Raw genomic sequence first — 144,179 nt, 5'->3', positions numbered from 1 at the left:
GGCCTGAGTCTTTTCATCAAACTGCACTCCATGCAATTCTATACTCCTGACCAGTCTCCTCTGAGTGGTCCTACACTGATTGGGGTGCATATCAGCTGTCTTTGCTGTGCCCCAGTGCTCTCCCAGGGGACCTGTCTCCCCCACCACCAGAGCTCCAAACACTTCCCATGGGATGGGCTGTACTCTGGTCCCTTGCAATGACTCATCGGCCTCTGAGTGGCTCCTATTTTTCAGTTTTGTGGCTCCTCACTCCTATGTGGGTCCATGGAAACCCTATTAGTGGTATTGCTGGCCTGGGTGCCACCAAGGCCCTCTTCTCCCCTGCCGCCTCAAAGCAACTTTATCCGAAGGGCACAGCTGCAGCTTTTGCCAGCTCCTACTCCATGCACTCAGCAGCTCCAGCCTGGAAATGGCCAGGATTCAAAATGGTTGGAGAGGTTTTTTTCTTTCTCTCATTGTGGCTTCTCCCATGTTCATGTACTCTGTAGGTCTCTTCTCCTCTTCCCTGGAGCTCTAGCAGCCCCACCTTGGCTGTTGTTACTTTTTAATAGTTGTAAATTAGTTGATTTGTGGGAGAGAGTGACACTGGGGACTGTCTATTCTACCATCTTGACCAGAAGTCTCTGATCTTTTGCATTGTATATTTAGTCTCAATTTCATTCATTTCTGCTGATTTTTATTATTTCTTTTCTTCTACTTATTTTGGGTTTAGATTGTTCTTTTCTCCTTCCTTGAGATGGTGGAGCACAGAGAGAGATAACTCCTCCTGCATTCCCCTTTTAAAGCCCTTAAAACCACACCCCTGACCACCATTATTAATCTAATCACTACAGCATGGTCCTGCAACTTAATCACCTCTTCAAGGTCCCACCTTTCAATTACCATAATAGGATTTCCCATCCTCAGCAGTCACAATGGGGATTAAGTTTGGGGGAGACATTCAACCCAAGGCAGTTGCTATCATTCTCTCTCTTCTAGATATAAGAATCCCCTAAACATTGTCTTGAAAGGCCAGTCTAGTGGTGATTAATTTCCTTAATTTTTGCTTATCTGAGACTTTATTTCTCCTTCATTTCTAAAGGATAGCTTTGTGGGGGGTGATATTCTTGGTTTGCAGGTTTTTTAAAAATTCAGTACTTTGAACATATCTCATTCTCTCCTGGTCTGTAGGGTTTCTGCTGATAAATCTATTAATCAAATGGGGATTCCCTTATAAGTGACTTGACAGTTTTCTCTTGCTGTTTTTAGAATTCTCTCTTTGTCTTTAACTTTGGATAGTTTGACTACAGTGTGTCTTGGAGATGACCTATTTGGGTTGAATCTTTTGGGGGACTTTTGAGCTTCCTGGATTTGGATGTTTATATCTTTCCCAAGACTAGGGAAGTTTTCAGCTATTATTTCATTCAACAGGTTTTCAATATCTTTTGTGTATTCTTCTTCTGGAATGCCCATAGTTTGAATATATGTTCACTTAATAGTATCCCATAGATCTTGTAACCTTTATTCTTTTCTATTCTTTTCTTTTTGTCTTCCTGTGTTATTTCAAAACTATCTTCAAGAACAGAAATTCTTTCTCTTGCTTTATTTATCTGTTCTTGAGACCCTCAGATGTATTTTTTGTTTCCTTTAATGACTTTTTCAATTCCAAGATTTCTGTTTGATTTTTTTAATGGTATCTATCTCTTTGTTGAATTTCTCATTCAGATCGTGAATTGTTTTTCTGACTTCATTGAACTGTTTGTCTGTATTCTCTTGTATCTCAGTTAATTTCCTTAAGATAATTAATTTGAATTCCCTTTCTTGTAAGTCAGCAATTTCCAATTTTGGGGATCAGTTACTGGAGTATTATTTTGTTTTCTTCATGGAGTCATGTTTCCTTGTTTTTTTCATGTTTCTTGTTTCCCTGTGTTGATATCTGTGCCTCTGGTGGAACAATCACCTCTTTGAGTTTTGTAGAGTGGCTTCTGTGGAAAAACGCTTTCACCTGCAATGCTTTTGTTCAGGAGGCATGCAGTAGTGTAATATCTGTGTAGTTTCTTCAGCTGTAATCCACTTTTGCTTATCTGTGAGTTACTCAGCAATCCATGCTTTGGAATTTTGTGGTGGCGGTGGCACAGCTTTGCTGATAGATGGATCACTGGATTGGTTCACAGGCCAGATGTGTGCACATGTATACTGAGGGTCAGTCATCTTGGGAGTTGGCTCACTGGGGATGTGGTTGCTGGATTGATTCTCAGGCTGTAGATATGTATAGCAATGTCAGGGACTGGTTTGCCAGTGGCAGGATCACCATTCTGCTTCTCTGACCAGGCATGGGCCCATCAGGGGCACATTGGCCATACTGTTTCTCACTTGGCTGTGTGTGTTTGTGATGGCTCAAAGACACATTGATGGGTCTTCCAGGGGCATGACAGCTGAGCTGTTTCTCTGAGCCAGGGGCATGGGTGCACTTTGGCTCAGCTAAGTGCAGGTCTGCCAGTTGCCCTTCTGCTGTGCCATTTCTTGGGGCCATATGTGAAGTAGCTCTTCCCTCAGTGGTTCAGGAGCTGATCTGTCAAGTGTGGAGCTGCTGAGCCACTTCTCAGAAAGTGGGCAAGGCCACTAGGTGGTGCTACAGTGAGGGAACCCATCCAGCTGATTTTTGATTGGTGGGTGCAGCTGCTAGGCAATCCTGCAGTGAGGGGGCCTGTCCAGTGGCTTCTTCTGGGGGGGGGGGTGGCCAGTATGTGGATCCAAACCTTCACTTTTGTGTTATAACACAGTGCTCTAACCAATCAGCTGCTTCTTGGACTGTTGGCAAAGTTGCTAGGCAGGACTGTTCAGGACTGAACCATTTGGCCAATTCTCCAGGAGGGTGAAGATGCACTCACTTTATTTCCACTGGTCCAAGGGCATATTCTTTCGGGTAGAGACCTGTGATCTGTTTTTTCTGGGTTGGGGAATCAGTTACACACAACCCAGTCAACTGGTGGGGTTGGGGGATGGGGGGATGAATGGGGGGAAGTCCACCTGAGGTGGGTCTGCCTGTCTGATCTCTGGCTAGGGACATTGGGGTACATCAGTTCAGCAGGTCTAGGGTTGGTTGGCTTCCCACAGTGAAGAACTAGAGTCACAGCCACTGTAAGCCCAAGCTTCAAGCTTTCAGGATCAGGCCATTGTAACCTCTCATGTGAGTAGGCTGGGATGAGGGCAAAGCCTTAAGCCTGGTGAAGGGCCTGTTGGCTACTGGCCCCAGGGCAGGGTGTGCTCCTGCAAAGGCTCTGGTTTCAAGATGGTGCTGTCCTGCATTATCATGGGTCACAAGGGTGGGGGGTGAAGAGTGCAGTTTATGCTCCTATTCTAGAGCAATGCAGTGTGTGTATTCTAGGCCAGTCCCTCTACTTGGCTCTAGTAAGGATGTGGGTTGGTGTGGGTCCTCTGCCTACCTTTTTGCTGCAAGATAAAATTCTTCCTGTGCCAGTCCTGGTGTCAGAGATGTATCAACTGAGGCTGTGTGCCTCTCTCTCTTCTCTATGCTGCCATCCTGGGCTTTCGTGCCCCACAGGGATCTCACCAGTATCCTGCTGTAATCCTATGCTCTCCCACAGAAGTTCCCATCAATATTTAGCTGTCTGTTCATTGTCCTGGTTCTTTTCTGTGGGAGGAAAATGCCCTGGGCACCTCTAGTCTGTCATCTTGCCCCATCTCCCTATACATTCTCCTTTTGATGGATATTTGACACATTCCATTTATTGGTTATTAATGAATGAAGGTGCTATAAGCAATCTTCTAAAATTTTTAGTGGATGTATATTTTTGTTTCTCTTGGGTAAACACCTAGGAGTTGAATTGCTGGGTCAGAGGTAGGTGTATGCTTGCCATTATAAGAAACTGCCAAAATTTGTTCCAAAGTTGTTGAACCATTTTACATTCATATCAGAAATGTATGAGACTTCTGGTGGTTCCACATCCTTTCTAATACTTAAGTCTAAGTCCTATGTCAGATATATGTTTGGCATAGTCATTTCTTAATGGCTCACTGAATTTTTTACTATTTTATTTCAATTGTTACAGTTTTTATCTCTAAAAGTTTTTTGCATTATTTTCCAAACTGGCTTGGACATATTTTATAGTCACTAGCTCTTTATTCATATTTTGATTCTTTTATTTCTTTTTAAACACTGTAAATATTATTATTTCAAATTCTGCATCTGGTAATTGCAATATCCAAAGTTTTCATGGGTCTGATTCTGCTGCCTGTATTTTTTCTCATTCATGTTGACTTGTGTCCTTAAATGTTTTGTAACTTTTCACTGTGAATTCCTGTTTCTCAGAACTTTAAGTGTGTTGATTCTCTAAGTCATAGAATGAAAATGGGTCTTTGTTTTTCAGAGAAATTTGTGTTTGGTACTACAAATCGAAATTCTTGGTTTGAGGTGTTTTAAATCACTAAGTTTTGTAAATTTGGATCTGATTACCAGCTTTTGCTTAAGAAATCTCAGAGGACTTTTTGGTTTTTTTCAGATTTTCACTTTTTGCCAATGTTTGAAACAATTTCCCCTGTTCAGTGAGTGGGAAGAGAGACAGATTTATTTTTACTTAAACTGTTCCTTTAAGGTATAGCCAATGGGATCTCAACTTTATGATGGGTCTTCTTTTCACTTCCATTTGGGATGAGCACTTTACTTTTTCTCCTGCCATCCTACATCCCACCAGACTGTGAAAAATGAGGTCCAATTTAACTGGGAGCAGAAAATGCCCTCATTGGGAAAGCTAGGTTCAGCGTTTACTTTACACTCTTGGTTTCTCCCATTACTTATTTTTCTTATTATTTATTATCATTAATATTTTGGAGGACTCAGACATCCTAATTTTAAAACTTAATACAAGGCTACAGTAATCAAGACAGTGAAGTACTGGCATAGGGACAGACATATAGACCAACGGAATAGAGTTGAGGAACTAGAAATAAATCCATTTATGGTTAACTAATTTTCAAAATCCATTTATGGTTAACTAATTTTCAAAAAGGATGCTAAGGTCATTCAATAGGGAAAGAATAATCTTTTCAACAAGGTGCTGGAAAACCAGATATCCCAATGGGGGAAAAAAATGAATTTGGACAGCTACCCTACACTATATACAAAAATTAACTAAAACAGGCCAAAGGTCTAAATGTAAAGCTAAAACTATAAAATTCTTTGAAGGAAACATAGGTAAAAATCTTCATGACATTGGATTAGGCAACAGTTTTTAGATATGACATGAAAAGCACACGTAATCAAAGAAAAAATAGATAAATTGGAGTTCATCAAAATTAAAAGCTTTTGCATTTCAAATGACACTATAAATTAAGTGAAAAGACAATCCACAGAATGGGGGAAATATTTGCAAAGCATCTAACTGATAAGGGTCTACTATGCAGAATACATAAAGAACTCATACAACTCAGCAGTGAACAGACAAAAATTTTAAATGTTCAAAGAATTTGCATAGATATTTCTTCAAAGAAGACATGCAAACAGACAATAAGCATATAAAAAAAATGCTCAACTGTTGTTTTGTGTTGCTTGGCCCCCCACGGATTTGTCACCCCACTTCCCCTGGGTGACGGAGATGCAAAGGATTACTCAAAGCCCATCTCTTCTGAGCAGTAGAGGCCCCAAAGTGGTTAATCTCCTGCCGGACCCTCAAGTGAGAGGGATCCCTTCCTTGGGAAATTAATGCCGAATTGGGGTTCTCTCCCTGCATTTATTTTTTAGACCAGGAAGTTACAGGAAGAGAACAAAGGTGGGGTTATAGTTTAACAGTATAGGCTGGTAACTTTCAGTGAAACAAGCCAGATAATATTCCAGTAGACAATTAAGTGATCTTATCAACACAAGCTTGATCTTAGCAAACATTCCATCTTACAGCAATTCCTCAGTATCTTTACATAACAATCAGTAACTAGTCTGTCTTTGAGCCAGCAACCTGCTGTGCCACAATTCTTATCTTGCAACAGAGACTTATAGCCTGAGGAAAATTTCCAGTCCTCCACGAGGTCAATATTTGAAACTGCAAGGCTTTGGAAAACCAGGCCCTGTGAAGTACATATGCTTTATAGTATATTCCACACTCAACATCACTAATAATGAGGGAAATGCAAATCAAAACTGCAGTGACGGCTGGCCAGTTAGTTCAGTTGGTTAGAGGGCAGTGTTAGAACACCAAAGTCAAGGGTTTGAATCCCTGAACCAGCCAACCACAAAAACCAAACAAACAAAAAACCACAATGAAACACCAATTCACACCCACTAGTATGGCTATAATAACAGTAATGGATAATATAACAAGTGCTGCCTAGGATGTGGAGAAATCGGAACCTTCATACATTGCTGGTAGAAATATAAAATGGTTTCGGGCCAGCCCATGGCTCACTTGGGAGAGTGTGGTGCTGATAACACCAAGGCCAAAGGATCATATCCCATATAAGGATGGCCAGTTAGCTCACTGGGTGAGCATGGTGCTGACAACACTAAGTCAAGAGTTAAGATCCCCTTACTGGTCATCTTTAAAAAAAAAAAAGAAAGAAAAAGAAATATAAAATGGTTTGGCCACTGTGGAAAGCAGTTCTTCAAAAACTGAACATAGAAATACCATATGAACCAGCAATTCCACTCCTAGGTATGTATCCAAGAGAAATGAAAACCTATGTCCACTCAAAACCAGTACACAAATGTTTATATCAGGATTATTCATAATAGCTGAAAAGTGCAAACAACTCAAATGTCCATCAGTTGATGAAGGTATAAACAAAATGTGGTATATCCATCCAATAAAAAATCATTTATCAGTAAAACAGAATGAAGTTATCTTACATGCTGTACATGCTGCAACATAGATGAAACTTGAAAACATTATGCTAGTGGAAATAAGCCAGATATTGTATACACAAATGGCCAAATGTTGTATAATTCCACTTATATGAAATGTCAAGATTAAGCAACTCCAAGGAGACAGAAAGTAGATTGATGGTTGCATGGGGGGAGGGGGGTGTTGGGACCAACTGCTAATATGCATGGGACTGTTTTTTGGGATGATGAAAATGTTCTGGAATTAATGGTAATGGTTGCACAACATAGTGAATATATTAAAAACCACTGAATTATATACTTTAAAATGGTGAATTCTATGTTATATGAAGTACAGCTTAATTTTTAAAAAGTGCTTTAGGAAAAGAAGAACCTCGTGTGTTCAGGACTAAGTTTTGTTGCCTAGTATGAGGATTAATTTGTGGTATGAAAAGATTCTTAATTTATTTAGTGCCTTGGGTTGATTGTTCCCCACAAACTTAATTCCCACTATTACTGTTTAGGGGAAGGAATTCTATTATGATAATTGAAAGGTGGGGCCTTGAAGAGGTGATTAGATTGTAGGACCATACTGTAGTGAATGGATTAAAAATGGTGGTCATGGGCGTGGTTTGTAGGGTTTTAAAAGGAGAGTGAATGAGGAAGTTAGTCTCTCTCTGCTCCACCATTTTGCAATGTGACACTCTGCCATCACTGTTGCCACCACCAAGGCCTTCACCAAATACTTTCCTTGGACTTTGGACTTCCCAGCCTCAGAAAGTATAAGCATTAAATTTTGTTTTCTTAAAAATTACCCAGTTCCATGTATTTTGTAATAAGTAGCAGAAACAGACTAACACAGAAAATTGGTACCAGAGAAGTGGGGTGTTGCTTATAACAAATACTTGAAGATGTGGGAGCAACTTTGGAACTGTGTGTTGAGGAAAGGCTGGAAGAATTTGAAGGAGCAGGCTACAAAAAGCCTAGCTGCTAGTGGTAGTTTAGAAGACAAGAAAACCAGGGAAAGGTTGGAACATCTTAGAGAGTTAAATGGTGGTAACCAGACTGTTTATAGAAATATGGATTGTATAGACCATTCTAAGGAGGTCCCAGATAGAAATAAGTTTATTGGGAACTGGGGCAAAGATCAACCTTGCTATGAACTTCCAAGGACCTTGGCTATATTGTGTCCATGCCCTAGGACTTTGTAGAGGATGGAATTAAAGAGTTATCAACCAGCCATGCTGCTATTGCTGCCACTGCCCTGGGGCCCTGCTGGGGTCCTGAGCCTGGATCTGGGGGAAGTTGAACCCAGCCACCATCAGGCACACTGCTGCTACCACCCAGGGGCCCCGCCATGGTCCTGAGGTATGGATCTGGAGGAAGCTGAAGCCAGTCACAACCAGGTATGCCATTGCTGCCCTAGGGCCTCACTGGGGTCCTGAGGCAGGAGCTGGGGGAAGCCAAACCCAGCTGTAACCAGGTAAAGAGCACACCAAAAACACCATTTCCATGTGGGTAGCCCACCAAAGCCATTGCAATTGCCACAGCTGCCGCAAAAGCAGCTAGTCACTATAGCAGTAGTCACAGCCACCATGCAGATGGCACGTCAGACACTCAACTGCATTGACACAAGGAGAGTCATCAGCAGAAATCAAAAAAAAAAAAAAAGAAAGAAAAGAAAAAGAAAAAGAAGAGGTTCTCTCTCTCCACAAAGCACACCCCACAGCATTAGAAGAAGCATCTGCTATACAATAATAGTGGGGGACCTGAACACACCTCTCTCAATACTGGACAGGTCATCTAGCCAACAAATCAACAGAGAAACAGTTAATCTATCAGAAGGAGAGAACAAATTTGTGGAATTTTGAGGGGGGAGGAGGAGGGGGATGGGGACAGATTGGATAAGGGACATAAAGAATAATTATGATTTGTAATAATGAATATGCTAATAAAAATTTTTAAAAGAGTTATGAGCCAGAGTATTTGGCAGAAGAAATTTCTAAGCAGCAAAACATTCAGGAGCTGCATGGCTGCTTGTAACAGACTATGCTGAGTTACAGCAGCAAAGGCATGATGCAAAGCCAGAATTTAAAAGGAAAGCAGAGTGTAAACATTTGGAAAATTTGCAGCCTGGCCATGTGGTAGAGAAGCGGAGAGCATTTCCAGAAGAAAAATGCAATGGTTCTCAGAAGATTAGTACAAAAGAAAGGGATTATCAAGAGAAGTGGGAAAAGGCCCTGAAGGTATTACAGAAGCCTCCGTGGCCAATACTTCCATTTCAGGCCCAAAGGCCTAGGGAGAAAAAATGGTCTTGAAGAACAGGCCTGAGACATCCTCCATGGGCTCGCTGTCCAGGACCACCTTGGGATGCTGCTTCCCACACCCCTGCTGCTACAACCTTGGCTAAATTGGCCCGAGGCATGGCTGGACCTGCAGCTTTGAAAGATACAAGATGGGAGCCTTGGCGGCATCCAAGTGATGTTAGGTCTGCAGGCTCACAGAATGCCAGAGCTGTGAAAGCTTCAGAGCCTCCATCCCGATTTCAATGGATGTATGGAAAAGCCTGGGGGCCCATGAAGAAATTTGTCATAGGGGCTGAATCACCGCATAAAGACTTCACTAGGGTAATGCCGAGTGGCAATGTGGGATTAGAGCTGTAGCAGAGAAACCCCATCAGCACCATGCCTAGAGGAGCCATGAGAGCAGGACCACTGTGGAGACCCCAGACCAGTGGAGCTACTGGTGTGCAACCCCAGCCTGGGAGGTCTGAAGCATGGCCTAAGACCAGAAAAGCCATAAGAGCGGAGGTGCCTGAGGACTTTGGGACCCAACCCCCACACCAGTGTACAGAGAACACTATAATGGAGTCAAGGTACATGATTCATCAGCTTTGAGATTTAATGCCTGCCCTGCTGGGTTACAGACTTGTTTGGGACCTATTACACCTTTCTTTTGGCCTATTTGTTCCTTTTTGAATGAGAATATGTACCCTTTGTTTGTCCCACCATTGTATCTTGGAAGTAGATAACTTGTTTTGATATCATAGACGGAACATTGAGACTTACTAGACATACTAGAGCAAGAAGTATTTATTCTTAGAAATACAGAAATGGTATCTGGCTATCAGAATTCATATATTGGGTGCTGTTATCAAGAGAGCCTGAAAAAAAGAACTACATTGATTTTGCCTTGATTGAAAAATTACAGACTACATAAATAATAATTTTAAAAATTGTATAGCAATTTTCACTTTACAAAACAATGCCCCATGATTACTTCATTTCAGCCTCACAACAACCTTGTGGAGTAGTCACTATATCCACTTAAGGATAGTATTATATCCACTTACATCCACTTAAGGATGAGGAAACAGCTTGAATTACCAAACTTCCAAGATATTAGTAAGTGGTACAATTTGATTTATTAAAAGTTTTATTAGATATAACTCACATACCATACAATTCATTCATTAAACGGTACAATTCAGTTTAATGGTTTTTTAGTGTATTCATAAAGTGTGCAACCATCACCACAATCAATTTTAAAACATTTTCATCACATCAGAAAGAAAACCCCATACCTATTAGTAGCCACTCCACCATTCCTCCAGTCCTGGGAAATCACTAATCTACATTCTATCTCTAAAGATTTGCTTATTCTGGTCATTACATATAAATAGATTCATGGTTTGTATCAATGCTTCATCTCTTTATATGGCTGACTAATACTTCTCAGTCTGTTTTGTGCTGCTATAACAGGATACTTGAGATCGGGTAATTTACAAAGAATAGAGATTTATTATTTACAGTTCTGGAGGTTGGGAAGTCCAAGGTCGATGGGCTGCATCTGACAAGGGTCTTCTTGCTGTGTTATCCCATGGTGGAAGGCAGAAAGGTGAGAGCATGTGAAAGTGAGAGTGAGAGTAAGTGAGAGTGGGGGGGAAGGGAGGGGGGAGGGAAAGGGAGGGAGGGAGAGAGAGAGAGAGAGAGAGAGAGAGAGAAACTCATAGCCTCAAGCCCTTTTATAATTGGCATTAATCCATGCATGAGGGTGAAGCCCTCATGACCTAAACACCTCCCATTAGGCCCAACCTCCCAACATTGTTGCATTGGGGATTAAGTTTTCAACACATGCTTTTGGGGGGACATATTCAAACCATAGCAATTTCCTTGTATGGACATACCACCTTTTGTTTATCCAGTCACCAGTTGGACATTTGGATTGTTTCTACTTTTTTGGCTACTATAAATAATGCCATTGTGAACATTCATGTACAGGTTTTTGTGTGAACATGTTTTCATTTGCAATTTCATCTTGAACCCCAGTTTTTTATCATAGGCAGAATTCTAAGATGGCCTCCATTATTCCCATCTCCTAGTATATATGCACTGTATAATCCCTTCCCCTTAGGTGTGGGCAGGACTTGTAAATAATATGGGATAGCACTCCCCTGATTTGCTTATGTTATATGGCAAAGGTGAAGGAATTTTCAGATATAATTAAGGTTCTTAATCAGTTGACTTTGAGTTAATTAAAAGGGAGATTATCCTGGGTGGGTCTTATTTAATCAGGCAAGTTCCTTAAAAGAGGATACAGGCCTTTCCTAAAAGACAGATTCAATGCAAAAAAAGAAAAATTCTCTTGCTGGCATTGGAGAAGCAACCAATCATGTTGTTAAATTGCCTGTGAAGGGGGTCCCGTGGCAAGGACCTGAGGATGCTTCTAGAAGCTGAGAGCAGTCTCCAGACAATACCCAGCAAGAAAACAAGGATTTCAGTCTTACAACCACAAGGAAGTGAGTTTTGCCAGCAACCAGTGAGCTTGGGAGAGGGACCCCAAGTCTCAGATGAGATTGCAGCCCTGGCTGATATCTTGATTTTATCTTTATCTTGGTGAGACTCTGAACAGAGGATGCAGCTAATCTGTACCCAGGTTCCTGACCCACAGAAATTGTGAGATAATAAATGCATGTTGTTTTTAGCTACTAAGTTTGTATTAATTTGTTAGCAGCATCAGAAAATGAATAGAATGTCCTTCTGATGCTTTTTCCATCAAACCATCCAGTACTGCCTCCATGTACCTGAGTTCCCTGTTTTCTCCATGATTAGTAATACTGTGTCATAATTGTTGCAGATGCCTGTATAATAATGATATATTTTTAAAATCTGATTCTTCCAGAAAGCCTCACTCAAACATAAAGGAAATAATTATTCTGGTTAGCAAGAAATAACAGAATCACAGGTTTTTATAGCCAGAGGATCTTAGAGATGGTAAATTAATAGTCTGATGTGAATCTTCATCAGGCTCAGCCTATTAAAGATTAATGTCACACGCAAGCCTATCAACCCCTTTGTAAACTGCCCCGTGAAAATAATTTCCCAGATAACTCACTCAGATTTTTCTCATCTTTATTCTCTCACCCTACTTTTCTGCCCTTCAGATCACCTTCTTCAAATCACAACTCTCCTTTAAGGGAGAGTTTAAGATGGAAACTTTGAAATGAACTCTGAGAAATTAAAAACATCATGTTGAGTTATAGCTTCATCACGGGCCCACATGCCACACAGATGAGAAGACATGTTTTCACAGTTCCCTGGCTCTTTCACACCAGAGTAAAACCACGGAACTATAAAACAGCAAGCTAATTAGATCTTCAAGGAACTTGAAATCAGGGTATACCTAGAAATATTTCTAAGGAATCCACTTGACTACTTTCTGAGCAATGGTATACATAGTGTTCATAAAGAGGTAATTCCTACTGTACCATCCACATGTGGTCCCACAGTCCCATGAAAATTTCCACAAGACCATTCTTTGTCAAGAACAAGCTTGGTCACTTCTTTACAACATACAGGATTCTACACAATATTAGAGAGTGAAGACAGATTTTGCATGCACCCTAAACACTATGGGTGACATTGTCACATACATAAAGAAGCAGCACAGTTTACGTTGGCAGCACAGACTTTGGGGTGAGGCTTAGGTTTGAGATTTGGCTCTCCTGCTTCCTAGGTAAGCAATCTTGGGCAAGTTCCTGAATCTCTGCAAGTTCAGTTTTCCTCAGCAGAAAAAAAAGGTGATTATAATATTACCTACCTCATACGACATTTGAGAGGATTATAAGAGATCATGTATACAAAGCATGTAGCAAGTCCATTACATATTAAGCACTCAATAATTAGTAGCTGTTATTATTATACACGAGAAGGGTTAAGATATGATTGGGTTTTTTTTGTATGACATGCAAATGAACCAGTTCATTTATAAATTTGCAAAAGATTTTTTTCCCCTGGAAGTTAGCAGTAAAATTGATTAAAATCTCTAAATTTTATTACATTAAAAAATAATTAAGAACTTCCAATCAAGAGGGCAGAATAGACGGTGCCCAGTGTCACTCTCTCCCACAAACCAACTAATTTACAACTATTAAAAAGTAATGAAAGCCAAGCTGGGGCCACTAGAACTCAGAGGAAGAGGAGGAGAGACCTACAGAGTTCATGAAGGCCAGAGAAGCCATGATGAGAGAAAGAAAAAAACCTTTCCAACCATTTCGAGCCCCAGCCACTTCCAGGCTGGAGCTGCTGAGTGCACAGAGCAGGAGTCAGCAAAAGCTGCAGCTGTGCCCTTTGGATGAAGTTGCATGGAGGCAGTGGGGGAGAAGAGGGCCTTGTGGCCCCCAGGCCAGCAAGACTACTAATAGGGTTCCTGTGGACCCACATAGGAGTGAGGAGCCAGAACAACTTAAAAAAAGGAGCCACTCAGAAGCTGGTGAGTCATCACAAGGGACTGGCATATGTCCCATCCCATGGGAAGTGTTTGCAGCACGGGTGGTGCAGGAGATGGGCCCACCAGGAGAACACTGGGGCACAGCAAGGACAATGATCTGCACCCCAATCAGTGTAGGACCATTCAGAGGAGACTGGTCAGGAATATAGAATGGTATGGGGTGGTGTTTGGTGAAAAGACTCAGGCCCAGACCAGTGTTTCTACACAACCCAGGTGCATTCGATTTCACTAAACCCAGAAGTACCATAAAGTCAACCATTAAAATCTGAGCTGCACAAAAAGCCTTCCCCAGGGAATCAGCAGCAAAGCAGCAATTTAGCTCAACCACATAGGTCAAGTACTGGTCCCCAAAGAAAGTTCCCCCACTTTAGAAGTAAGCAAAGGACAATAAATTAGTTCCAGTGCAGAGGTTAAGTTGTGGAAACAGCAAATAATCCAATGCAAACTGAAAGAAAAAACAGAGTACCCACAACCAGAGACAAATTTTGATGTTAACTAGTAAAGGTCTCATTTCACGAAAGAACACCTATAACACCTAGAAAGACCGGAAGTCCCCTGGGCTACCAAGCCAGAAAGGAGGCACAACCAGGCACACTGACAGTGCCACAGGGCCCGCCCTGGGTCCTGAGGCTTGGGGCGGAGCCCAGACCCTCCTCCTACAATCAGGCACATCACCAGCACCATGGGGCCCACCTGAGGTCCTGAGGCATGGATCTGGGGACTGGACCCCCTCTCACAACCAGGCACACCACCATTGCTACCACCAACTAGGTAAGGAGCATGCCAAAAACATGACCTCCATGTGGGTGGCCCACCATAGCCACCACAATAACCACAGCTGCTGCGAAAGCGGCTAGATGCCACAACCACCATTCAGAGGTCCGCCAGCCACTGGAGTTCTTTGACACAAGGAGAGCCACCAGCAGAGACCAAAGGAAAGAAGATGTCTCTCTCCACAAAGCTCATTCCAGAGTGACAGAAGAAGAATCTGCTCTACGGTAATATTGGGGGACCTGAACACACCTCTCAGCACTGGACAGATCACCTAGGCAACAAATCAACAGAGTAACCATTACTCTTTCAGAAGGAGAAAAGAAATCTAGGGTAATTGAGGGGGAGGGAAAGGGGGATGGGGAGAGATTGGACAAGGGGCATAAAGAATAAGTACAATTTGTAACAATATATATGCTAGTAATATTGATTTGATCAACATCTGTCAATGTTGAACCCCAAAATATGTATAATCAATTATAATTCAATAAAAAAAATTTTTTAAACCCCAAATAATAATTAAAACTTTGCCTGAGTTTTTAAATTTAATCTTTAATACAACTGTGATTAAAACACTTTATGGCACAATAATTAAAGAGCATGGAATCTGGTGTCAGACCCTCTAGATTTGGATATCAGCTCTTCCACTTCCAAGCTATTTGGGCAAGCCCTAACCTTCTTCCTCATTTGTAAATTAGGGATTATAATAGAACCTACTTTTGATGATTTGAGATGATTAAATCAGATGATACAAGTCAAAGCACCCAGTGCAGTGCTTAAACAAAATAAATGCTCATTAAATGTTCCCCATAAAAAGGGGGGGGGAAAAGTGATAAACACAATTTTAAAACATCAGCTATTTATTTTGTACTGTGTTCTCTTGAAATCCTAATAGTCATAAATGTGTGTGTGCATGTGTGTGTGTGTGTGTGTGTGTGTATATATATATATATTTATCTTTGCGTTCTGCTTTATTTGACATTATTTCATATATACTGTTTCATATATCAAGACAACCCCATGCATATACTTTTCATGTAATTGCTATTGAATTGTTTTTGGAAAATTTGGACTGTGTTCAAAAGTTGCTATTATGAATAACACTAAAATAAACATCTTTATGCAATTTAACTTAATGTTTTGGGATAATCTGGGAGCTGTATTTCCTTATAGTTTAAATACCAGGTCAAGAGGTGTGCAATAGAGTCAAGAGGGCTAATTGACAAGATGTGAGAAGCACTCCCCTACAGACTCCATACACATAAACAAGTTGGATAAAAATAACAACAACAACAACAACAAAAACCCATAGTTTAAAAAATGCAGGTGAGCTTGAAAGCAAACAAAGGAAACTTCTAAAGGTTAGAAACGAAGATGAAACTCAAAGCCAGAACAGTAAACGGAGTTGAAGCCCATAGAGGAATCAGATACAGATGTAAGACGAAGTTTAGGGTATTTTTTTCTTTTTAAAATTAAGGTAAGGGCTGGCTGGTTACCTCAGTTGGTGGTGTTGATAATACCAAACATGGTGCTGATAATACTAAAGTCCAGGGTTCGATCCCTGTACTGGCCAGCCACCAAAATAAAAAAAATAATAATAATAAGGTAAAAAGTAAAATCACCCTTTTAGCGTACAGTTCTGCAAGTTCTGTATGTGTGCAACACAGACACACAGTAGCGTAACAACCACTACAATCAAGATATGGAGCAGTTCTATCATTCCCCCCAGATTCTTCCACGCTCCTTTGTAGTCAAACCCTTCCTCCATCCCCATGTGGTTGGGATTTTAATGCCCTGCTGAAATGGGAGGGAGGTCACAGACCCACTGTATAGGCATAGGCAGTGAGCTGAAATTGGGCTTCCTGTAAGAAGCAGTACTGGAAAAACCCTGATCCTCGGCCTAGGAATATAGGCCTGTAAGCAGGAAATCCATTCTCGGCTGTGGCTCCACCATGAAAAATGTGCATTGTGCATGGGTGCAGGGTCCATATACATATTACATATATGGTGTGGAAAACCAAAGCTAAAAGATAGAGTAAAAAACGATCTCAAACTGGTAAATCCTGTAGGGACACTGTAGAAGCAAACACAAAACTGTCCCACAGTGACAGCTCCACAACCCAATGTCCATGCAGAATTCATAGGGAAGACAACTCTCCCCAAAGGCTAGAGTATAACAAAAAATCACAAAGCATACAAGGAACTTCACCACCAAAAAAGAAATCCAGAATATGTAATACCACAGAAACCTAAATGAATAATCTATCAACCTAGATAGAACTGAACTACCGTGCAAAAGTGAGGAAGAAATAAAGAGATTTTGAGGCACTCCAAGACTCAAAGTTTACTACGTACTTCAGTAAAAGAACTACCAAAGGAAAAATTCCAGCAAGACTGAAATTGAAACCAGCAGTAAGAAATATGATATAATTAAGCAATGTTGAGCAAAGAAAATCAGAAAATCATGTTGGAAAATAAGTACTGACTATAAAAAATGATATAATAATTAACTTGAAGAGGTTTATAGAACTAAAATCTAAACTACTATTACATGGATGATAGAAAAGGAAAGTTGAGAGTTCTAAGATTCTTGTATTTTAGGAGGCTACAAATGTTAATTAACTTTAGACTCTGTTAGAAAAATGTATAGTAACATATGTACCTTTAAAATTGTAAGTGTAATCACTGAATGTAAATAACAACCATAACTTTCAAACCAGTAAGGAGACAAACTCAGTTAATTCATCTGAAGGCAGAAAAGAAGGGGAAAAGAAACAAACAAAAACTATGGCAAAAATAAAATATAAAGTAATGTGATATAAACAAGCCCAAATATGTTTATAATATATAAATGAAAGTTAATTATAGGTGACTATTAAAAGAGATTCTCAGATTGGATAGAAAAACAAAATCTAGGTGTATGTATGTTTTAGGTATCTCTTACAAAAGAGATACTTACCTAAAACATAGTCAGACAAAAAAGATAACAATAAAGGGGTAGAAAAAGAAACCTGAGGCATAGATATAGCAATATTAATAACAGACAAAATAAAATCTATTGTGAAAATTACTAAATAAATAAAAGGCAAATGACTTAATGATAATATTTTATCAACCAAGAAGATATAACAATCATAAACTGTATGCACCTCATAACAACTTAATATATAAAAGAATAGTTGTCCAAATTACAAAGAGAAATTGACAAATCCACATTCATAGTGGAGCATTTTAACACTAATAAAACAAGCACACAAATAAGTAGTAAAGGTGTAGAAAATTTGAACAGTTAAAAATTTTTTGATAAACTCCATAGGGTACTGATTCTTTTGGGTCGATCTTCTATTTAGCAACTCTGTTTAACTCTCTTATGGTTTTTTATTAGTTTACCTAAGATAACCTTTTTTATCTGGAAATTACAAAATCTACAAATAGTTACCCTTTTCTGTCTTTTATTCCTTACACCTTTTGTTTCTATTTCTTATCTTATTGTATTGACCATTGCTTCCATCCAATACAATGTCAAACAGTGGGGTAAGTGGGCATCCTTGGCATATTCCCATCTCTAAGGAGAACGTTCCTTAAAGAGAATAAAATGTCATCATTAAATATAATGCTTGAAATAGATTGTTTTTTGGCAGGAGAGATACCCTTTTACCTGGTTAGAGAAGATCCTTTCTATTCCTAGTTAACTAAGAATTTTTAAATCTTGAATGGGAGCTAAATTTTATTAAATATTCTTCTGAATTATATGGCTTTTTTCTATATATCTACTCTTTAAAATTTGTCTAGCATAGAGACAATTAACAACCTTAATATAAGGGATATATAGGTAAACAACTCCTAACAGATATAGAATATTGAGCCAACTTTGCATTTCTGGGATAAAAGCCTACTTGGTCATGATGTACTTTTTTTACACAATGCTGATTGAGTTTACTATTTTTTAAAAGTTTTTCATTTATGTTCATAAGTAAGATTGACTTATAATTTTCTCATACAGGCCTTATTCATGTTTGGGATTAAGTTTATGTTAGTCTAGTATCATAAAATATGTAGGACAGCCAGATAATCATGGTGGATTAATGAAACCTATTTATCTCCTCTTCTTGACAGACTCCACCAAAATAATATAAAGGAATACATCAGGAATAAATCTACAAGGACAAAGAGACTAGAATTAGAGAGGGGTAACACAGGGTTCTTCAATTAAATTATTATTTTTAAGATATAGAGCAAAAATAGTAAAAAGGTTGAGATATGACTAAACTGGGTTGTGGATAAATGGTGTCCATCATATTTCTCTTTTTAATTATCAGTTATGATTAAATATTTCTTAACGTTAAAAGTACCCCAAAACAAAGAAGTTAGTTTCAGGAAGTGATGGGTGTTCTAAATGTGCTTCTTGAACTTTAATGTGCATATGAATAACCTGGGGAATTCTTATTAAAATTGAGATGTTGGGGCTGGCTGGTTAGCTCACTTGGTTAAAGTGTGGCACTGACAACACCAAGGTCAAGGGATTGGATCCCTTACCATTAGTCCACCAGCTGCCAAAATCCAATCAATCAATCAATCAATCAGTCAATAACATTGAGATTTTTAATCTTTAGGTCTGGTGTGGGGCCTGAGGTTCTATATTTCTTTTTTCTTTTTTTTTAAAGATGACCGGTAAGGGGATCTTAGCCTTTGACTTGGTGTTGTCAGCACCACGCTCTCCCGTGAGCCATGGGCCGGCCCCGAGATTCAATATTTCTAACAGCCTTCCAGGTGATGCCAATGCTGGTGGTCCATGGACCACATTTTAAATAGCAGGATTTTAAGGGAAATAAAACAAGGCAATGTGATAGAGAGTGGCAGGGACAGGGGTAGCTTCTTTAGATAAGGTGCTCTTGAAAAGCTTCTCTAAGCAGGTGACATATGAGTTGAGACCTGAATGACAAGAAAAAGTCATGAAAAAATCTACAGGAAAGATGCTGTAGGTAGAGGGGAAAGCAAATGGAAAAGCTTTGAGGTGAGAATAAGTTCTGGCATTTTCTTTTCTTTTTTTTTTTTCTAGTCAAGTTCTGGCATTTTCTAGAAACAGAAAGAAGACCGCTGTGGCCTTCTTGAAGTACTTAAGTGTTTTTTCCACATTTCAGGTGTAACTAAGTGAAAAAAAACCTCACTGTATTTGGAGTCATAAAACCTAGTTTTGGTCTCCATCCCATTAGCTCTGCCAAGTCACAACCTATCTCACCTATCTCAACCTAAGATCGATAAGGGGATCTTAACCATTGATTTGGTGTTGTCAGCACCACGCTCACCCAGTGAGCTAACCGGCCATCCCTATATGGGATCTGAACCTGTGGCCTTGGTGTTATCAGCACCACACTCTCCTGAGTGAGCCACAGGCCGGCCCTACTTCTGTCTTTTTAATTTATGTCAGGCACTTATGTGCCAAGTTGCTGCAGGCCAAGTTGACCTGTCTGTTGCTGCTGTTCCCCAGCAGTATACAGCTCTTACTATGCTTCATGTTCTATTTCTGGGTACACTGGAAATTTTCTCTGGCTTATTTTGCAAATCAATATTTGCCCCACTTTAGCTCATCCTAGAGTAGCTACTTGGGTATTATTATGTTACTCACATTTTTTAATCAGAGGAGTTGGCTTACAATGAGCACTACTTCCATGAAAATACATCGATTCCATTCAAAGGCTTTACAACTGTTATTCCATGTCAATAATGCCTGCAGCTGACTCTAACAAAATTTCTCAAGAATTCTGAGAAAGAAATCATCTGCAGGGTCAGGTGAAGGTGGTTCAGAATTCTGAAGTCTTTCTTGGTTTAAAATCTTATGATTCTACAAGGCCTCTAGAAACTTTCATTAAATCTTGTGTTTGAGTGTAGGCAACATCTTCTAGTGGATAGAGCTATAAAACAGCATCTAGAATACCATGGTTCTAATTTTGGCTCCATCATCCATGGCTCTGGTCCTCTTTATCTACTAGGAACAGGTAATAACACTCCTAGAAAACTGTTATTAAGAACGAGAAAACTGTTATTAAGATCTAACAAGATAATGTGTGTATTTCTCAAAGTATAAACATTTAAGATATTTTATCACATCATATCTGACATCTCTCACAGAATACATATTGCATGGAGAAGTGGGGTGTTGCTATACAGATACTTGAATATGTGGATACAGCTTTGGAACTGGGTGTTAGGCAAAGGTTGGAGGAGTTTGGAGGACTTAGAAGAAGATAAAAAGATGAGGAAAAGTTTGGAACATTTTAGAGATTGGTTAAATGGTTGCAACCAGAACGCTGATAGAAATGTGGACAGTAAAGACCATGCAGATGATGAGGTCTCAGAGAGAAACGAGGAACTTATCGGGAATTGGACAAAAGATCACCCTTGCTACACCATAGCAAGGAACTTGGCTGCATTGTGTCCATGCCCTTGGACTTTGTGGAAGGTGGGGCTTAAGAGTTGTGAACCAGAATGTCTGGTGGAAGAAATTTCCAAACAGCAAAGCATTAAGGAAGCTTCATGGTTACTTTTAACAGCCTATTCTGAGTTCTGGTGGCAAAGGCATGATGTAAAGCCCGAATTTAAAAGGGAAGCAGAGCATAGAGATTTGGAAAATTTGCAGCCTGGCCATGTGGTAGAGAAGCAGAGAGTAGGAGGGAAACGCAAGGGTGAAGCAGATAAACTTGTTGCTAAAGACATTAGCTTGGCAGTGAGGCAGCCAGATGCTAATAACCAGGACAATGGGGAAAAAGCCCTAAAGGCATTTGAGAAGTCTGGAAGGGTGCCCCACCCATCAGAGGCCCTGAGGCCTAGAAGGACTGAGTTGTCCCAGAGGACAGACCTGGGGCGTAGCTGCCCTCAGGAACCTGCTCCCTGCATCCCAGCTGCTCTGGCTGGAGCAGCCCTGCCTCAAGCAGCCCCAAGTGTGTTTCATGCAGCAGCTCTGGAGAATAGAAGCCTGAAACTTTGGTGGCATCCACATTGTGTTAAGTCTGCAGGCTGGCAGGACATGAGAGCAGTGGAGGCATGGTAACCTCCACCCAGATTCCAGAGGATGTATGGAAAAGCCTAGGGGCCCGGGCAGAGACCTGCCACAGGGGTGCAGCTGTCACAGAGGCCATCTACTAGAGCAATGCTGAGCAAGAAAGTGGGGCAGAGCCCCCACAGAGAGCCCCCGTCAGGGAAATGTCTAGTAGAGCCAAGGCAGCGGGTCTTCCACCAGGACCTCAGAACTGTAGGGCCACTGGCAATGTACAACGCTGGCCTAGAAAAGTCACAGGCACCAGCGCTGCCCAGTGGGCTGTGCCTGGCAGAGCTGTGGGAGCGAGGCTGCCCGAAGCTTTGGGGGCCCAGATGCCCCATTGTGCCCTGGATGCAGGACTTGGAATCAAAGATTATTTTGGAACTTTAAGATGTAATGTCTGCCCTCCTGGGTTTTGGACATGTTTGGGGCCTGTTTTTCCTTTCTTCTGGTCTATTCCTCCCTTTTGGAATGCAAATATATACCAATGTCTGTTCCACCATTGTATCTTGACAGTAGATAAATTTGGTTTTGATTTTTACAGGTTCACAGCCAGAAGGAGTTTCACCTTTGGTCTCAGATGAGACTTTGGCCTTTTAAGTTGGTGCTGGAAGCTGTTTGAGTCATGGGGGCAGATCCCTCATGAACGGATTAATGCTGTCCTTGGGGGACGAGGGTTAGTGAGTGAGTTCTTACTCTACTCGTTCCCAGAGAGCTGGTTGTTTAAAAGACCCTGGCACCTTCACTCTCTCTCTTGCTTTCTCCTGCCATGTGATCTGCTTGTACCTGCTGGCTGCCTGATGCTTTCCACCATGAGTAGAAGCAGCCTGAGACCCATGCCAGAGGCAGCTGTCCCAGAATTGTAAATCAAATAAACCTCTGTTCTTTATAAATTACCCAGTCTCAGGTATTCTGTTGTAACAACATAAATGGACTAATACACATAGGTTCTTACATTTTTAAAAACTTAGGGCATCACTAGACAATGCCTTACCTGGGTAGTAAGATTCAGTGGCAATATACAGCCCTAATAAATATTTATTGATGATGATATAGTCATTAATAAAAGAGGCCATTACCGATCTTCTGTCAACAAGACAATAATAAGCTAGAAAAATCCAATTAGTTACTAGGTCCTGTCAATTCTATCTCCTTAGCATCCCCAGAATTGATCTACTGCCACTGCTACTACCAGGTTCAAGCCTTTGTTTTATGACTGAACTACTACATTAACTTCATGACTAATCCGAATTCCCTCCAACCCAGCCTTCCCATGTAAGCTAGAGTGGTTTAATGGACGCACAAATCTGATCATGTTACTTTCCTGATTAAAACCTTGCACTCGCCACAGGATAAAGCATTAACTTCTTAGAATGAAACAGAAGACCCTTTAACATAGGCCTCTGTTCACCCAGGCTCTTCTCCTACTATTTTGCCATAAGACTGAGCCTGAAAATATTTTCTTATGCCTTCCTGCTTTTAACATGCCATTGTCTTCATGGAATTCCTGGCAACCTCTTCAAATTGAAACTCTATTCATCTTTAAATAACTAGCTCAAGCATCTCCTTCCCTGAAAATCTGGAGTGTCATAAGAATCTCAGAACAAAGTAAAGCTAACTGCATGGGCTATGCATATCCTTTGCCTTTTTCATCAGAATTACCATTAGTCCACAGTGCCCTTATGTAAGAAATTCATATTTATTTGTCTTGTGTGAAAGGTTTGAGACTGCAGCAAAGAATATAGAATTCCAACTGCATTATTGTCACCAGGGTTTCAGGAAATGCAGTTTTCCAGCTTTATTCATAATAGCCCCAGTCAGAAAACAATCCAAATGTCCATCAACAGGTAAACTGATAACTTGTGGTACATATCCATACAATGGACTAGTACTTAGCGATAAAAAGGAACGGACTACTGATACACAAACATGGCTAAATCTCAAAAATATTATACTAAGTGAAATAAACCAGATACAAAACTGTGCATACTGTATGATTCCATGAAATTCTTTGCATGAACTTCTTGAGAAGGCAAAACTAATCTTTGCCAGAGAGGATATTGTGGCTGTTTGAAGCCAGAGAGGTGAGGAAAACCAGCTGCAAAAGGGCACAAGAAAATTTTTTGTAGTAATGGAAATAGTTCATCTTGATTGTGGTTGTAGTTACATGGTTGCTTACATTTTTCAAAAATAATCGAACTGTAAAATTAAATTAAAACGGGCACATTTTATTATATGTAAATTATACCTCAATAAGGTTGATTAAAACATTTGAAAAGTAAAAAAAAAAGAAAAAAGAAAAAAAAAGAAATACAGTCTTCCAGATAATTGCAAATATATTTTGACATTATTCTCTACATATATTTTCACTTTACCATCCCTCAGCCAATCCAGCTGTTTTTCAATAATTAGGGACGCTGCAGAAACCAAAGAGAAGGGCTAGAGAGGCAAATTAGCAGAGTAAGGATGTCAGTGGGGTGAGTGTGTAACTGTCCCAAGAGCAACAGACCAAAGGAAAACTGCCCCAAGGTCTGCGCGAAAGAGAACAAACAGCAAAGGAAAAGTGCTTACAAGGGTCTTCCCAGGGGAAATTAATCTTTGTAGTTTAACCTACCCTAAGCGTTACTGCACAAGAGAGTTAAGAATACTGTATACATAGGGAAAATGGACAAAGTGGAGCACGGCATCGAGTTAGAGGCGTTAAAGGAGGAGTGGGATGACAGACAAGATGTGGTTGCCAGATTTAGCAAGTGAAATATTTGGGACATACTTACACTAAAAAATGATTCATTGTTTATCTGAAATTCAAACTTAACTGGGCATCTTGTATTCAATCAGGAAAACCTAGGAAAAGAAAGTGTTACTCCGATATTCCCGGTTGTGTAAAAAACAAAGCCTAGCCCTAGAACAACAAAGAAGATACCGCCAAACATCCGAATCTTCAAATGTAAGCTATTTCCGGTCTCGGGCAATGCGAAAATGAGTGGGAGGGGAGAGAATATTAAGGTAGCTGACGTAGTCCGCCAGTATCCCAGAATCCTCTTCTCTCGGCTTCTCTTTCCTCGCTCAAGATGGCGCTGCTCGCGATACGTTCTTGGCGTTGGGCAGCCGCGGCGGCTGCTTTCGAAAAGTGCCGGCACTCCGCGATTCTGATCCGGCCTCTGGTCTTTGTCCGCGGCTCAAATCCTCAGTGGAGGTCACATCAGCTCGGCGCCCCGGGAACCGCTCGAATCTACCAGGTGAGACGCCGTTCACATAGAAGAGTGGGGTGAAGGACAACGGGACCTAAAGGGAAAAGGTTGCCTTCGTGCCTTCGGGTCAGAAAGAGCACCAAGAAGACATATTGCCAGGGCTAACTCGGAGCGGCAGTAAGTGAAGGAAATTAGGGTTTGTAATTTAAGGAAGGGATGAAGAAAACCTTTGGGGACAACAGGAGGGAACGGGGTGGGAGGTTCTGGGCAGAGGGCCCCTGGAGTGCTGGAGTCTCTCGTAGGATTTATAGTTTTTCTCTGACGTTAATAGATGGAGTAGACATCATCCCCCGCCTGCTTATCTTTCTAAATGCAGGGAAGACTGGGCTACTTTCCTAAGTTAGTAATGGAATTTGGGACCAATTGCCTATGGTTTAGATTTTACTCAGTTGGAAATAGCAATTTCGAGGGCACTGTAAGATGACAGTAAGCTACCTATAAGCAAGTGGCAATTGATTTGGCACCAGTTAACTCCCTTGCCGACAGGTGTGCTCCTCGATAGGCCAAAACCATAATTATCTTTCTCTCCAAAACACAGACCGCCCTAAATTCATATATAAACACGATGCCCTGTGATCTGAAAATACAGTGGTGTTCTGTGTGCACGGGTCACTTTGGAAGCCATAAGGCTACTTATCCTTAATTTATGGTTCTTAATATTTGCGTCCATTATTACCTCTCACTCAAGAACAGTTTTTAAAAATTACTTGTACTTGCTGTACTTCAGTATATCTTTACTTCCTATATATTGACAAAAAGTTTGCCACGACTTGTTCATCAGTATCACTTTAAGATATTGTCAGCTTTGTATGAGAAGCAAATAACCTCTTAAATTTTGATTCTTCATGAACAAATGTCTACTGTGTACATAGCACTGTGCTAGATAGTGGGGTACCAAGAGAAACATACTGTTATAACTTAAAGGATTGTACAGTTTAGTTAAGGAGATTGTCTCCCTGCATTACAAGAATAACTTAAAAACAGAGTAGTAGGTTAAATATCAAATGAATAGTGTAAACAGTAAGGACTATAGGCATCCAGAGGAAATAGAGATAGTTAATGACCAGATTATAGAGAGCATATCAAGCTGGTAATGGAACTGGGGAGAAAATTCCAAGCAGACAGAATAGGGAATGACACTAGGCATGTGGAAGGCTGGTGAAATTAGATTCATTCATTCATTTGTTCGTTCATTCAATAATTAGTGAACAGCTTTACAGCAGTGCACAAAACAAATTGTAAGCTGTTTTTAAAGAACTTAAAATCTCATAGGGGAAATAGATAAGTAAATGGGCAATTAAAATACAGTAGAACTGTGCAGTGATGGGGAAGGTACAAGGTACTGGGAGAGTATACATGAGGGGCATTAAGTCTAATCTTAAGGTGGAGAAGATTGCCTTGAGTAACTGGTATCTAAGCCAAGACCTGAAAAAATTAGAAATTAGCCAGTTAAAGAGGGAATAGCATGTGCAAAAGCCCATGGGTAAGAGAGAACATGGACCTTTTGTAGAACTCTATGTAATCTAGACTGTTCTGTCTAAACTTATGCAGTTGTATATGCATGTAGTTATAGTGAGGAGTTCAAGATAGGAAGTGGTAGAGGATTAGGCTAGAAAAGCAAATCCAGATTGTTTTATTAAGGTTTTTTTTTTGTCATTTTTTTGTGACCGGCCGCACTGCGCTCAGCCAGTGAGCGCACAGGCCATCCTTATATAGGATCCGAACCCGCGGAGGGAGCACTGCTGCGCTCCCAGTGCCGCACTCTCCCGAGTGCGCCACGGGGTCGGCCCTTATTAAGGTTTTTAAAGTATTTTATAGTTGAAAGTTTGTAACACATGATCTCTTGGAAACCATTTTTGTTCTATAGTCCCCCAGTAGGCCAGATGAAGTTAAGATAAAATTTGTAGGACTTTCTCAGGCTGGAAGACTGTAGGGAAAGGAGAAGTCAGTAGGGATTTCAAGAGGAGGTGATTGCAATAAAAATTTAGCTTTCTTTCTGTGAATGCTATCCCCATAATTTACTTCCTCTACTCTCTCCTCTACATCCTGCCATTTCTTTTGGTTACCATTTTCAAAGTGTGAAAAATAAGGGAAAGATGTTACCTTTGTTTTCTAATTCTTAAAGGCATGGAACTCTTAGCATCGTTTTTAAAAATATTGATTTAACAGGGTGGTGAAAGAATGATTATAAAGCTTTGAAAGTAAAAGTTGATGTAATTTGATGTATCTGCAGATTAATTTGTTATTTGTCATTGAGATTACAAAATAAATATTGAATGCATACTTTTAGAACAATCATTAGTATATGGCATAGTATTTTGAGCTGAAAGGAACCTTAGTGCAGTGTTATGAAATCATGTTAGTGTGTTGGATCAGCACTTTTTAAAGATGAAAATCAGTAGGAAAGAAAAGAAAATATCAGTGCTTTTTACATATTAAGGGAAATATTTTTTTATGAACTTTTATGTATGTATACACATATATACATATGTACATATTCACGTATATACACATGCACATATACACATATGTACGTATGTATATTTGTGTATATATATACATATGTGTATATGCATACATACACACTGCCATTTGTATGTGATTACTGGGATGCATTGTAAAATGTATTTTTCACCAGGATCGTGCCCTCAAGCTGTGTTGTGCAGTATGGTAGCCACTAGCTTTATGTGACTATTAAAATTAAAATTAAAAATTTAATTCCTCAGTTGCATTAATCACAGGGCTCAGTAGACACATGTGGCTAGTGGCTGTTGTATCAGACAGCATAGATATGGAACATTTATTCAATCAACATGTGTATTAGTCTGTTTTGTGTTGCTTATAACAAAATACTACGGAACTGGGTGATTTATAAAGAAAACAAAATTTATTGCTTACAGTTTCTGAGGCTGGGAAGTCCAAAGTCCATCTGGTGGTGGTGACAGTAGCCGAGGGGGCCTCACACTACAAGATGGTGGGAGCAGAGAGAGAGAGAGAGAGAGAGAGAGACAGACTCTGTTCTCTCTTCTTTTAAAGCCCTCGGAACCACACCCCTGCCCACCAATTTTAATCCATTAACTATGGTCTGGTCCTACAATCTAATCACCTCTTCGAGGCTGCGCCTTTCAGTTACCATAATAGGATTTCCAACCCTTTTAACAGTCACAGTGGGGGCCAAGTTTCTTATACTTAAAACTTGGGGACACAATTCAAGCTTCAGTGAGTTTTGGGGGGACATAATTCAATCCACTACAACATGGAAAGTTCTGTTGGACACTGCTGCTTTAGAGAATATTATATCCAGCCCTTCTAATTTTGCAGATGAGTAAGCTAAGTCCCAATATGGATAAATGATAGCCTTCCAGGCCATTCATTCATTTATTGTCTTCTGTGTGTCTGGTAATTGTATAAGAGTAAATAAGACCTTGACAGACACTAGGCACACAATAAATGTTTATCAAATTGTAAAGATACTTACCTATTAATTACTAGAGAACTATTAATAAAAGGAAACACCTTAAACATAAACATTAGTCTTAAAATTGGGAGATTTCATATGATGAGATTTAAATTGTATGATTTATTAAACAGTTGCCTCTCTACTACATTAGTTAATATTTAAAAGATTTATGAATTTTGAATGATAGAATTTTGGGCTTATTTTATTAATATTTAAATGATAGAAACTGAGGCATCATATAGTTTCTCCTTAGTACCTTTTATCCAAATTTATAGAGTCCTTGACTCTGTTGATGCTGACACTGCTCATACACTTTCATTTGTTTTTTAAACATTTTTACTGAGATATTATTTGTATACCGTATAATTTGCCCATTTAAAGCATGCAATTCAGTGGATTTTAGTGTATTCAATGATGTGTAGCACTGTTGCCACAATCAATCACCTCAGAAAGAAACCCTCTACCCTTTGGCTATCATCTTCCTATACTCCTCCCCTTCCCCACCCCACCCCCCAGCTCTAAGCAACTTCTAATCTATGTTCAGTCACTGTATATTTGTCTATTCTGGACATTTCATATGAATGGAATTATATAAAATATGGTCTTTTGTGACTTCTTTTGCTTAGCATTATGTTTTCCAGGTTTATCCATATTACGGCACATATAAGTACTTCACTCCTTTTTATGGCCAAATAATGGTTCATAGTATGTGTCTATACTATCCATACAAGCTTTTCCTTATGCACTCATCAATTGATGGACATTTGGATTGTTTCCACCTTTTGGCTATTATGAATAATGCTGCTATAAACATCCACATACAAGTTTTTGTGTGGACATAAGTTTTCATTTCTTTTGAGTATATACATAGGAGTACAATTGCCAGGTCATATAGTAACTCTATGTTTAATTGTTTAGGGAACTATCACACTGGTTTTAAAAGTGTATGAGGGTTCCAATTTCTCCACATCCTCACTAACAGTTGTTATCTGACTTTGATTCTGACCATCCTAGTAGGTATAAAGTGGTATCGCATTGTGGTTTTGATTTATATTTCCTTGATGACTAAAATGTCAAGCATGTCCTTATTGGCCATTTGTATATCTTCTTTGGAGAAATATCTATTCAGATCCTTTGCCTGTGTTGTAATTGGATTTTTGTACTTTTTATTTTTGAGTTGTAAGAATTTTTTATATATTTTGGAAACAAGTCTCTTATCAAATAGATGATTTTTGAATATTTTCTCTCATTCAGTTATCTTTTTAGTTTCTTGAGTGTCCTTTGAAGCACAAGTTTTTCCTTCTTTTTTTTTTTATTGTGGTAGAAAACACATATCATAAACTTTACCATCTTAACCAGTTAGTTTTTCATTTTTATGAAGTCAGATTTATCTATTTTTTCTTTTGTTGCTCATACTTTTGGTGTTATATCTAAGACTTGATTGCCAAACCTGAGGTCATGAAGATTTACCCATATGTTTTCTTCTAATAATTTTATAATTTCATTCTAGTGAGATATAGAAATATTACTCATATAGTTCTGGTTCCCTTTCCCCTCTCTTTGCTGTTTTATTTTTATATATGTTACATCTATAAGTGTTATTATTCCAATAATACCTTCTCATAATTATTACTTTATATAGTTTTATGTCTTTTAAAGAAGCTGAAAGAAGAAAGGAGGGCAGATATATATTTATAGCTTTTGTTATATTAACCTGTTTATCATTTCTGGTTCTCTTTACTTGTTCTTGTGTATTTGAGTTACTCTGGAGTCATTTCCTTATCCCAGTATATCTGTGCTCCATCCCATCTCCTTTTTGATGTCATTGGCAAGTATATTGTATCTCTGTATGTTATAGGCTCAATAATAATTTATATACATATATAATACGGGTATAATTATTTTATACAATTGCCTTTTAAATCACTTCAAAGAAGAAAGTAGAAAAAGTGTGCATTTATACTATCTTTTGTAATTACATAATTACCTTTTTGGATGCTCTTTGATTTTTTGTGTGAATTTGAATTGTAGTGTGGGGTCACATGAGGAGGTTCTGCTAACAACAAATTCTCCCAGTTTTTGTTTGTTTGGAAATGTCTTTATTTCACTTTCATTTTTGAACAGTATCTTTGCTGGATATAGGCTTCTTGCTTTCCTGTTTTTCCTTGAGCATTTTGAATATGTTATCCCACTGCCTTTGACCCCCATTGTTTCTCCTAAGAAATCAGCTATTAATCTTGTTAGTAAGGAATTTTTCTTTTCTCTTGCTTTGAAGATTTTCCTCATCTTTGGGTTTCAGTATTTGTACTATAATGTATCTGTCTTTTTGCATTTTTCTACTTGGAGTTTGTTGAGCTTCCTGGATGTGTAAGTTATTGTTCATCTTAATAAACTTTGGAAGTTTTCAGCCATTATTTTATCAAATAGTTTTTCTTCCATTTTATCTCTCATATGTCCTTCTGGTACATTTGTTATGCATATGTTTATACACTTAATTATGTCCTTCATATTAACTGAAGTGAGAATATAATAACAACACTAGGGAAGTAACTCTCCTACTCTTTAGTGATCCTGGTTCACATTTAAGTTTCACAATATAAGATACATATCAAGAAACTACAGTAATTACTTAGCAACAAAGTAATTACTTCGCAGACCCAAAATGTGCTAAGAAAATGAAAAACAGAACTTACAGGGAAAAATAACGATGTCTTTAAGTGGATTATTTAGCATGGAATTGAAAAGGATGAGAAGTGACTCGGTGACATTTAAAGTACCTGAATGATAATTATTTAAACAAACTTAAAAGCTGTCTTTCTAATAGTTCAGTGATACCTGAACTTATCTGGAATGTTAGGTTATAATACAATTGCATGGACTTCAGTTGCAGGAAGAGGGATTGAATGTGCATATAAGAAAGAATTTCCTAGATTAATAGTCTGTCTTAGTCCATTTGGGCTGCTATAACAAAATACCATAAACTGTGACTTATGAATGACAGAAATTTATTTCTCACAGATCAAGGTACTGGTAGGTTCAGTGTCTGGTGAGGGCCTGCTCTCTGGTTCACAGATGGTACCTTTTAGCTGTGTCCTCACATGGCAGAAGACACAAGGCAGCTCTCTAGGAGCTTTTCCCCGCACCCCCCCTATGGCTGGCTGGTATGAGGATCTGATCTCTTGAGCTTGGTGTTATAACACCGCACTCTAACCATCTGAGCTGTCTGGCCAGCCCTATGGGGTCTCTTTTTAAGGACACTGATCCCATTCATGAGGGCTCTACTCTCATGACCTAATTACTTCCCAGTGACCCTACATCTTAATACCACCACATTGGTGATAAGGTTTCAACATAGGAATTTGGGGGAGAGGGGGACACAAACATTCAGGCCATGGCATAGTCTTTTTATTGGGAGACAAAGACTTTTTAAATGAATTTCTAAGGGGCAGAATAAATAACCAATAATCATAATTTAATTAGGTATCTTCTTAAAGCTAGAACTGACTTAAACTTATGTCATTCAGGGCCACAACTCATAGCAGAAAGAACATTGGTAAACGAACAATCACAAGAGTTGGATTCTAGTCTTGGCTCTGGTGTTAGGAGATAGTAGAACAAATCATTAAAAACTAATTTGCGATGATTAGAAAAATATAAGCTATTGGGAAGCAGCCAGCTTGGTTTTGAGAAGAGCAAGATATGCTAAACTGATGTAGTTCTTCATATGAGAGAATGACAGAGTACTCTCTGTGTAGTCTATCAAGCAGTATAGTCTATCTTGATTTCAATAAGGCTTTTAATTGTCCCCAGCATCGTTCTTACCCAATAAGCTAGAAAGGAGTGATATTGAATACTATTAAGGTATCTTCAGGTAGTAGAAAGTAAGTGTACTGTAAAGGAAACATAGATAATTTAAAGGATTTTGACTTATAGATGTTAAAGAGAATAAAAGAACTGGTGTACAAAGGGCATGACCTGGTGTAGAGGAGTGAATATTGGGCCAGAACACCTGATCACCTGAGCTCTGTTTCTACTATTAATTATTTTGGACAGATCGCTTGTTCCTTTGGACTTCAGATTCTGTAAACTAATAAAATTTGACTACCAGATCTCTATGTTTTTTTCCACCTCTTTTGTTTCTTGACTAGTCTATTGGGACTGGCTCTTTGTATATAGTACCTCTACTTTGTGAGCCTAGTTTATTACTAGTAGTATTATTACAGGAGCAGCATAGGCTAAGTTTAAGTTCACATGAATTTTTAACAGGACGAATTTGTATTGTTCTTCTCGTAGTACTTGTAGATCTAAGAGTAGGAGTAGAAAAATTGAGATTGATGATGAGTTAGTTTTTGCTAGTGTTGGGGAGATGGAAGTAGAGTGGAGGATAAAGTAAGCTAGGTTCTGAAGTCATCTAGGAAGATTCTAAGTGTGGTAAAGAGTAGCAGCAGTGCTATGAATGTTGTCAGTAAAGATGAAGCTTATGTGGGCTGTAAATGATAAGGAATGGAAATATAAAGGTCTAGTAGAAAGTGGCACTGGCGGTCAAGAAGAAGAATTCAGAGGATTCCTCATTCAGAAATAGTCTAAGCCATGACTCTGCCGTTTGAATTAGCTAAGAAGGTTAGGAAGAAGAAGAAAAGTTCATAACAGTGTTTCTAAACTTTGTTTTAGAACTAGGCCTTTTGAGAATCTGACGAAAGCCATGGACCCTCTTCCTAGAAAAATGCACATGTACACGTAATTCATTTTGTATGCAATTTCAGGAGGATCAAAAAGTACCTCCTCCCACTTAAGAATCCCCGATAAATATAATATTGCAGACTGATGAGTCTCTAATGGAGCTCCTGAGTAGCCAGTGGTAAGATTTAAGCTCACTTGTCGTGGGGGTAGAAATGGAATGGAAGCCTGCATCAAAATTTTGATTAAATGGTAAATACAGTATTTTTAACTTTCTGGTTTTTCAAAGAGAAGTATGCTGTTTCCTATATTATAAAATAAGGTATATGATAGAGGCAAAATTGTCTGTTATGTATATGATCCTTATACTTTACATTTTCCCTTTTTTAATTGTACAAAACCACATCTAAGAAGAACATAAAAATATCTACAATCCCACCTCTTAAGTAAAGTTTTATTTTCCCTTTGAGTCTTTGTTCTTATATGTACATACTTTTCACATTGAGATAATTTTAAATTCTATTTCTTTTTACTCATAAGCATTTTCTCCCGTGGTATTCAGTCTTTACCAAAATTAGGTCTGTTCATTATTTAAGATTTTAGTAATTTTAATAGGTATACATTTAGTTGCCTGCAAAAGGTGATACTTTTGTTGTTTGGGTTTCTCCTTCCTTTCCTAAAATCTAAAGTCCTCATCTGTTCTCTTTTGACTCCCTTGTGGGATTTATCACTAGTGAGTAAATATATTTTTCAGGTTTCTTATATGATTGTGATTTGTTCTTCACAGTAATCCTGTGAGGTAGGTGAACATTTTATTGTAGTAGCAATAGCTATTTGGTCCCTCAGTTCTGCCCTAATTTTCGGCCCTCATTGCTTTTGCTTCCAGGGACTTACCCTTCCAACCTAACCACACAACACATTCAGATTATTCTTCCTAAAGTATAACTTTTATCATGTCACATCCCTGCTTATAAACTTAAGTGGTCTCTACACCTTAAACTGGTGTTCAATAAAAAGGAATTTTCACTTGCTCCTATGGATACCTGGACATAGATATACTTGTTTTCACAATGAGAAAAATTTCATGCTTAAGCTTTTCAGTTGGTGAACTGGCCTGTTTGAAAAGGTTGTATTAATATGTTCATTTATTTAAAGTCTGATTTGTTTTGTCTACTAGTAATGCATTTTAACATCCCCGTATATGACTCAATTATTTTGTGTAATGTAAAAAGGTTTTTAAATATGTTTAAGAGACTTTTCTGGAAGTATTCTGTTGCTTTTAGATTTAACCAATTTTGGTTGTTACTTTATTGGGGAATTGAAAGATTCTTTGAAGATTAAGTTCTGGTGTTTCTCCTTCATTTCAGTAGTTTCGTCTCCTGGTATGTAACATAGGCATTCTGCATACTTGATTCTGCCTAATAAAGAGCTATTTATACTTATATTTCTTATCTCAAAATCAAATTCTTATATTTTAAAAAATTACCAAAACAGTACAAACCCACTACTGAAAAATTAGGAAATACAGAGAAGCAAAAAAAAAAAAAAAAAAAAAGAAGGCAGCTATACTAACATTTCAGTATAACCTATACTTATAATATCAGCTAATATTTTTATAGTGTTTTCCATTTGCAAAATGCTTGAAAATTTCACTTCTTCCTGCCTCTACTTATTTATTCAATTGTTTTCACCAGGATCAGGAAAAATAAATAAAGAATTCCTATTGCTTAGAGCTTTACCATCTAATACAGTGGATATTAGCCACATGTAGCTATTTAAATTTCAATTAAAATTAATTAAAGTTAAATAAAATTAAAAATTTAGTAGCTTAGTCACACTAGAATCCAAGTGATCAATAGCCACATGTGACTAAGTGGCTATTGTATTTGACCACATAGGTATAGAACATTTCCATCATCACAGAAAATTCTATTGGACATGGTCAGCTTATTCTAAGTAGGGGATTACATTATCAAATTTATTTTAGGAATTTGATTCTGGCTGTAGTTTGAAGGATAGATTAGAAATGGACAGGGATTGGAGAGAGATAGGGACGTCAGGAGGATATTGAAGTTATATAGGAGAGAAATGATAAGGGCCTATTCTGCCTGTCATGAAGTAGATTAGTCAGGATTTGTCACCAAGCATTCTTGTATCATGGAAAGAGGACAAGGTTGTGAAGCAGGAGAGTATCACTTTGTCTTAGTTACTTTACCTCAGTCTCAGTGTTTTTAGACTATAAAATGGGTATTTGAATAAGATTTACCTTACCCACATTTTCCACAGTTCTGGGGAGAATCGAGTGAAAATGATATATGTGAAAGTGCTTTGTAGGCCTTTTTTTTTTTTTTTTTTTTTTTTGGCAGCTGGCTGGTATGTGGATCTGAACCCATGATCTTGGTGTTATAAGCCAGCGCTCTAACCAACTGAGCTAACCAGCCAGCCTTTTTGTACTTTGTGAATTGTAAAGTACTCTAAATTTTGTCCTTGCTATTTTGGCTTATCATGGTTCTATAATAAAACAAAATCTTTGGTAATGGATTTTACGAGGACCGCCTATACAGCTCATATGGTTAGGCTACCATCATTGCTTCTGTTTTGAGTGCTTCTCAAGCAGTCTACTTATACCCTAGCTAATTAGTGACAGAACTGAAACTAAAATGCAGGTCTTTTGACTAATCTCTTTCCCCTTTATCTGCTGACTTTACTTTTCACAACTTGCACTGATGAATATGACATCCTATTTAGTTAACCCTTTGTGCATATATAATCTGTTGCTTTCATGAATAGCTAGAGTAAATCTATTTAAATAAATCTACTGTAAAACTATCTTTCAAAGGAGTTCTTAGAATATTGTCATACATACAACAGTAGGAAAATCATACTATGTTTTGTTTCTAGAGTTTATCACCACATAACAATAGCTCTACATTTACAAAAAGAACATGCCACCATCATCTTCAGCCAGTCTTTTAACAAATATTTATTGGGAACCTGCCATATGGAAGACATTGTACTAGGCACTGGGGCTACAACTATGAACAAGACATAGCCTTGCCCTCCAGGAAATCATGATTTAGAGAAGAAAAACAGATAGGTAAACCAACAATTCAAATAAGGTATGGTAAGTGCTTTCATAGAGCTGTGTGCAAGATGTTATGGGAGCCCAGAGGAGGGGAACCACCTTCAGTCTAGAGGGGACAGGGAAGACTTTCCAGATAGAGAATTTATAAATGAGTATTAAAGGCTTGTAGGCAGATGTTCGCCTGGTGGATGAATGGAGAAAGGGTCTTTTAGGGCAAGAAATAATAAATACCATGTTTTCTTTGAAAAGTTACAGTTTGGAAAGTGGACTGGAAGTGGACAAGATTGGAGGTAGGGAGACATTTGATTTGGATGAAACATAAAGGGTTTATAGCAATACTGGAGAAAAGGGATGGTGGCCTCAACTAAGGCTATGACAGTGGTTATAGAGGTATTTAGGAGGTAAAGTTGACAGGAGTTAGTGAGTGGTTTGATACAGAGGGGAAAGAAGAAAAGAGTATAAAATAGCTCCCAGGTATCTGGCAGCTGGGTGGATAGCAATGCTGTTAACTAAGATAGGAAGAAACAAATTTGGGAGGTTAGAGAAGATGGAGAAAGTGGTGAGTTCAATTTGGGTTATGTGGAGTTTCAGCTGCCTATGAGACATCATGGTGAAAATGTCTAATATATGAGGTCTGGGCTTGAGGTAAAGTTTGAGAATCATTATCTTGGAAGTGTGTGTTTGTTTTTTAGTAGTTGTGGATAACTTCTGGAGACTATATAGAACGAGAAAAAATAGAGGGCTAAGGAACAAACTCCTGAGGTTACCAGTACTGAAAGGAAGAATAGTCCAAAAAGGAGAATCAGCAATGGCAGAAAGGTTAAAGAATGGGATAGATTGGTGTGCTAGAAACCCGGGGAGGAGAGTGTTTCAGAAAGGTGGGGGTCATCAATAGTGTTATGCCACAGAGAGGGTATGTAAGATGAATATGTAAAGTGCTATTGAATTTGGCAGTTAGTAGCTCAGTTTGTATTCCTGATAAAGTTTCAGTGTGATGTGGATGGGAGTAGAAGCCATATAATAGTGTCTTAACTAGCAAGACATGTTGTGACCTTCTCAGTACATCATATCAGGTGGTACGTGATGTTGATACATCTTATTACTGGTGATGTTAATGTCTATTGCTTGGTGAAGGTGGTGTCTACTGGGTTTCTCCATAGAAAAGTACTATTTTTTCCTTTGTAATTAAAAAACACCTTTGGGAAGATTCTTTAAGTATGCAAATATGTTTCCTCCTTAACTTTCACCATCTAATTTTAGCATGCATCAGTAGATCATGTCTACAGTTATTACTGTGGTGTTTGCCTAATTACATTTTTCTGTTCCCCTCATTCCTTCTGCATTTGTTAATTGAAATTCTTCTGTAAGGGGCCGGCCCCGTGGCTCACTCGGGAGAGTGCAGTGCTGGTAGCACCGAGGCCGTGAGTTTGGATCCTATATAAGTATGGCCAGTGTGCTCACTGGCTGAGCATGGTGCGGACCACAGTGTGCCAAGAGTTACGATCCCCTTACCGGTCAAAAAAAAAAAAAAAAAAAGAAATTCTTCTGTAAAGAAGAGCTGTGCCTTCTCCTTAATAGTTTACTTACTTATACCAGGATGGACCCACAGATGTTAATAAACTATATTTTATGAGTTATATTCCAATACGCTCATTATTTCTTTTGTTACTCTGTTGTTCCAGCTTTGGGCCATTGGGAGCTTCTTCAGGGTGGCTCCTGTGTCCTTTGGACATGCCCCCTTCCTATTGTGAGCACTTCTTTACTTTCTGACATCACACAGTGTTCCAGGTTCATCTTATAATTTCTCTGCCCTTGCCCTGAAATTGGCCTTTTCTCCAAGCCTTTTTTCCGGTACCTTTTACTGGAAAATAGTATTTAGAAACCAGGATCTGGTTGCTAGGTAACCATACATTTTTTAATCATAATCAGTTCTTAATTTCTGGGGACTGCCAATATCCACAAAAAAAGTGCATTTACTGGCTTCACTAATAAAATTTAATAAGCTTTACAATTAGCAGTGTTAAGCATTAATTTCACATAAGACCTATGAGACTGTTTACTCTAAAAGGGAGTGAGAGCATTACTTTTTAAAATAGTTTTTGTGGAAAAAATTGTGATTATTTGATAAACTCTGCATCTTCAGAAATGTGTCTGACTTTTCATTTGTTACTTCTGATTAAATGCTTTTGATAGATGTAATTCTGTCATACATTACTTTTTTAAAAGCACTGAGGTAAAATTTTCATAATATAAAATTAACCATTTTAAAGTGAACAATTCAGTGACATTTAATAAATTCACAATGTAGTGCAACCACCACTTCTATCTAGTTCCAAATCATATCTGTCACTCCAAAGTAAAACTCCTCACCTGTTGACCAGTTTCTCCCCATTCCCATTTCCCCCTCAGCCCCTGGCAAAACCAGTGTGCATCCTGTGTATGGATTTATCTGTTCTGGATATTTCATATAAATGAAATCATATAACGTATGAACTTTTGTCTCTGGTTTCTTTCACTTAGCATGTTTCAGAGGTTCATCCACGTTGTAACACACATCAGTATTTCATTCCTTTTTTGTGGCTGAATAATATTTCTTTTTATGTGTACATATGTACTACAGTTTTTTATTTTTTTAACTTAATTTAATTTTATTTTTTCATGAATTAATATTTATTGAAGCTGGTAATGAGTACGAGTTAATTATACTTTTTAAAAATTTTATCTTTTTTTGTTATGAATATTCATGAGATACAAAGCTAATTGTCACCCCTCATACCCATGATGTGAGGGCCAGATTCATACTGGCAGTATACCCATTACCAGAAATTACTTTTGTGCCCCATGTCCCCCACCCAATTATTCCCCAACCTCCCTCCCCCCGCCTTTCCTCCCCTTTCCACTCTGTAGCCCTAGGAATGTTCCCTGCCTCTGTAAGACCAACACACTACTGTGGTGTTTCTTTCCTTCCGTCTTTCTCTCTTAGCTCCTACATATGAGTGACCACATACAGTATTTATCCCTCTGTGCTTTGCTTATTTCACTCAACATAAGTTTCTCCAGGTTCATCCATGTTGTTGCAAATGGGAGTATTTCATTCTTTTTTATGGCAGAGTAGTATTCCATGGTGTATATATACCACAGTTTCCTCATGCAATCATCCATTGATGTACATTTAGGTTGGTTCCATGTCTTGGCTATTGTGAACACAGCTGCGATGAACATGGGAGTGCAGGTATCCCTTCGACATGATGATTTCCATCCTCTGAGTATATACCCAGAAGAGGGACTGCTGGATCGTATGGAAGATCTATCTGTAGTTGTTTGAGAAACTTCCACATTGTTTTCCATGGTGGTTATATTAATTTACAGTCCCACCAACAGTGTAGGAGTGTTCCCTTCTCTCCACACCCTCACCAGCATTTGTTATTTACCATCTTTTTGATTATAGCCAGCCTACCTGGGGTGAGGTGATATCTCATGTAGTTTTAATTTGTATTTCCCTGATGACTAGTTATGTTGAGCATTTTTTCATGTACCTGTTGGCCATTTGTATGTCTTCCTTTGAAAAATGTCTGTTCAGCTCCTTTACTCATTTTTCACGTGAGTTATTTGTTTTTTTTACTGTATAATTGCTTGAGTTCTATGTATTATCTGGATATTAATCCCTTGTCGGATGCATAGTTAGCAAAAATTTTCTCCCACTCTAGGTTGTTTCATTCTCTTGATTGTTTCCTTTGCTGTGCAGAAACTTTTTAGCTTGATATAGTCACATTTCTTTATTTTTTGTTTTGCTGCTTGTGCATTCAGGCTCATGTTCATAAAGCCTGTGCCCAGACCTAGTTGCTGAAGTGTTTCACCTATATTTTACCTTAGTAATTTTACAGTTTCAGGTCTTATACTTAAGTCTTTAATCCATTTTGAAGTGATTTTAGTGTATGGTGAGAGATGCATATCTAGTTTTATTTTTTGGCATATGGCTAAACAGTTTTCCCAGCACCACTTGCTGAAGAGGCAGTCTTTTCCCCAATGTAGATTTTTGTTGCCTCTGTTCAATATCAGATGGCAGTAAGCCTGAGGGGTGATTTCTGGGTTCTCAATTCTACTCCACTGGTCTGAATGTCTATTTTTATACCAGTACCATGCTGTTTTGGTTATAATAGCTTTGTAATATAGTTTGAAGTCAGGTGGAGTTATGCCTCTGGCTTTATTTTTTTTGCTCAGGATTGCTTTGGCTATTTGGAGTCTTTTGTTGTTCCGTGTGAAAGGTAGGATTGTTTTTTCCGTCTCTGTGAAGAATGTCATTGGTATTTTGATGGGGATTGCATTGAATCTGCAGATCGCTTTGGGTAGTATAGACATTTTCACAATGTTAATTCTTCCAATCCATAGCATGGAATATCTTTCCATCTTTTTATGTCTTCTTTAATTTCTTTCAGAAGTGGTTTGTGGTTCTCATTGTAGAGGATTTTCACCTCCTTGGTTAAATTGATCTGTAGGTATCTTATTTTTTTTGTGGCAATTGTAAATGGGCTTACTTTCTTTATTTCTCTTTCTGTTAATTCATTATTTGAGTATATAAATGTTACCGATTTGAGGACATTTATTTTGTATCCTGCAATGTTACTGAAGTTATTAACCAGATCTCGTTTTTTGATAGAATCTTTAGGTTTTTCTATATATAGGATATAGTTTTTCTATATGTAGTATCATGTCATCTGCAAATAGAGAAAGTTTGACTTCATCTTTTCCAATCTGGATTCCCTTTATTTCTTTCTCTTGTCTGGTTGCTCTGGCTAGTACCTCCAGTTCTATGTTAAATAGAAGTGGTGAGAGTGGGCGTCCTTGTCTTGTTCCTGTTCTTAAGGGAAAGGCCCTTAGTTTTTCCCCATTCAAAATGATACTGGCGGTGGGCTTTTCATAAATGGCTTTTATTGTGTTGAGATATTTTCCTTCTATACCTAATTTGTTGAGTCTTTATCGTGAGGAGATGTTGAATTTTGTCAAATGCTTTTTCAGCATCTTTGAGTTTGTTGATGTGATGTATCACATTTATTGACTTTCATATGTTGAACCATCCTTGCATCCCTGGGATGAATCCCAGTTGATCATACTGTATAATTTTTTAAATATGTTGCTGTATTCTGATTGCTAGTGTTTTGTTGAGGATTTTAGCATCTAGGTTCATCAGGTATATTGGCCTATAATTTTCTTTTTTTGTTGTGTCTTTTTCAGTTGTTTTTTATTTCACTGAGTGAATCTTTCATTCCTAGAAGTTCTGCTACACTCTTTTTTAAGGTACTAATCTCTTTGTAAAAGATTTTTCCTTCATACTCTGGATATTTTTTCTTGTTTCATTGTGTTCTCTTATTGAGTCTTCTTTTATTTCTTCAAGTTTTCTTAAGATCATTGCTTGGAATTCTTTTCCAGACATTTCAAGGATTTCCTATTCCATGGAGTCTGACTTTGGAGCATTACTGTATTCTTTCAGTGGTGTCATTTCTTCTTGCTTGTTTGTACTTCTAGTATTTTTTCATCAACGTTTGGTCATTTGGTAGAGGGTTTGCTTCTTCTATTACACTGAGGTTGGCTATGGCATGGCCCTGGTTGCTGCTGTGGTGGTGAATTTTCTTTGCTTGACAGTAGGTGTGGTGGTGGTTATGACAACCTTGGGTCATACAACCTTGGGTTAAACAAACTTGGGTCCTGTTCCAGAATCCGTGGTTGTCAAATGAGTCGTTAGTGCCATGTGGTTCTGCTGGACTCACCTTGGTGCAGGCTGGGGCACACAGGCTGGCACTCCCGGGTCCAAGGAGGGGGAAGGGGTCGCCTCTAGCCACGCAGTTCTGCTGGGCTCACCTCAGTGTGGGCTGGAGTGCATGGGCTTGTGCTCCCCTCCAGGTCCAGGGAGTGAGGAGGGGTCACCTCTAGCTGCACGGTTCTGCTGGGCTCACCTTGGTGCAGGCTGGCGCATGTGGGCTGTTGCTCCCCTCTGGTTTTGGGAGTGGGGAGAGATTGCCTCTAGCCGCGTGGTTCTGCTGGGCTCACCTCGGCATGGGCCAGGGCGCACAGGCTGGCACTCCCCTCTGGGTCCAGGTAGTGGGGAGGGGTCACCTCTAGCCACACGGTTCTGCTGGGCTCACCTTGGTGTAGGCCGGGGTGTGCGCGCTGGTGCTCCTCTTCAGGTCCAGGGAGTGGGGAGCTACCACAGGTTTTTAATCCATTCATCCAGTGAGGATATTTAGGCTGTATCAAACCTTTTGACTATTGTGAATAGTGCTGTTATAAACAAGCATGTCCATGTCGTTATTTGAGTACCTGTTTTTGATTCTTTTGTGTATATACCTAGGAGTGGAATTACAGTGTTATATGGTAATTCTCTAACTTTTAGAAGAACTGCCAAACTGCTTACCACAACAGCTTAACCATTTTGTATTCCTACCAGCAGTGTACAGAGAGACTTTCAGAGACTCCAAAAGGGGAGGTGGCACAGAGGCAGGGTTCTGAAGGCACCAATTCAGCATCCTAAGGAAGGATGCAGTAGGGGAGTATTGAAAGGCCGCAGGGCAGGAACAGGGGTTTCTCGGAAATACAGAGTTGTACATGGACGCTGATGAGAAATGGCACTGCACATCAACATTCCTGGTGACCCCTCTTATTTTCTGTTTGTTAGTTTTTATTTTTTAGTACAGCCATCCTAGTGGGTGTGAGTTGGTACCTTATTATGGTTTCGATTTGCATTTCCCTAATGACTAATGATGTTGAGAATCCTTTTATGTGTTTGTTAACATTGCAAAATCTGAGATCATGAGGATATCCCCCTATATTTTCTTCTAAGAATCTTATGGTTTTAACTCTTGTATTTAGGTCATTGATTCATTTTGATTTAATTTTTTATATGATTACAGATAAGAGTCCAGCTTCATTTTTTTTGCATGTGGGTGTTCAGTTGTCCCAGCACCATTTGTTGAAGAGACTGTTCTTTCCTCATGGAAAGGGTGGAAGATAGTGTATTAGGCCATTTTGTGTTGGTATAACGGAATACCTGAGACTGGGTAATTTATAAAGAACAGAGTTTTTTATTTGGCTTACGATTCTGGGACAGCTACATCTGGCATGGGTCTCAGACTGCTTCTACTCACAGCATGCAAGCAGATCACATGGTGAGAAGAAGCAAGAGAGAGAGGGGGGAGGCGCCAGTCTTTTAAACAACCAGCTCTCATGGAACTAATAAAGCAAGAACTTACTCACTACCCTCAACCCCCAGGGAGAGCATTAATCCATTCATGAGGGATCCACCCCCATGACTCAAACAGCTCCCAACACTGTCACATTGGGGATCAGATTTCCACATGAGTCTGGGGAGACAACACGTCCAAACTATCAGTTGGTCTTGATACTCTTGTCAAAAATCAATTGACCATAGCTGTATGGGTTTACTTCTGGACTCTCAATTTTTTTCCATTGGTCTATATGTCTAACCTTATGTCTATAACACAGTTTCAATTGCTGTAGCTTTTTAGTAGACTTTGAAATCGGGAAGCATGAGTCTTCTGACTTTTTTCTTTTTCCTCTTTTCTTCTTTTTCTTGAGTAATTGCTACAGCTAGAACTTCTAGTACGGTATTGAATAGCAGTAGTGAAAGTGGTTGTCCATGTCTTCTTTCTGATCTTAAGGGGAACACTTTCAGTCTTTCATCATTGAGTATGATGTTAGCTGTGCTTTTTTCATAAATGCCTTTATCATGTTAAGGAAGTTCCCTTATATTCTTAGTTTTCTGAGTGTTTTTATCACAAAAGGGAATTGGGTTTGTCAAGTGCTTTTTCTGAATCAGTTGAGAGGATTGTATTTTTTTCCTTCAGTTTATTTATATGGAATATTATATTGATTGGTTTTCTTATGTTGATCCACCTTTGCATTCCTAGAACACATCTCACTTGGTCATGGTGTATAATCCTTTTACTGTACTTTTGGATTCAGTTTGCTGGTATTTTGTTGAGGATTTTTACATCTATATTCATAAGGGGTATTGGTGTGTAGTTTTTTTTCTTATGTCTTTATCTGGCTTTGGTATCTGGATAATGCTAGCCTCATGGAATGAGATAGGAAATATTCCCTCTTTTAATTTTTTGGGGAGACTTTGCAAAGGATTGAAGTTATTTCCCTCAATGTTTGGTAATGAAACCATCTGTGTCTAGGACTTTGTTGTGGTTTTTATTATTATTATTATTATTATTATTATTGATTCAGTCTCTTGTTCATATTTTCTATTTCTTCTTGAAATAATTTGTGTTTGGTAAATTGTATTCCAGGAGTTTGTCCATTTTATCTAGGTTATCTAATTTGTTGGCATATAGTTGTTCATCCTTATTATTTCTGTAAGGTCAGTATCAATATCCCACCTTCACTTCTGATTTGAGTTATTTTTGCCCTCTCTCTTTTTCTTTGTCAGCCTAGCTAAAGGTTTGTCAATTTTGTTGATATTTTCAAAGAACCAACTTTTGTTTTGTTTTGTTTTTTCTCTATTCTGTTATTCTCTATTTCATTTATCCCACTTGAGCCTTTATTATTTCCTTCCTTCTGCTAGCTTTGGGTTTAGTTTGCTCTTCTTTTTCTAGTTCCTTAAGATGTAAAGGTAGTTTATTGGTTTGAGAACTTTCTTTTTAATATAGGCATTTAGTGCTATAACTTTACCTCTGAACACAGCATTCACAGCATCCAATAAGTTTTCATATGTTGGAATTGGGGGAGGGCTGTGGTGGTGGTGGTTCTTTTTATTGTGGTTAAATTTACATAACATAAAATTAACCACTTTATTTTTAAATGTACAGTTTCATGACATTAAGTATATTTACATTATTGTGCAACCATAGCCACTGTCTTTGTCCAGAACCTTTTCATCTTCCCAAACTGATACTTTGTACCCATTAACCACTAACTCCCTATAGCTCGTTTCCCCCAGCCCCTGGCAACAAGCATTCTGCTTTCTGTCTTGATGAATTTGATTATTCCAGGTACCTCATATAAATGGAATCATGCAGTAGTTGTCTTTTTGTGTCTGGTGCATTTTACTTAGCATAATGTCTTCCATCCATGTTTTAGCATATGTCAGAATTTCCTTCCTTTTTTAAGGCTGAGTAATATTCTACTGTATGCATATATACATTTTGTTTGTCTATTCATCTGTTGGTGGACACTTGGGTTGCTTTCACATTTTGGCTATTGCGAATAATGCTGCTATGAACATCAGTGTACAAATCTCTATTTGAGTTCCTGCTTTTAATTATTTTTGAGTATATACTCAGAAGTGGAATGGCAGGGTCATATAGTAATTCTATTTTTAACTTTTTGAGGAACTACCATAGCATTTTCCACAGCCATGGCACCATTTTATATTCTCACCAGCAATTCAATACACAAGGGTTTCAATTTATCCACGTTCTTGTCAACTCTTATTATTTTCTGGGGTTGTTTTTGATGATAGCCATCCTATTGGGTGTGAAATAGTATCTCATTGTGGTTTCAATATACATTTCTCTAATGATGTTGAGCATCTATTCATATGCTTTTTGGCCATTTGTCTGTCTTTGGAAAAATGTCTATGCAAGTCCTTTGCCCATTTTTTAGTTGGGTTATTTGATTTTTTTATTGTAGAAGTTCTTTATATATTCTGGGTATTAATTTCTTATCAGAGATTTGCAAATATTTTCTCTCATTCTGTGGATGTCTTCTCTCTGTTCATTGTCTCCTTTGGTGTGCAGAAGTTTTTAAGTTTAATGTTATTTCCATTTGTTTATTTTTACTTTTGTTGCCTGTGCTTTTGATGTCATATCCAAGAAATCATTGCCAAATCCAGTGTCAGTAAGCTTTCCCATATGTTTTCTTCTAGGAGTTTAATAGTTTTAGGTCTTACATTTAGTCTTTAATCCATTTCAAGTTTTATACATGGTATAAGATAAAAGCCCAACTTTATTCTTTTGCATGTGGATATTCATTTTTTCCAGAACAGTTCATTGAAGAGACTCTTAGTTCATTTTCTATTGCTTATAACAGAATACCTGAAACTGGGTAATTTATAAAGAAATGGAATTTATTTCTTACAGTTTGGGAGGCTGGGAAGTCCAAGGTCAAGGGGACAAATCTGGTGCGGGCCTTCTTCCTGGTGGGGGCTTTCTGTAGAGTCCCAAGGCAGGGCAGGGCATTACAAGGCAAGAGAGTAAGAGCATGTTCATGTGCTCTCTTCTCCTTATAAAGCCACCAGTCAACTCCCATGATAACCCATTAATTCATGCATAGATCAGTCCATTCATGAAGGCATAGCCCTCATGATAAAATAAACTCTTACAAGTCCTACGTTACAAATACCCTACCATTTCCCACCCTCTTAGTACTGTTAAAATAGGGATTAAGTTTCAACATGAGATTTTTTTTTTTTTTTTTTTTTTGACAGCTGGCTGGTACAGGGATCAAACCCTGGACCTTGGACCTTGGTGTTTTCAGCACCATGCTCTCACCAACTGAGCAAACCAGCCAGCCCTTCAACATGAGATTTGGAGAGGACATTCAAACCATCATACTGTCCTTTCCCCATTGTGTGTTCTTGGCACCCTTGTAAAGATCATTTGAACATACGCATGAGGGTTTATTCCTGGGCTCTCTATTCTGTTCCATTGGTCTATATGTCTTTATGCCAGTACCACACTGTTTTGATTATTGTAACTTTGTAATATGTTTTGAAATCAGGATGTATGGGGCTTCCAACTTTGTTCTTTTTCAAGATTGTTTTGGCTATGTGAGGTCCCTTGAGATTCCATATGAAATTTAGGATTTTTATTTTCCTGATTCTGCAAAAAATACCGTTGGGATTTTGATAGGGATTGCATTGAATCTGTAGATTGGTATGTGTTGTGTGGACATTTTAACGAAATAAAGTCTTTCAGTTCATGAACATAGAATGTCATTCCATTTATTTGTGTTTTCTTCAATATCTTTAAGCAATGTTTTATAGTTTTCCGTGTTAAAAGTCTTTCTTCTCCCTGGTTAAGTTTATTACTGAGTGTTTTATTCCCTTTGATACAATTGTAAATGGGATTGCTTTCTTAATTTTCATTTCATAATGTTTATTATTAGTGTATACAAACACAATTGATTTTTGCATATTGATTTTATGTCCTGCAACATTTTTGAGTTAGTTTTTTTAATTAATGACATGGTTTATTTTATCTCTTTTATCTTTTGTTTATTAATATATTTTTTCATTCTATGATGTGTGGAGCAGTTGGGGGGAGGGGGAGAGGGGAAAGGGGAAGGAAATAGGGTGGGAGAAGGAGAAGGAAGAGGGGTGTGGCTGATGCCTGTGGCACCCCCCTCATTCCTGCAGGGGAGACCAGGGGGCTTCCAGCAGTGGCTTGCTCACTGCTGGGCTGGGTGTAGATGTCAGGGGTGTTTGGCTGAAGCCCTCACCCCCCCACCACCCTGGCTCAGGAGCCCAAGGCATTTCTTGCAGTGGCTCGGTGGTCATCGTTGGGCTGGGTTTGGGGTGTCAGGAATGGCCACGGCCTTTGGCCCCACACTGCCCCAGCTCAGGAGCCCAGGGTGCTTCCTGCGGGGGCTCGATGGTCATCGCTGGGCTGGTTGGTGCCAGGGGGATTGTGGCTGAGGCCCTCAGCCCCCACTGCCCCAGCTCAGGAGAGTCCGGGGTACTTCCTGCAGTGGCTCAGTGGTCATCACTGGGCTGGTTGCAGATGTTGGGGCACATGGCTAAGGCCGCCAGCCCTCCTCACTCCCTGGCTTGGTAGCCCAGGGGACTTCTGGTCCTTCTAGTTTTTATAGGTGTTCTTTGGTGATGAGATACCTTTACTAGTTAATATCAAACTTTGTCTCTGGTCTGTGGGTATTTTGTTTTCTCTTTCAGTTCTGTGTTGGATTATTTGCTGTTCCCACCAGTTAAACTCTGCACTGGGACTAATTTGTTGTCCTTTGCTTACTTCTAAAATAGGAGAACTTCCTGTGGAGAGCAGTACTTGAGCTCTGTGGTTGAGCTAAATTGCTGCTTTGCTGCTGATTGCCTGGGGAAGGAAGGCTTTTTGTGCAGGTCAGGTTTTAATAATTGACTTTATAGGTACTTCCAGATCTTGAGAGATCGGGTACACCTGGGTTGTGTAGAAACTCTGGTCTGGGCCTGAGTCTTTTCAGCAAAGTGCACCCCCTGTAGTTCTGTATTCCTGACCAGTCTCCCCTGAGTGGTCCTGCTCTGATTAGGGGGCAGATCAGCTGCCCTTGCTATGCCCTGTGGTTCTCCCGGTGGGCCCATCTCCCCCACTGCCTGTGCTCCAAACAGGCCGTGCAGTCCCTTGCGATGACTCACCAGCCCCTGAGTGGCTCCTTTTGTTCAGTTGTTGTGGTTCCTCACTCCTGTGTGGGTCCACGGGAACTCTATTAGTAGTCTTGCTGGCCTGGGGGCCACCAAGACTCTATTCTCCCCTGCAGCCTCCAAGCAACTTCATCCAAAGGGTACAGCTGCAGCTTTTGCCAGCTCCTGCTTCATATGCTCGCCAGCTCCAGCCTTGAAGCAGCCGGGACTTGAAATGGTCAGAGTGGTCCTTTCTCTCTCTCATCATGGCTTCTGTGGCCTTCATGCACTCTGTAGTTCTCTCCTCCTCTTCTCCTGAGCTCTAGCGGCCCCAGCTTGGCTGTTGTTGCTTTTTAGTAGTTGTAAATTGGTTGATTTGTGGGAGAGAGTGATGCTGGGGACCGTCTATTCCACCATCTTGACTGGAAGCCCCTAGTTTTTTAGTTCTAATAGGAACCTTTAGAGTTTTCTGCCTATAAGATTATGTCATCTGTAGACAGAGATAATTTTACTTCTTCCTGTCCAGTTTGGATGCCTTTTATTTCATTTTCTTGCATAATTTCTCTGGCTAGGACATCCAGTACTATATCAAATAGAAGTGGCAAGAGTGTTTCTGATCTTAGAGGAAAAGCTTTCCAGTCTTTCACTGTTGTGTATGGTATTAGCTCTGGGCTTGTCATATATCACCTGTGTTATGTTGAGGGTAGTTCCCTCTATTCGTAGTTTTTTTAACCTTTTTTGATCATGAAAGGGTCCTTAATGACTCCTGAATTTTGTTAAATGCTTTTTCTGCATCAATGAGATGATCATGTAGTTTTTGTCCTTCATTCCCTGAATGTAATGTATTGCATTGATTGATTTTCATCTGTTGAACCATCCTTGCTTTCTAGGAATAAATCCAAGATTTTTGAATTTATAACCTAACTTATTTTATTTACTTTTTTATGAACTTAGTATATTTGTGATATTTAAACTCACCTGTATCTGAGCCATCACCATAGTGTTTTTTAAATTCCTTCACTTTAGCTTTCACACTTTAATAATTTAGGTTAGTACATGTGGTAGAAAAACTGTGAACAGGAAATAATAACATTTTAAAAGAGCCAATATGGTTTTCAGGTTACTAGTTATTGACATACTATCATAATATATTTAAATTCATTACAAGGGTTGAAAGCGTGTATTCAAATATGTAATGTGGTTGTCTTGTAATAAGTTTATTTTCACCTTTGATTTTCTAAAGTTTGAAATTGCATAAGGACTTCATGTAAGAATTTTACTTAAAAAATAGAACTTTAGTGAATAAAACCCAGATTTCAGCAATAGTCATATGGGAAGGCCAAATATTGTATTCTGTCCAAATTTTGTTTAAGTAAACTGTTTACTTTTGGATGGCGTTTCAAATGGCTTGTTAACTAATGTTTTAATTTCCAGCAAAGCAGTTACTTTTATAAGTACATGAAGTGATTACACATGAGTCATAAATCTATCAGATCTAACATTAGAAAAGACTTTAGGGGTTATCTATTCCATTTTACTACTCTTAAAAATGAGAAACTAAAAAATCACAGGACTGGTAGCATAAAAAGATAATGAATGAGTCAGGGTTAGAACCAAGAGCTAACTTCTAATAGAATGTTTGTACCACCATATCATTTTAGGATATTTTTATTCAGTTTACTTCGGTAGATTTTTATTATGTATACTAACCCTTGCTCAGCTATTCCAGGGATTCTGACCTTAAGGACTACTGAAAGATGAAAATCTAGAGAGAGATTCAGGAATAGTTGAAGATGTCATTCTTTTTTTTCCTGGGTTCTCTGTCATCAGGACTTTCCAGACCAACTGAAAAGTTGAGCCAATTTTGAAAGAGAACTGCTAGTAACAGAAATATCAAGTTACCTTAGATTTACTCTTTGCTCTTTTAACTGTTTGACAAATGCTCATAGAAAGACTATAATGTATGCCAGGATGTGTGGTAGGCCATAGTGTCACAGGGGGAAATAGGCTTGGCCCTTCCCTTCATGGACCAAATGGATAGGGAGATGGGGATACAGACATTAGATGATGACAAAATATTAAAATGCAAAATTGGAAAGGTTACAGGTGCTATACCGAGAGATGCATGCTGCTATGATGCATGCTGCTATAAGTCTTCCTTTTTTGAAGATTTAACTTTATAAAGAACGTTAGGGAAGGCTTCCCTGAGATAGTGATGCCTGAGCTGAGATCTGAAAGATGAGTAGTAGTTAACTAGGTGAAGAAGAAAAGGGAGAGATTTCTGGGCAGAGGGAAACACATGTACAAAAAGCTCTGTGGTGATTGGCAGTAGAGGAGTGCAGTGTAAGGTGCTACAAGATAAGGTAGGAGAGGTAGGTGGGGGCCTAACTATGCAAGGCCTTCTGGATCATGTTAGGAAGGCAATAATCTGAGTAATCATAGGAACTTATTCTTAGTTACTTATGAGATACTCCAGTGTTTCAGAAGTGGTGCCTAGGGATGGGAGTAGCAGGAGAATGTATTTTTAAAAAGCTTCCTCAAGCAATTCTCATAAATGATACCTGGGCAACTTTCTACATGTAAACTTTTAATCTATAGGCATATAATCATACAGGCTAGTGCAAAAATTGTACATACTTTCGTGCATTGTGAAGATGCCCTTAATTTATAGAAAATATAACGGGGTGGGGACTATCACAATATCAACAGTGCATATCATAGCAATAAATTGATATAGAATGTTTAAAACCCATATGACCAAAGCTATAAAACTTTACCAAAGTACATAAAAGAAAATTTGAGTAAATGGAGAAGAATACTAGATTATTCAATATTATACTGATGTTGATGTACCCCAAATTAATTAATATGATTTTATGGAATCCAATCAAAATCCCTACAGGTTTTTGAAGAGACCTTGACAATATTACTTTAATAGCTTCTCTGGAAGAGTAAACTGGTGAGATAAGCTGAGATAATTTTGGAGAAGAGTAATGCAAGTGTGTTTGGAAGGAGGAGAAACTTACTCTTGTCAGATACTAGACTTATTATAAAGTAAAGAATGTGTTACTGGCATATGAATAGACAGGGAGATTAATGAGAACAAATATCAAATGTTGAAACAGACCCAAATATAAATTTAGTGTTTGACAAATTTATCAAATTTCAAATTAGTTGGGGAAAAAACAGTTAAATCTTTACTTAATACCATATACCAAAATATACTGTGAATGGATTAATGACTAAATATTATAAATTAAACCTTAAAACAATTGAAAGAAATTATGTGATCTTTTATCTGTTCCCAGGATAAGAATGAATTCTTTAAGCAAAGATCAGAATGCAATGAATAAATTTGATGATGTAAAAGTACGTATGTCTTTGTCAAAGGTGACGTAAAAAAGACAAACATTTGTAACATATGAGGCCAATAAAGAGTTGATGTCCTTAATATATAAAGAACTCATACAAATGAATTTTTTTTAAAAAAACTAAAAACCCAAGGGAAAGATAGGTAAAGAGATGAAGAGGTCATTCATAGAAAAAGAAATATTAGATCGATAGTAAGTATATTAAAAAAGTTCTCAACTTTTTAAAAATCAAAGAAATGTGAATTAAAAACAGCAGTGAAATCTTTTTCAGTTTGTTCAACTGACAGTAGTAAAAATGTTGTATGCACCTCTCCCACACACAGTGTTGCTGTAGTAAAATGACTCTTATGCACTGCTACTGGAAATATAAGTTGGCACAGCATTTCTGGAGTGCAATTTATCAGAATTGTTCAAACCTTTTAAAAATGTTCATTCCCTTTGACCCAGCAGTTCTACTTCTAGAAATCTATTCTAAGGAAACAATCAGGAAAGTGCATAACAGTTTATAAATTAATACAAGGATATTCTTTATTATTTATAATGGTAAAAGTGGAAAACAACTTTTATATCAAACACTACGGGAATGGTTGAAGAAATTATGGTTCAGACATCAAGATGATGTCTTCCAAAACTATTTAATGATGGGGGAAATATATATGGTGTAATATTCAGTGTAAAAAGCAGGATACAAATTTTAATAGGCCATGTGATTATAATTTTTTGGAAAAGACTTTAGCAAGAAAAAAGATTGAAAGCAAGCACACCAAAATGTAAAAGCATTGTTTATCTCTAGGTGGTAGGATAATAGATGAATATTATTTTCTCCATTTTTTTCTCTGTGTTTTCCAAATTTTCTGCAATGAACCCAACTTTTATTTTTGTGATGCTGTGATATGTTACAGTAAATATGTAGTTTAAGAGCCCAGTTGTTGTTTGCCTTTTGCTGTAGGCTTTAAGCTTCTTGAGGAAGCAGCTGCCAGACCTGAGCCACTTTCTGCTTGTGTGGCTTGGTTTAGAATTAAAAGATGCCAACATGCTGGTGAGAGGTGACTTTAGCTTGTCTCTCATGTGCTCCACTCTGCATCCTGAAGACATGAGTTGTTTTTTTTTTTAACCTTATGAGATTGTCCTGGTCGTATAGCTTCTACTTTACTCCTCAACTTTTATAGCTCATAGGTAAAGTTAAGAAGAATACAGTTGGCCCTTCGGATCTGTCGGTTTTGCATCCACAGATTTACCCAACTGCATATTGAAAATATTTGAAAAAAATAAAAAGTAACATTTCAACAATAAGGAATAATACAAATAAAAAACAATAGAGGATAACTACTTACATAGCATTTACATTGTATTAGGTATAAGTAATCTAGAGATGACTTAAAGTATATGGGAGGTGATATCTCAAAATCGTATATATGCACAATGGAATACTACTCAGCCATAAAAAAAAATGAAATTCTACTATTTGCAACAACATAGATGAGCCTGGAGAAAATTATCCTAAGGGAAACAAGCCAGGTACAGAAAGAGAAATACCGCATGTTCTCACTCATAACTGGGAGCTAAACCCATAAATAAACAAATGAACAATAAAGAGAGACAGAGAGAAAGAAGGAAAGAAACAACAATCACAGTAATATATTGAACTTTTAAAAAACTAGAGGTGGAAAAGGGGAGGGGAGGGGAGAGGGAGAGGGAAGGGGATAATGAGGAATTGGTCAACGGACACAATGAATGATTGTTTATTGTAATGATGAATAAGCTAACTATACTTACTGATCTAACCCACACATTCTACACAATTATTGAAAATCAACATTGTACCCCACACATATGTATAATAAAAATATAAAATAAAAAAATAAAGCATATGGGAGGATGTGTATAGGTTAATATGCAAATACTATGCCATTTTATGTAACAGCCTTGAGCCTCTGTAGATTTTGGTGTGGGGAGGGGGTAGGTAGCGTCCTGGAACCAATCCCCCTCAGATACCAAGGGGTTATTTATTCTTTTTTGTTGTATGTTTGTTTTTGGTGGCTGGCCAGTATGGGGATTGAACCCTGGACCCTGGTATTATGGGCACCATGCTCCAACCAACTGAGCTAACCAGCCAGCCCTGGAGGGATGATTTTACAGGGATTCGGTGGTGGAGGAGGAGAGAAGGTCAAGAGAAGCACTTTGGCCTTGGATTCTATTCTCTTCTGATTTTTTGACTGTGAGTGATTTGTCTTATCCTTTCCACATTCTGTCTTTAAATTTAAAAAAGGTATCAGAACAAGGTCAGAAATGTGATTTCATGAAAGCAAGAAATCTTTTCTCCTACCTTCACTACCAATCCTGTCTTAACCTTTCATTCTAGTTATCTATAGAAGTGCGAGCAGAGACCTTCCAGATGGAAAGGAACTTAATTAAATCAGTGTTGATGTGAGCATTTCCCACGTGAGGCATTATGACATTTGGTATTGTAGGTATAAAGAAGTATGAGACACGCTACCTGCCCTCACTGAGCACATAGACTAATTGGATAAGATTTAATACATGCTTAAATCAAAGTAAAAATAAAAACATTTAAAGAACAGTTCAGAACCATAGGAGAAGAGATTACATGATGGACTGTTGAGTTATGTAAACAGGTACTCAGAGGAGGGAGAATTGCTTTAAGGCTTAGAGAAAAGAGTGGTGTGGAAAAGATTTAAAAAGGAGGTAGAATTTTCAGTGAGATTTTGAGGGATTAATTGGATTTATATAAAGAAGAAGAGAGAAGACATTTTGGGCAAGTGAACTAATGTTGGCAAAAGTACAAAGCATGTTTGAAGGATAATGAATACATCAGTTTGAATAAAGTGCTGAGTACGTTAAATAGAGCTGGGAGAGAGATGATTGAAAAGGTCAGTTGGTGTTGGATCAGCAAAGAACTTGAATACCATTCCAGGGGTGTTGAAGTTAGTAGGAAGCCATTAGAGGATTTTGAGTAGGAGGACTAAGGGTTTTAAGAGGTTTTTTAAGGAAAATTAATCTTCAGTGCTGTATAGTAGTGATTCACAAATGTGAACCTGGCTTTAGGTGCTGGGCTAGCTGTATCAGAATTACCCTGGGGCCTTTAAAAATAGCTTCAGATCCATGTATCACATTCCTGAAGATTCTTGTTCAGCAAGACTGGGATAGTGTTCAGGAGTCTGTATTTTTTAAAACCTCCCAGAGGATTCTAATTTATACCCAGGCTTGGGAACTACTGTTGTATAAAATGTATGAGAAGGAATAGAGACCAGTTGAAGAGCTGCCCTATATATCAAGTTGCTTGCTAATAGCTGTGAAGTGATAAAAAAGGTATTCTTTAATTCCCTCTAGTATTAATATCTGGTCTGGAAAAATCCTTGTAAACAGCTCTTATCAAGACTTAAAAGGAAGAAAAATTCTAAAGCATCCAAAACTAAAATAAAACTCACTGAATACAGATTTGAACAACACAGTTACGAAGCTTGATTGGTGTGTGTATATGTGTGTACATATACATGCATATATGTGTGTGTCTATACACACACACACACCTAACAGCTGCAGAATACATGCTCTTTTTCTTCTTTTGTACCTCATGTATGTATGTGTGTGTGTGTATGGACTCAAATTACTCCATGTACTTGTCAATACTTGTTAATGTGTGTCTTTTTGATTTTAGCCATATCAGTCAATGTGAAGTATTTTATTGTGGTTTTGATTTGCATTCTCCTAATAACTAATGATATTGAGCATCTTTTCATGGATTTTTCTTGGGCTTCTTTGGAGAAATGTCTGTTGGATCTTTTCTCATTTTTTGGTTGAGGTATTTGTCTTTTTATTGTTGTGCTGTTAAGTGTTCTTTCTATATTTTGGGTATGTCACCTACTAGAGATATCATTTGCAAGTATTTTATCCTGTTCTGTGAGTTATCTTTACACTTTCTTGATGGTGTCCTTTGAAGTACTAAAGTTTTTAATTTTGAGTAAGTCCAGTTTGTTTTTTTTTTTACAATTGCTTATACTTTTTTGTTGTCTTGTCTAAGAAGGCTTTGCTTAACCCAGCATCATGGAAAAAATTCTCCTGTGTATGTTTTCTTCAAAGAGTTTTATAGTTCATATTCTTACAACTTGGTATGCAGTACATTTTGAGGGGGGTTTGCATGTGGATATCCAGTTGTTCCAGGACCATTTGTTGAGAAGACTATTCTTTCTCCCATTTTATTTTCTTCACACCCTTCTCAAAAAATCACTTGACCATAAATGTAAGAATTTATTTCTGGACTCTCAATTCTATTCCATTGATCTGTATTTCCATCTTTGTGCCAGTACTGCCCTGTCTTAATTACTGTAGTTTTGTATTAAGGTTTGAAATCAGAAAGCACACTTTAATTTTCTTCTTAATAATTTTATTATTCACTTGTTGGCTCTTCTTTGTCTGTCTTCAATTATGTCACTTTCCCTTGAATCCTTTTTGTCTCATTTCTTTTTAACATTTTCTTTGTTTTCACCTTCCCCTTAGTTGAGTTTATTTGCTTCTGTGTTTATTATAATTTGGCTTCATTTTGAAAATGTTTTTTCTTTTCTTCTTCTTGAGTTCTCTTATTTCTGAGTTGATCTCATTTTGATTTTTTTAATAACTTGTATCATTTTCTTAATTTTTTTTAGCTTATTTTGAAATAGTTTACACTTTTGATCTGTTTTATAAGCATGTATTTCTGTTGTTATTTTGTAGTTTTTTATACTAACTTTATATGGGATTTCACTTTAATGCTTATCTGTGGCTTTTGTGTATTGGAAATGTCTTTTCCTGAGATTTTATTTATTTATTTATTTTCTATACTTAACAATGTATTGTGTTTTTTTTTCCATTTTTATTTATATTTATTTTTGTGGGTTACAGTGTATTATTTCGATACATGCATATACTGCACAATGATTCACTTAGGGTAGATAGCATAGTTTTGTGCCTGTTAGTCCACCACTTTCCCTCCTGACCTTTGGTAACCATTATTCTACTCTCTACTATGAGAATCACTTTTTTTTTTCTAGATTCCACATATGAGTAAGATAATGTAGTATATTTCTGTGCCTGACCTACTTCACTTAACATGGTTTCGTTCCATCCATGTTGCTGCCAGTGTTAGAATATCTTTTCTTTTTGTAGCTGAATAGTATTTTATTGTGTGTGTATAACATTTTTTTTTTTTTAATCCATTCATCCATTGGTGGGCATTAAGTTGGATCTCATCTCTTGGCTATTGTGTTGTGTTCATAGCATTGCTATGAACATGGGAGTGCAGGTATCTTTTTGATACATTGGTTTCATTTCTTTTGGGTATATACACATTAGTAGAATAACTGGGTCACAAGGTAGATCCATTTTTAGTTTTGTCAGGAACTTCCATACTGTTTTCCACAATGGCTGTACTAATTTACATTCCCACCAACAAAGTTGGAAGATTCCCTTTTCTCCACATCCTCTCCAGCATTTGTTATTTTCTGTCTTGTTGACAATAGCCATTCTAACTGGGTGAGTTGATATCTTGTTGTGGTTTAATTTGCATTTCCCTCATGATTAGTGATTCTGAGCATTTTTTTCATGTGCTTGCTGGCCATTTAATATGTCTTCTGTTTAGAAATGTCTATTCAGATACTTTGCCTCCTCCCCCACTTTGCCTGTTTTTTAATTAGGCTGTTTTGTTGTTGTTGTTGTTTGCTGTTGAGTTGTTTCAGTTCCTTATATATTCTGGATATTATCTCTTGTCTGATGTGTAGTTGGCAAACACTATAGTGTCCCTTGCCATGAAGAAGTTTTTTTAGTTTAACGTAGTCACATTTGTGTATTTTTGTTTTAGTTGCCTGTGCTTATACTATAATTTGAAGTCAGGAAGGGTGATGCCTCCAACTTTGTTCTTTTTGTTCAAGATTTCTTTTGCTGTACAGGGTCTTTTGAGTTCCAAACAAATTTTAAGATCATTTTTTCTATTTTTGTGAAGAATGGCAGTGGTATTTTGATAGGGATAGTTGTATGTGCAGATTGCTTTGGGTAATATGGACATTTTGATTATGTTAATTCTTCTGACCCATGAACATAGGATATCTTTCCATTATTTGTGTCCTCTTCAATTTTTTTTCACCAATGTTTTGTAGTTTTCATTGTAGAGGTCTTTCACCTCCTTGGTTAAATTTACTCCTAGGTATTTTTTTTTTCTTTTTTCTTTTTGCTAATTATTGTGAATGGGATTACTTTCTTAATTTCTTCTTCAGCTATTTCATTATTGGCTTATAGGAAGGCTACTGATTTTTGTGTGTTGATTTTGTATCCTGCTGCTGTACTGAATTCATTTATTAGTTCTAGTAATTTTTTGGAGGGGTCTTTAGGGTTTTCTATGTAATATGATCATGTCATCTGCAAACATCAATACTTTGATGTTCTCCTTTCCAATTTGCTTCTCTTGTCTTATTGCGCTGACTAGAATTTCCAGTATTATATTGAATAAGTGTGGGGAAAGTGGGCATCCTTGTCTTGTTCCAGATCTTAGAGAAAAAGCCTCCATTTTTTGAACATTCAGTATGATATTAGCTGTGGGTTTGTCATATATGGCCTTTATTGTGTTGATGTATATTCCATCTCTACTTAGTTTCTTGAGTGCTTTCATGATGAAGGGGTGTTGCACTTTATCAAATGCTTTTCTGTATCTATTGAAATGATTATATGCTTTTTTTCCCCTTCATTCTGTCGGTGTCATGTCACACATTTGACTTGTGTATGTTGAACCATCTTTGCACCACTGGGATGAATCCCACTTGATCGTGGTGTATGATCTTTTCAATGTGTTGTTGGATTCTGTTTGCTAATATTTTATTTAACATCTTCACATCTGTGTTCATTAGGGATATCAGTCTGTAGTTTTGGTTTTTGTATTTTTTTCTGGTTTTGGTATAAGTTTAGTGTTGGCCTCAGAATGAGATTGGATTCCCTCCTGTTCATTTTTTTGGAAAAGTTTGAGCAGAATTGTTATTAGTTCTTCTTTAAATGTTTCTTAGAATTTGGCAGTGAATGGACTGGCCCCGTGGTTCACTCAGGAGAGTGCGGCGCTGGTAGTGCTGAGGCTGCGGGTTCGGATCCTATATAGGGATGGCTGGTGCGCTCACTGGCTGAGTGTGGTGCAGACCACACCGAGCCGAGGGTTGCAATCCCCTTACCGGTCAAAAAAAAAAAAAAAAAAAAGAATTTGGCAGTGAAGCCATCTGGTCCAGGTTCTTTTCTTTGTTGGGAGACTTTTTATTACTGCTTCAATCTCATTACTTGTAATTGGTGTGTTTAGGTTTTCTAGTCCTTCATGATTCAACTTAAGTAAGTTGTATGTGTCTAGGGATTTATCCCACTTCTAAGTTTCCAGTTTGTTTGCATAGAGTTCTCCTGTAGAAGTCTCTTATGATCCTTTGTGTTTCTGTGGTATCAGTTGTAATGTCTCCTTTTACATTTCTAGTTTTATTTATTTGAGACTTCTCTCTAGTTTTTCTTTATTAGTCTAGGCGGAAGTTTACTGATTTTATTTATCTTTTCCAAAAACCAATTCTATGTTTCATCGATCTTTTGCATTGTTTTTTAAATCTCTAATTCATCTATTTCTGCTCTGATCTTTTATTTCTTTCCTTCTACTGATTTTGGGTTTATTGAACTTGTGTTTCTAGTTCCCTGAGGAGTAATGTTAGGCTGTTTATTTGAAGTCTTCCTTCTTTTTTGATTTAGACATTTATTGCTATAAATTTTTCTCTGTTAGAACTGCTTTTGCTGTATCCCATAGGTTCTGGTATGTTGTGTTTTCATTTTCATTAGTCCCCAGGAGTATTTTAATTTCCTTTTTTATTTTATCTTTGAGCCATTAATTGGTTAGTAGCATTTTGTTTAATTTACATGTCTTTGTATGGTTTCTAGTGTCCCCTTTTATTGTTGATTTCTAGTTTATTACATTGTTGTTAGACAAAGTAGTTGATATGATTTCAGTTTTTTAAAATTTGTTGAGACTTGTTTTGTGACCTAATATATGGTTTATTTTCGAGAACGTTCTATGTGCTGCTGAGAAGAATGTGTATTCTGCAGCTGTTGGATGAAATGTTCTATATATGCCTGTTAGGTCCAATTGGCCTAGAGTAGAGATTAAATCTGATGTTTCTTGGTTAATATTCTGTCTGGATTATCTGTCCTTTGAAAGTGGGCTGTTAAAGTCCCCAACTACTATTGTTTCTCCCATTAGGTCTAATAGCAATTGCTTTGTATAGTGGATGTTCTGGAGTAGGGTGCATATATATTTAGAATTGCTATATCCTCTTGTTGAATTGATCCCTTTATTATTATATAACGACTTTATCTTTTCAAAATTTTTTTTGCTTGAAGTCTACTTTGCCTGATATAAATATCTGCTCCTGTTCATTTTTGGTTTCCATTTGCATGAAATATCTTTTTCCATCCCTTTAATTTCAGATGGTATGTGTCTTTATAGGTGAAGTGAGTTTCTTATAGGCAGCACATTGTTGGTTCTTGTTTTATAATGCATTGAGCCATTCTATCTTTTAATTGGGGCATTCATTTACATTTAGAGTTATTATTTATATGTAGGGATTTGTTATTGCCATTTTGTTATTTTTTTTCTGGTTGTTTTGTTGATATTCTATTCCTTTTTTCTCTCTTTTTTACTCTCTTCCTTTACGATTGAGTGGTTTTCTCTAGCAGTGTATTTTGATGTACTGTTATTTACTTTTAGCATGTCTCTTGTAAGTTTTTGTGTTATGGTTACCATGAGGCTTACAGAAAACATGTTACGGTTATAACATTATTTTAGACTAATAACAACCTGACTTTGGTTTCTAAGAAAAAAAAAACAAAAAACAAAGCCAACTCTATGCTTTGGTATCACGCCCCTGCCCCCCCCAACACACACACATTTTGGCATTTTGTTGTTTCAAGTTACATCTTTTAATATTGCCTATTTCTTACGTGGTTGTTGTATATGTTATTGTCTTGTTAGGTTTGTCCTAACATGTGTCTGTGTACAATGTGTGATGGTCAAATCAGGATAATTAGCATGTTCTTCATTACAAAACATAATCATTCTTTGTGTCCACTAATCAGTTTCTCAGATCCCCCTCCCCCTCCACCTCCTGTGGTAACCACAGTTCTGTTCTCTCTGAGCCACCTGTACCTGGATGCTGTCATCTTTCTCCATACTTGAGAAATTTTCAGCCATTACTTCCTATAATATGTTTTCTATATCTCCCTTTTTCTTCTCCTTCGGGTATGCCAATTATGGAGAAGTTATTTCCCTTGAGGGAGGCCCATATTTGCTGTATTTCTGTTTCATTTTTTTCTTATTCTATTTCCTACTTTAATTGGATAATTTCGTCTATACTGTCTTTGAGCTCACCGATCCTTTCCTCTGATTAAGTCTTCCATTGGAGCTTTCTGTTGAGTTTTTCAGTTTAGATGATGTATTCTTTATTTCTAGGATTTCTGTGTTTTTTTTTTTTTAAATTGAATCAATTTCTGTGTCAAGTTTCTCATTCTGCTTCTGAATTGTTTTCCAGATATCATTCCATTTTCTATCTGTATTTTTTTGTGACTCCCTGAACATTCTTAAGAGTGTTATTCTGAATTCTCTGTCAGAAATGTTATAAATCTGCTGCTCCTCTGTATCCATTGCTGGTACTTTATTTCCTTTGATGGTGTCGTATTTCTCTGTTCTTCCTCCATCTTTCTGTCTTTATTTTGGTGCTTGGGCATTTGAGGAGGCTACTACCTTTTCTAGGTTTTATAGGTGTTCTTTGGTGGTAGTAGACCTTTACTGGTTGATAGCAGAGCTTTGTCTCTGGTGTGTGTGTGTGTTTTCCCAGTTTTGTGTTGGATTACTAGCTACCACCACCACTTAAACTCTGCACTGGAACTAATTTGTTGTCCTTTAATCAGTTTCAAAATTGGGGACCAGCTCTTGAGCCTTGTGGTTGAGCTAAATTGCTGCTTTGCTACTGACTCTCTGGGGAAAACTTTTTACATAGCTCGGGTTTTAATTGTTGAACTTGTAATCATTCCTGGGTCTTGTGAGGTTAGATACACCTGGGCTGTGTGGAAATTTTGGCCCAGGACTGAGTGTTCCAGCAAACGGTGCCCCATTCAGTTCTGTCACCCTGTCCAGTCTCCACTGAGCAGGCCTCTGTTGATTGGAATGCAGCTCAGCTGCCCATGTTGCACTTCAGTGTTCCCCTGGTGGGCCATCCTCCCTCCTCTCTACTCCCCACCTCCCACTGCACTCCAAAGGCTTCCCGTGGGGCAGGCCTTGTGTGGGTCTCTTGAGACGATTCACCATCCTCTAGGTGTTTTCTTTCTTTGGTATGATGTGCTCCGATGCCCTCTTCTCCCCTGCAGACTCCAAGCAACTTCAGGCAAAGGCTCAGCTGCAGCTCTTGCAGGCTCTTGCTCTGTGTACTACAATTTCTTTCTGTCCCTCACTGTGCAGGACCTGAAGTGCCTGGGGCTTGAAATGGTCAAAGAGTTCCCCTCTTCCTCTCACTGCAGCTTCTCCCACCTTCATGAACTCCGTGGGTCTCTCTTCTTTCCCTGAGCTCCCACGGTCCCAGGTTGGCAGTCTTTGCTTTTCAGTAGTTGTAAATTGATCAGTTGTGGGGGAGAGTGATGCTGGGGACTGTCTATTCTGCCGTCTTGATGACGTCCTGTGTCTTCTCCTGTGCTTTTCGATGGAGGCTTGTTTCAGGTAGCTTATCTAACTTCATAGAGCTGCTCTTTTGTGTTGTTTTCAGTTTGTTTTTTGTGGTATCTTCTCTCTTTCTTACCCTCCTTTTTGTTTAGGTCTTCTTTTCCTTTGCTCTTATTATCCTTGTCCTGCCCAGTTTTAATTCTGCTTCTAGCAGTTTCTTATCATAGTGTCCTGACATGGAGCCTTCACTGGTCTGAATTAGAGTTCTTGGGGCTAGACTGCTCCAGCTTCTGTAGACCCTATTATCTCAGACCCCTTGTATTCATCTACTCTTGGAATGGACAAAATCTCTTCCAATTTTAGCTACTATTCCTAGTTTGACCACTGTGTTTTCCACTCAGTTCTTATTGGCTGTTTGGATATTCTCCTTGTCCCAAGTCTGCATATGCTCTCTGCTTATTACCACAGAATTGATGATACCTGTAGATCATATGTCTGTTGGTGGTTTCTCTCCATGTGCTTGTATTTTGAAATTCAGGGAGATTTCTTGTATCCTAATTTTGTTGTAAATGTTGTTCATAGGTTGTATTCTTGGTTTTATTTAGTTGTTCTATTTTTAATGTGAGAATTCAGGAAGGTGAAAATTATACTTTCACTGCCCTACCATATCCTCTATCATATGCTTTTTAAAACTTTTTATTGAAGTGTAATATATGTGCAGAAAAAAGGCAGATATCATGTTTACAACTTGATGTTTTTTTACAAACTGAACAGACCTATGGACCCATATAAACCCGTGCCCAGAGTGCCATCATATTTGTTTTTCTTTTTTCTTTTTTTTCGCGGCTGTGTGGTATGGGGATCCGAACCGTTGATGTTGGTATTCACCACACTGTAGCCAGCTGAGCTAATTGACTAGCCCTTCCATCATATTTGAAAGACAGTTTAGTTGGATATAAAACTATAGGTTCAACATTCTTTTTCTTCAGTGCTTTGAAAATCCTACTTCATTGTCTTTTTTTGTCCAGTATGACTGTTGAAAAGGCTGATGTTCATCTCCTTTTTTCTACTTCATATGTTATTTGCTCTTTCTAGATTATTCTAGAAGATATTACTTTACTTTGATACTTAAATTTTCATTGTGAATATGTCCAGGTGATAGATTTTTCTTAAAACTCCTCTTGGCACTCTATGGAATCTTCCAATGTGAAATCTTTCATCTTTAATTTTGGCACACTTAATCTCTTATTTTTATAAATATTTTTTTCTCTCCATTTTAACTTTATTCTTTTTCTTGGCCTTAAATAGATTTAACACTTAGCCTTCTATGTTCCTTTTATTTAAATATTGTAACTTTTTATACCTAATATTTTCATTCTCTTTTCAAAGCCCTTATTCTCCCATAAAGCTCCTTCCCCAGCCTCTTCCTTCCTTTGCTTTTTACTCTGTCTGCTGCTTACCTGTTATTCCTTGCCCCAGGCATATATGCCTTTCTTAATATGCTTCCAACAAATGACCCTTGGAAGGCCACTCCAGCCCTAAGAGAGTTCTGATGAGTGCAAAACAAGGTAAGCCCTGAGCCAGTCCTTAAGAGAGCTGCAAGACAAGTCAAACTGTGCAACCACAATTTTTTTAGAACAAGGTACCCCTGTGATACCAGCAAGCCATACCAAGAATTCAGGCTGCCATCCATCCCCATGGGTAGATGGGGGGATGGTATGTGAGTAAGCACAAATGTCATCACACTCTCTTCTGAAATTTAGCAAGTTCTGTTTTTCATTATGCATTCCCCTGGCCGTTGCTAGTTTTTCATTAGATTCCAGAGTTCTGAAAAACTTGATTCAGAACTGGCAATTTTTACCAGTTAATCCTTCCTATAATGGAAGAATGAAGTATTGGAGTTCTGTGTTCTGTCATTTTTTGTAACATCACTTTTTTGCTTTTAACATCACAATTGTGTTGATGCTTGTACCAAGAAACAAACAAACAAAATCATGTGTGCTTTGTTAACAAAAGAAAAATTAACTTAGACATTTCAGTATTATCAGCAAGATGACAATTAGGAAATTCACTACTTCCAGTGACATTGCTGATATTGTTAGTATTCATAGTGTTAGGAATGGATATCTCCATTATACTACTTACCAGCTGTGTGAACTTGAGTAAGTGGCATAATAATGATAATAACAATAATACCTACCTTGTAGGGTTGCAGTGAGAATGAAATGAGATAATGTAATGTTGGGCACTAGGCCAGCCAAATAGTAAGTGCTCAGTGAATGGTAGCCACTGTTTTTCTTACTAAAAATGGTTATAGATGGAGTAAGGACAATACCTTTCAATACCAACCATAAATGTAAATGGATTAAATTCTCCACTTGGAAGACACAGACTGGCTGATTGAGTTAAAAAGCTAAACCCAACTATATGCTCTCTTCAAGACACTCACCTCACCTGTAAAGACACACACAGACTAAAACTGAAAGGATGGAAAAGGATATACCACACAAATGGAAATCAAAAATGAGCATGAGTAGCTATTCTTATATCAGATAAAATGTACTTTTAATCAAAAACCATAAAAAGAGACAAGGCCATTATATAACGGTAAAGGGATCATCCAGCAAGAAGACATAACAATCATAAACATATACTCACCCAACACCAGAGCACCCAGATATATAAAGCAAACACTATTTGACTTAAGAAAGAGATAGACCACAATATGATAATAGTTGGGGACCTGAACACTCCTCTCTCAGCATTGGACAGATCATCTAGCAACAAATCAACAGAGACACACAGGATTTAAACCACACCTTAGACCAATTGGACCTGGCAGATATCTGCAGAACATTTCATCCAACAACCATAGAATATGCATTCTTCTCATCAGCACATGGAATGCTCTCCAGGATAGACCATGTTAAGTCACAAATTAAGTCTCAACAAACTTTAAAATTGAAATCATTACAGCTCTCTTTTCAGACCACAGCAGATTAAAACTAGAAATTAATAGCAAGCAAAACTCTGAAAACTATACAAATACATGAAAATTAAACAACATGCTTCTGAACTGACCTATGGTCCCAAGAAGAAATTAAACAGGAAATCGAAAAGATTTCTTGAAACTAATGAACATAAAGGCTCACCATACCAAGACCTGTGGGATACTTCAAAAGCCATACTAAGAGAGAAGTTTATTGCAGTAAATGCTTACATCAAAAGAAGAGAAAGATATAAGGACTTCTGCTCAAGATGGTGGAATAGACGGTACCCAATGTCACTCTCTCCCACAATCAACCAATTTTACAACTATTAAAAAGCAATGAATGCCAAGCTGGGGCTGCTAGAGCTCAGGGGAAGAGGAGGAGAGATCTATGGACTTCATGAAGGCGGGAGAAGCCACAATGAGAGAAAGAAAGGACCACTCCGAGTGTTTCAAGCCCCAGCCTCTTCAAAGCTGGCCCTGGTGAGCACGTGGAGCAAGAGCTGGCAAAAGCCACTACTGTGCCCTTCATATGAAGTTGCTTGGAGGCTGCAGGGTAGAAGAGGGCCTTGGGCGCCCTCAGGCCAGCTAGACCACTAACAGGGTTTCCGTGGCCCACATAGGAGTGAGGGGCCACAGACAGTGGAAAAAAGCCACTCAGAGGCCAGTGAGTCATCGCAAGGGACCAGTGCGTGGCCCATCTCACGGGAAGTGTTTGAAGTAAAGGGGATGCAGGAGACTCGTAAACCAGGGGAACACTGGGGCACACCATAGACAGCTGATCTGCCCTCCTGTCAGCACAGGCTCACTCAGTAGAGACTGGTCAGAAATATAAAACTGCAGGGGGTGCAGGTTGCTGAAAAGACAAAGACCCAGACCAGAGTTTCCACACAACCCAGGTGTACTGGACCTCATATGACCTGAAAGTACTTCAAGGTCAACATTTAAAACCTGAGCTGCACAAAAAGCATTCCACAAGGAATCAGCAGCAAAGCAGCAATTTAGCTCAACCGTAGGGCTCAAGTGCTGGTCCCCACAGAAAGTTCCCCCATTTTAGAAGTAAGCAAAGGACAACAAATTATTTCCAGTGCAGATTTTAAGTGGTTGGGGTAGCCAATAATACAACACAGAACTGAAAGAACAAACAAAAAACCTACAGATCAGAGACAAAGTTCTGATATTAACCAGTTAAGGTCTAACACCACCAAAGAACACCTATAAAACCTAGAAGGACCAGAAGTCCCCCAGGCTCACAAGCCAGGGTGGGGGAGGGCTGAGGGTCTCAGCCACACCCACCCTGACATCCGTATCCAGCCCATCGATGACCATCAGGCCACTGCCAGAAGTGCACCAGTTCCCGATCCAAGGTGGTGGGGGTCTGAAGGCCTCAGCCATGCCCCCCTGACATCTGCGTCTGGCCCAGCAATGACTACCAGGCCACCACCGGAAGCACCCCACGCTCCTGAGCCAAGGTGGGGGGGGCCAAGGACTTCAGCCATGCACCCCTCAATGTCCACATTCAGCCCAGCGATGACCCCTGAGCCACTGCCGGAAGTTCCCTGGGCCCCTGAGCTGGAGTTTTGGGGAGCCGAGGGCCTCAGCCATGCTGCCCCGATGTCCACATCCATCCCAACAATGTCCAGCAAGCCATGGCTGAAAGTGTCCTGTGCTCCCAGACCAGTGGAGGGGAGGCCGAAGTCCTCAGCCATGCCCCTTGACCTCTGCATCCAGCCCAGCAGTGACCACCAGGCCACTTCTGGAAGTGCCCCAGGCCTCCAAGCCAGAGTAGTGGGGGCTCGAGGGCCTCAGCCTCACCTCCTAATTGCGCATCCAGCCCAGCTATGCCTGAACCATCACCAGAAGCCCCTTGGGTTCCCCTGCCAGAATGAGGGGGGTGCCACAGGCCTTGATCATGCCCCCCTCCTCCTCCTGCCACCCTATGCCCTTCCCATATCCCCCTCCCCCTCCCTCATAACTGCTCCACAACAACATCTTAGAATGTAAAATAATAATAATTATATATATATGTGTATATATCTATATCTGTATATATATATATATATATTTTTTTTTTATGGGCAAACTGGAAAACAGTTTAATGATCACTTACCAAAATCCACAGGAGAATCTGAAATGTTTACAAGCACAAATTATTCCACTACTCCTCCTATCACTGTGTCCTTCATGGTGGAGTGTCACAAATCCAAAGTTTCTGATTGTTTCATCTACTTAAAACCAGATGTAAGAAGCAACCTAAGTCTTAGCAACTTTAGGCTTCAATGTGAAACCATCAAAGCTCTCTTGGAAAGGTTTTTTCTCTCTGAAAGCAGCTTCCCTATCCAGAAGATGCTAAGGCCTGTGTACTTTTCTTCTGCCAACTAGCCAAGAGGTCAGGATGCCTGAAGAGGTCCCAAAATTTAGTCAAAGGCAAGCTGCATTCCTTCTAGGTGTGACAAATACCAGAGTTTTGAGAAAGACATTAAAATCATCATGGAGTCCATGGAGGACTGAGATACTAAAGCACCAGTGCAGAAAATCTGATGTAACAGGAAGTCTGGAACCAGTACTTCTTCTATCAGTAATAGGCCTTTCTAGGCTTTGGTCTAGAAGAAGATGATTTTTTTTGTGCTTGGAGTTGGGGATTTGCCCCTTGGACTTTAACCTTTGAACAGCTTTCCTTATATGTTTGGGTTGCAGTGGTGGCATTTCTCCCCACTTCTCACACATATCCAGTGCTGCTTCTACCACCTCCCCGACAAAAACCTTGGAAAAACCAGACATAGCAATAGCAACATTATGAGACACAGAAGTGCCACTAACGGACTGGATCAGCCTTTCAGTGGCTGCCTTATGGAAAGCTGACTGGCTATACATTTCATAACGATTCAGCTGCTCCTCAGAAAAAAAAGAAACCAGGATTTGCATCTTCTGAATCTCATCTTCATCCATTTTCTGCTTCTTTTTCTTTTCTTTGGTATCTATTTTCAGTTTTTTGGCTGCAGGAGTAAGTAATGAGTCTTCCCTTTCAACCGCTGTTAAATCTGAGACATCCTGACTCTTGAGCTTGCCTTCCTCTGCTACGGCTTCTTTCAAGTTCACATCTCCGTCTCTGTCATTTTCCTCTGGGATTCCATCTGTGTCAGTAGTCCCCAGCCTCTGGGAGCAGTGGCCGTCTCGTCCGACTCCCCTGTCTCTTCACCTTTGTCTGTGGGAGACTCACGGGCATTGTCCATCGTGGCTAGAATTAGAGCTGAGGGGTAATCGTCGTGCTGTGAGATGCAGGAGTTTGGGACCCCCTAAATATATTTTTTTAAATTAACCTAACGTTACAACTCAAAGAACTAGAAAAAATGAGAGCAATCCAATCCCAAAATTAGTAGATGGACAGAAATAGTTAAGATCAGAGCAGAACTAAATGAAATAGAGACCCAAAAAACAATACAAAAGATCAATGAAAGAAAAACTTGGTTTTGTGAGAAGATAAATAGGCAAAGCATTAGCTAAGCTAACTAAAAAAAGGAGAGAGAAGGCCCAAATTACAAAAATCAGGAATGAGAAAGGAGACATTACAACTGATACCAATCATTAGAGACTGAAGTTCTATTAAGGTAATTAAAAGGTGGAACCTTTAAGAGGGATTAAATTGATGGTTTAATGGTGGTTGTGGGATAGTTCTGAGGGCTTTAAAAGGAGAGCACATGAGGAGCTCTCTCTCTCTCTCTGCTCCATCATTTTCTGCCATGTGAGACCCTTGCATTGCTGTAAAGCCTCCTCCAAAGAAGACCCTAAGCAGATGTATTCCCTGGACTTTGGACCTCCCAGCCTCAGAAACTGTAAGCAATAAATTTTGTTTTCTTATAAATCACCCAGTTCCAGCTATTTATGTTATAAACAACAGAAACAGACTAATACAGAAAATTGGTACAAGAGAAGTAGGGTGTTGCTTATATCAAATACTTGAAAATGTGGAAGCAGCTTGGGAACTGGGTGTTGAACAGAGGCTTGAAGAATTTGAAGGAGGAGGCTAGAAAACACCTAGATGCTGGTGAAAGTTTAGAAGACAAGAAAACCAGTATAAGTTTGTAATGTTCTGGAGACTAGTTAAATGGTTGTAATAGTCCATTGAGGTTGCTTATAACAAAATACCTGAAACTTGGTGATTTATAAAGAAAAACATTTATTGCTTAGTTTCTGAGGCTGGGAAGTCGAAAGTCCATCTGGTGGTGGCAACAGTGAATCAGAGACCATTGCAAGATGGTGGAAGCAGAGAGAGCAGAGAGAGAGCAAGAGAGACTCTCCTCCTCTTTTAAAGTCCTCAGAACCATGCCCTGACCACCATTTTTAATCCATTCACTACTGCACAGTCCTACAATCTAATCACCTCTTTAAGGTTACATCTTTCAGTTGCCATAATAGGATTTCCCACCCTCTTAACAGTCACAGTGGGGGCTAAGTATCTAATACATGAAATTTGAGGGACACAATTCAAGCTCCAGTGGGTTTTGGGGGGACATAAATCAATCCACTACAATGGTGGTGAGCAGAATGCTGATAGAAATATGGACAGTAAAGGCCCTTCTGAGATTTCAGATGAAAATAAGAAGAGACTTATTGGAAACCAGGGCAAAGATCACCCTTGCTGTGAACTGGCAAGGAACTTGGCTGCATTCTGTGCATGCCCAAAAGTTTCATGGAATATGGAATGTCAAGGTGCTGATCCAGTGTATTAGGCAGAAGAAATTTCTAAGTAGCAAAACGTTCAGGAAGCTGAATGGCTACTTGTAACAGCCTGCACTGAGTTATGATGGCAAAGGAATGACATAAAGCTAGAATTTATTATTAAAAGGGAAGCAGAGTGTAAAGATTTAGAAAACTTGCAACCTAGCAATGTGGTAGAGAAGCAGAGAGCATTTTCAGGAGAACAATTCAGTGGTGTAGCCCAGCGACTGTTTGCTAACGTTAATACAGAAGAAAGGGATTATCAAAAGAAGGGAGAAAGACCTTGAAGGCATTTCAGAGATCTTAATGCTGCATCTTCCATTATAGGCCCAGAGGCTTAGGGAGACAGAATGGTCTCAGGGAATAGGCCTGAAATACCCTCCATGGGCTCACTGCCCAGGGCCACCTCAGGATGCTGCTCCCCACAGCAGCACCCTGGCTGCTTTGGCTGCTCCAGCTGTGGCTAAATTGGCCCCAGGTGTGGCTTAACCACATTAAGATACCATCTCACCCCAGTTAGACTGGCTATCATAAAAAAGATGGAGAACAACAAATGCTGGTGAGGATGTGGAGAAAAGGGAACCTACCTACACTGTTGGTGGGACTAAAATTTTGTGCAGCCATTATGGAAAACAGTATGGAGGTTCCTTAAACAGCTTCAGATAGAACTGCCATATGATCCAGCAGTTCCACTGCTGGGTATATACCCAAAGGAATGGAAATCATCATGTTGAAGGGATACCTGCACTCCCATGTTTATTGCAGCTCTATTTACAACAGCCAAGAGATGGAACCAACCTAAATGTCCATCATCAGATGACTGGATAAGGAAAATGTGGTATATATACTCAATGGAGTACTACTCAGCCATTAAAAAAAATGAAATTCTACCATTCACAGCAACATGGGTGAACTTGGAGAAAATCATGTGAAGTGAAATAAGCTAGGCGCAGAAAGCAAAATATCGAATGTCTTCACTGATAAGTGGGAGCTAAAAAAATAAATAAAAAAAGAAAGATACAACAATCACAATAAAATGTTGAACTTTCAAGAGGAGAGAACAGAACTGAGGTTGCCTGAGGTGGAAAAGGGGGAGTGGGAGGGGATAAAGGAGGAACTGGTAAAAGACCAGGAAGAATGACTGCATTTTATAATGTTAAATATACTAATTGTCCTGATATCACATATTGCACACAGGTACTGATATTCAATTCTTTACCCCACAGATATTTACAATGAACTACATTTCAATTTAAAAAAAAAAAGTATTGCAGGATCCTTGTGTGTGTTTGTGTGTGCACATATGTAAGTTTATATACACGTACACGTGTTAAAAAAAAAATCTTACCATAGCATTCATCTTGCTGTGACATTTATGCTTGCATCTGTCAGTTTTAGATTTCAACTCCTCAAGTATATGGATCATGTATTTACCATTTTTGTTGTGTGCAATGTGTGAGATAAAACCCTTTCTGTATTGCAACAGTGAGTGTAGTTTGAAAAGGTTGGTAAGACAATTTACAGCAAGGTCTGTTTACTCTTGAAACATTCTAGAGTGACTTGAAGGCTCTAGGTGCTTCTTTTCAAGGCAGCTTTAAAAAAATATAGCTCTTAAGTTGCATCTAGGAGGGCTGTCGGCTTTCTTCCTGACATTATGTGAAAACAAGTGTTCTGGCTATTGTATGAATTATGGTCAACTTACGGTATTTTTGAAGTGCACTTGAAGAGAAGAGTGGATATGTTTAGAAAAATGTGATAGGTTTTCAGGGCTCAAATAGACCTGAAGAAAAATGAGAAGGAGCAAAATTAAGACATTTTTTGTGTGTGTTTGTTTTGAGTGGGGGAGGATAGGTTTGTAATATCTTTTGAAAAAGTCCCCCCCCCCTTTTTTATTTGAGCTAATTTCATTTGGTATAGGCAATAATAATGTTATCAGGAATACACAATTGCATTCTATATCATGTCTCTGTTCAATTAGATCATAAGGAGATGAGGGAATAGGGGTTAGCAACCTTCTCAGCCTTGAGTGCCAGTAGCAGTACTACACTAACAATTAAAAAACAGGCACAAGAAAAAGAGAAATCAGTGAACACATAAAAAGAGAAACCAAAAAGGGGTAAAAGAGAAGACACCATGTTGAGGGGAGTGGCAGATTGCCATCAGAAATGGCCCCAAATACCTATGTTTACCTACCTCTGTAGTAAAAATTAACTTTCAGCATATAGAAAGGGACTACATATGAGTAAGCTAAAAGGAACTTAAAATTCACAAAACCAAATACCTTCTTTAAAATACCTTTTCCGTCTAGTGCTAAGCATGAACTCATTAGATATCATTTGTAAGTTTCAGAGTTGAGTTTGTGTTTGCATAAATACTCTTAGTCTATACCTCTGTTGTAAATAGATTGTGACATGTTATTTCCTACCAAAGGACTGCCTGTTATCAGACTTTGCTGGAATGCTTATAAAGAAAACCATGGTGTTTTGGATATGACCTGCATAGTGAACCTTGCAGAATGACCCAAGTAAATGAAAATGGTATCTTGTATGAGTTTAGGGTAATTTTCCAGGTAGTTTAGTCATCAGTGGCAATTTGACACATCCATAAAAAGCAACAAACATAAATGGGCATTTATAGAAAAATATAACTAAACAAAGTGGCAGGTCTACTACTGATTCAAATTGTCCAGCTGTGGAACTGAGAGTTAAATGTGCTGAGGGTTCTCTTCCAAGTCCACATTAGGAAACATAAAGAGCAAGACTGTTAAATTACCAAAAGTTGATACTGTAAAGTAGCAGAAAATAGGTCCAATTCCACTTTCTCAAATTCTTTCACATTATCTCAGCATTCCAGCTGCAGTGTGAAATGTGTGATAATGTCTCCATTCTATGCACAAACACAATAAGGCTAGCAATCTTAGAAGTACTGAGAGATTCACACCAATTTTCTACAGTTCTTGGGTTCTAATAAGCCAGCCCAATGAAATAATTCACTATTTAATGTGTCTGAAATATGTCCTAGGTAAATTCATTCTTAATATGATGTGGAAAGTTCTCTTTATGTGCTTGTCCCCAATTTCATGTTTTAAAAGGAGTTGGCTCTGAAGTTTTTTCTTAACTTTTAATATTCAGTCATTGGTTTTTATTGCCCTGAATTTGGCAAATGTTTTGAAATTCTGTTACTCTATTAGTAAGCAGCATGGAATCTCACACTACTTAGCTAAAACTTATAAATCATTGGCCAAGTTTTATGATTACAAGAATATCATGATAAATGAGCTTCTTATGTGAATGGAATAAAGGAAACTTACTTCTTAAAGGTTGCCTAAACAAACTTAACAACTGAAGAGTTTTTGTGCTGCTGGTGTTATAGCCCCCGAGATGAGAAAAATTGGTTGATAAAATTAAAACTGTTTGAGGGAGAGGGGAATTCTTTATTTTTTTTTATGTTTTTGTTCATAGGTTGGTTTTCTGTGATGGTGCCGGTGGATATTTTTTGTTGGGGGTGCATTCTTAATTTTGCTTTATCATTTACAAAATCCGTGGAGGTTGAAGGGGTTTTAGAAATCATCTAGATCTGGTGGTTAGCAATCTGTGGTCTGTGGGCCAAATCTAGCATGTTACCTATTTTTGCAAGGCCCCTGTGTTAAGAATTTTTTTTAACCTTTTTTAATGGTTGGGGAAACAATCAAAAGAATAATATTTTGTGATAAATGACAATTACATGGAATTTAAATTTCATTGTCCATTTAAAGTTTTACAGGAACACAGCCTTCTTTGCTCATTCGTTTATGTGTTATCTATGGCTGCTTTCCTGCTACAAAGACAGAGTTGAATAGTTGTGACAGAGACTAACTACCGTCAGCATTCCATGTATGTGGGTCCTGCATCTGTGGATTCAACTAACCACGGATCAAAAATATCCAGAAAAAAAATTGCTTCTGTACTGAACATGTACAGACTTTTTTTCTTGTCATTATTCCCTAAACAATATAGTATAACAACTGCTTCCATAGCATTTATACTGTATTAGGTATTATAAGTAAACTAGAGATGATTTAAAGTATACGAGAAGATGTGCTAGGTTACATACAAAACCACGCCATTTTATATCAGGGACTTGAGCATCCTCAGATTTTGGTATCCACTGAAAGTCCTGGAACCAATCCCCTGCAGATACTGAGGAACTGCTCTATATGCTCACAAACCCTAAAATGTTTACTGGCTGGACAAGGAACTGAAGAAAACAATTCCATTCACCATTGCATCAAAAAGAGTAAAGTACTTAGGAATAAATTTAACAAAGAATGTGAAAGTGATAAAAGAAATTGGAGAAGACACAAATAAATGGAAAGATATCCCTTGTTTATGGATAGAAATAGTTTGTGTTATCAAGATTTCCATATTACTGAAAGCAATATACAGATTCAACACAATCCCTATCAAAATTCCAATGTTATTTTTCACAGAAATTTTAAAAAATTCTAAAATTTGTGTAGAACCACAAAAGACTCAGATAGCCAAAGCAATCTTGAGAGGGAGAGACAAGGTTGAAGGCACCACACTTCCTGGTTTCAAATTATATTACAAAGCTATAGTAATCAAAACAGTACTATACTGGCATGAAAACAGACACACAGACCAATGGAACAGAATATATAACCTGGAAATAAACCCACACATATATAGTCAATTAATATTCCACAAGAGTGCCCAGAATACAAAATGTGGAACAAATAGTCTCTTCGATAGATGGTGCTGGAAAAAATGGATTTCCACATGCAAAGGAATGAAATTGGACCCTTACAGAAAAATCAACTCAAAATGGATAAAAGACTTAAACATAAAACCTGAAACTGTAAAACTCGTAGAAGAAAGCATCAGGGATAAGTTCCTTGTTCTTGGCAATGGTTTTTTTGGATATGACACCAAAAGCTCAGGCAACAAAAGTAAAAATAAATAAGCAGGACTACATCAAACTAAAAAGCTTCTGTACAGCAAAGGAAGCGATCAACAAAATGATGAGGATGGATATGGACTGGGAGAAAATATTTGCAAACTGTATGTGTGATAAGAGGTTAATATCCAAAATATGTAAGGAACTCACACAACTCATAGCAAAAAACACAAATAACCAGATTAAAAGATGGGCAGAGGAACTCAATAGACATTTTTTCCCAAAAAAGACATGCAAATAGCAAACAGATAAAAGTGCCCAATCACATTAATCATCAGTGAAATGCAAATCAAAACCATAATGAGATACCACCTCATACCTGTTAGGATGGCTATTATCAACAAGATAAGAGATAACAAATGTTGGTTAAAATATGGTGAAAAGGGAATCCTTGTACACTGCTGGTGGGAATGTAGATTGGTGCAGCCATCATGGAAAATAGTATGGAGGTTTCTCAAAAAATTAAAAATAGAACTAACATATGGTCCAGCAATCCCTCTTCTGGTTATGTACTCAAAGGAAATGAAATCAGCATGTTAAAGAGATATCTGCATTGCCATGTTTATTGCAGCATTATTCACAAAAGATACGGAAACAGCCATAGTGTCCGTGGACAGATGAATGGATAAAGAAATTGTGGTTTATATACATAATGCAATATTATTTAGCTTTAGAAAAGAAGGAAATCCTACCATTTGTGACAACATGAATGAACCTGGAGGATGTTATATTAACTGAAATAAGCCAGGCACAGAGAGATAAATACTGTATCTAAAAAAGTTGAATATACAGAAACAGTGAGTATAACAGCAGTTGCCAGAGGCCTGGAAGTGAGAGAAATGGGTAGATGTTGGTTAAAGGGTACAAAGTTGCAGTTATGTAGGATGAATAAGTCTAGAGATCTAATGTACAGCATAGTGGCTATAGTTAATAATACTGTATGATATACCGGAAATTTGCTGATTTCAGATGCTCTCACTATACACACAAAAAAAGTAACTGTGTGAGGAAATGGGTATGTTAATTTGCTTGGCTGCTGTAATCATTTCGCTCTGTGTATCAAAACATGTTGTACACCTCAATATAATTAAAAAATAAAATAAGTAAATATAAAGTGTGTCATGGTGATGAGTACTATTAGTGAAAACAATGCTGGATACTGGGGATAGAGAGTGGGGAGGAACTCCTATTTTTATATATTATACTTTTATTTAATATCCTTAAAGTTAGCTTTACCTTTGTTAATAAATATTCTAAAACATAAAAAAGAATTACTCTCCATCCTTTTACAGAAAAAGTTTGCCAACCCATGTTCTAGAGTCATCTAAGTTTATAGTGACAGAGTTCATTCAACCTGAAGATTTTGTGGCTTAATGAACGAAGACTCAGGTGAAATGAGCTGTCCCAAATCCTTATGCTATGCTGCCATTTAACCATTAATTCACCAAGCATTTATTGAATACCTAATACAATAAAGAAAATCATTTATCCTTCAACTTTCAGCTGAGAACTGTAATTACAAAATCTAAGTCAGCTACCATTTCTTCTCCCTCTTCCTTTTCCTCTCCCTTCCACTCCTTCCACCCGCCACAGTTAGTTTTTAGACAGTTGGGAAGAAAACCAAGTTTTATGTCAGACTTTTAAACTTTAAAAGTAGGTTAAATGTAGTTTTAAATCATAGCAGTTTCTCCTTAAGAATGTATTAAGAATTTAATTTTAAATATTTTAGATTTCAATCACAGATAATTAATGATCAGATGATAAAAATATTCGTACATGACCACAGTATTTGATACTGTTAAGCATTACATGCATCATGGATGAATTAGTAAACTTAGTTTTGTTTTTAAAGTTTCAGGAATGCAGAATATGTAATTGACTCCAAAATCCTTCATGGGTTGACAATTTATAAATTGTTTTTTAATCTCTTTATTATTAGGTAATATTTCAAGTGTCATAAACACTAAGCATAACTTGAATTATGAAAGCTAACTATTATAAAAAAGATGCAATCATTAGTAATTACTAAACAAATGTGTTAATAGGATTATTTTTGGTAAAGATTGAATTTTTACCTAAAACAAAGAGTGCAATTGTAACATAAGTAGGTTTCAGGTTTATTAGTCTCCTTACTTGGGTCTTGGTCTCATTTGCATGGAGGTAGTTCTGTCTGCTAGATCGATGATTGTCAAGCTAGGACTGGGTCTGGAGCTCACAGACCCCTCAAGACCGTTCACAGACTGGGTCACAAACCCTTCACACGCCAAGCTGGGTCGCCAGACCCCTCACATCCCAGGCTGGGTCACCAGACCCCTCACACACAGGTCTGTGAGCTAGGTAACTGGCAAAAATGTCCTTGGAGCTGTAGGTCAGAGAGCATGGCCACGTGGGGAGGGAGCCTGGAGGCAGTCAGCACCAACCAGGGTGGTGGCACCGTACATGTGCACGAACACCCACACACAACTTATTTACAAAGAATGTGCTGCACCACTCCCAACCGGACCTAAGGCAAGGGGGCCTGATTAAATTATTCTATTTTCCCAACAGACGGTTTTAGTGTTGATATTCATTTTATAAATGTTTATTGAATAGTCTACACAGAGCGAGGCATTGTGCTCATGCAACTGTCTATCAAGAATTAATGTGTTTAATGATTAGTGGATGAATAGTGCTGATCTACATGACAGTATACATTATTATACTCAGAGATCACAGATTCCTTAACTTTTAGGTTCCTCCAGAAATTTTTTTTTTTTTTTTTAACATACTAACTTACCTGCCTTTTAAAATGGATAATCAGATTATTATTTTCAGTATACTGGACTTATTTGGTATCTGTGCATATTAGTCATGTCTGTTATCTTCAGTAATATATGGTTTGTTGCTGTGTGTGTCTTTGGAGAGACAATGTTAGAAATAAATTCAGATGCTAGATTTATTGAAGAAATAATTACAATTTACTCAGTTAAGTTCTTTAAAATCCAGTTAATAACAGCAGGCTTTTCATTTCATTCCGTACAAACCACAGAATTTCAGAGTTGGAATGGACCTTTGAGGTCATCTAATCCAACCCTGTAATTTTCAAATCAAGTTTCACAGAATTAATAATCTTGTTTTCTCCCATTGCCCACCTCAATTTGTAAGTTGAGGATATGTTGCTATAAACCCTTTCCTTGGAATTTAAAAAGTAGAGGTAGTCTCTAATTTATGACTGAATTGTGTTTTAGAAATGTCTGCAAGTCTTTTGTTGAGATCTCAGGGCATTTTTCCAGAAACAATATTATAAATAGTGGTAGGGTTCCAGTACTAGCTCTCAAGAGGTGTTAACACATTATGTGACTGAAACTTTTACCTTAGCAGTGAAAGATGTTTTAAATAATCAGTGCTGGTTATCTCTGGAAAATAGGGAGGACATAATATTGTAGAGGAGTTATGTAGGGGGTTCTTTTTAATGTTATACCTTAGGCTGGGTAGTGAGTACACATGTGTTCATTATATTGTTTTCTGAACTTTTTATATGCCTGAAATATTTGATAATTTTAACAGTGCTCTTTTACTACTAGACGTTCAGTTTCAATATGAACATTTAAAATTACTTATTTACCTTGAATACTGATACTTAAGGGAAAAAAACGATTTGATTAGAGAAGGATAAAGAGGTAGCTGGAAATTCTGAAGGGCTTTTATGGATACTTTTAAGGACTTAGATTTGATAATGGTTGTCTTTATTTTGCCTGGTTTCACTTCGGGTGATTAAGTATATCACCAGCATTAATCTTTTATCTAGCAGCCATATATATAGGTATGGTTTTGAGAGAGAGGAATGAAAAGGTGGATAGTCATTTACTTGAGATAATTGGGCAAGTTGTGAAAAACAAAGAAGATTAAATTGCGTATGCATGTTTAAAGATGGGAAGATCTTGCTCTGATATGTAGTTACTTGAACTAGGGGCTTGTGAAAAATGGGAAAGTGGGGGAGTAATGTTGTACAGGGTCTGAATATGGAGAAAGGCAGTGAGGAAAAGATTGGAGTTAAGCACTAGAAGGGCATCATTAACAGTGGATAGCTTGATTACTGTGATAAAGAGATTTGAGGGTACATGGAATGGTGTAGGAGCTTGGGTTTGGCAAGCCATTGGTATTTTTGAAATTTTCATAATTCAGAGAATGCCTTATATGTTTATAAATATACATAAGCTGAAATCAACTACTGTTTATTACATTTTAGAAAACAAGTAATTTTCTCAATAATTTGGTTACTTTTTTGTGTATGGAGATTGTTTTTTTGGTTGATTTGGGTTTTGGTATTTTGCAGTGTAAAACATTGATTTTTATATGGAGATGTTAGTCCAGCTGTACAACCCATTTATAGCTTAGGGAAAGCCTAAGTATTACTTGCCTTTTGGGAGAGACTTGACCTAAGAAGCAAGTTTTTTCTCACTAAATTGATGGTGCTTTTCAGAAAGATGTCTGTCTATTTTACAGATGTCTATCTAGTATTACCATGGAGAGGTTCTTTACTCTGCCTGTTTTCAGCTCCACTTTTAGAACATTACCAAAAAAAAAAAAAAAAAAAATTGCCCTGGGGAAACTTTTGTTGGAGTCCATCAGCTAGTTACGTAGAAATATTTGGCAAAACTGATCTTGTTACAGATATCTAAATTTAGCATTCAGATTAAGACTAAAGAGGGAACAGACACAGAGTAGAGCATAATAAAATGCAGTAAAGGGAGTTAGAACAAAAGAATATTTGAAAAGAGCATAAAAGCCATTTAAGAAAGAAATGGGGTTGTAGACTTCGGGGATTTTAAGAAACGAAGACCCAAAAAAAGGAAAGAAACAAAGACAGAGAAACCTAGAGAGAAGGGGGGTGAAAAAGAAATACAATTTGACATTTTTAGTGAGTTATATAATTTACTTTATACCTGGACCACAAATTGTATTTTTTTGTCTTTTAAGGCATGTATAAAAAGCATAAGCATCTTTCCAGCATTGGCTATGGTTTTAATTTTATGTGTGTTTATGAACAAAGGAAATAATCTTTGAATGTTAACTATCCACTCTGAAACTACCTTCCCCCCTTTTTTTCTCTTCAGCAGGTCCCAGAGTCATTTAGAAGTACCACATGGCAAAGATTGGGAAAAGGCAATTCAAGACAGTTATTAGATGCTACAAAGGTAAGATTAAGCAAACACTTCCACATATATTTGGGAAAAACGTGGAAGACCTTGGGGCATTTCCCAATTTATACTCCATATTTACTACATATTTTACATTTCCCAGATAATTTTCCTTTTTATGTTTTTTTAACACTGGCAAGATGAATAAGAAGGTATGTTTCTGTTACTGGAAATGCAGGTAGAACATTTTTCTACCCCCTGGAGAAATCTGTCTGAATCTCTTGAGATCACTGCCAACTAAAGTAACATTTTCAGAAAGCTTTTATAAATGTAATGGCAGCTTGTTGACACTTAAATTTATCCTGGTAATTTTTATCTGATGTATGGAATGCTGTAGGTTTTTTAAGTGAGTAAAGTTTCTTACCTTAGAAAATGTTCAGATAGCAGAATACCAAGAGATTCAAAGCTTATTAGAGCCCATAGGGTAAGTGATGCTGAGTTTACACGTTGATGAGAATTATTTTTCATTGCTGCTAATGTAAGTGAGAGACCTCTTTAAAAATTTGCCATGCTTTAGGGCCGAGCCCGTGGCGCACTCGGGAGAGTGCAGCGCTGGGAGCGCGGCGATGCTTCCACTGCGGGTTCGGATCCTATATAGGAATGGCCGGTGAGTGGCGGTCATGAAAAAGACAAAAAAAAAAAAAATTTGCCGTGCTTTAAAATGAGACATGTGAATCTCCATGAAGCAAAAGACTAGAAAATTAGAGGATGGTCTAAATCCTGTGTACTTACTTTATTTTTTCTTTCTGATTTATAACTTATTTGCCATGAAGGTACAAGGTATTGTTCTAATTTATGAAAAGGCTGTAGAAATGAATTAGGTTTTCCATTATTGTATTTAAGTTTTAAGAGGAAAATGTGCTTAATCTTCTCATTGTCTGTGATACCGCTAAGTTTCTTTTAGTCTTTTGCTTTGTTGAAGACTTCATTATCATGTATGGTGTTCACCAGACCCCTTGATAAAACTTGTTGCTCAGTCTTTTAGAGGAAGAAAAATCACAAGGAGACATTGTCAGACTAAAAATTACCTTTTGATGTTTTTCTTTTATAAAATGCTTTAAGATTGTTGATCCAAAAATCAATAACCCATTTATGGCTATTACTTTTTGTGTTTCTACTGGTGAGAACAAGAAGGCACTTTTGCTTTTTGCAATTCCATTTTCATAGTTTGGCCTAGAGCTGATACTGTTAATGCTATGTATAGTATTGATATATATTTGTGTTTATAAAGAACTGTGCACTTGTTTATTAATTACTGATTATCAGGCTACTGAAAAAGCATCTTTAAATCCATGTACTTCATTAAGTATTTTTTAATTATGAAAATACTTTCCATATTAGCAAGCCTAAGGTTTAAGCCTGATCTTTGCTATCTTATTAATTATGATCTTTTCTCAAATGACTTTTTTATTTCTCTAACCTTAGCCATAATCTTGAGGCCTTTAGAAAAATTTATAGTGAGATGTTTACATATTTTCAAGGCTAGTTGGGAGATTTGTAGATAGCTCTATTTTTATAAACTAATCCAACAAGCACTGAAATCTACCTTTCCCATCTGTGGTATGTGCCACAGAAGATACTAAGATAAAAGATAATGTCTCTCATCTTAGGAAATTTACCATGTAATAAGAAAGACAAAACATGTATGCAAATGACTACAGTACAAGATGGACTGTGAAGTATTAAAAAAATACCGAGTTTCTAGATAAGTATGTGAGCCATGATAATAAGAAAAAGAGTCAATTGTGTCAGACTGTACTAAATGTAAAACAAATGTGTACACATGGAAAGCAAGTGAGATATAAAGTATTTAACTGTATATTATACGTGCTTGTCAGTAATGGAGTAACAGATTACCAGCACTATAGTAGTGAATAACAGTTAAAAAGCCAGTATTAAGTCAAGTAGAAGTATGATACAAGTCAAGTAGAATTATGATACAAGTTAAATGTTTGAAACATTAATTTCAAAAGCTATATAAAGTGACTTCTGTATGAGTATCTGTTATATCTCAGTATTCCTTATATAAACTAGAATTTTTAAACATCTGAAGTTCTGTAATAGTTAATGGACTGCTTGGTATCATCCTCAACTAGGCTCTCCAGTCATGGCCATTGATAGAAAAGAGGACATGTTGGCATGGTCACGCTGGAGGAGGACTCCACACAGACCCAAAAGAAGGGGTAAGAGCCCATAACAAGTACCTAGAAATTTTTGTTAATGATTATGCTTGGGTGGAAGATATATGTATTTAAAATTATCATATTCTAGGAATATTTTGATTGACTCATGTAACTGCATGTTTTCTAATAAAAAAGCGTGTGAATTGACCATTATATAGTTGAGATTTTCTCAGGCTTGGAACAAACAAAAATTCATTTTTGACTAAAAAAGAAAAAAGGTTATTTATCAACCTAAACGTTTTAGTTCTTTAAAATAGCATTGTTTGTTTTGTAATCTAGTTTTATAAATAAGTAGGCAGATTAGATTTAGCACTTAAAAGTAATTTGTTTGTGTTATGTTTTAAGATTAGTGCTTCCTCTTCTGTACACTTAGAAAGATCCTAGAAAATCCCCTAGCTTCATGTAAATCCTCTATCTACCTGATCCATCTACCTAATTATCCGTATTTATCTTTATAGTTATTATTATCATTGTGTAGGCATGCTCAACAGTAGGGCCGTTGAAATAAAAAGATTTAGTTACACTACACTTTTTCTAAGTGAGTGAAAATGTCATTGGAATAGCGTTACACATTTCTCCATCTGGCTCTTTTTCTCTGAACTTGTCTTTATTTTCTTCCTCTGGTTTGACCCAATTAGTGTGTGTGTGTGTGTGTGTGTGTGTGTGTGTGTGTGTGTGTGTGTGAGTGTGTGTGTGTATAGATATAGATATATATATATGGTATCTCTAAGTAGAAATGATATTTTCAGGGTTGATGATCAAGTAAACAAATTTTATGTAAAAGTGCTCTATATAAAATGTACAGAGATAAATAAATGTTATTTTATTGTAGGAAGCGATTGGTAAGAAAAACTTTTCAGTGCTTTTCTTCTTCTTCCTTTGATTCCCAGTGTGTCTCTTTTCTTTCAGGGAACTCAAAACACTTCTCATTCATGTTTCTGTCCCATTTTTGTTTATTACTATTTTTCATGGCTCTCTTTAGAAACAGCAAAGTATCGTAAAATGGAATTATCAAAATTTAAGCCTAATAGCAAGATTTGTTTATCTGTGTATTAATAGTCTGAGGCATGATATATGCCAGTTTTCAGGATCATCTGTCACCAAGGCCTCTTAAGGATAGTTGCTAATAATGCTCTAAACACAACCAAAAATAAGTTAACTAATAAAGGAGAAGCAGTCACTTCATTAGGCTCAAGCAGTATAAACTTCAAGATAGTTTCTTTCTTCTCTAATAAACTAGAACAAAGCAAAACTCATCATAAGACTTTATATTTGGACCTTACTTTATTCTTTTTCCCTTGCCATCTTTATATTTCTTTAGCCTTGATAGCTAAATGGAATCATAGAATAGTAGAGCTTGGAGGCCATGCCAGAAAAGAGGCAGTATGAAGGTGTAGTTAAGAGCTCTGGAGTCTGGGCTCTGGAGCCGGACTGCCTGGATTTGGGTTTTTTTTCTTTGTTCACGTTTTTAAAAAATTTATTTATTTTATTAATTGCACATTTTTATAAGGTTCAGTTTGTTGTTTAAATATATATATATATTGTATAATGGTTCAATCAGAATTGTTAGCATATCTGTCACCTAAACATTTATCATTTCTTTCTGATTATAACATTCAAGATCTTCTTTTCTGGCTATCTCAAAATATACAATATTATTAGCATTTATCACCCTAGAGTATCAGAACTTATTCTTCCTATCTAACTGTAACTTTGTAAATTTGTAACTTTGTACACATTTGCCAACCTCTCTCCTTCCTGCCCCCTTCTCCTTTCCTGCCCGTGGCAACCACTATTCTACTCTTATTTGTTTTTTCTTTTTATTTATTTTTTCTTAATTGACCCATGATAAATGTATATATTTATGGAGTACAATGTGATAGTTGGGTACATTTATACAATGTGCAATAGTCATATCAGGGTATTTAGCATATCTGTCACCTCAAACATTTGTCACCTCTTTATGTTGGAAACCTTCAAAATCCTCTCAGCTACTTGAAGCTATAAAGTAATTTGTTGTTGACTATAGTCTCCCTAGATCTTATTCTTCCTATCTCTCTACAGTTTTGTGTCCATTGACCACCCTCTCTTCATCCCCCCTTCCCCTCCCTATACCAGTCTCTGGTAACCATTATTCTACTCTCTACTTCTGTGAGATCAACTTTTTTAGCATCCACATATGATTGAGAACATGTGGTATTTCTCTTTCTGTGCCTGGCGTGATTATATTTCACTTAGCATGATTTTCTCCAAGCTCATCCCTGTTTTTGTGAATGACAGAATTTCATTTTTTTTTATGGCTGAGTTGTATTCCATTGTGTATATATACCACATTTTCTTTATTCGGTCATCCATTGATGGACATTCAGGTTGGTTCGAAATCTTGGCTATTGTGAATAGAGCTGGGATAAACATGGGAGTACAACGTATTGATTTCCATTCCTTTGTATATATACCTGGTAGTAGAATTGCTGGATTGTATGGTAGTTCTATCTGTAGTTTTCTGAGGAACCTCCATACTGCTTTCCATAATGGAAATTTACATTCCCACCAACAATGTATTAAGAGTTCTCCTTTCTCCGCATCCTCACCAGCATTTGTTATTTTCCGTCTTTTTGATAATAGCCATTCTAACTGGGTGAGATGATACCTCATTGTGGTTTTGATTTGAATTTCTCTGATGATTAGTAATGTTAAGCATTTTTCCATATACCTGTTGGCCCTTCGTATGTCTTCTTTTGAAAAATGTCTATTCAGGTTCTTTGCCCATTTTTTGATTGGATTATTTGTTTTCTTGCTATTGAATTGTTTGAGTTCTCCATATATTCTAGATATTAATCCCTTGTCGATGTGTACTTTGCAAATATTTTCTCCCATTCTGCAGGTTGTTTCTTCACTCTGTTGGTTGTTTCCTTTGCTGTGCAGAAGCTTTTTAGTTTTATATAAACCCATTTGTTTATTTTTGTTTTTGTTGCCTGTACTTTTGAGGTCGCATTCATAAAATCTTTGCCCTTTACTATGTACTGAAGTGTTTCCTCTGTTTTTTCTTCTAGAAGTTTTATAGTTTCATGTCTTATATTCAGATCTTTAATCCCTCTTGCATTGATTTTTGTATATGGTAAGAGAGAGGGATCTAGTTTCACTCTTCTGCATATGAATCTCCAGTTTTCCCAGCACTATATATTGAAGAGACTGTCCTTTTCCCAGTGTATGTTCTTGGCTCCTTTTTCAAAAATCAGTTGGCTCTAAGTACATGGTTTTATTTCTGGATTGTCTATTCTGTTCCATTGGTCTTTGTGTCTATTTTATGCCTGTATCATGCTGTTTTGTTTACTATAGCTTTGTAGTATAATTTGAAGTCAGGTAGTGTGATGCTTCCAGCTTTGTTCTTTTTGCTCAGGATTGCTTTGGCTATTTGGAGTCTTTTGTTGTTCCATATAAATTTTTGGATTGTTTTTTCTTTTTCTGTGAAGTATGTCATTGGTAGTTTGATGGGGATTGCATTGAATTTGTAGATTGCTTTGGATAATATGGTCATTTTGACAATATTGATTCTTCCAATCCATGAACTTGGGATGTCTTTCCATTTTTTTGTGTGTCCTTTAATTCTTTAATCAGTATTTTATAGTTTTCCTTGTAGAGATCTTTCTCCTCCTTGGTTAAATTTATTTCTAGAATTTTTTTTAAGCTATTGTAAATGGGATTGCTTTCTTGACTTCTTTTTCAGCTAGTTTGTTGTTGGTGTATAGAAACAGTACTGATTTTTGTATGTTGATTTTGTATCCTGTCACTTTACTGAATTTGTTTATCAGGCAGACTGCCTATATTTGAATCGTGGCTTCATTACTTCCTAATGAAATGACCTTGAGCAAGTTACTTAATCTCTGTGTGCCTCTGTTTCTTTATCTGTAAAGTGGGGATGATAATAATGCTAAAGGGTATTTAAATTAATTAACTCCTCACACCATAGTAAAGCTCTTTTTTTTTGTCATTTTTTCGTGACCGGCACTCAGCCCGTGAGTGCACTGGTCATTTCTACATAGGATCTGAACCCGCGGCGGGAGCGTCGCCGCGCTCCCAGCGCAGCACTCTACCGAGTGCGCCACAGGCTCGGCCCACCATAGTAAAGCTCTTAAATAGTGCCCAGTATGTAGTAAGTGCTCAATAAATACAAGTGTTAACTGCTGTTATTATAATGTGAGATTGTAAGGCCTATCCTCTACCATAATCCATTCATGTAATAAGTATGTATTGAATACCTGTGTTTCTGCTAAACCCGATGCTAAGTACTAAGATACAGTAATGAACAAGACAAAATCCCTCCTGTCTAGAAGCTTAGTTTACATGGCAGAATATCTAAACTACCATGTAGAAGTTTTATCACTCTGACAAATAATATATTTTACCTCATAACCAACTGAAATCTCTACTGCTTTACTTTTTATTCATTTCCACTTGTGTGTTATTAACCACTATTAATCAGCATTAATAATGCTGCTCAGAAGGTATTTAAATCATCTATTTGTCTAATGTGGCTATCATAAAGAGTTTGAAAAAAAGGGGCTGGCCGCTTAGCTCACTTGGTTAGAGCGTGGTGCTGATAACACTAAGCACAAGTGTCAAGGGTTTGGATCCCAGTACTGGCCAGCTCCCCCCCCCCCCCGAAAAAGAGCTTGTGCAAAAGGAATGGCAGTTGTGGCAGTTTCAGTGTTTGAAAGCTCTTGTTTTTAAAATAGATGAATTAAGAAATTATTTGTTTTATGATAGAATCTTCAGATCCTTAAAGAATTTTGGAGATTTACTCCTAGACTTTGTTAGAAGCACATCTTCATTGATTAGATACATTCAGAAGCTAGTAGTATTAAAAGAGAGATTAGCACTTACTATAGCAAAGAGCTTTGATATAAATTTTGATGTAAACTGAAGTGAAATAGCAATTTGGAATATTAAAAATTAGAATATTGGGGAGATAATGGAGTAATAACTCTCCAAGCTTGTTAAAATGAGTGGGCACACAGATTAGTGGACAAGAATACCTGGATGACATGGAGAGGCTGTTTTCTAGCTCTGATTTCATACATCATCATGCAGCCTTATAATCTTCGTTTGATTTCTCAAATTGACTTCTCTTTGAGATAGAGAATTCACTGACTGGCCAAGGGAATATCAGTCTACTTGGTAGTTATTTTTTTATTGTAAATTATTTAGTGGACTGTCGGGTACAGATTCATCTCATGTGTAGCATAATCCATTTTTTCTTGGATCCTGGTAACCAATAAATAAGCTCTTCATTGAAGTTTCAGACCAACAGAGTTTGGGAAACAAACCCTGAGGTGCAGAGAAAGTAACAATAATTGTAAAGACTTTTCTGACAGTGTGTCTTTTCCTTTCGCATCCAAAACTTTATATCCCAGCAATATGGGAAAAGTTTTCCAGTTATCCTCTGAATTTTTCAATTAGACATCTACTGAGTTTGTCTTCTTTTGACCTAGTTTTTATCAAGCCACTATCATCTGTAACAATATTGAAGTAGTGGTTTCAATTATTCCTTTAATTGCAGTTACCTTTAGGTTGGGTTGAGGAGACAGTTCTCTTCTCTGGTTATCCCTGAAATTGTGGGCACTTCCAAATTCTCTGCTAAATTAGTTCTTTAGGGAGAAAACATTCAGCCAAGAGCCATATTTTTACAGAACAGTACTCCAGAACTTTTTTGTATATATTTTTTCTTCCTCACTACAAAAGTAGTTTCTTTGTTAAACCAGTCCTTTGATTCTGTGAGTTAGTACATTTCTTGCTATTGGAATTTAGGAATGTCTGTAAAACCAGAATTCTTAGATTAAATTCCTCATCAGCTAAGGAAAAGCTGATTCTGCTACCTTTTTCCTAGTCTTTCATTTACTTATTAAAGCCAGTTGGCCATCCCATCACTCCCTTGAAAGGTATAAGCTCTTGGCAGAAAAACTTGCTGTTGCTTCAGTGCTTGACAACCTTTTCTGGTGAGAGATATAAAGATACCCACCTGAGAAGTAAAACATGTATTCAATTTATTAATATACAGTTATCTATAATATCTGAAAATACTACCAGATGAGTTGCTCCAGATGTTTTAATCTTTTTTTAATTCTTGTGCCCTGTCCATGTGGTTATTACCTATATTGTTCATTTATAGTGCATTTGGCCTTAAGACACTGCATCTGTACCTCAGGTCACACTGCTGAATTGAGCATTGTTGTGTATAAGCAGTACAATTTGTGACTTTCCAATTACACCCTATAAATCAGATGCTTCCAGTTTTATTTATGTATTTGTTTTTGACCCACCGTGCTGTGGTTGTGCTGTTTTGTCTTCCTATGTATAAGTACAGTCATGCCTTCCTTAATGGCAGGGATACAGAAATGCATCGTTAGGTGATTTCATTATTCTATTAACATCAGAGAGTATACTTACAGAAACCTAGATGGTATAGCCTACTACACACGTAAGCTATATGGTATAGCCAATTGCCAATAGCCAATAGCCAATTGCTCCTATGTGAGTTATGCATTGCGCTACCACATTATGATGGCTGTGACTTCACTAGGTGATAACAGTTTTTCAGCTCCATTATAATCTCTAGGGACCACCTATGATGGTAGGTGGTGGGACCACCTACGATGGTGGTCAACAACGCAGTCCGTTGTTGACTGAACATCGTTATGCGGTGCATGACTGTAGATGTTTCTTTCATTATTTCTTCTTACCTGTCTAGCCTTGTGAAGCTTATAAAGCCATATATTAATACAAAAAAAGTAAATATTTTAAAAATCTTTCTAAAGGTGTGATTTGATAAATCAAGTATTAGGTATAATTCCAGAATATTAATAAGAATTTGTCCTCATGTTTGAGAATAGATACATTAATTAATTGAATAAATATTTATTGAACATGGTTTTCCATATCAGTCAAGTTTCTTTTTCTGGCACCTGCTTTTTCTCTTGGGCCACTTTGTTTTCAGTTGCTTTCATGTCTGACAGTTCTTTGACATTTTCAAACTTTTTCTTCTAAACTCATTTCTAGAAAAAAAGTACAATTTTGTTACTGTTCAAAGAGCTTAGTGAACCAATTTGAATTTCTTCTTTTGTTACCCTTGTGGGTTTTTTCCCTGAGTCTAATTGCTTTCCTTTAATTATGGCTATCTAATTTCAATATATTGTCAAGACCTTTCTAAAAACTTTTTATTTCTCATACTAACAGTACTAGTTTTACATTGTAATGGGACTTAAAATGTCAGTTCCATGTTTTAAATTTGAAGCCATATAAGCTGCAGTAAGAGGGCCATGTTGTATATATTCTGCTACCAGAGGAGGAAAGTAGTTTCACTTAGATGGCCTTTTAATGATATTTTGACAGCATTCAGTCTTAGAGAGCTTTTGCTCTCATGATATAGTCATCACAGTTTTTTAAAATAACATTTAAATTTTATATACTGTGAAAATGATAAAGAGTTCAAGAATTTTATACTTTCTCTTTATGTGTAAGGGAGGCTTAAAGAAAAACTGTTACAATCTTATCTGTTAGTTACTTCAGGAAGTTTGACTCTTGAGAAATAACTTCATTTCCTTAAATCATGGTTTGATTTTTTCCCCCTACATCATCATGTGGTTATTCTCCAGACAGTGTTTCTCAAATAACCCAATTTCTTTCTTTTTTTTTTTTTTTAGATAATTTATTATACATGTATGTGGAGTACAAAGTTGACTTTCAGTAGTTGTGTACAATGTGTGATGGTGAGGTCAGGATAGTTAGCTTATTTATAATTATAATACGTAATCATCCTTTGTGTCCGTTAACCAATTTCTTGTTAACCCCCCTTCCTCTTTCCCCCTCCATCCCCTCCCCTTTTCCACCTCTAGTAACGACAGTTCTTTTCTGTCCTTCTAAAAGTTCAACATTTACTGTGATTGTTGTTTCTCTCTCTCTCTCTCTCTCTCTCTCTCTCTCTTTTGTTTATTTATGGATTCAGCTCCCATTTATGAGTGAGGACATGTGGTATTTCTCTTTCTGCACCTGGGTTGTTTCATTTAAGATAATTTTCTCCAGGCTCATCCATGTTGCTACAAATGGCAGAATTTCATTCTTTTTTATATCTGAATAGTATTCCATTGTGTGTATATATCACATTTTCCTTATCCAGTCATCCATCAGTGGACATCTAGGTTGGTACCATATTTTGGCTATTGTAAATAGAGCTGCAATGAACATGGGAATGCAAGTATCCCTTTGATGTGATGATTTCCATTCCTCTGGATATATACCCAGTAGTTGGATTGCTGGATTATATGGTAGTTCTATCTGTAGTTGTTTGAGGAACCCCCATGCTGTTCTCCATAATGGCTGTTCTAATTTACAGACCCACCAACAGTGAAGGAAGTGTTCCCCTTTCTCTACATCCTCCCCAGCATTTGTTCTCTGTCTTTTTTTATAATAGCCAGTCTAACTGGGATGAGATGATATCTCAAAGCGGTTTTGATTTGCATTTCCCTGATGATGAGTGATGTTGAGCATTTTTTCATGTACCTGTTGGCCATTTGTATGTCCTCTTTTGAGAAATGTTTATTCAGCTCCTTTGCCCATTTTTTAATTGGATTATATGTTTTTTGTTTTTTGTTATTTGCTGTAAAGTTGTTTGAGCTCTTTGTATATTTTGGATATTAATCCCTTGTCAGATGTATAGTTTGAAAATATTTCCTCCCATTCTGTAGGTTGTCTTTTCATTCTGTTGATTGCTGTGCAGAAGCTTTTTATTTTGTTATAATTCCATTTGTTTATTTTTTTTTCTTTTGTTGTCTGTGCTTTTAAGGTCTTATTCATAAAGTCTTTGCCCAGTCCTATATCCAGGAGTGTTTCCCCTTTGTGTTCTTCTAGGAGTTTTATAGCTTCAGGTCTTATATTTAAGTCTTTAATACATTTTGAGTTGATTTTGGTATATTGCAAGAGGTACAGATCAAGTTCCATTCTTCTACATATGGATATCCAGTTTTCCCAACACCATTTATTGAAGAGGCTCTCCTTTCCCCATTGCATGTTCTTGGTGCCCTTGTCAAAGATCAGTTCTCTATTCTGTTACATTGGTCCACATGTCTGTTTTTATGCCAATACCATGCTGTTTTGGTTACTATAGATTTGTAATATAGTTTGAAGTTAGAATGTGTAATGCCTCTTTACTTTTTTTGCTCAAGATTGCTTTGGCCATTCAGGGTCTTTTGTTCCATATGAATGTTACGCTTCTTTTTTCTATTTCTGTGAAGAATGTCATTGGTATTTTGTTGGGGATTCTTGGCCATTTTCGACATTTCCCACTCTTTCTTTAAGAATGTGATCTCTAAAAGGTGTATATGCTATTTTATCTCCTTACACCCTATTGAGTCAGAGTAAAAATGAATAGTTGATGTAATGGTGATATGTAATTCAGTCTCAAGCTAGTGGCTAGTCTCTCTTCAGCTTTAGCTAACCCTTTTGTCCTTCAGGATTTCCATTGGGTGTCCAATATGAATTAACTGTGGTGGTTTTCAGGATCTGTATTGAGGTTATCAATTTTATTTTACTCTTGTGCAGCAGGAATAAGTTAGTTTAAAATTCTTTTAAAATGTGCCTCAGCCTCTGAAATGCCTTTTGGTTTGGCCTCTACTTAAAAAAAAAAAAATATATGTGTGTGTGTGTGTGTGTGTGTGTGTGTGTGTGTGTGTGTGTGTGTGTGTGTGTGTGTGTGTGTGTGTGTGTGTATTATTTTTCAAACTTTATAGTTTATCTAAACTATTACTGGAGTCATGTACTTTACAGTTTAATGGACTCATAATGCATGATTACACAACTTCAGAATCCATTTTGTTAAATGAAGTGGTGACATTTTATGCACTATTAAGCCAACTAGAATAATTTTCTTGCTCTTAGCCATAACTTATCTGTGTCATTATTGAAAAAATTCTGGGTGTGTTGTAGAAGGTTTTGACAGGAGAGAGTGTTTCTAAAGATATGTGGAAACAGGGCCTTTTTTTCCATTATTCCATCAAGAAAAAAAAAAAGGCAGGCAGAAGTCATGAAATAGGAACATGGTTGAAATGTCCCAGTTTGTGTTATAATGCATTAAATTATATTTATTTAGTAATAGTTCTATTGGAAAAGTGAATTTTAAAATTACTCCTGTATTCCTTTTTTTAATGCCTTATCAGTTTATGAGAGCTTGTGTATTTGTGTGCATAAAATAAAGCATTAAGAACTACACTTTCAGCATTTCATATTATTGCCATCTTATGTATGTAAAGCAGCTCAGGAAGGGTAGTCCTCCTGTTTTCTGTATAATACAGAATTTTATTTCTGTTACTCTTTACACAATAAACTGCTTAAAAGACTAGAAAAATATTTTGCTGAGCCGTAAGGGGATAACCATAATATAAAAGTACCCTATATTATATAAAGTACTGTCCTGGGTTTCTTATAAACAGTTTTCTTCCGTTCCTTGCTTCACAAATCTACTTGAAATTATGTAACTTTTCCCCCCTCAAAATGAATTCATTTTTTTAAAATAATTGTGTATGAATTAGAGAAAATACGAGCAAGCAGAAAGAAGAATATTTTTTTAAAAAAATCGATAATTCTACCCACTCACAGCTACTGATGGGGGTATTGCTTTCCTGATCTGCTTGTATGCACTTGAAAACTCATACACACATCATATTTCTTCTCACAAAAGATATTTTTTACTTTGCTTTTTTCATGTAACATGTTTCTGTGTCGCTGCATGTATTTTTGAATGGCTGTATTTTGTTGTATGCATTCACTCTAATTTATTTAGATTTTTCTCCAATGTTGATCATTTAGGCTGTTTTCTATTAAATTTCTATTAAAACAACATTTGCATAAACATTCTTATAGCTAAATTTTTATTTCTTTATGTAGTCAATATTCAGTGCCTACTGAATGTCAGCCACTGTATTTGGTATTGGGTTTATAATAGTGAGAACAAAACACTCTTACTACTCACATGGAATTTAAATTCTAGCAGGAGAACATGTTAATCAGATAACCATACTGCTGTATATGTAGTTTATAACTGAAAAGAAGACTGAAAGAAAGGAGTAGTGTTCTGTGGTTAGGGAAGACTTGATTGAGGAAGTGCTACTTGAGCTGGCAGTTAATTAGTTGAAAGAGGTTAGGGAGCTGGAAGGGGAGGTGTTGCAAAGAGACAGATTATTCCAGACAGAGTGAACACTATTGTGCAAAGGCCCTATGGCAGGAGGGATTGTCGCATGTTTGAGGGACCAAAAGAATGCTAGTGCAGCCTGAACACTGAAAGCAGTCATATAAGACATGGCTGGAGAGGCAGTCAGGGGCCAGGCCAAGCAGAGCCTTATAAACTGCATTATGGACTTTGGTCTTTATTCCAAGACCAAGGATGCTGCTGAAGGGCTTTAAGCTGGAAGTAGTGTCTGATTGCAGGGTGAACTTATTAGACAGGAAACAGAGTGGATGTAGGGAGATTGGTTAGGTTGTTGCAGTGATTTAGGTGAAAATTGATGATAGCTTGGATTAGGTAGTTTGTTGGTTGGAAATGGAAAGAAATAGACTCCAGAGATTTTTTTTAGGAGGTATATTTTTAAGGTTTTTTTAAAACATACATTCCCAGAAGTAGAATTCTTGAGATAAAGGGCAGAATTATTTAAAAATCTTATAATAGGTATCAAATTGCTTTCCAGAAAGATTGTTTCAGTGTACACCCCAAACCGTATATTAGAGTGATCATTTCCATACACCCACACCAGCAATGAGCATTATCTTTTTGTTCCTGCTGTTTTCTTATCAATACCTCTTCCAGAAATTTACTTAATATTTCAATTTCTTAAATGGGAATTGTTTCGCCAGTTAAAACAATATAATAGTTTGGGAGTACGTATGTGTTGATCTCCTTGCTTTGGTTTTACAAAGTGTGGTTTTGATTCTTAGTATTCTGCCTCTAAAGCTGAAACTAAAACAAAAGGATTTAATGGGAATGTTACCTCAGGAACATGTGAAAAAGAAAAATGTGAAATGGATTTAGGTCAGATTAAGCATGACTGGAAAATTGCATTTTTGTTGAATTTTTTTAAATACCCAACCTTTGTATGATATAGTCAATATCGAGACCTCTGCTTTCTTAAACACAGTATTGCAGCTCTTCTCTACCATGAGTTTGGTCTTAGAACTTCAATATATTTTAAATAAAAATACTGGTAAGTAGCCGAAAAGTATATAAAACTTTTGACTACAAAGATAGAAGTATGGAAATTTTTTAAAAGTTTTATGTGATCTTCTCATAGTTTAATAGATAAGAAATAAATGTGTAGTACATGTCCCCTTATCACCACTGAGTAACTTTTTAACAATATGAGGGTGGCTATAGCTGACAGTAAAAAATTGAAGAGAAATGAGTAGGTTTTAAAAAGCAATTGAAATAGTTTCTTTTTCTCCAAAAAATTTTGAGCTTGAAAGATACTGGCCTTAGATTCAGAATAAAAGTTGTATTTGTAAGGTTTTTATGTATTTCTCAAATATTTATATAATTCTACATTACTGAAGTATGGTTACTTTTGAAATGACATGTTACTACTCACTGCTTTGTTTTCTCTCTTTCAACAGTTAAAAGATGTCGATACGCAGAAAATCATAAAAGCAATGCTTTCTTATGTGTGGCCCAAAGACAGGCCAGATCTACGAGCTAGAGTTGCCATTTCCCTGGGATTTTTGGGTGGTGCAAAGGTAAGAATAAGAGAAATTATGCATTGTTTTGTTGCTATAACTAAGAAATACAATAACATTTTTTAGTCATGAGCTGGTATAAGTCACTTTTGGGAGAGGATGGCCACCTTTTAGGACCCTCATGTAGTTTATATAATTATTTCATGCAGTCAGCAGAAATTATATGGCAGTGCCCGATTTATCTCTGGATCAGACTCAACTTAGTAGAATTCACTCCTGAAGCCAGTGTAAGATAAAGGAACTTGGTTGTAACAAAGCATAAGGTACTTTATAAAGAAGCTCTTCAAAGCCGTGTCGGTTCTTATTTAATACATATTTCTGGTAAGCTTGGTTCCTAGTTACCTGTAAATTGAAAAGAAGATGAAGGCATTTTAAGCACATTGACGGCCATAAGTGGTAAGTAACAGTTTAACTCAAAAGAAAAAAAACAAAAATTGTTTTTAAAAATTAGATTAAAAAACCCAGCAACAAAAGCTAGGCATTTTGACACTTTCAGTGTAGGTTCCCTCTACATTTCAGCAAAGTGTGTCATTGTACTATAAAGTAATAATGATAACCCTGAGTTTTCACAAAAAAAACCCTTATTTTCAATTTACGCAGATTTTAAAGTCAGGGAAGTATACATCTATAGGTTCAATATATTATCATGATGAAAAGCATGGTTTTCAGAGTTAGATTGCCTGGGCCGTCCCACTTACTAACCTTGTAACCTTGGAAAAGTTGCTTGGTCTCCATGCCTCAGTTCCCTGATTTGTAAAATAGTATTGTTATAGGATTAAATAAATTAACATATACTAAGCTTCGAACAGTGCCTGATAGGTAGTAAAACACAATATAAGTGTTAAAAATAAAAATAAATAAATAGATTTCCAAAAATATGTTTAAAAGTGTTTGCTTAAAAGTGTAAATGATGTTTGGCTATTGTTTGGTTACCCCTTTTCCATATAAGGATTAATATTTTGTTTTAGAACCCAGGTGTTGCCACTTATTTCTTCCCTATTTCATGTGTACTCTCTTTTATTTACTCATTTTCCCTTTCATAAAAATATTTACTGAGAATTTTTCATACAAAGTACTGTTCTTGGTACTGCATGATATTCAAATATGAATAAAGCAAATTTCTTCCTCAAATCATATAGGATAAGGCAGGTTTTATTTTATTGCCATAATACAAGGTAGGTTATAAATGATTTAAAGAATTACCAATTGAGTGTTGTGGGGTTTCAGAGGAAAGATAGGAACCATTATGATGGGGAGTCAGGAAAGGTCTCATGGAGGAAATAACATCTGAAATAGGCCTTGATTGATGAGTAAGATTGTTACAGGTGTAGGAATAACGTGAACAATGACCTAGATGTGAGAGAGCATATAGTGTGTTTGGAGAAATGAATAGTCCAGCTTGGCTCAAGTGAGGGGAAAATGTTTCAGAGGAATTGGAAGTAAGCTTGGAAAGATAGAGCTCCCAATGTGAAATACCTTAACTGTACAACAGAAAATTTATTTAATTATGTGGAAAGTAGGAATCTCTATTTTGAGTAGAAAAGTAATAAGGTTAGAGTTGTGCTTTAGGAAATTAATCTGACCCTGTTGTAGAAGATGGATTAAAATAGTGAGAGACCTAAAGTAGGGATACCATTCATTTCATGCATTCATTCAGCAAGTATTTATTGATCAGTTGTGAGGCTAATGTGTAATAGTCCAGGTAAGGAGTAGTAGTTTGTACTAGAGTGGTAGTAGAAATGGTAATATGGAGGGTAAAGATGCAAGAGATATTGTGAGGTAGGAGATGTAGAGTCAGTAAGACTTAGCAAAGGATCACATATTAGAAGTAAAAAAAGGAATAGGATTCAGGGGTGATGCCGAGGATAAGGGAATGATAATGCCTTTAACAGAAGTAGGTAGTAAGTCAGGAGGTCTCATTTGAGAAGATGAAAAGTTTGATTTCAGACATGTTTAAGTTTGAGGTGCTAGCAGAACATCCAGATAGAGATATTCAGCTGGCAATACAAAATGCAAGACAGGCTTGGGAGCGAGCCCAGGGCTAGATAGATTAAGAGGTGCAAATTAGTGAGTTTACCAAGGAAAACAGCAGAAATTGAAGACAGCTAGGGACAGAACCTTTTATTAATTTGTTCCTGTAGAGAAGAAAAGTAAATCGTATTGGAAACCAGGAAGGAGTGATTTAAGAAGTAAGAGTAAAACTGGAATAATTCACAATCAGACTCTCCATTTCCGTGTCTCCTTTCTCATCTATGGGCTCTGTTGAGTACTCTCCCAGTGAATGTGATCCATTCCCCAGGAGACTACTTACTTAAATCAAGATGCTGAGCAACAGATCAAGAATCCATACTTTATTCTATTTGTTTAAGCTGAACAGAGAGAACAATATTACAAATCTAATTTTGGTAGCTGATGTTGAAATTTTCCTTAACTCTCATGTTCATTTTTAGCTCAGTACTGGTTGCTGACTTGTCTTTTATATACAAATTACTTAAAAATAAATATGATTCTGAGCTCTTATGCAAGGCAGGGTTAGCAAATTGGGCTTTATTCCTTTATTAGTTGAATGTAATACTTTGATGACAAGTTAAAGGCAGATTATTTTCTGGACTTTCTTTTGAAATGAAGAGAACAAGTTAGAACATGACTAATTAAGCTAGCCAAAGAGAAGAGTCTTAAATAATGACATTTGTATTAGAATTTATTTTTAGAGTGATTTCTAGTCCTTCAAAATGCAGATTTCTGTTGCTTAGTGACAGGTCAGTATAGGGGTGTGAAATATAGATCTAAGCTAACTTCCTTACAGACTAAAATATTTTCAGAAGGCTAATATTTGGTTCTTTAGACAAGAAATACTGAGTGCTCATAGAATGATAAGTGCTGTACTAAACTCATGAAAACTAATTGTAAGTAAATAGAAATGAATATAGAAAATCCTCAGAAAGTATGCTTAATTTCTTTTGAATCAGGAAAAGGAAGACATTGTCAAATGTTGTGATGAATCCTGCTAGTACTTTCAAAGCATTTAGTAAACAATTTTCTTTTTACTAGACAGGAACTAGACCATAGAATAACTTTAGGCATGTAGAGCATAGTACTAGTATGGTACTAGCATTTAACTATCCCAAACACTATTTTTCCAGCTTCTGGACTGTCTTTAGTTTAAAAGTAATCACTCTTCCAAATCTATAAAAATTGACCCTTATTTATTTTTGAGCCGTATCACAGGTATGTTTTATAATTTACCTGTAAGGATGGATTCTGTCCCCTTTCATCACATGACTTCCTATTTTTTCTTAAATCTGATTACATGCTTTGACATATAAACACTTCAGACCAATCTAGGCCCATTTGTACTCTGGTTTTCCCTACCTCCTCCACGTGTTCTGGGAATTTTAATGCAGGATTCAGGAGTCTTCTCAGCTCTAAATGCCACCCTGCTGTCTGTGCTGCTGTGGTGGTATCATGACTAAGCCTGAGACTTAGGTGATAGAAAAGGAAGAAAGAAATGTCAAGTGAGAAGAAGAAAAGGGCAGGAGGATTTCATGCTTAATGTATGAGGCTACAGCATAGCATAAGAGCTTGCTTATTTACCTTTTAATGCTCTTTTGATTCTGAGGTTCTTAAGGTTGTCATTGTCTCCAGCAAAGATTTTAAAGATAAAGTGTAATGTGCAGAGATGCTTTGGGGCCGGGAATAGACCCTAGAGGGTGGGGTGGTATTCCTTCTAGCAGAGTTGCGGCAATTCCATTTTAATATGTTGGGGACCTACAGGAGATATATTTCAGGGATTTTGTTGCTGAGAGAGACAGAACATATTTGTCTTCATTCCTTAAATTCTTACAAATCATATGCAACTTCTTTTCTTACCATCTATGCATATATCATAGGAGTATCACATTATTATTAATCTGGGGATTTTGAGATCTTCTAAGGTTTTTGATTTTTTTAAAATTCCATCTTTATATTAGTATTTTATATACAACCATGCCAGGTTTTAAGGAAAATATAAAATATATTTACTGAAATATCTGATTTTATAAAATAGATGTTACCTTTGGGGCTGGCTGGTTAGCTCAGCTGGTTAGAGCGTGATGCTGATAACACCCAGGTCCAGTTTCGATCCCTGTACCGGCCAGCTGCCAAATAAATAAATAAATAAAACATGTTGGAAAAAGATAAATAAATAAAAATAAAATAGATGTTTCCTTTAATATTACCCAAAAAAGGTTTATTCATATTATCTAATCACTGCTATCTTAGAAACCACTTAGTTGACAGAGAAATTGGGGACAAAGGAAATTAAAGTATCAAATGCAACTGTTGGTAAGAATGTAAATTAGTACAAGTGTTGTGGAAAACAATATGGAGGTTCCTTAAAAAATTAAAAATAAAACTACCACAATCATCCAGCAATCTCACTACTAGGTATCAAAGGAAATAAAATCAGTATGTCAAAGAGATATCTGCCCCCCCCCATGTTTATTGCAGCAGTATTCACAGTAGCCAAAATATGGGAATCAACCTAAATGTCCATCAGTGAATGAATAGATAAGGAAAATGTGGTATATATATATACAAAGGATTATCATTCAGCCATAAAAAAAGAAATTCTGTCGTTTCTGACAACGTGGATGAACCTGGAGGACATTATGTTAAGTGAAATAAGCCAGGTACAGAAAGAAAATGCTGCATGAACCCACTCACGTGGAATCTAAAAACATTGATCATATAGAAGTAGACAGTAGGGTGGTGGTTACCAGAGGTTGGGTGGTTAAGGGAAAACGGAATTGGGGAGATGTTGATCGAAGAATTCATAATGACAGTTAGATAGGAGGAATAAGTTCAAGAGATCTATTGGTGACTACAGTTAATAATGATAAATTGTATTCTTGAAAAATGCTAAGAGTGGATATTAAGTATTCTTACCACGGAAATGATAATTATGTGAGGTAATGCATTTGTTTATTAGCTAGATTTAACCATTCTACAATGTATATATATACTTCAAAACATTATGTTTACATGTTAAATACATATAATTTTATATGTCAGTTTAAAAAATAAATTTGAAAAAATGTGTCAAGTGCAAAAAGGGACTCTCAACTAATAATCTGTTAGAAATCAAAATAAGCTTTCTTGAAAATTATGAAATAATTTCAAGAGAGAGTATGACTTATAAAAATAAAATCAATACTCCTTTTCTTCAGGAATGCATCTATTATGTAAAGTAAGGGGTAATATATGTGTTAAGCAAACATTTATTGAGTGACACAAGGTACTGTGCTATGAAGCTGGGAATACAAAGACGAATGAAACATGGATCTTGCCCTCCTGGAGTTGCAGTATACCAAAGGAAAAAAATATGCAAATAATGATAAAATATGTATGATATACATAATATAAACATCCAAAAGTAGACACAAATTAAGTTCTATGGGAGCGCCAACACTTAGGCTTTAAGGAAGACTTCATGGAGGAATGAGCATTTTCCAATAACTATTTTGACATTTGTAACTTCAAAAAATTCATGCAGTTCTTGCTTGACTTTGATTTTTTGAGATTTTTCTGAAAAACACTTTTAAAAAAAAAATGCAACAATGCTACCTGAAGCCTTTAAGTTGAGAAGTTTGATTTATATCCTGGGAGTATATTTTAGAGGAGACTATATTTTAGAGAAGTTTTAAGCTTACAGAAAAATTGAGCAGTAAGTACAGAAAGTTTTTATATACCCCCTTTCTTCCCACACATGAAGTTTCTTCTGTTATTAACATCTTGCATTAGTGTCATTCATTTGCTAAATTGATGAACTAATTATTTTTAAAACATACATTATTATTAACTAAGTCCATAGTTTGCATTAGGATTTACTCTTTGTGTTGTAGAGTTATATGATTTTGGGGAAATGTGTAATGTCATGTATCTACTATTATACTATCATACAGAATAGTGTCCCTGCTCTAAAAATCCCATGTGATTCACCTTTTCATCCCTTTTCTCTTCCTGCCAAATTCTTTTTTTTTTAATTGGTTGTGAATATTCATGGGATACAGAGCAAATTGTCACCACTCGTGCCTAAGATGTGATGGCCAGATCCATACTGGCAGCATGCCCATTGCCACAAATTGTGATTATACCCCATCCCCCACCCACTTATCCCCCCAATTATCCCTGACCCCCTTCCCCATCCCCCTTTCCCCACTCCACTTTATATCCCTAGGTATGTTCTCTCCCTCTGTAAGTCCAGTGCCCCACTGTGGTCTTTCTTTCCTTCCTTCTATCTCTCTTAGTTCCCACTTACGAGTGAGTATATACAGTATTTATCCCTCTGTGCTTTGCTTATTTCATTCAACATAAGTTTCTCCAAACTCATCAATGTTGTTGCCAATGGGAGAATTTCATTCTTTTTTATGGTAGAGTACTATTCCATGGTGTATACATACCACATTTTCCTTATCCAGTTGTCCATCAATGGACATTTAGGTTGGTTCCCTGTCTTGGCTATTGTGAACAGAGCTGCAATGAACATGGGAGTGCAGGTATCCCTTCGACATGGTGATTTCCTTTCCGTTGAGTATATACCCAGAAGTGGCATTGCTGTATCATATGATAGTTCTATCTGTAGCTGTTTGAGGAACCTCCATACTGTTTTCCATAGTGGCTGTACTAATTTACAGTCCCACCAACAGTGTAGGAGTTTTCCCTTCTCTCCACATCCTCACCAGCATTTGTTATTCTCTGTCTTTTTGATTATAGCCAGTCTAACTGGGATGAGATGATATCTCAGTGTGGTTTTAATTTGCATTTCCCTGATGACTAGTGATGTTGAGCATTTTTTGATGTACCTGTTGGCCATTTTTATGTCTTCCTTTTAAAAATGTCTATTCAGTTCCTTTGCCCAGTTTTTAATTGAGTTATTTGGTTCTTTACTGTGTAATTGCTTGAGTTCCTTGTATATTATGGATACTAATCCCTTGTCTGATGCATAGTTAGCAAAAATTTTCTCCCACTCTGTAGGGTGTCGTTTCACTCTGTTGATTGTTTCCTTTGCTGTGCAGAAGCTTTTTAGTTTGATATAGCCCTATTTGTTTATTTTTCCTTTTGTTGCTTGTGCTTTCAGGCTCATGTTCATAAAGTCTGTGCCCAGACCTAGTTCCTGAAGTGTTTCACCTATATTTTCCTTTAATAATTTTACAGTTTCAGGTCTTATACTTAAGTCTTTAATCCATTTTGAGTTGATTTTAGTATATGGTTAGAGGTGCATGTCTGGTTTCGTTCTTCTATGTATGGATATCCAGTTTTCCCAGCACCACTTATTGAAGAGGTAGTCTTTTCCCCAATGTATGTTTTTGTTTCCTTTGTCAAATATCAGATGGCTGTAAGCCTGAGGAATGATTTCTGGGTTCTCTATTCTGCTCCACTGGTCTGATTGTCTATTTCTATGCCAGTACCATGCTGTTTTGGTTACTATAGCTTTGTAGTATAATTTGAAATCACTGATCTATTTACTGTTAGAGTTTTACCTTTTCTAGAACGTCATATATTTGGAATCGTATAGTATATAGCCTTTTCAGGCTCCTTCTTCTGCTTAGAAACATGCATTTCAGGTACTTTCATGTCTTTTTGTGATTCAGTAGTTCATTTCTTTTAATTGCTGAATGATATTCCATTGTGTGGTGTACCATAATGTGTTTATCCATTAACTTGTTGAAGGACATCTTGGTTGCTTTTAGATTTGGGCAGTTATGAGTAAAGCTGCAATAAACATTTGTGTGCAGGGTTTTGCATGGACATAAGTTTTCAACTCATTTAGGTAAATACTAAGGAGTGCAATTGGTGGATCGTATGGTAAGACTATGTTTAGTTTTCTAAGAAGCTGCCAAACCATCTTCCACAGTGGCTGTATCATTGTATCATCAGCAGTGAGTGAGAGTTCCTGTTGCTCCACATCCTCACTAGCGCTCAGTGTTGTCAGTGTTTGGAATTTTAGCCATTCTAATAAGTGCATAATGGCTTCTCATTTAGTTCTAATTTGCAATTGCCCAGTGACACATGATGTTGAGCATCTTTTCATATGCATATTTGCCATTTGTGTATCTTTGTTTTTGAGGTGTCTGTTCAGATCTGTTGCCCATTTTTAAATTGGGTTGTCGGTTTTCTTATTGTTGAGCTTTAAGAGTTCTTTGTATATTTTAGATGCCAGTCCTTTATCAGATAAGACTTTTGCAAATATTTTCTCCTAGTCTGTGGCTTGTCTTCTGATTCTAGAACTGAAGTTTTTAATATTAATGAAGTCCAGTTTACCAGTCTTTCATGGATTGTGTTTTTGGTGCTATATCTAACAAGCCATCTCCATACCCAAGGTCACCTAGATTTTTTCCTGTTACATCTTCTAGAAGATTTATAGTTTTGTGTTTTACATTTAGGTCTGTGATCCTATTGGAGTTAATTTTTATGAAAGGTATAAGTTCAGTGAAGAAGATTATAAGGCAATTCCTACGTTTTTGGTTTTTTTGTTTGTTTGTTTGTTTTGCATGTTCTTTTGCTCAAGCACCATTTATTGAAAAGACTGTCTTTTCCACATTGGGTTGCCTTTGCACTTTTGTCAAAGATCAGTTGACTATATTTGTATGATTCCATTGATCTATTTGCTTATTCTTTGACCAAAACCACATTGTCTGGATTACTGTAGCTTTATAGTAAGTCTTACAGTTGGATAGTGTCAGCCTTCCAATCTTGATTTCTTCTTCAATATTGTATTGGCTATTCTGAGTCTTTTGCCTTTCTGTATACACTTTAGGATCACTTTGTCCATATGCACAAAATTACTTGCTGGGATTTTGATTGGGATTGTATAAACTTATAGATCAAGCTGGGAAGAACTGAAATCTCAACAGTATTGAGGTATCCTGTCTGTGAACATGGAGTATCTCACCATTTATTTATCTTTGATTTTTTTCATTTGAGTTTTGAAATTTCCCTCATATAGCTTTTTTATATATTTGTTACATTTATACCTAAGTATTTCATTGTTTGGGTGCTAATTTAAATGGTAGTGTATTTTTTATTTTAAATTGTGTATTTTCATTGGTGTTATATAGGAAATTAATTGGCTTTTATATGTTAATTTTGTATCCTGCAACCATGCTATAATTGCTTATTAGTTCCATCAGGGTTTTTATGTTGTTGGTGATTCTTTCAGATTTTCTACATAGACAATCATATCACCTGCAAAGAGTTTTATTTCTTCCTTCTTAAAATGTATACCTTTATTTCTTTTTCTTCTCTTATTGCATTATCTAGCACTTCAAAGACAATGTTGAATAGGTGTCATAAAAGAGGGTATCCTTGCCTTATTCATAATCTCAGGGGCAAAACATCTAGTTTCTCACCATTAAATATGTTGTTAGCTTTAGGGTTTTTTGTAGATGTTCTTAATCAAGTTGAAGAAGTTTTCCTCTAACTTTGCTGAGAGTTTTTTTTATGAATAGGTTTTGGATTTTGTTAAATATTTTTTCTTCATCTATTGATATCATCATACGATTTTTCCTCTTTAGCCTGTTGGTATGATGGATTACATTCATTTATGTTCAAATGTTGAGCCCAGCCTTCCATACTTAAAATAATTCCACTTGGTCATGTTGTATAATTATTTTTATACATTGTTGTATTTGACTTGCTATTATTTTATTGAGGATTTTTGTATTTATATTCAGGAGAGAGGGTGGTCTGTAGTTTACCTTTCTTGTGATGTCTTTGTCTGGTGTTGGTATTAAGGTGACTCTGGCCTTATTAAATGAGTTAGGAAGTGTTCCCTCTACCTCTATTTTCTGGATGAAATCATAGAAAAATTACATCACTTTTTCTTTAAGTATTTGATAATATTTACCAGTGAAACCATTTGGACCTGGTGCTTTCCATTTTGGAAGGTTATTAATTATTGATTCAATTTCTTTAATAGATATAGGCCTATTCAATTTATTTCTCTTGGTATTGGAAGGTATGTTTTAAGGAATTTTTTCATTTTACCTAAGTTATCAAATTTGTAGGCATAAAGTTGTTCATAATATCCCTTTGTTATCCATTTTATGTGCATAGAATCAGTAGTGATGACCCCTCTTTCATTTCTGATGTTATTAATTTATGTCTTCTCTCTTTCTGGCTTGGTTAGCCTGACTAAAGGTTTATCAATTTTCTTGATCTTTTCAAAGAATCAGTTTTTGGGTTTGTTGATTGTATTGATTTCTGTTCTAACTTTTATTCTTCTGCTTACATTGGACTTAATTTGCTCTTTTTCCAATTTCCGAAGGTGGAAGCTTAGATTATTGATTTTAGATCTTTCTTCTTTTCTAGTATAGGCATTCAGTGCTATAAATTTCTCTCTAAGCACTATTTTCACTGTATCCAACAAATTTTAATAAGCTACGTTTTCATTTATATTTAATTTAAAATATTTTAAAATTTCTCTTGAGATTTTTTGATACATGTGTTATTTAGAAGTGTGTTATTTCATCTTTGGAATATGCCTACTATCCTTCTGTTATTGACTTTTAATTTAATTTCATGATTGTCTGAGAGCATACTATGTGTGCCGTATGTTCTTTTAAATTTATACAGTTGTGTTTTATGGCTGAGAATATGATTTATCTTGGTGACGAATATATTGGATATTGTTGGATGAAGTACTGTATGTGTCATTTACAGTCAAATGATTGATGGTGTTTTTTATTTCCACTATATCCTTACTCATTTTCTGCCTACCACATCTGTCAATTACTGATGGAGGGTGTTGAAGACTTCAACTATAATAGAGGATTCATCTATTTTTCCTTGTTATATCACATTTTGCCTCACACATTTTGACATTTTGTTGTTAGATGCATACACATTAAGGATTGTTATATCTTTTAGGAGAATTGAACTCTTTATTATTATGTAATGCCCCTCTTTTATCCCTATGATTTTCCTTGCTCTGATGTCTGCTTTGTCTGAAATTAGTAGTTATTCCAGCTTTACCTTTATTAGTATTAGCATGGTGTATATTTCTGCATCCATTTACTTTTTATCCATCATTTCTATATTTAAAGTGGGGTTTGTGGTTGGGTCATGAGTTTTGCATTTTTTTAATCCATTCTGACAATCTGTCTTTTAATTGTTGCAGACTTTTCACATTTAAAATGATTAATTGTAAAAAATTAATCAGTAAATTTATTAAGCATTCTCTGGGTTTAAAACATGCTACATACAGAAAAATATAAGTAATTTGACATCAGTTGTAATGTTTTCATCAAAGGATTGTAGGAAACCACAAGTATGTCCCTTGCAAATAGAAGCTGCTTTGTAATGAATATATCTTATTGTAAGTTCTCTTATTTTCAGGAAATAAAAGGTTTTTTCTTCAATTGATTCTTTAAAAAAAGTAAAATGATTAATTGATATAGTTGGATTGATATCAGTCATATGTGTAACTGTTTTCTATTTGTTGTCCTTGTTCTTTGTTTTTTGTTTTTGTTTTTATTTTGTTTCTATCTTTTTCTTCCTTTTCTGGCTTTAATTGAGCATTTTATATGATACTTTTTTTTTCTATTCTTTTAACATTTTAATTATACTTTAAAAAAATTTTTAGTGGTTGCCATAGAGTCTGCAATATACATTTAGAGCTAATTTAAGTCTACTTTTACATAATATTATACGGCTTCGTGGGCAGTGCACATAACAGTATGCCCAATTTATTCCTCCCATCAGTTATATATTGCTGTCATTTATTTCATCTATTCATAAGCTCTAATTACCCAATACCTTGCTGTTATTCTTTTGAAGAAACTGTTATCTTTTAGATTAGTTAAGAATAAAAAATAAATGATTTAAGTTAATTTATTTCTTCTTTAACATGCTTCTTTTCTTTATGTAGATCTGAGGGTTTGACCTATATCATCTTTCTTCTCTCTGAAGAACTTTGTTTTAACAATTCTTTTAGGACACATGTACTGGCAACAAATTCCTTCAATTATTGCTTTTTAAGAAAGTGTTTATTTCTTTCTCACTTTTAAAAGACAGTTTTACTGGGTACAAAATTCTAGGTTTATAGGGTTTTTTTTCTTTCAACAGTTTAAGTATTTCATGTTACTGTCTTCTTGCTTGCATGGTTTCTGAAGAGAAGTGCAATGCTATTTTTTATCTTTGTTCCTCTATAGGTAAGGTATTTTTTTCCTTTGCCTTCTTTTAAGATTCTCTCTCTTTCATTTTCTGCAGTTTGACTATATATGCCAAAGTGTAGTCTCTTTTTAGATTTATCCTGCTTTGTGTTCTCTGAGCTTCCTCTGGATCTGTGATTTGGTGTTGTCATTAATTTTTTAAAATTCTCAGCCATGGGCTGGCCCCGTGGCTCACTCGGGAGAGTGTGGCACTGGGAGCGCCGAGGCTGCGGGTTCAGATCCTATATAGGGATGGCCGGTGCACTCACTGGCTGAGTGCAGTGTGGACGACACCAAGCCAAGGGTTGCGATCCCCTTACCGGTCACAAAAAAAAAAAAAAAAATTCTCAGCCATTATTACTTTAAATATTTCTTCTGTTCCTTTTTCTCTTTTTCTTCTGGTGTTCCCATAACACATATGTTACATGTTTTGTAATTGTCTCATAGTTCTTGCATATTCTTTTTCATTTTTTTCATTCATTCTTTTTTTTTGTTGTTTTGCTTTTTACTTTTTACTTTATGAAGTTTCTATTGACCTACATTTTCAAGCCCACTCTTTCTTTTCTCAGTTGTGTCTGGTCTACTAATGAGCCCATCAAAGGCATTCTTCATTTCTGTTATGGTGTTTTTGATTTCTAGCATAACCTTTTGATTCTTTCTTACCTCTCTCTGCTTACATTACCCATCTGTTTTTGCTTGCTATTCTCTTCTTCCATTAGAGCTTTTAGCATATTAATTATAGTTGTTCTAAATTACTGGTCTGATAATTCCAAAATCTCTGTCTTATCTGAGTCTGGTTCTGATGCTTACTTTGTCTTTTCAGACTGTTTTTTGCCTTTTAGCATATCATGTAATTTTGCTTTTGAAAGCTGGACACAAAGCTACTGGGGTGAATAGGCCTTTAGTGTGAGGTTTTATGTTTATCTGGCTAAGATTTGGCTGTGTTTAATATTTGTTGTAGCCATAGGTGTCAGAGGCTAAAATTTTCTGTAATATCCTTGTTTTTGTCTCCTTCTATTGTCTTTGAGTTTCCCTAGAGACTCCTTTTTAAATAGGTTCTGAACTTTACAGTCCCTGCAGTTGTAATCCCCTGGGATTATAGAGGAGTCCTGTTGATGTGGTGGTAAATAGGGTTAGGAGAATCCTTCTATAATCCTGTGATTAGGTCTCAGACTTTTAGTGAGCCTGTGCCCCTTGGATGTGTTCCTCACAAATGCTTCTCAGCTTTCCCCTCTGCACTTGATGAGACAGGAAAGCTAGAAGGGGTAGAGTTGGGTATTTCCTTCCCCCCAGGTTGGTTATATTCTGATAAAACCCAAGTTGGCTAGGCTTTGGTAAAATAGTTTCCCTTAAGGGAAGGCCTTTGTTAATGAGAACAGCATACTCTGGGCATATTTCAAAATGGTTACTTCTCCCCTCCTCTGCTGGAAATATGAGGGAATTTTTCTCATATATTCACTGTTAGAACCTGGTATGGCTACTGAAGGTAAGACTCATGAAAGTGTAGACCCCCAGGAGTCTTTAATCTCTTGGTCTAGTCCTTGCTTAGTCTCCAACAATTACTCAACTACCTTTTAAGTGTTCCTACCTACCATTTGCTGCTTTCAGCCATAGATTCTTCTCCCAGTAAGCTGTGATTTTTATGTATTCATCTGTCTCTCCAGTTTTGGTGATGGCAGTTTTCCCTATGATCTCAATTCTCTGTTAGATACAAGAAAAGTTGTTAAATTTTAAGTTCAGCATTTTCTTATTGTGAGCATGGGAGTGATGATTTCTAAGCTCTTTACATATCGCACAAGAAACTGGGAGTTCTATCCTGTAATATATTTTAGCTCATTACCGTAAAATCCAGATACCTGCTAATCAAACATTTTAGGGTATAATACTTATATAAGGCCATAATAGCAAAAAAAAATTAACGAATCGGGTTCACACATCATGTTACTTCCACTGGTTGCACTGAGGTTGTTTATTATCAGTGTGGCCCACTTTTTCCCTCTAATTTTTTTTTTCTTTTTTAACATTTCTCCCTAATTTTTTTAAATCTCTTAAAGAATTCAGATAAGAGCACTTAGATTAGCAGTGTTGATACTGTGTAAGTCAGTTGCTCCTCCATGTTGTTTAATTTGCTTTCAGTTCTGTGTGCTTCCACTGTGAAATAAGGTAAACAAGTTTGTTTTATGGATATTATGACCTCTAGCTTTTCAACTTGCCTACACCACAATTTAGGTGTCTGGGTTTTTTGGGGTTTTTTGTTTTTTGGGATTTTTTTGGTTTTTTTGTTATCTGTTTTTTGAGAATGACATATAGTCTCTATACTTGTATTTTTCAGCTTTGTTATGTTTAAACTCTTTTGTCAAACTATTATGTTAAGTAAAAACAATGAGCATATTTCTTACAAATATTGTATTATGTGACAGTCTTGCATATGAAATCTCCTGTGTGTATGTTATTCATGTGGGTTAGTCATACCTCTTGTTTCACATTCTCAGAATCCATATTCAAGTATGTTGCAAGGATTAGATGAAATAGGCTGTTTTCTGTTGAGGTTACTCCAATCACTTCACTTCTTTGCTAACATTTAGTATTGTCAGGTGTATAGTGATATCTTGTGGTTTTAATTTACACTTCCCTAATGGCTAATGAGATTGACCATCTTTTATGTGCTTAGTTGCCATCCTTATATATTCTAGATACGAGATCTTTCTCAGACATGTGATTTACAATTATTTTCTCCAAGTCTATAGCTTGTCTTTTAATTCCCTTAATAGTGTCTTATGTAGAACAAGTATTTTTAATTCCAGTTTATCATTTTTTTCTTTATGGATTATGCTTTTGTTGTCATGTCTAAGAACTGTTTGCCTAACTCAAGATCATTAAGATTTTCTCTTGTGTTTTCTTCTAAAAGTGTTATATTTTTATCTTTTACATTGAGATCTGTGCTCCATTTTGAGTTAATTCTTGTACGAGGTTTAGGTAGTCGTTCATTTTTTTGTCCAGTTGTTCCAACACCAAGGCTATCCTTTCCCCCATTGAATTTTCTTTGTTTCCTATTGCTTCTGTAACAGATCATTCCAAACTTAGTAGCTTAAAACAACACAAATTTATTACCTTACATTTCTGGAGGTCAGAAGTTCAAACTTAGGTTTTTATTATGTCAAAATAAAGGTATTTGGCAGGGCTGTGCTCCCTCCAGAGGCTCTTAGGGAGACTCTGTTTTGCTTTTTCCTGCATCTAAAGTTTGCCTGTATTCCATGGCTTGTGGCCTCTTCCTCCATCTTTAAAGCCAACAGCATGTTCAGTCTCTGACTCTGACCCTTTTGCTTCCGTAGTCATATCTTGTCTCTTGACTTTGACCCTCTTGCCTCCTTCTGATAAGGACCCTTGTGATTACATTCAGTCCAGCCAGCTGATCCAGGATATGCTCTCCAGCTCATGTTCTTTAACTTAATCACATCTGCAAAGTGTGTTTTGCCATGTAAAAGTATCATCTTTACATGTTCTGTAGATTGGAACATGGAGATCCTTTGGGGAGCCATTATTCTCTCTACCATAGTAATAAATGTAGGTTTGTTTGGGTTTTTTTAATCTATTCTGTTTAATTGATCTATGTGTCTCTCCATTTGCCAGTACCACACTATCATTATTATTGTAGCTTTATAGTAAGACTTAAAGCCAGGTATTGTGATTGTTTTCAACTTTCTTCTTTTTTTTCAAAATTGTTTTAGCTATTCTAGTTTCTTTGCCTGTCCATGTAAATTTTCGAATAATCTTGCCTGTTGCTGCAAAGAAGCCTGATGGTATTCTTTAATGGAATTTATTAAATTTGTAGACCAATTTGGGGAGAACTGACATCCTTACTACACCAAATCTTCTAATGGATGGATACAATATGTCTCTCCATTTATTTAGATCTTCTTTGATTTATTTCATCAGCATTGGTAGCTTTCAGCATAGAAACCCTGTACCTGTTTGATTAGACCAGTAGTTCCAACCACAGGTGATTTTGACCCCAAGGGGGCATCTGACAGTTTCTGGAGACATTTTTGTTTGTCATAACTGGAGCAGGGGAACGTGCTGCTGGCATGTAGTGAGTGGAGGTTAGGGACACTGCTACACATCCAACAGTGCATGGAATAGCTCCTCCCACAAGATAGAGTTATCAAACCTAAAATGTCAATAGTGCTGATGGTTGAAGAGACCCTGGGTTAGATTTCTACTTAAGGATTTCTTTTCTTTTTGGTGGGGGAGAGGAGTGTTATAAGTAATTTTTTTCTTTATATTAATAATTATGGGTTTATATTGATCATTATACTATGTTTATAATTATGTTGGTATTATTGATATATTTGCATTTCAGTCTACCATTTTATTATGTGTTTTTTACTAAATTTCTCTTTATTTTGTTACTCTGTTTTGTCTTCCCTGTCATCTTCTGTGTTATTTGAACAGATTTTGCTGTTCCATTTTGATTTATCTATTGTGCCTTTTAGTCTATCTCTTTATATAATTTTTTTAGTGGTTATTCTAGAAATTATAAAATACATATTAGCTTTTCACAGTCTACTTTGAGTCACTATTTTACCACTTCAAGTGGAATGTAAAAGCCTTACAACCATATCAGTCTCATTTACCTTGTCCCTTTATGTTTATAGTCGTTTTATGTATTATATCTATATATATACTGTAAACTCCATCAGTCAGTTACTTAATTTTTGCTTTTAACCATCAAACATATTTTAAAGAACTAAAGAGAAGAATAGACTTATATTTTCACAAATATTTACCATTTCTGTTGCTCTTCCTTTATTCTTGATGTTCCAGGTTTCCTTCTGCTTTCACTTCCTGTGTGTATGAAGAATTTCCTTTAGCAATTCTTTTAAAGCAGGTCTTCTGGTAACTACTTCTCTTAGTGACACTGCTTCAATGGTGCAGGGGTGCTACCTCATTACTGCTGAGTGGGGTAGGATTTCAGATTCCTCAGTAAGATGCGAGACAATAAACTGGGAAAAAATATTTGCAAACCACATATCTGACAAAGGTCTTATATCTAGAATACATAAAGAACTCTTAAAACTCAACAGCGGGGAAAAAAAGCAATCCAATTATAAAATGTACAAAAGACATGAACAGATATTTCACCAAAAGAGATACAGATGGCAAATGAACACATGAAAAAATGTTCAGCATCATTGCCATTAGGCAAATGTAAATTAAAACCACAATGAGGTATCACTACACACCTATTAGAACAGTTTCAAAATAAAAAAAGTGATAATACCGAATTTTGGTGAGGATGCAGAGGAACTGGGTCACTCATACTTTGCTGGTTATTGTAAAATGGCACAGCCACTCTGGAAAGAGTTTTAAAAAGTAGCAATTGAGTTCTTGGGCATTTGTCCCAGAGAAATGAAAACTATGTTCACCTGTGTGAGAATGTTCATAGCATTTTTACTCACAATAGCCCCAAGCTGGACACAACAAAAATGTCCTTCAGGGGTGAATGGTTGAATAAATTCTGCTTCATTTAAGGAATAATACTTGGCAACAAAATGGAATGAGCTGTTGATACATAGAACCACCTTGATGAACCTCAAGGGCGTTATGCTGAGTGAAACAAAAGCCAGTCTCAAAAGGTTAAATACTGTTTGGTTCCATTTATATAATATTCTCAAAATGACTAAACTATAGAGATCAAGAACAAATTAGTAGTTATTAGGGGACAGAGACTGGGGTGGGGTGCTGTGGGATGGGAGTGAATACAAAGAGGTAGCACAGAGAATTCTCTTGTGGTGATGGAATAGTTCTGTATCTTGATTGTGGTGGTGGTTACATGAATCTGAACATGGGATAAAATTGCATAGAACCATATAGACTGACATATACACACCACACACAAGCACGTGAATACAGGTTAGAAATGGTGAAAACTGGGTGAGTTCTATAGTCCAATGTTAACTTCCTGATATTGATATTGAACTACAGTTATATAAGATATGATTAGGAGACACTGAGTGAAGGGTACATGAGTCTCTTCATACTACTTTTGCAATTTCTATCAGTCTTTAATTATTTCAAAATAAAAAGTTTTAAAAAAAGATTCTCATTTGTCTGAGATAGTTTGTCTGCTGAAGACAGGATATTAGGGAAAACCAGTATTTGCCACCTCCCCCAAAACATCACAGGGTCAATGAAACTGACACATGCATACTAATAAAAACATCTACACAAAATATAATCCTTTCTATTTCTTTAGTGTGTTCCTTTCCTTTTATAAATTACTTTTATGGGAAAATTGACAGTATTCAGTTATTGTTAGAGGTAGTGCCATGTGCTTAGCATTGTGCTGACTGCCCTTTTTCTGCCAATAACAACTCAAGACAAATGACATTCACATATTCTGTACTCTTATAAGAATGTTCCCAAATTTGGCCAAACCCAAAAACATTTTCACAAAAGTAAAATTGCACAACTTTATTGATACATTAGTTTGTCATCACTGATAATAGCTGTGGCAAAGATATAATAGGCTGTGAGTTATGAGAATTGCATGCTAGCTGTAGCCATCACTTTTTCTCCTACTCAGGAAAGTATATTGGAATGCCATTGAAGAAATATGGCATTATTATATGGAAAACCTGGAATCTGCTCAAATTTATTTAAATTACTTGTGACATACTTTGCAATGGTAGCTGGTTTAAACAGTGCATTTGAGAGCATCCATTTTAGGGTGCAGAAGAAGTAAAATGTATGGTCCCTGCCTTGTAAGCTGCTAATATGGCTGTGATGTACTAGAAAAAATTCTGACTCCAACCATCAGACCTAGATTTTAATCTCAGCTCTGCTGCTTATCAGACAAGTTGTTAAACTTCATGGAACCTCAATTTTCTCAGCTATAAGCATGATACCCATTTCATAGAACTGTTATTTCTTTCAGCCCTCACCTTTGTGAAAGGTACTTAGCACCACACCTGATGCATCTAGCTGCTGTTCACTAAATGTTTGTTTTGACACAAAGGTTTGTGCTTAGGTTAAGAAGGTGGTATATCTATACACATATACATACAAACGAATTGAATGAGAGATATAAGGGGTCTTTAAAGAGTTCATGGAAAGATTCATAATATCTTTTAATTCTGTTTTCCCATGAGCTTTTTGAAGTACGCTTATACATTATAAAAGTGATAAATATTGAGGTATAAACTATAGCAATAAGAAGAGTTGGAAAATGGAGTGCCAAATTGACTACAGGTTTCAGAAGAGGCATTATGATAAAAATGGGGTTCAAATTGGGCTTTGAAGGGTGAAGAGGTAGAGAGATAGATAGGGGAGGGGAGATCATTTCAAGCAGAAGCAAGAGCCTGAGGTTATGTGATTATAAGGGAATCAGAATTGAGAAATTTGTACTATTTGGGACCTGCCATATATTCTATTAGATTATATTTTGAAAGCTAGAAACCTTAAAGTTTAAGCAATTTACTCAGTGTTACATTTTTAAAACCATCCCAACATCTGCCATGTATTTTAATAATATTGTTGAATATTAGAACACCTGCTTGGTTGCTAAGACTCTTGCATACCTTACCTTGTGCTGTGGATTATATTGTGTCCCCCAAAGTCCATGTATTAGTAATTTAAACCCCAGTGTGATAGTGTTAAGAGGGTGAGAAATCCTATTATGGTAATTGTGAGGTGGGGCCTTGAAGAGGTGATCAGATTGTGAGGACCATGCCCAAGTAAATGGATTAATCTATTGATGGTTTAATGGTGGTCATGGGCGTGGTTCTGAGGGCTTTAAAGGAGAAAAAGTGAGGAGTTAGCTCTGTCTCTGCTTCACCATTCTGCCATATGAGATCCCCATATCACTGTCACCACCAACAAGGCCTTCACTAGATGTTTTCCCTGGACTTTGGACTTCCTGGCCTTTGAAACTGTAAGAAATAAATTTCTTTTTCTTATAAATTGCCCAGTTTCAGGTATCTGTGTTATAAGCAACAGAAATGCACTCATACACCTTGAAATCTTGATTGGTAAGATTAACATAGCTTCTGTCAGTTGTAGCTAAATTTAGACTTGATGGCAATAAATTATGTTTACCCAAGATGGATGGCATAATAATAAACATTAACAAAAGCTGGGATTTCATTGTTTTTATTAAGCCTTATAGAATTGTTTTCACATGTCATTAATTTATATCAGTTTAATTTCTTTGAAGAAAACTTTGGTACTCTGACAAACTTCCTGTTCCTAAATGATGGTTGGTGCTTTAGATGCTATAACTCTGCAGAAAAATATAGAATAGAATGTGAATGATTAAATATTTGCCTTGAATGTATGAAAGCATTGTACTCCTAACTTTCTTTTTAAATTTTCTTTTGGTGTGTTCTCATGTAGAAATACTTGGTTATTGAAAGCTTGATTTGGTATTCTGTGGGGGGTTTTTTGTATGGTATTAGAGCAAAAAATATTTTTATCGGACAAGTAGATCTGTCAGTGTTTTTTTTTCAGTAGTGAATCAGCCACAGATATTTGTAACTTATCTGCTTTTGAGATCCTTTTTGCTGTATAATTTGTTTTACCATTATTTTGGTGAACAAATCATCTTTAAAATATTTATTGAATACCTACTGTATACAAAGCATTATACTCAGCATGGGTGGGACAAAATAACTCTCGTATGATACAGACCCTCAAGGATGTAGTAGGAAAGGAAAATGTATACACAAATAACAACAATATAAGTCAGCTCACTTTAAGAACCATGAGCTCTGTAGGATTTCAGATAACAGAGAGCATTTTCGAGTCACTTATCAGGGATTATTTCATGGAAGCAAGAGCATTTGACTAATTCATATAACTTGTAAATTAATATTAACATGGCACTGTGATGTAGGAATCCTGAAATGACAGCTCTCCCAATGCTAAAGATTTTCTCTTTATGAATTGGGAAAATCATTCCAATACCAGTAAATGGTTAATATATATAAACATTACCATAAATACTAATTTAAGGTAAATATTTGTACTTTTATAAATCTGCATGTGATGGATAATTGATGTTTTTATGTTTTTAGGCCATGAATATTATTGTTCCCTTCATGTTTAAATATGCTGTAGACAGCCTCAACCAGATGTCGGGAAACATGCTGAACCTGAGTGATGCACCAAATACAGTTGCAACCATGGCAACGGCAGTTCTGATTGGCTGTATGTGTGATTCTTTAATCTGTCTACAGGTGTTGACTTTCTTCAGGAAGATTCCATCACATTTGAGCAGATGACCTTTTCACCACAAATGCAACTTAGAATTTCAGATGTTTTTTGTTTTATGTGAGATTTTTCTTTTGATGAGTGGTTTTTTAAAATTTCTTTGTGTGATATACTTTCCAAAAATTTTATGATAACAGTAGTATTTTCCAAGTTCTAGAAAGCAGTAATATGAAATAAGACATTAAATTCATAACAACCACTTCTAATAGGCCCTTAATAAGATGCCTTTCTAGTAAGGCCAGTTGTTTTCATGCTGGTGTTTTGCTGTTAAATAGGAAATAGCTAAATAACAATATATGTGTACATTAATGCTTTATTAACATAAATTCAATAGCCATGACACAAATATACAACTTGAAAAGAACAGAATATGAATGCTTTGTGTCCCCATGCATTAGAAAGGATACATAAGTGGGGGAATGCTTTTAGTCAAGATATTCGATTTTTCAGGATCTCAATTTTATCATTTTTATTTGGGGGAATTGAATTAGATCAAAAACCTCAACAGATACTGTACATTTGTCCACAATAAGGCCATATGGGCTATTAATTTATTAAAAGTATTTTAATTGGACGAAATCCTTCAACATCTGAAAATCTGGGGAAAATAACACTGAAAAGGATTTATGATGCTAGAAAGTTTAGTACTCATTAGGCTACCTGATTTCTAGGTTTTTTAGTGTAAATATTATGTTATATATTCATTCACTTAGTTATTCAGTATACAAACATTTTCTGAGCCCTTGCCATTTTTGTATTCCTTTGATTCTAATGTTTTTACCCCCCATTTTTTCTTTTGAATGTATTGTTAGATGGTGTATCAAGAGCCGGAGCTGCCTTTTTTAATGAGGTTCGAAATGCAGTATTTGGCAAAGTAGCCCAAAATTCAATCCGAAGAATAGCCAAAAATGTTTTTCTCCATCTTCACAACCTGGATCTGGGTTTCCACCTGAGTAGACAGACAGGAGCTTTATCTAAGGCTATTGACAGAGGAACAAGAGGTATCAGTTTCGTCCTGAGTGCTTTGGTATTTAATCTTCTTCCCATCATGTTTGAGGTGTCACTTGTCAGTGCTGTTTTGGTAAGTAAAACATTTTCATAAGAAGCTTTTATCTTACATTCTCATTAGTAGCAATTGAGGATCTGAAGCTGTTGTGCTGTTGCATACCTATGAGTTTGAAAGTAAATTCTATAATGCCAGAAAGATTATGCAGTTTAATTATTTTGCCACAAGCTTCAAGGGACTGTCCAAATTCTTAATCATATTATTATAAAGAACTATTCATTCCTTCATATAGATCAGTTGTTAACTAGTGCGTGCAAGGTTCGTGTTTTGTTTTGTTTTTTAATCATTATACAATGTAAACATTTTTTGTGGCCCTTTACCCATTTCTCCCTTATTCTTCGTCCCCCTCCCCCTTTCTCACCTGTGGTGGCTTCAGTTTCATTCTCTCCTTTTGAAAATTCAAGGAATTATTGTGATTGTTGTATCTTTCTTTCTTTTTTTATTTAAGCAGAAATTTTTGTGTATAGCATTGGACTGCTGTGCTCAGAATACCTAGATTTCTGTTCACCATTCATAACATTTTAGGCAATTTCATATTTTTTGGTTAAAAATATATTTCTTTTTAGGCTTGTTGTACTATTTTATTATTAGTATTTGATGGTAGTATCAATGTGGCAAGCGCAGTTTGACTTTCTTCCTAAAGTAACAACCCAAAGTAGATTTTCTAAGGTATTTGATTTTTCACCCATTATTCATATATACAACTTCCCACCATCATATTTTTTATTAAAATCTTTTGACTGAGATTTGCTGTTGTATATTTTAAACTCTTTGACCAGAACAATGATTGTTTCTTATTTCTTCTTCGGACTTTCTCCAGTATTACAAATGCGGTGCCCAGTTTGCATTGGTAACCCTTGGAACACTTGGTGCATACACAGCATTCACAGTTGCAGTCACACGGTGGAGGTAAGGTGTTCCCTGGTGGCCAGTCAAGGTTCAGAAATTAGTTATGCTTTTATAACATACATTTCATGGCTGTGCAAATCTTTGTCTTACAGAACTAGATTTAGAATAGAAATGAACAAAGCGGATAATGATGCAGGTAACGCGGCTATAGACTCACTGCTGAATTATGAAACTGTGAAGGTAATATGTTTAATTATACTTTCCTCAGCCTTTCACACTGCACTAAGATTTGTTCTGCCATTTAATTTAATAGGTCTTGTAAGTTAGAGCTTCAGATTAATATAGGATCTCTATGTGTGATGGAATAATACTATTTTATTGCTTTTCTTTTGTTTAGAAATTGCCATTCCTTTTCTCCTCAGTTTTTGTTTGGCATCATTGGAATTTTACCTTCTGAATTAATTTATAAGTGATCATAAATATATGGTTAGCATCTTGATTTAGAATGAGCCTTAAGCTAATCGAACTGGCATATATGTTCTTGATACTCTATCCCTTGGCGTGCGTAGCATAGTGCTTCTCATTAATTCTTTCATTTATTTGTTCATTTTTCTATTTAACAAATAGTTACTGAATGTCTCCTATGTGCAGAGTACTATGCTAAGTGCAGTGATGGGGGAGGCTGGTTAAAAAAAAAAAAAAAAGATTACTGTGTAATCTCTGCCGTCCCAGAATTTCATAATCTACTGGGAGAGTTAAAGTAAGTTTGCAGGTAACTAAACAAGACATACGTGGTGAGGGCAGAAGGAACTGCCAGTTCAGAGTCTCATGGGATCAGAAGAAGGGTTTGTGAAGCAAGTATCATTGAAGGCTTTATTTAGATCTAGGTTTGAATTAGCTAGTCATTCAGTAAATGTTGGATGAATTTTGTGGACTTTCCAAATACAATCCATTGTCGAACACTGCAAGAGTATCATAGTGCAATGTATTGAAAGTTTTTAAAATGGAGTCTGCAGTACAAAATTGTATCTGTACATGAAGTCTGATGAAAAGTATACTGATCATTTAGAATAAATTCCAGTCAGATTTGTTCATAGTTATTATTTTTATGTATTTCATAGTATTTTAATAATGAAAAATATGAAGCACAAAGATATGATGGATTTTTGAAGACATATGAAACTGCTTCATTGAAAAGTACCTCTACTCTGGCTATGCTGAACTTTGGTCAAAGTGCTATTTTCAGTGTTGGTTTAACAGCTATAATGGTGCTCGCCAGTCAGGGAATTGTGGCAGGTAATGGATCTGTGGTTATTACATTTATAGGCTTTTTAATTTAACTTTTATAAATATTGACAAACTAATGTGTATTATATTAGTCTTAATTATAATGGATGTTCAATAAAGTGCATTAACATCCTTGGAGTACTTTCCTTTTTGTATCTTAATGTGTTTTCTTGATTGTTTGATAGTGCTTTTTACTTCCTTTTGTTTAACACTGGCTCTCTCATTGATTGGGATTACTGTTTATACATTTATGGGTCTATAACCTGATTCTTTGAGGAGCAGCTTTTTTTTTTTTTTTTTTTTTTTAAAGAATCTAGTATTTCTAATTTCTCTTGTAGACCTAGAAAGCAATTTAATTAACATAGTGATTAGTCCAAAGGATTAAAATGCAAGCAATCTTTTTTTAGAATTAACAGTATCCTTTTAATCTATTAGTTTTTTAATCTACAAAACACTTCAAAAGTAAATAATGTCTGTGCCTCTTTTCTGTAAACCCCCCACTCGGGATTCATTCATTCACTGTGACCTTAATATGTGGTTTATCATTCTCAGTCATGATATCTATTTGCTCTTATTTTTAAATATATACGTTTTTAAAATTTCCATTTTACACTATAAAGAAACTGTTGTTAGTGTCTTAGGAAACAAAGGAGAAAATTTTAGCCTTCCGATTCTATCCTCACGTTCGTGTGTGTGTGTGTGTGTGTGTGTGTGTGTGTGTATTATATATATTGTATAGGTGGGCTTTTCCCATTCTGCTTAGTGTATACCATGTTCCTTATATTGCCTAAACCATGGATTAGAATGCTGTGAAATTGAATAGGCCTAAGGTGGCTGATCATGTATATTTTGAACTGTATTTCGTAGTAATAGGCCATAAACTTCTCTAGCTTAAACTGCAAAAGTTTATAGCATTCCTCTAAAATTCCTTTTTTTTTTTTTTCCTTCTGCCAACTGCATATTAAGGTACCCTTACCGTTGGAGATCTAGTAATGGTGAATGGACTGCTTTTTCAGCTCTCATTACCCCTTAACTTTCTGGGAACTGTGTATAGAGAGACTAGACAAGCACTCATAGATATGAACACCCTGTTTACTCTACTCAAGGTAGACACCCGAATTAAAGTAAGTAATCTATATTATAGCACCTTTTCAAAAGTACGTGAGCATCCTCCCATTAATAGGATTATTCTAGGGGCATGTTCTTACTTCACTATGTTAGCAAACCAATTTCTTGCAGGTTGTTATAGCTTTCATTTCTGTGTTTAAAAACCTTAGAATGTTAGTGAAGAATATTATACCTAGAAACTAAATACTGTTAAATTGAATTATTTGTACTTACACTGGTTTTACTTTTGCTGATAATATACAGAATGTATGATTGCTTCTCCTCACATCCTCAACCCCTTTACTTCCCTGCCCGTCATCCCTTCCCCCCACCAAAAGAAGTTGCCCAGAAACCAAAACATTCAGGATTTTTTACCTTAATACTGAGGAGTAAAAAAACGAATCTGTAGAAGCATGCTTGGAAGTGGCCTAACTCCAGTTATATACTTCCTTCTTCCCCATAATTTTCCTTTTTCTCTCAGTTAATTAGAAAATTGTCTGCATAGCTGTATTCTAGGCAGTGTATAAAGTGGCTTTTTTTTCCTCTTCCCTGCTAGGACAAAGCGATGGCACCTCCCCTTCAGATCACACCACAGACAGCTACGGTGGCCTTTGATAATGTGCATTTTGAATACGTTGAGGGGCAGAAAGTCCTTAGAGGAATATCTTTTGAAGTCCCTGCAGGAAAGAAAGTGGCCATTGTAGGAGGTAGTGGGTCAGGGTGGGTAATTTAGTTATTTATAAAATTCCGCATTATTAATTGATGATTCCCAATGTGATTTTTTTTTTTCTTTATCATAATAAAATGATTACTGTGGTTTAAGACAGGATTCCTTAGTGCCAATAGGAGCTAAATAACCTCTCCTTATCTCCAATTTCAGGAAAAGCACAATAGTGAGGCTGTTGTTTCGCTTCTATGAGCCTCAAAAGGGTAACATTTACCTTGCTGGTAAAAATATACAAGATGTGAGCCTGGAAAGCCTTCGGAGGGCAGTGGGAGTGGTACCTCAGGTATTTAAAAACAGAAAAAAACAATTTGGGGGAAGACTTATTGGGTTGGTGGGTCTGTAACTAGAATAATTTGAATCCAAGGAGTCAACATTCTAATGAAGTGGGTAGTGTTAGGCCCTACAGGTGAAATTCTGTTATCAAAAAGAATTTTCTAAAAAAGGAAAAGAAAAAAACTTGAATGGGGAATCTTCATAATGGGAAGATTTAACCCTAGCATAATTGCATAATAGGGTATGAAAAGAGCACAGACAGTAGTAAAAAAAGACATGGATTCTAACTCCAGTTCTAACTCTTATTAGTTCTGTGGCCTTAGGCCTCAGTTTCCACATCTGTAAAGTAAGGATGTCATTTATCTTATAGGGTAGGATTATTATTATGGATCAGAGATAATATGAGTAAAGCACTAAGTGTAGTGTTCATCGCATAATTGTTCAGTAAATTAAAATTGTTATTGCAATTTTGAACAGTTCTCAACATGGTGAATTTATAATAATTACAAGTTAGTTTGGCTGCCAACCTCAAGTTTGTATGCCTTGTTCAACACTGTACCCTCAGTACCAAGCACAGTGCCTGACCCATAATAAGCACTTAATAAATATTTGCATAGTGACTTTGGGGGGGAACATCTGAGAAGACAAGAAGTGGATAGCCTTATAGGATGTGAGGGTTGTTTTTTAAATGTTGAAAGCTTATTGAGAGACCTGGGAATTGATTGCAGCTAGTATTTATTATAACGTTGATTTCTGCAACCAGAATCAAATCCCTGGAAGAACAGATCAAAATATGGGGGAGGTGAGGAGAAGAACTGTATGAAAGTGATTGGACTAGGATACGTAGCTTATAAAATGTCCCCAAGTGATCCAACACATAGCAGTCTTCTCTAGCACTGTCCTCTCTTTCACTGAGAATCCCAAATGTTAGTGGGCATGAGGTCACCTAGGGAGATTATTGAAATTCTAGTTCTCATTCACACACCCCAGATCTGATTTTGGAGGTCAGTGTAGAGCACAGAAACCTGCATTTTTGAATATGCTTCCTAGGTGATTGTGATATAGATCATTCGTAGACTATATGTTGAGAAACACCTAAACTGTATGTCAAGTAAACATATTCTGGGCTGTGACTACTTAAGGGTCAGTGTCCTCATCCATGTAATAAGATTCCTGCCATTCTTTTGAGCTATGAAACGATTACCCTCTCCTTTTGAAAAGTAAAATATTTTATTCATAAAGGAAAAATATACATGGTCAGTAAACAAAAGAAAAGACTGTCATCCTCATTGTAAGCCTTAGAAATATAAATTAAATCAACAGAGATACCATTTTTCACCTATCAGATTGGCAAGGAGTTTGGGCAAGGCTGTGTAAAATGGACAGTCTGTTGTTTTGCTGATGGAAGTATAGTCACGGGTCACATAATAACATTTTAGTCAACAGTGGACTGCGTATACGACAGTGGTCAAAGCAATAGGCTATACCATATAGCCTAGGTATGTAGTAGGCTATACTGTCTAGAATTGTGTAAGTACACTCTGTGGTATTTGCACATTGATGAAATTGCCTAATGATACATTTCTCAGAACGTATCCCATTCGTTAAGTGATGTATGACTGTATACAGTTTTCCTGACAAGCAAATTTGCAACATGCATAATGTTCCTGTAAAATATTCATACCCTTTATTCCAATAATTCTGCCTCTAGGAAATTTTAGTAAGCAAATAAACAGATGTGAACAAGTCTTTATATGCAGATATGTTCATTACAGCATTGTTTATAATAGCAAAAGTTGGAAACAATATAATTGTCCACCAATAAGTAGATAGTTAAATTATAGTTAAATAGATAGGCTCAAATGTCATGCAGCCATTTATAAATATTGTGTTTTTAAGGAATATTGAGTGTTATGAAAAATACACAGATACAAAGTTTGTTGAAAAAGAGGATACCATGCAAAATATAATATCCCAATTTTATAATACTAAATGAATACATGTAAGTAGAGAAAAAAGATAGAAGAAAATGTAATAAAATGTTAATAGCAGTTATTGCTGGATGATGGGATTACGGATTAATTTTTTAGTTTATAAATTTTACTGTATATATTTAAAGTATGTAACATGATGTTATGAGATACATATGAGTAGTAAAATGGTTACTGTAGTGAAGCAAATTAACATATTCATCATTTCACATGGCTCCCTTTTTTTGTGGGAGGAACAGCTAAAATCTACTCATTTAGCAAAAATCATGAAAAAAGTCCAACATTTGATTTTTATTTTACCTTATTTTTTGTATTTTCAAATTTTTCAGTTAGTATTTGTTAACTTTTTTCTGAATAGAAAGTATTTAAAAATAAGTCATTTTTATTTATAGAACTTCTAGCTGACTGGGTTTAAGTACCATCTAAGTATGAGAAATTTTTATATTAATAGTAGGTATATGAATAATTAAAATATTATTTGGACTAATAGCTGAAATTCTGGGTCTGATTATGATGTTAAAGAAGATCTTAATTAATTAGGTATCTTGGTTAATGTGGACTAATAGATTAATTTTATTTCACCTTCCTAGTTGTGTAGCCTTCTAACCATTTGGAGACTGAAAGAAAAATGGGAGATGGAAACTCACTTTAAGTAAATTAGCTTTATCATGCCATGTCAGAATAAGTTAAAATATCAAATGAATGCTTGCAGTGAACTTTCTCTAAAAAAAAAAAAAAAAAAAAATGCAATGCATAAATTTTTTGTTTTCTGTTTTAAGTCCAATGTCAAAAGCTTCTTAGAAACATAGGAAAACACATTCCATCTCATTAGTAATTAAGGAAATGCTGGATTAAACAAGAAAGTATATTTCACCCCTAAAAGTAGCAACAACTAATAATTATTAATATCCAGGATTGCTAAGGTTATGGGGAGCTGGTACCCTTATACACTATTCATTGCCAATAGGGTATTTTTGGAAGACAGTTGGGCAATACTATCAAAGGATAAAGGTATGCTTACCTTTTAACCCATTGACCTACTTTTAGGAATCCTTACAGAAATACACAGGTGCACAAATCATATATATAATGATGTTTTATTCCAGCAGTGTAGTAGCAAAAATTTGGAAATCACGTTAATGTCCATCAGTTGAAAAATGGACAAATAAATTATGATATATCCATAGTATGGAATACATAACTATTAAAAAGAATGAGGTAGGTTTTTGTTACTGACATGTATAATCTCCAGGATATGTTAAGTGAAAAAAAAGCAATTTGCAAAATAATATGTATACAATGGCCCCACTTGTGTAAGGGGAAAAAAACATGTTTAGGCATATAAATGCATAGAAAAACATCTGGAAGGATGCACAATAGATTGTTCATGATGATTAGCTCTGGGAAGGGAAAGGGGTTTCAGGGATGGAGGGTGATGAAAGGGGTTGTCATGTTTTACTCTTTATATCTTTACTATTGTTTGAATTTTTTTTATGAATATACATATATATGTATGTATGTATAAATCTGCTTTAGGATGCTGTCCTCTTCCATAATACTATTTACTACAACCTCTTATATGGAAACATCAGTGCTTCACCTGAGGAAGTATATGCAGTGGCAAAATTAGCTGGACTCCATGATGCAATTCTTCGAATGCCACGTGGATATGACACCCAAGTAGGGGAACGAGGACTCAAGCTTTCAGGTGATGGAAGATTTAAACCTTTCCCTTACTTGTGTACTCTCTTCAAACTTTGATCTGTCATAGCCATTTTCTAGAAAACATAATGACAGTTCAAATATAGTGCTCATCCAGTCACATTTGATGGGATTCCCAGTCTTCTACCTCTGACTTGTGAACAATTCAACATACTAGAAATAACTGTTCTCAACTCATGCAAGTCTTTTTTTTTTTTTCCACTTGTAGCAGCAAATACTATAGGCTCTTACTATTAAGTAAGTTATTGATATATGCTCAGATCCATGTTAACTTATTATACATGATCTTCATATTAAAGGAAAGCCAAGATCATTATTCTCCTAGGAATGTAGTAAGAATATGGAGAAGTAATTTAATAATGAATAGTGTATGTCTCATCATAATTTCCTAGACCATTAAGGGATATTTTCAATATTTTAGCCCTCCTTATACTTGATCCTGTTAACTGGTATACTTGCCTTACAGCCAACTTCATTTTCATTTAAGTGTTTAATTATGAGATTGCTAGGTTTAAGAAGGAATTACCCTAAAATGACTTTGAATTCTGTGGAGGATTCATAAAAATGTTTCTTTCCCCAAATTATTTGAATTACAAAAGTATGATGATATATAATGACCAAAAGTGTTAATGTTACTTATACAAACATACTACATCCTTTACATTTATTCTTTATTATAGTTTAGGGAGGAAATGTATAGATTAGGGAGTAATAGAATAGAATGAAGAATACTCTATGAATTTTTATGAATCCTCATTCCTCTCTATTACAAACTGGCTTTATTTATTCACAACAATTACTGGATACATACTATGTGCAAGCTATTATGCTAATTGATTTGAGAGTTTAAAAGATGAAGCATAAACAGGCCTGCTCAAGGAACTTTCAGTCTATTAGAAAGTTTTGATCTAAGTTTAAAAAATCTTAAGCAAAAATTATTTTCAAGTTAAGTTGGTTTGTGTAGTGATTTGGTCATTACCTAGTCGTATAAGATGTGTGTATCATTCCAGTCCACCTTTACACTTTACCACTGCTCTTAATGGAAATAGTTTTCAGTGAGCTATCCCATCCCCAGTGTGTCCATTTGGTGAATTCTAGTGATTCCCAATTTATCATGTAGTACATGATATTCTCAACACCTGACTTTACCTCAGCCAGCTATGCCATAGTCCATTTTCTAATCTTTTTTTTTTTTTTTCCTTTCTGCATGCCATTGGGGTTAGGATAGCTATGCAAATTTTATTTTTACCTAATATTCATTGACTTACAACCAAACCTCCCAAAATGAGCAATTTATTATTTAGCATCTATGCTAATAATTGTGTTAGAGAATAAACAGATGTTTCTTCTCTAAGTCCAAAATCCTGTTGAACAGAATTAAAACTCTGTTGGTTTCCACTTGGAGTTTGAGTGGTATGTCAAAACTAGTCCTTTGTCTGAGTATCTACTTCTTTGAGGAGCTTTCTGCTACTGGGTTGATAGGTGGGCAGGCAGATAGTTCTGGCATGATGTCTGCTTTGATAGGAGAATTTTTATCTTATGAGATGGGAAAGGGTATGGCTAGCATGAATATAAACTTACTATATTAAACATAAGGAGCCCCCTTTACAAGTGGAAGGTAATTGTAGAACAAGTAAAAATAAAATACTTAGTATACCAAATAATCGGTAGGTAGAGCTTGTTTCCTAAAGAGGTTACTGAAGCTGAAAAATACAGGCTTTTTCAGACATTGATAAATTAATGTATAATGGACAAGAAAAGAAGCCAGAAGGGACATATTCAGCAAAGTACCATCTTCTATGCTTCCAAGTGTAGTTCTTTGTAAGACTGATGACCTTAGACCTACAGGAGTACCAGTGATGAAAGAAAGGTTTCTTTATATTTTACTAAATATTTTTACTATTTATTTAGTAAATAAATATTTTCTAAATATTTATTCCTATATTTAGGAATAAATGTGGGCTTACACATTGATAGGAAGAGCATTAGACTAGGAGTCAGTCAGGTCTTGTCCAGATTCTGCTAGAACTTGCTGTGTGACCTTGAGCAAATCACTTAACCTTTCTGGGCCTCCGTTTCCTTTCCGTTTTAAAAATCTGTTATGCTATAACAAGTGACTAAGGGGAAGTGAGAGTTATCTTGTATATACCCTTAACTTTGAAGAATTTTGAGAAAATAATAGCTTTCTTTCAAATAACATTCTTGAGAATACTGTCCGAATGGTACTTTTTATGGTAAGAGATACATTTAAATATTCATAGTTTTATATTTTCAAGTTTTCAGGTTTCAAATATTGAATTTGGTTTTGGCTTTGTCGATTCTCTAATACTAAAATTTTTCTGAGATTGCTGTTCATTAACAAGTATCTGTAATATAAAGTAACATATATAATGAGCATATTTCTAGTGAGAAGAATAATTGTGGAATCAAATTTGTTACCTCCCCTCCTCATTCTCATTATTATCACTTGCCACAAAGTCATAATTTAGTATTACATTTATGTTCCAGGAAGTATAGTTTGTCAGAGGATATCATATATGAACTTAGGCTGTACAACTCAGTAAAATGAACAGTGATCAGGAGTATAGGTAAATGTTGAAGGTTTTACTTGGTGGTTGCAATCAATGGAAAAATCAGAAGCATAAAATATGTGTATGGTATGCTTTTTTAAATAAAAATTTTTCTTTACCAGGGGGAGAAAAGCAAAGAGTAGCAATTGCAAGAGCCATTTTGAAGGACCCCCCAGTCATTCTCTATGATGAAGCCACTTCATCGTTAGACTCAATTACTGAAGAGGTAAATAATGATGAAAATATAAAGCTCTTTAATGTTTAACTTTTCTCCTTGGAAGTTTCAGTAAAATGACTGCATTACTTTGTACTTTGAATGAACTTCAGTAGGAGGTGCTGTAGAGCAAAATACCTAGCACATGGCAAGTGTTCATGATGAGAATGTCACAGTTCATTAAACTAGTTATCACAGTGTTAAGTCCATTTGCAAACATGTCTCCTTTTGGAACTGTGTGACACCTCATGCTGCTGTTGTAGTACCCTTGCATCTTGCAAAGCTGTAGAGATTGCCTAATGTGCTGACAAAGGAAGAGAGTTTTAGTCTCTCTCCTGTTGCCACTTAACACTTATTAAGACAAATCATGTAGGTGATTGTGACACTTGTGACACACTGCACACCAGAAGGCTTTTCACTTCTCATGGAGCAGCTCACTGTGGTTCAAGTCAAGCACATACAACCTGCAGTGCTGGTATCAATTTGTATTCATTGCATAGGAAATGCTGTAGAACACCAAGATGTTGTAACACTGATGTCATGGCACTACCCCAGCAACTGCATTAGACTTCACAGCAACATCTTTATATTACATACAGAAAGTCTCAACAGCAATGATAATTTCATGAACAAATCCCCTTAATCTAGAACTGAAGATAGGCAGACGTTATTTGTCATTTGCCTTCATTCACCTACCTTTTAATTTAATACATAGTATAAACCTGTTGTTGAATTATAGGTGTAATTTTGGCTTTACAGGCTGTACAACATAATATTTGCACGTGGAGTTAAGTTTCAGGACACATTCATTCATCTGTAGCATTTTTGAAGAAGAAGAAGAAGTAAAATATACAGGGAATTTTTTTTATTATTATTTATTTACTTTTATTATGAATATTCATGAGATACAAAGCTAATTGTCACCCCTAATGCCCATGATGTGAGGGCCAGATTCATACTGGCAGCACACCTATTACCAGAAATTACTTTTGTACCCCACGTCCCCCACCCAATTATTCCCCAACCTCCTTCCTCCTCCCTCTTTCCCCCCACTCCACTTTGTAGCCCTAGGAATATTCCCTCCCTCTGTAAGACCAACACACTACTGTGGTCTTTCTTTCCTTCCTTCTTTCTCTCTTAGCTCCCACAAATGAGTGAGCACATGCGGTATTTATCCCTCTGTGCTTTGCTTATTTCACTCAACACAAGTTTCTCCAAGCTCATCCATGTTGTTGCAAATGGCAGAATTTCATTCTTTTTTATGGCAGAGTAGTATTCCATGGTGTATATATACCACAGTTTCCTTATGCAGTCATCCATCGATGGACATTTAGGTTGGTTCCATGTCTTGGCTGTTGTGAACAGAGCTGAGATGAACATGGGAGTGCAGGTATCCTTTCGACATGATGATTTCCATTCCTCTGGGTATATACCCAGAAGACAGATTGCTGGATCATATGGAAGATCTATCTGTAGTTGTTTGAGAAAACTTTATACTGTTTTCCATAGTGCTTGTACTAATTTACAGTCCCACCAACAGTGCAGTAGTGTTCCCTTCTCTCCACACCCTCGCCAGCATCTGTTACTCACCATCTTTTTGATTATAGCCAGTCTAACTGGGGAGAGGTGGTATCTCAGTGTAGTTTTAATTTGCATTTCCCTGATGACTAGTGATGTTGAGCATTTTTTCATGTATCTGTTGGTCATTTGTATGTCTTTCTTTGAAAAATGGCTGTTCAGCTCCTTTGCCCATTTTTTAATTGGGTTATTTTTTTTTTTACGGTATAATTGCTTGTGTTCTATGTATATTCTTGTAGCGTATTTTTTAAAATTTAATTTCGAAATGAATTGGTTAACATGAGGATTTATTATATTTCAGTGAACCGTAAGCAGGAGCAGACCCCATTCATAGGAAAAGTAGGAACCTGCTTACTCAAATTTTATAGCTAAAAATGTGTCATACTACCACAAATTAAAAGTTCTAACAGTCATTATTTGAAGCACATAGCTTTATTGTGTCAGAGAGCATAACCCATTAAGAGCTAACGGAGAACCTCCCCAAAGGAAAGAGTTACCACAAGATTTGGTCAGTTTTAATGGACCTAAAAGGTCTAGAGCACTCAGTAGGATAGCAAAGTTTAAGTTCTTGAGGGTAAGAGGAGTCCCTGTAAACATCATAGTTCTTCTTAGGTTTGACCCTGCACTTGATTTTCACAACTGTCTTATACTTTATAGGCAGTAAACAAAAATGTATTTTCCAGAATGCATTAAGAAGTCAGAATGCTTCAAAAAAATAGATTTCCTCAAGTTAAAAATGCACAGTTGTCTTTGTCTCCTTTTCAGTCCTCTAAGTTTGAACTAAGGAAAAGCAAGTGTTCCTGTAACCTCTTACTCTCCCTATCTTTCTTTGGATTATTTTGAATTTTTCTGCATCCTATCACTTGAGTTCATCCTCATTTTAGTTTTTGTTTTCATTGTTAAACATCATATCTGGCTCTGCTCCTGATGTCACTGGGGTTGTTATTTATTTATTTGTTTTTAAGTATAGAATATATCCACCTTCTAGACTTTCTAATTTAGAGAAATGTTGCCTATCTCAAAGATAATTTTTTTCTATGATGATGTGGTCTTATTTACCTTCTCTTTTTATTTGATTTTCTCCTTTTCTTCTTAGTATGTTCCTTTAGGGAATGTATGATTATTTTAATTTACATTTACCTAGTGGGTATATCTTTTATTTTTCTCCTACTCTTCCTCTTGTTAAACTTGCAGACTATTCTTGGTGCCATGAGGGATGTGGTCAAACACAGAACTTCTATTTTCATTGCACACAGATTGTCAACAGTAGTTGATGCAGATGAAATTATTGTCTTGGACCAGGTAAGAGATTTAACTTTAAAGTTTAGTATTCAAGAACACTGGAAATTGTTAATATATAAGAAACTTAAATATCATTCCTAACAAAGTATACAGAATTTGTGTTCTTTGAATGAGATTGAATCCTGATAGGATTCTGTTTTTTAGTCTCTTTTGATAGGAAATAATGCATGTCACCTCCAAGAAGGAGTAAACTGTATTAACTCCCTCTATTAAAGTATTAAAAGCAAAAGTTTGATCATGAAAACATTAATCTTCATGATAGAAGCAGGTTTTCAAGGATATATTTATAAAATAGTTTTTGTGCATTCGTTTTTGCTCTGAATAGAATCTTTGCTCAATGTCTTTGTTATATATTTTCACTTTTCTAATAGCTGCACATACCCTTGATGTCTAAAAGAAAACTACCATAAAGTGCTTATTTTCCAACATGGCCATTTTTGTTTTATGTTTTTCCTTATGGAGAAAGAAAAAATACAGCCTGCTTTATCTCTTCTGAGGGAATTACTATACGAGTGTATTGTCTAAATGTTTTGAACAAATCAGAGTACCACCATTGTGATTGGTAGATTTGAAAATTGTAGTAATTTTCGTTTTCTCCTCTCTATAAAGACCTCTTCTTCCCACCTCCTAGTACTTGATTATTTCTAACGTTGTTCAGTTTTCCATCTCGCCTTCAGCCCTTTCTATGATTGTTTTTCCCTTCTAATAAATACATCTTCAATTCTTTATCATTTTGAAAGCCCATGTGTTGAGAATTCAGAAAGAAGCATTCTTATGAACTGTCTGTATATTGAGTTATTGTGAGGGACTTTTTCATTCCACTATAATTTCTTATAGGGTGTTTAGTGTTTTGGTGTATATACTATTTCTAAGGTGTTTGTGCACTTGTGACCCTCGGCTATCTGTTGGTTTGTCCATAAATGTTTACATTCATTAAAAAAACTGATTTTTCCTGTATGATTGTATCAGAATGTCTTAAATGAGAAATGAAATGACGTAAATACAGTAGTTGCTCTTATCCACTGTTTCATTTCTACAGTTTCAGTTACCACAGTACAGTACAATAAGGTATTTTGAGAGAGAGAGAGGCACCACATTCACCTAACTTTTGTTACAGTATATTGTTATTATTGTTCTATTTTGTTATTAACTATTGTTGTTAACCTCTTACTGTGCCTAATTTATAAATTAAATTTTGTTGTAGGTATGTATGTATAGGAAAAAACATAGTATATATAGGGTTCAGTACTATCTGTGGTTTCAGGTATCCACTAGAGGTCTTGGATCTTGGAGTGTATGCCTGCAGATAAGGGGGGACTACTGTATATCGTATTATGTCATCGATATTCAACAGTCAAATAAAATGTGCCGTTTTGTGCTTTTTGCTAAGCTTTCCACTTCTATGCAGTCATGTAGTTAGAGCTCCTCCTTACAAATAAAAATGTTAAAGTACTTTAACAGGCCTGTGCTTACCTACCTCATGCCATGAGGTTCACAGTATCTATATAGTTATATCACAGCATAGCAACTTTGGTTTTGGATTATAATTGGAACTAATTTATTAATGGTCATAACACTTGTATCGAAAATCTTTTTATGTTTATAATTTGATGATTCTATCATTGCTTGATTATGAAGATCACAGATTTTCATTTTCTAGTGAAACTAATGTGACCTTAGTTCCGACTAGTGGTCTGTCACCTCATGTGTTCTGTCAGCAGTCTCTTGAAGTTTTAATGTTAAGATATCATAGCTAGGGACATCTAGTTAAACACGGAAGATTGGACACATTTGTGTATTTTTCCCCCCAACCATACTAAAATGAAAGTGAAGGAATGAAATAAATATAATAAGTATAAATCCACAAGGACAGTAATAATAGATGAGGAAATAACAGTGAACAGGAAATATCAACAAATTTGGGGAAGATAGTAAGTAGATAGAGAGATTAGCAGAGCTGAAAAAGCTGAATACTGTGTGCCAAAAGAGAGAAAAATCAATAAAAAGCAAGTTGATTAATGCTGTAGACCCTTGAAAAGGCTCAGGAATTGGAGGCATCAGTGTCATGGAAAGTGGGGGTAAGCATGAAGTTGAAAATAACAGAATTAAGTGTAAATCTGCACAAGAAAGACTCATTCCCTTCCTTGTCTCTTCTAATGCTTTTCTACCCCTGAGGCCCTTCCTCAGCCCCCACAGCCTGGCGTTTACCCCCTCCCAACCTTAGCAGGAGGCTGGAGGTTTACTTACCAGGAAATTAAGTGGGCTCTGGGCACAAGGAATTACCAAGCACATTAACAAGGAAGGGAGAGATTAACTGGAAATCAAAACATGCTAAAGGATAGGACCACAGACCTTCTTGTGCCACTGACTCCAAGAACATTGCCAACCAGTTATTTATTTCTACCATCACTACTTCTTCCCTCATCAGCAGATAATTGGAGGATTCTTCTCTGGAGAAACAAAAGTAACCCCAGAAAAAAAGATATTGGTATTTGAGGACCTCAGCAAAATGGCCAGGTACCCACACAATCATCCTACAGTGAAGCCCACCAGTTGAGAGGGCCATTCCCGTGTACGCAGAGCTTCCAGTCAGCCTTTTAATGCTCCATTCTTAAATGTCAGTGGATAATAAAGGAAGATCTCCAAAACAAATGGGAAAAAAAGAGGAACTCAGTAGAAAACGCAGACAATGCAAGAGCATAAGATAATTTTAAGAATATAATTAATATCCTCAGAGGTCATGAAAAATATAGCATTTCTAAAACAAAGGCAGATGCTGTTAAGAAAAAAAAGTAAAGGAAACTTATATGGCATGATTTCCAGAATATATTGTTAATTGAAAAAAAAAGTAAGATGCAAAAGAGTATATAGTATGCTACATTTTGCAAGGTGGATACAGAAAAAAGAATATATGTATATCTGCTTATTTTTGCGAAAAGAAACTCAAGAAGGATAAACTAGGAACTAAAGCAATTGGTTACCTACAGAGTGGGAGTAGAAAAGGGTTAGAGATAGGGAAGGAAACGAGACCTATCTTGAGTATACTTTTTTGCATTGCTTTTACTTTTGAACCATGTTAGTGTTTTTATATATTCAAAATAAAATTAAATCAAGGATGGTGTAAAAAAAAACAAAAATTGAATGTAAACAGAAGTGAAACTAACTACATACCAAATTGATAACATAACCACAAAGAAGAAAAATAAAAGTAATCCAAGTAATTTTTGAACATATTACTCTGATTATATACCCTTAGTGCAATATAAGAGTACTTCAGAAAGTTCATAGAGATATTCATATTCTCTTTTAATTCTATTTTTCCATGAACTTTTTCTTTTTTTTTTTTTATTGTAACATAGTCGATTGTACATGTCTCTGGGATACAGAGTTAAATATCAATACCTGTGTGCAATATGTGATGCTCAAACTAGGATTATTAGTATATTCAACATTACACAATGTATTCATTTTTCATGGCCCTTTACCAAGTCCTCCCTTACCCCCCTTCCTTTTTTTTTTTTTTATTTACCACTGTTCCTCATTTACCCACAAACTTTTTGAAGTACCCTCATATATTTTAAAGGCAAAAATAACTCCATTGAAACTTTGAACTTAGTTAAGCTTGTTGGTAGTAGTATGGGTGTAGCCATTTTGAAACTATTTTGTGTATATTTTAAGACTGAGCATACAAGTAAATACATTGATGTTGGGAAGCAGAAGTCTCACTTATGAGAAGAAAGATATAAATATAGAAAGGGTGAAGAAGGGCTTCACCTCATGATGTTATGTTGGAACAGAATTATCAGTATGAATTCATGATTTTTTTTTTTTTTCGGCTGGCCAATATGGGGATCCAAACCCTTGACCTTGGTGTTATAACACCTCAGTCTAACCAACTGAGCTAACTTGCCAGCCCTGAATTCATGATATTTAAAAAATGTTCTAACCCTGTTCACTGAAAAGGCCTAGAAGCAGTGGAAACCCAGTAACAACGAGTGTACCTGGCATTCAGATCTTGGGCATTAAATACTGTTCTTCACTAAAAGGAACCAAGACTCTTTGGAGAAATAGCTGATTCTAGATGTGGGGCAGGGAAACTAATGAACACATGTCACGAGGACATAGGAACCATTTCTAGTGGGCTCCCACTGACCAAATATGGAATAATCTCAGCATCAGAAAGAATAAGGCAGGCATCCATCTTAGAACGGATAAATGAATTGAGTAAAGTTGCAAGATACAAATCAACATACAAAAGTCAGTAGCATTTCTATACACCAACAATGAGGACTGGCTGGTTGCTCAGTTGGATAGAGCACAGCCTTATACCACCAACAATGAACCAGCTGAAAAATAAGAAAGCAATCCCATTTACAATTGCTACAAAAAGAGTAAAATACCTAGGAATAAATTTAACCAAGGAGGTGAAAGATCTCTACAATGTAAACTGCAAAACACCGATGAAAAAAATTAAAGAGGACACTCAAAAAATGGAAAGACACCTCATGCTCATGGATTGGAAGAATTAATATTGTCAAAATGACCATACTTCCCAAAGCAATCTACAGATTCAGTTCAATCCCTATCAACATACCAATGACATTCTTCACAGAAATAGAAAAAAAGCTTAAAATCTATATGGAACTACAGAAGATTTGAATAGCTGAAACAATCCTGAGCAAAAAGCACAAAACTGGAAGCATCACACTGTCTGACTTCAAGATATACTACAAAGCTATAGTAATCAAAACAGCATATACTGGCGTAAAAACAGATGCATGGAACAATGGAACAATACAGAACCCAGAAATAAATCTATATACCTACAGCCACCTGATTTTTGACAAAGGTGCTAAGAACATACATTTGGAAAAGGACAGCCTCTTCAATAAATGAAGAAGAAGCTGAGAAAACTGGCTATCCATATACAGAAGAATGAAACTAGACCCTTATTCCTCTCATCATATACAGAAATCAACTCAAAATAGATTAAAGACTTAAATGTAAGACCTGAACCTACTAGAAAAGAACATAGGGGAAACGCTTCAAGACATTGGTCTGGGCAAAAGTTTTATGAAGAGTTCTAAAACACAGGCAACAAAAGCAAAAACAGACAAATGAGACTACATCAAACTAAAAAGCTACTGCACATCAAAGGAAACAATCAACAAAGTGAAGGGGCAACCAGCAGAATGGGAGAAAATATTTTCAAACTACGCATTTAACAAGGGACTGATATCCAGAATATACAAGGAACTCAACTCACTAATACAATAACAAATAACCCAATTAAAAAATGGGCAAGGGAGCTGAATAGACATTTCTCAGAAGAAGACATACAGTAATTTGCTGTATATTTTCAAATGGCTAGAAGAGAGGAGTTTAAATGTTCTCACAAAGAAATGATAAATGTTTGCTGTGATGGATATGCTAATTACCCTGATTTGATCATCACACATTGTATACATATATCAAAATATTATTCTGTACCCCATAAATATGTATAGTTATTTCATGTCAAAAAATAAAATTAAAAAATAGAAATTAGGAACTGAGTGAAATTTAAAAAATAAAATGAAAAACAAATTTGGATTTAAAAAAGTAATGACACTAATAAATTATAACACATTGAATAAAAACTAGTATATGCATCCATAAAGATACTTTTAAAATAAAAAGTATCAAGGGGGAAGGGAAAGCTTTTCTTTAAGAAGAAAACCAGCTAACACATGTAGAAGGAATGATAAATTTAGAAAATAACATTTTGCAAACACCATTGTAATAATTGATTCAGGTAAGGATCATCACTGGTTGCTAAAACCATATAGGGAAAAGCTATTGGGGAATAGAATATTTACACAATTGGAAAGTATAACCAATAGATTATAAAAAGAAAAAAACTACCTTTAAGATAGAGAAATCTGATAGACATCACTTTAACGAAGTGATCAAACTTAATGTCATTAATGGAGCACATTGACCTCGTATACCTGTTGATATGCTGCACTGAGGACACATCACCTATTTCTGCCAAAAATGATTAGCCTGGATCTAATAATTAGGAACAACTGGACAGATACAAATTGAAGGGCATTCTTTAAAAAACAGGCCTGGACATTTCAGAAATGTCAGTGATACACACAAACACTCAGAAACCGTTATAAATTCAATGTTTTGATCCTAGTTGGATCCTAGATGGGAAAAAATTATAAAGGATGTTATTGGGACAATTGATGAAGTTTGAAGGTAGACTATATATTAGATAAGAGTATAATATCATTGTTAAATTTCTTGGGTATGATATAGTTGTATTTCAGTCATATAGGAGATTGTCCTTATTTTTAGGAGATTCATGCTATTGAAATATTTAGGGATGGAGTGTAATGATGTTTGCAATTCATTCTCATATGGTTTAGCAAAGAACAGTGTATAGAGAGAGAGAGTGAAGTGAGAAAAAGCAAATAGGGAAAAATTAACAGCTGCTAAACTAAAAGAAGCATATATAGACATTAATTGTATCACTCTTGCAACATTTCAAAACTTTAAAATGGAGGTGGTAAATAAATAAAGGAACAACTAGAGAACAAGAGATTTTGGAAATGAGAAATGTCATTGCTGAAATAAAGTCAAGGATATCTTCACAGAGTAGAACAAAAAGAAAATATAGAGAAAAGATGAGAAAACAAGAGTTAGTCTAAGAGGTCCATCCAGCATCTGACTAATGGTAGTTCTAAAAAGAGAGTACAGAAAAAAATGGGAGGAAATTATCAAAGAAATAATACCAAAACAAGGTTGAGAACTTCAGAGCAAGAGGTTCCAGATTGAAAATGCCTACCAAGTACCCACCACAATGAATGGAAATGGGGGAATAATCCACACCAAGGCACATTATCATAAAATTTCACAATTGAAGATATAGAAAAGAACCTAAATGAAATATCTCCAGGGAGTGGGGGGATTTGAACTAATAAATTACCTGATATATAGTTGATTATGAGAAAAAAAAAAGTAGTGTTCAGGAGGGTTTTACAGTTCTCTAATAAACTTTGGAGAGATTTCCAACAGTGACATAGAAACTAAGCAAATGAAAAATTGAAGCAGTTACTAAGTCTAGGAAGAATAAAAAATTATATGAGAATATATATTTAAAATCCTAGTACCTACTTGGCTCAACTAGGATTACTTACCTAGTCATAATTAAGTAAACACTGAACCAAAATTTGTGATATAACTGATGCTGTTAGTAGAGTGAAGAATGGAGTAGTGGCAATGTAGGATAGTATAAGAGTGCTGAATCTCCATCTTCCATAATAAGAAATTGATAGGTAATGCCAGAAACTACTAAACCAAGAAGTAGCAGTATAACCATGTATGTATGAGGTTGCTTCAAAAAGGTTGTGGAATAATAGAATTAAAAGATAGTACGAATCTTTCTATGAACTTTTTGAAGACCCTCTCGTAAATATTCAGATGTGGGCACAGACAGATTTTAGTTATTTTTGCTTAAGTCTATATAGTAAAGGTCCTATCACCAAGAGTACCAGTAAAAGTGACAAAATTCCTTTTGTCTCCCAGAGTGTTTAACAGTAGCTGTCAAAAGACAAATTAATTGTAGATCAGAGTTTGGAATCTATATTAAATCTATGCAATGTTAAGTTTAATGACCATTGTTAACAAAAATAACTACTAGAAGAAGCAAATCTTTTTTATTTCATGAGATCTTTTTTATTTCAAAGTACACATAGGATTTCAGGATATTATTTTTAAATCCTTTAAATCCCTGTATAAGTAACAGTGCTTTTGATTTGAATATTTGCTGATTGCAGAAAATATCACGTTTTTACATTTTTAACCTTCCCTTTCTGTCCTTCAAAATGGAAAACAAAACATTAAAATTTTATTTCCTTTAAATAAAATGGTGTTTACAGTATTAGGAATCTCATAGCTTTTTGTTTGTTCACTGAGTCTTGGTAGCTCAACAGTGAAGAAAGCATCCCTACCTCAATTTTTCTTATATTGTCAATGAGGAATTGGGAGAGGTATTTTAATGAATGCAAATCCTGCAAAATCCTTAGTTATAAAGTGTTATGTATTTTCAGTTATTATGCTAGTTAAATGACCTTTCTCTGTGTTTCTCTTGTGTTTGCTTTTTAGGGTAAGGTAGCTGAACGTGGTACTCACCATGATTTACTTGCTAACACTGGCAGTATCTATTCAGACATGTGGCATACACAGAGCAGCCGTCTGCAGAACCATGATAACCCCAAATGGGCTGCAAAGAAAGAAAATGTGTCCAAAGAGGAGGAAAGGAAGAAACTACAAGAAGAAATTGTCAACAGTGTGAAAGGCTGTGGAAACTGTTCCTGCTAAGTCACATGAGATTTTTTTCTTCTCTTTTTGTTTTGGACTATATATTTGCACTGAAGCAGAATTGTCTTATTAAAAAAAAAATCATACATTCCCATTTTCTATACTCCTTCTTCTAGATAAAATTTATTTAAAGGGGGACTTTGAGTTTTACATCTTTCGCAATCTATTTAATGTGATATCTATATTTATCTCCAAATTATTTTTTTGGTATTGCCCTAGTTGTGCTTAATGCATAATTTTTGCTGCTGTTTAACATTACCCTATTACCCTTTTTGAGGCCGGACATTCATTTCATATGCATAACCCGATGAATCAGATTGATTTCCAAGTTTTTGTAGTTTTTAAAACCTCCTTTATGCTGATAACTTAGAGGGAAGGTGTCTGTTTCTTAAAATTGAAGAAAGAGGGGGGAGTGTAAGTTCATTATTTCTCCTTCCTCCCCCCTCCAGTTGAAATACTTCATTGGTGTGAAAGTGAATTTATAAACACATTTAAAGTTAGAACTTGTCAGAAATAGACATGCACTTATATTATAGTTAAATGTCTTACTTGATGGATACCTATACTTATAATTTTTGAAGTATTTGCTACTATGTACTTTTTGGAGGAAAAGCTTTAATTCTTATATTGGTATGTAGAATATTCTCCATCATTAACCAGCACTATAACTATCATCTAGTGATTGAAATTTTATTTTTCTGCCAAAATGAGGCATTGTTTTTGTTTTAAACCAAAACTCATGCTTTTTTTTTTTTTTTTTTTTTTTTTTTTAACTTATAAACCCTAATGTAATTTGAGAGTTTCTGTACTGGGAGTGATTTAAAAAGCTTGTGGCCTTTTCTGTTTCCATCTTAAATGCAATGCCTTTGCTATCTGAAGTTATACAAAGAAACAAGTAAATGGCATGTTGTGTGTGCACGCACATGTGTGCAAGCACATGCTCAGACGTGTATAAATCAGTGTCCACTTAAAATTATTAAGGACCTTTAGGTAAATGGGAATAGATTACATATATATACTCTAGATGCTCAGGACTCTAATCTGTGTCAACACTTCAAAATTATTTTATTACAAAATATTCCCTTCCTTTTTTAGTAGTTTAATGAATTTCTTTAAGCCTGACATAACAAGGAGGAGCCCAAACAATATAATCAAGTTTTACCTGGAAAAAAAAAACAAAAACAGAAAAAGAAAATTTTTATCTGCTAGAAATAATTAATAAAATGCTGGTATTTGGTCACTTAGAAAATTCCTTTCTTTTCCAAAGTGAATTTGCTTTAATTTGGTAGTAATCATTCAGCTTGGAAAACTTGTATATCTCATGAATGGCCACATAACCATGCATAGTGAGGTTTTGTTTCTCAGAAAAGGTCCTAAAGTACTTATTTTATTGCTTTCTGGTTTTAATGTGTTTTAAATAATTTCGTATGGGAGAGTTGTTTTTTGAGTTTTTTTTTCTGCTTTTTTTTCTGTTTTGTATTGTTGACATTGGTGGGTCTAGACTTAACTAACTTGGGTGTCTGCTTTTTCTATATTAGTTTGATAAGTATCCTGAAGCCAGTATTTCATAGTCTTTGATACCAGATTAAGTGATGTAGGATCTTGCCTTTGAAGTTAACACTGAGATAGATACCTAATCAAACAAAAAATGGGTGTTTTTTTTTTTAATTTGTGGGGGAGCGATTTTGTTACTGTTGTTCTTGTTTATGTTTGTTTTTGTTTGTTTATTTTTTCATTTTATTTTATTTTGTCAATACACAAAGTGATTATTGTGGCCCATCACCAAAACCTCCCTCCCTTCTCCCTCTTCCCCCTCCCTCCCAACAATCTCCTTTCTGTATGCTTGTCGTATCAACTTCAAGGAATTATAATTGTTATGTCTTCTTCCCTCCCCCTCCCCGCCGTTGTTTGTGTATTTTTAAATTTATTCTTAGCTCCCACAAGTAAGTGAGAACATGTGATATTTCTCTTTCTGTGTCTGACTTGTTTCACTGAATATAATTCTCTCTAGGTCCATTCATGTTGTTGCAAATGGCAGTTTTTCATTCTTTTTTATAGGAGAGAAGTATTCCATTGTGTAGATATACTACATTTTCCGTATCCACTCATCTGATGATGGACGTTTGGGCTGCTTCCAACTCTTAGCTATTGTAAAGAGTGCTGCAGTGAACATTGGAGAACAGGTATACCTTTGACTTGATGATTTCCATTCCTCTGGGTATATTTGCAGCAATGGGATAGCTGGGTCCTACGGTAGATCTATCTGCAATTGTTTGAGGAAACTCCATACCATTTTCCATAGAGGCTGCACCATTTTGCAGTCCCACCAACAACGTATGAGAGTTCCTTTTTCTCCACAACCTCGCCAGCATTTATTATTTACAATCTTTTGGATATTAGCCAACCTAACTGGGATGAGATGTTATCCCAGTGTAGTTTTGATTTGCATTTCCTGAATGCTGAGTGATGTTGAGCATTTTTTCATGTGTCTGTTGGCCATTTGTATATCTTCCTTTGAGAAATGCCTATTTAGCTCTTTTGCCCATTTTTTAATTGGGTTACTTGATTTTTTGTTATAAAGTTGTTTCAGTTCCTCGTATATTCTGGATATTAATCCTTTGTCAGATGTATATTTTGCAAATATTTTCTCCCACTCTGTTGGTTGTCTTTTAACTCTGTTAATTGTTTCTTTTGCTATGCAGAAGCTTTCTAGTTTGATATAATCCCATTTGTTTATTTTTCCTTTGGTTGCCCGTGGTTTCGGGGTTGTATTCGTGAAGTCTGTGCCCAGTCCTACTTCCTGAAGTGTTTCTCCTATGTTTTCTTTAAGAAGTTTTATTGTTTCAGGGTGTATATTTAATTTTTTAATCCATTTTGAGTTGACTTTAGTACATGGTGAGAGGTATGGATCTAGATTCATTCTCCTGCATATTGATATCCAGTTCTCCCAGCACCATTTGCTGAAGAGGCAGTCTCTTCCCCAGTGTATAAGCTTGGTGCCTTTGTCAAAGATCAGATGGCTGTAGGTGTGTGGGTTGATTTCGGGATTATCTAGTCTATTCCATTGATCAGTGTGTCTTTTTATGCCAGAACCATGCTCTTTTGGTTATTATAGCTTTGTATTATAAACTCAGGTAGTGTTATGCCTCCAACTTTATTTTTTTGTTGCTCAGAATTGCTTTGGCTATGTGTGGTCTTTTGTTATTGCATATAAATGTCTGGATAGTTTTTTCCATTTCTGAGAAAAATGTCATTAGAATTTTGATGGGGATTGCATTGAATTTGTATATCATTTTGGGTAGTATGGACATTTTCACAATGTTGATTCTTCCAATCCAAGAACATGGGATATCTTTCCATCTTCTTGTGTCCTCTCTAATTTCTCTCAACAGTGGTGTGTACTTCTCATTATAGAGATTTTTCACATCCTTGGTTAACTGAATTCCTAACTATTTTATTTTTTTGGTGGCTATTGTAAATGGGCTAGCTTTCTTGACTTCTCTTTCTGCATGTTCACTATTGGAGAATAGAAATGCTACTGATTTTTGTGTGTTGATTTTGTATCCTGATACTTTGCTGAAATCATTTATCAACTCCAAGAGTTTTTTTGTAGAGGCTTTAGGCTGTTCTGTATATAGGATCAAGTCATCTGCAAAGAGGGAAAGTTTCACTTCATCCTTTCCAATCTGGATGCCCTTTTATTTCCTTCCCTTCTCTGATTGCTCTGGCAAGTACTTCCAACACTATGTTGAATAGAATTGGTGAGAGTGGGCATCCTTGTCTAGTTCCTGTTCTTAAAGGAAAGACTTTCAACTTTGCTCCATTCAAGATGATATTGGCAGTGGGTTTATCATATATGGCTTGAATTATGTTGAGATACTTTCCATCTATACCTAACTTATAGAGGGTCTTTGTCATGAATGAGTGTTGAATTTTATCAAATGCTTTTTCAGTATCTATAGAGATGATCCTTGTGTTTGATTTTATTGATATGGTGTATCACATTTATTGATTTGCATATGTTGAACCAACCTTGCATCCCTGGGATGAATCCCACTTGATCAAGGTGTATAATTTTGCATATGTGTTGCTGTATTCTGTTAGCTAGTATTTTATTGAGGATTTTTGCATCTATATTCATCAAGGATATCAGCCTGTAGTTTTCTTTTTTCGTTGTATCTTTACCTGGTTTCGGTATCAGGGTGATGTTTGCTTCATAGAATGAGTTTGGGAGAATTGCCTCTGTTTCAGTCTTTTGGAATAGTTTGTAGAGAATTGGTGTCAATTCCTCTTTGAATGTTTGGTAAAATTCTGCTGTGAATCCATCTGGTCCTGGGCTTTTCTTTGTTGGGAGCCTTCTGATAACAGCTTCAATCTCTTTTATTGTTATTGGTCTGTTCAGATTTTCTACATTGTCTTGGCTCAGTTTTGGTAGCTTGTGTGTGTCCAGAAATTTATCCATTTCATCCAGATTTTCAAATATGTTGGCATATAGTTGTTTATAATTGTCTTGAATGATTCCTTGTATTTCAGATGTATCAGTTATAATG

The 144,179-nt window shown here is 36.4% G+C and overlaps 1 protein-coding gene and 1 pseudogene across 2 annotated transcripts; one reads left to right on the top strand and one right to left on the bottom strand.

Moving 5' to 3' along the window:
* The first annotated feature begins 24,478 nt into the window (after positions 1-24,478).
* ABCB7 (ATP binding cassette subfamily B member 7) lies at positions 24,479-139,718 on the top strand. Of its 2 annotated transcripts, none has more exons than XM_063083401.1 (16): positions 24,479-24,646; positions 80,075-80,152; positions 82,252-82,338; positions 94,990-95,109; positions 116,378-116,510; positions 117,386-117,654; positions 118,460-118,548; positions 118,641-118,728; positions 119,610-119,784; positions 120,742-120,899; positions 121,439-121,602; positions 121,763-121,892; positions 125,410-125,581; positions 128,288-128,391; positions 131,152-131,259; positions 139,414-139,718. In XM_063083401.1, the coding sequence occupies exons 1-16, from the start codon at positions 24,479-24,481 to the stop codon at positions 139,627-139,629; spliced, it is 2,259 nt and encodes a 752-aa protein (XP_062939471.1). In that variant the 3' UTR covers positions 139,630-139,718. The 2 variants fall into 2 exon arrangements, with proteins under 2 accessions (XP_062939471.1, XP_062939470.1); XM_063083400.1 differs by having other exon boundaries at positions 80,072-80,152.
* LOC134366596 (transcription initiation factor TFIID subunit 11-like) lies at positions 67,979-68,533 on the bottom strand (annotated as a pseudogene).
* Positions 139,719-144,179: the final 4,461 nt, after the last annotated feature.

Source organism: Cynocephalus volans, chromosome X, assembly GCF_027409185.1.
Source record: "Cynocephalus volans isolate mCynVol1 chromosome X, mCynVol1.pri, whole genome shotgun sequence".
NCBI lineage: Eukaryota > Metazoa > Chordata > Mammalia > Dermoptera > Cynocephalidae > Cynocephalus > Cynocephalus volans.
Note: the sequence above shows the minus strand (reverse complement) of the source record. Positions and strands in the feature narration are given on the sequence as shown.

What these genes read in the sequence shown, in the direction of transcription:
- ABCB7 (XM_063083400.1), top strand. Translation starts at nt 24,479, where the DNA reads ATGGCGCTGCTCGCGATACGTTCTTGGCGTTGGGCAGCCGCGGCGGCT. An exon ending in GTTGCAGTCACACGGTGGAG is followed by an intron (nt 118,549 to 118,640) that starts GTAAGGTGTTCC and finishes TTTGTCTTACAG; the next exon opens with AACTAGATTTAGAATAGAAA. An exon ending in AAATTATTGTCTTGGACCAG is followed by an intron (nt 131,260 to 139,413) that starts GTAAGAGATTTA and finishes TTTGCTTTTTAG; the next exon opens with GGTAAGGTAGCTGAACGTGG.